The sequence below is a fragment of the Condylostylus longicornis genome, unplaced genomic scaffold, assembly GCF_029603195.1.
Source record: "Condylostylus longicornis isolate FDR11 unplaced genomic scaffold, ASM2960319v2 ptg000135l, whole genome shotgun sequence".
NCBI classification, from domain to species: Eukaryota; Metazoa; Arthropoda; class Insecta; order Diptera; family Dolichopodidae; genus Condylostylus; species Condylostylus longicornis.
The window spans coordinates 9,859,689-10,000,000 of NW_026578103.1; the positions used below are offsets into that span (position 1 = coordinate 9,859,689).

General features: G+C 24.1%; 1 protein-coding gene, 1 long non-coding RNA gene and 2 other non-coding genes across 5 annotated transcripts; all 4 read right to left on the reverse strand.

The window, feature by feature from the left end:
* Nucleotides 1-36,793: 36,793 nt before the first annotated feature.
* Trnay-aua (transfer RNA tyrosine (anticodon AUA)) lies at nucleotides 36,794-36,868 on the reverse strand. The gene has a single exon. It is a non-coding gene; the product is annotated as a tRNA-Tyr (tRNA).
* A 22,208-nt stretch (nucleotides 36,869-59,076) lies between these two features.
* Nucleotides 59,077-118,872, reverse strand: LOC129615252 (uncharacterized). The gene is made up of 3 exons (XR_008697441.1): nucleotides 117,818-118,872; nucleotides 116,999-117,205; nucleotides 59,077-60,160 (listed from the first exon to the last, which is right to left on the reverse strand). It is a non-coding gene; the product is annotated as an uncharacterized LOC129615252 (long non-coding RNA).
* A 15,602-nt stretch (nucleotides 118,873-134,474) lies between these two features.
* On the reverse strand, nucleotides 134,475-134,545 carry Trnag-gcc (transfer RNA glycine (anticodon GCC)). Its single transcript has one exon. It is a non-coding gene; the product is annotated as a tRNA-Gly (tRNA).
* A 733-nt stretch (nucleotides 134,546-135,278) lies between these two features.
* On the reverse strand, nucleotides 135,279-136,228 carry LOC129615413 (procyclic form-specific polypeptide B-alpha-like). 2 transcript variants are annotated; one of them, XM_055530614.1, is made up of 3 exons: nucleotides 136,211-136,228; nucleotides 136,055-136,116; nucleotides 135,279-135,963 (listed from the first exon to the last, which is right to left on the reverse strand). In XM_055530614.1, the coding sequence occupies exons 2-3, from the start codon at nucleotides 136,064-136,066 to the stop codon at nucleotides 135,613-135,615; spliced, it is 363 nt and encodes a 120-aa protein (XP_055386589.1). In that variant the 5' UTR covers nucleotides 136,067-136,116; nucleotides 136,211-136,228; the 3' UTR covers nucleotides 135,279-135,612. The 2 variants fall into 2 exon arrangements, with proteins under 2 accessions (XP_055386589.1, XP_055386588.1); XM_055530613.1 differs by having other exon boundaries at nucleotides 135,280-135,963; nucleotides 136,055-136,225.
* Nucleotides 136,229-140,312: the final 4,084 nt, after the last annotated feature.

Genomic DNA, 140,312 nt, shown 5'->3' on the forward strand with positions numbered 1-140,312 from the left:
TCTCTGCTGATTTTATATATTTTTTTAAATATAAAATTTAATTTTCGAAAACATCGGCTTGTAAATTTCATCTGAAAAATGCATTTAAAATAGTAATTATAATGTAGATTTAAAACCATACTAAATAAAGTGAGAGACACAAAGAATACACAAAAATTTCACAAAAAAATAAAAAAATATTCCAATCGGCATACTTCGCAACAAAAAACATTGAATTTTCCCGATTCAAAATTTCGGAAAAAAATTTCAGCTTGGTGGCCTGATAGATATATGTATGCATTAGTTAAAATATAATTTATTCTACGCAAAAAAAAAATCCATGATTCCATATGAATCAACTCTTTCTTAGAGTTTATACATAATTCAAAATCTAATTGTATGCATGTGTGGTATTTTGAATATAAATTGATCTATTTAGTTAACAATCTTATAAATAAAATTAAAACAATTTATAGAATATTATAGAGCTTTCTTTTTATGGGTTTCAAAACTGGTTCGTTTATGGTTTTTAATTTAAAATGTTTAAATTTTTTATTAAGAAAATAATAATAAAAAAAAGAAATAGATAAACAAGTTAATAAATTTTATATAATATAATTATATCTACTCAATTAAATTTATTTCTATTTATTTTATTCTTCTTTTTTTGTTTCTCTATAATAACAACGAATAAATCCTTGTTGAGTTATTTTTGATAAAAAAAATATTATTTCCCATTTTATTATTTAAAATCCGTTTTATGTTACAATATTCTTAATAATATATTTCTATCCATTAATAAATTAATTATAATAGAAAGACGCAGAATATTAATTAATTTTGAAATTAATCTGTATGGGTATATAATAAAAATAAAATATATTATGTGAATTTAAATTATAAAATTAATTAATTTGTTATAATTATTGTCATCAAATATAATAAACTGGTTTAATTACATATATATTATTTTCTGTTATATTAAAATTGAAAATTATAATATGTAAGTATGTATGTATAGGAAATGATTAAGAATATTAATTTTTTCATTTTTCGTTTAGTATAAATGTAGAGTACAGCCATTCCAAAAATTATTTGTACATAAAGTAAATTTTTAAGTATTGCTTTCAAATAATTAGCTGTTATTTTGTAAAAAAAAATAAAAAAACTAAATTTAATTTCAAATATATTGTTAATTCGAAAGAAAAACAGGAATTGTTACACAAAAAAAGCATTTAAATTAAAAGCATAATTGAATTCTTAAAAATTATTTTTGCATTTTTTTTGCATAATAATAAAAGTATACCGCCTGTTTTTTATGGAGATAACATCGTAATGACTCTTAAAATGTATATTTTAGAAATTTCCTTATGCGACTATGTACAAATAATTTTGGAGATGACTGTACATATAAGTATGTTGCACACTTACAATACGACAGTGTATAACACTATATACAGGATGCTCCCTAATGTGGTGCATTGACATGTAAAAGTGTGTACATCTTCTTTTCCTGAAAATCCCAATAGGTAGGACCGTTTATGATACTATACACAGAATGTTCCGTAAGTTGGTGCATTTACATGTAAAAGTGTGTACATCTTCTTTAGTAAGTGAAATCATTTTCCAACAGTAGGAATCTGCCGCAATCAATTTAGAAGGAAAAGGCAATAAGAGGCAATAGCGTATTTTGTTTTTTGGTTGATTTTATAAAAAGCAGTCTATAACTATGGTACTTTTAAACGTGTACTATAAAGGTTGTATAGCAGCATACAACGATCTTTATAGCACTTTTAGTTCAGATAGTAAAACTATTTAGAAAATTATTTTTTAACTACTTTTCAAAGACAGTTTCTTTTCGGTGACGTAGTATGACAGCTGTCTAAATTTTTCCAAGATTTGGAAATTTTAATTTGGGCCGTTTAATTTCAGTAACAAACATTTTTTGTTGTTACTATTAAATTAATGAAAATGAAAGACAATTGAATTAACAAAAACATTTTGAGAAGAAAATGAGTTTTTTTTATAACTTGTTTATATTACTTGTTTTTCCTTAGATGCTGGCATATATCACAGCACCACTACAATGGACACTCTGTATAGAATAAAATATTAACAAAATTAATGGTGTGAAAAATTTTTACTAAATATTTATATTGTATTTTTGTAAATTTAACAAAATTATTTAGGTGCGTTAGAAAAAGAGATATAATTGGGCTTTTATTAAAAAGGAGAAATTTTAGCCTAAAGAATTATTTTAGTGACAGAGAACAATAAATTCTTAATGAAGAATATTTTCAAATGCCTTGAAGATTTTTTTAGATTTTTGTAGAATTAATTTAACGTTAATTTATGCTTATTGATAATGTTTTGTCTATGTTTTATGATAATTGATTATTTTAATATTCAATGAATATCTTCTATAAAGAATTTCTTTTATTTATCAATGAAAATTCTTTAATTTAGTAGATTAATAGAAGTTAAAAAGAATGGTAATTTAATGAAATTATTTTAATTGAAAATTGGTTTTGATTAAACTTTTTGAATAATAATGAAATGTTTTCTGATAGTAGCGAATTTCGAATAGTGTTTTGGTATTATTTCCAGTTTTTAATATAATGTTCATTCCTTATTGTTAGTATATTCCAAAAGTCGTACTTATAACCTGATATGATTAAGTGTATAACCTTTATAATATGTTAAAACTGCAAAGTGTGATTTTATTAATGATAAAATTAAGGTTTTTTCACAGATGATACGGGGCGGGTTTACGAACAAATAGTATTTTGGTGACACAAAAACAATTTCTTAATATCGCGCCCGTATGTTCTCAACTATTTAGTATATTATGGAGGAGTATTATTATATTATGAATAAAAAGAAGAATCAGTTAGATTTGCTCAGTTTTCAACGTTCATCGTGGGTTCGAAGAAAATCAAAGAAAATCAAAATTTAATGTGACTTAAATAATAATGTGAAATAAATAATTATATTTAGTATTAAAAATAATTGAAAAATTTGCAAAGTAAAATTAAATATAGTCAATTGCAAGTAAATACCCGATGTGTGTGTGTGCAATTGAAAATTTAATTGCAATGCATAATTTTAAAACTCGTTTTTCATACCGAAATGTTACGAATTTAAATGAAATAACTTAAGAGAAGATTATGATACCCAATTTTTATACTCGTATTGGAAAAATTATATCTTTAATTTTGAGCTACTTATAATAAAAAACTACGTTAGCCAGCTTTAAATAACTTAAAGTGAGAAATTGTTATGTATAGAATTTTTGTATAGAACAAGGTAACTTTATAGCGAGGGATTACTGTATCATGAAAGGAGATTATGTCAAACACATTACCGTATTATGTACTTCGATTTTTTTTAATAATCTACTTACGTCCTGTAAAATAATAATTATTTTTCTTTTGTTTCATCAAAAAAAGAAACCTTGAAGCAACAAAGAATAAAAAAATAATTGTCTTTTTATTAAAATATTTCAGAATTTTCATTAATTTTTATTAAATGAAAAATATTTATAAAAAAAAAAAATATGAATGAAAAAATTAATAATAAAAATAAAATTCAGCAGGACATTTAAAATAAAATTTCTTTTTGTTTTTCTTCTATTTTTGGGTCCGAATTTCATATTTTTTTTTTTTTTTGATTTTCCACTAAAAATCTCAATAGGATTTTAATGTCAGATTAAATTAAAATTTATTAATATGAAATTATTTCTCATTATTTTATTTCTCTTAAATTATTTTTATTAATGTGCTTCAGAAACATGAAACGTGCCATGTATTTTAAATTAAGTCCTGTATATACAGAGTATTCCGCATAAGATCAAAAATAATTTTAGCAATGATAATATGACCAATCTCTAGCAAAAAATTATATGAGGGTGGATGGAGAGGTTGAAGGCTTTTCCATCGTATAACATAAATTTTCAAAAAATTTTGAGTTTTTCCGATTTTGATGAGCTTTGTCTCGAAAAATATGGCTCAGATCAATTTGATTGAAAAGCAAATGGTCTGGCACACCGAAAACAAATTGCAATCATGCACCTGTGAAACATGACCACGCGGGATTCCGAAGTTATAATCGTTTATGTATTTATTTACGTATTTATTTACATGCAGGAAATATATGGTATCTTTTTTTTCTAACAGGATGTAGTAAGAAAATGATTATAAATGCACCCCTTCCCTTCTCCCCGCATACACAATTTTTTGCTGGAAAATGATTAAAGAATTGCAAAACACCCTGTATATATAAAGTATTAATGTATTATTATCTGCAAATAAAAAAATTTGAACTTTAAATGAAATATTTGATATAATAATATTATGTATGAACATAAAAAAAAAAATAATAAAAGTAGAGATATATCGATAATTTGATGGGTTAAAATCATATAAATCAAAAATATTCTTTGTTATTGCATAGACGAGTTTTTTTTTTCAAATTTTATTGTTCCAAAAATAAATTGGGCGCCCATTCGTTTTTATATATTGAAAGTTAAAAAAAAATATTCTATGCAAAATAAAATATTTGTATTCATTGCAGTTAAAATAATCCGAAAATTACAGCTTTCAATAAAAAAACAGAGAAATTTATTTAAAAAAACCTACAATTAAAATGAATAGCAGCAATGCAAGCAATGGAATGATTCAATTGAAGTCTTCAATTTAATTTAAATTTTTGCCACTAAATTGAATATTATTGATACATATATGTACGTTACCCAAAATTTAAAATTAAAGACCTATTGCTTTACTAATATGCACTTACAATTAGGTTTCGTTAAAACTCATTTTTGATTGATTTTATTATTGGATTACTTTACAATTTCCAATAACAAAAAAAAACTTAAATATCTTAAAGCATGTCGAATTTTTATTTCTTTTTTCAGTTTTAAGCAGTATAATAGGTTCCTTTTATCATATTGCTCCGATTACACCAATATTATTTCAGAAACATACTTTTCTGGCACAAATGCCTTAGTCGAATTATTTAATGGATGAGGGAAATTGTGTGGACATAAAAATAAATCGAATATATGGTACAACAATCGCATTCATTGGCTTAAATACAAGTCTGACCTAAATCTGATAAAATTTTATAGTGTAACCGAAAATGATTAGATACACATAATTTTTAGAATTGGAATACAATTTTAAAAAATTGAGCTCTGAATGAACAAGCTCTTACACAAATGATTAACGGCGTAACGTGTTAAATATTTAAAACTTTTTAAAAAATTTTTAACAATTTTTAAAAATTTAATCTTGACTCTTTCACAATAATAATTACTATAAAGTTATAATCAAAAAAGAATTCTAAAATTTTAAAATTGAAAGACTATTAAATATTTTTGCTTTTAATTTTCAAAAAATCAATAATATAAAATTTTTAAAATATTTCTATAATGGTTTACAGGTTTAATGTTCTGTTCCGATTACAATTATAATTTTAACCGAAATTCTCTTATATTATTGTATTAATATTTAAAGATCAATAAATTTTTCATATATAGAATGTGCAATCAAAAAAAAACCTAAAAATTTGCTGAACACAAAATTTTTGTATAACAATTAGAAACATGAATATTGTTAAATTATTTTCTATTTTCGGTTTTACTTTTGTTTCGGAAAATTCCAATTGAAAAATTTGTGTATTGAAGCAAAATAATAAAAACAGTTTCAGTTTTGTATTATCCCACATTTGATTATAACGATTATTTTTTTTTTGTGTTTTATAAATGATGTCCTTATTTCCGGTTAATTTAATTTATTTATAAAGGTAAAAATAAGTATATTTTATAAATAATAAAAAAATTTTTTGCTATTAGATTTTGTTGTGGGTGTGTGTGTAAATTATGCCTTCATGTATGAAGAGAACAGATTAAATTTTTCTAAAAGTGCATATTTTACAATAAGTGAGTCCAATACAATGTATTATATTTAGAAAATTGATTGGAATTTAGATTTAAATGGAAATTCGAAATAAAAAATTAAAAAAAAAAAACTGTTGTATTAAAAAATCTTTAGAAATGATATAAGAGGTTCAATGTGTTTTTTATTCAAATATTTTGCATTAATTAGGTATAATTTTTTTGTAAATTCTGTTTAGTATTTAAGTTATTCACTTAATTCTTATGTTTTAGCACTGTTTCGAATTGTACTTTTAAATTTAATACTATACTTACAGTATGACAAAGTAACTCGAAAATTTTTTCATCTTACAATATTAATTTTTAAAAATTCGAATTATATATTTAAACCTTACTTATATGCTTCTTAAATATTGTGTCTAGTATTTAATTATTGTTGACATTAACACTGTTATTTATAAACCTTGTACTGAAAGTTGCCCAATATTCTCAATATACTTTGAATTTTACTGTTCATAATTGCTGTTCTGAATGTTGTTCTCTTGAATTTTCTCTTTTCTTTTGTGAGTGTTACAAAAACTTGTATATGGAAAAATATGTTGTTACTCAAAAAAATGTACGGATATCGCGACAGCTTGCTAATTACTTTCACTACAATGTGACACTCCAAAATTCTCTTTCTAATATTCTCAATGTAGTTTACATTTTCGTATCAGCAATAAGTGTGAAGAAAAATTTGTTCTCTATCACAATTAATAATGTTATGCTCTTAAATTAAAATCATGATATTATTATAAAGCTGCTTAGTTAAATTTGGCTACAGGTTCATACTTACAAAGTTAATAGTACGAAACTAAAATATAATTTATAATTATATTTAAATTTTTCATTTTATTTTTAAATTTCTTATAATTTCCACAGATATTTTCCAAAAAAGTAAAATTAACTCTGATAAATCAATGTGTAATGTCTTAATTCTTTTATTTTTTTAATTAAATTCCAATGTCATACGGTTTCAAATATTATAAATTATTATATTATTATATTAGGTGTAATGTCATTAAATTTTTAGAATCATAAATCAATAATATTTGAAAGAACTTGTTTAATTAATAAAATAAATTTTTTTTTGTTATGGCAATAAAGAACAACGAATCCCGTATCATAAATTTAATCAAATTAGCAAAAGGTATAAAGGTCATTTTATTATTAATAAAATATTTTAGTTAAGTGAGATACTTGGAAAATTTTTATTTTAAAATTAATACCAGTTTATAGATAGTTTTCTAAATATTTTAAAAATTAAAGAAATATTGGAAATATTTAAATTTTTGATCGATTTCTATAAAAAAAATATAAAAACTCGTAAATTTAAATTAAGAATTCGAAATAAAATCAAGAATTTGAACAAAAATATTTTAATTAATTTGATTTTTAAAAGTCATAAATTAGAAAATAATAGATCGAAAATATGTTGAGTTTTAAGTATTACAAAATTCGAAAACTTGAATTTATTAGAAAACTGGTATCGAGAGTTCATTGAACTGCTTAATTGTTTATTCGAGCACATAATATTACTTTCTAATTATAATATGAATATTGTATATAGGCCTTAAATTGGAAACATTTATCAATAGTACTCAAAAAAGAGTATTACTACACATGTGCCACCGTTTTGCATTCTCCTAATGATAAGAACTGACGCTCTTAGTGGTAAAAAATAACATTTTTCTGCCATGTTTAATTGTACTGCACTCATAGCATTGGTTGTTGCATAAAATTACTGGTCGTTTTCGTTACTCGGAGCCATAAACAGGGTGATTCAACGACAAGTTAGGAGCCATATACAATCGGGTATAGGGTCGAATATGAGTAAAATTTTTTTGCGAAACATAGATGGCTTTAAATAAAGAACAGGTTCTGTTCTTAACAGGTTAATTGGTTCCCATATTTTTTTGGAAACACAAGCATTCGAAATTTAGGAAAATTTCAATTTAACTCATCTTTTTTTTTTTTTCTTTTTTTGTGTCGCCAATTTCTCCAAAATTCCTTTACAGAATTTTGCCCACTTGCTTAAGCATTAATTTAGGCCAATAACCGTTACAATATCTCGTATGACACAGGAGATATAGCTCAAAAACCATTTCTATGTCCTGTTTTCAAAGGCCTTAATAAAAATGTGTAAACTCAAAAAATTATGACTATTTTTCATTTATGATAAAATTAAAATTATGACAATTTAAGCAAATCGTGACCATGTTTTTTATGAATTTTTTTAATTTTGTTTGACTGCGTCGACGATAAAATTTGTAATTTGTTAAAGTTTCAACAATAAATTTTATATCAAGTTGTAATTGAGTATAACAATGAAATAATGGGCAAAATTTTAAATTTTACTTAAATAAAGCGTTAGTAAACAAGTTGAAATGACAAAAGAATTTAACTCTGAAACCAAATTGGTGTGTGAGCAAAACTTGTGCACTTGCATACAACTAAATATTCATTATGCATAAGCAAATCATTGAAAATATTTTTTACGGTATATAAAAATTATTTTTTCATTAAAATCATTTATGTTTTAGTAATTTTAATGTTTTTGAATGGTCATGCTTCCTATTTTATAATAAAAACAAAGTAGAAATTCAAACATAAATAAAATGTTTAACTTAATCTTTTCATTTCAATAGAGACGGTAAAAATATTTTCTTTTTTTTTTAAATGCAATAAAAAATAAAAAATAATTGCCATTCGATAACATTTTATTTTCTTTTTTTTTGCAAACAGAACAATTTTTGGGGAAAATCAAATCGAAAAATTTATAGAATTCGAAAAGGTAAAATAGGAAAAAAAAAAAAAAAAAATGAAACATAAAGTGGATTGAATTGGAAAAAGGACACAAAATTTCCGTAAAAATATAAGAGAAAATTTTTGGGAAAAAAAGGCCAATTATTTCCTTGATCGGGTCCATTCAATTTCGGTGAAAGAAAAGGAATTGTTGCTCTTTTGTTTTTCTAAATTTTTGTTTTACTTTTTTCTGAAAAACTAAAATTGGTGTATACAAAAACACCCTCTAGGTATTGCAATACACGTTTTTCTACTTGTTTTGTTTCACATTTATTTTATTGATATGAAAATGTTTCAAGGGTCCTATTTATTTCCTGATACGTGAAAACTTTACGACATTATTGATATCAAAATTGGATTTTTATTTTATTCATACATAAAATAAGAAAAAAAAAAATAAAAATAAAAATTTTAGGGGAAAACCGGAAATTGAAGTAGGAAATTATTATACTTAAAGAAATAGTTTTCATTTAATAATTGTATTAAAAAGTAATTTAAAGTTTATTTGTATTGAAATTATTATTATAGCTCAGCAAATTAAGATAGTACATATAATAAAATTAAATTGAAAATAATGAAATTATTATTGAATATTGAATTCATCGAATTTATAATTTTTCATAAAGATAAACATAGAATATCTGATCCAAATTTAAATAAGTCAGCTTATGATCATTGGACAAAGGTTTAGCATTATACTTTTCTTATTGAACGGCAATGTGGCCCAATTTTATTAAAATATGCAATTATGTACAAACTGCAAGCATAAAACTTGATTTTGGGCTTGTATTTATTAAATTCAAAAATTACTGATACTTCAATGACATTAGATTACGTTAAATGTTCAACTACAAAACCTTTTTTTTAAACCTTATTTCTTTAATGTGTTTTACAAAATAATACTAGCAATTTTTGCTTAATTTTAAATTTGTGTTTATTTTAAGCACTTCTTTGACAAAATTTCTTTCACTTCTTTCTTGTCCGTGCATCTTTTTACGAAATTTCTCCACCTTTTGACGCTCAGGTGTAAAGACCATATATTTCACCCTTTCTCGTCCACCTCCGAAGTAATAATCTCCTTAATGTTCTAAATTTTCCATTTTCTCACAATTTATTGTGCTGAAATCACAAAAAAATTTTTAAATTTCGCAAATGCATAAAACGTTATAATGTTTATCTACACTATTGCTACTGTGGTAAAATAGTATAGACAAATATAACGACAGAATGAGGGCTCCAAAATTTTTTATATCGTTTTTCTCTTATTAATTTTAGGTGTATGAAATTTTAGCAACTTCTACATTATTAATTCATAAATTATTTCGTTAGAAGAAAACCTTTTTCCGTTTTCCGTTATCTTGCAAATTATCGTTTCCCGAAATTAGCACAATTTGACCTTTAGACCTCGCCGCTTTGGTTTTCAAGACTGCAATCTCTGTTGAATTTCTTTAAAAGATAACGCTAAATGCCATGCCATAGGAATATATAATTTTATAATCATTCTGAAAACGATTTTTTCTAATTTTTTCTCTTTCCCCTAAAAATATGCAATTTTTTTTTTTTTTTTATATTAAAATTTTGATACAACTATTGCCAACGAAATAAAATTGGCCTCAGGGCTTGTACGAATATTAATAGAAAACCGGCTACAGATTTCTTGTATTATTATTCAAACAAAACTCTTTACAAAGCTTCGGAAACTATTAGAATAGACAATTTCATAATACGTCTCATACGAAACCATATCGAGAGGAGTAGTCATATTCATGAAAACTCTTTAATTTCTCATGTCTGGTACGAAGATGATCAATACATCAAAAATTGCTTAACGACAGGATTTATCCCTCCGGAGGGATTCGTATTTTTAGATAAGTACAATTATATTGAAAACGCGGAATATGTACCAATAATATACCACTACATAAGAAATTCATCAAATAAAAAAATAGCATTAACGACAAATAATTAGGACTTAAATAACCAACATATTTTTAAGTATGATAAACATATCCCCAATACCCGTAAATTAAATAAAAAAAATCCTATTTTTGGAAAAATTACGTAGATTAAGTTTTTCTTTTTAACTAGATTTAGTATAGTATGTAAGTTAGGTTAGGATTTTATCTTAATACAAAAATTGTTTACTTAAATTGGTTTTTTTTCTGCCACAAATCTTTTTCCAATATTATAACATTAAGAATTATAATTTATATTAAAAACACAAATGTATAAAATTAGATTAAAAAGAATATAACAAGCGATTTAGCAATATATTAATATTAAATTAAAGTTTGAGTGTTACAACTGATGTAGCCATGAATACTTGATACTTTTATTATAAATATAATTCATTTGGTTTTATTTGGAATATTTTGTAGTATAAATTTAATTTTGGCATAATAAATAAAACATGAAAAAAAAAAAAAAACGAAATAAAATTGATGTAGAGAATTGCCTTTTCAAAAAAAAATGTTATATTCGTTTGGTCAAGGAAAAGTTCTACTTCATATTCTGCCTGACTGCATATACAATGTCTACATTTACATATATTGTACATATTACAATTACTACATAAACAAAATTTAAAAAAGTTTTTTTTTTTAATTATTTATCAAAATTTGAAATATCATTCGTATAGCTAAGTTCTGCCAAAAAAAATTGGAATAAAGAAAAATAATTTTTGAATAAAAACATTTTGTAATATTGAAAAATATTAGACTAGACTTAAGCAAAAAAAAATATTTTAATATTAATAAAAGTTTTTTTTCAATTCGAAGAATAATAATTTTATAAAATTTTTTTATTTTTGAATTTATTAATTTTTTTTTACTTCTTTTAAATTTTTGAAAAGAATTTTCTTTTAATATAAAAATTTCTTAGAAAATAAAATACAACTTTTCCTTAATAAAAGTTCAAAGTTCAAATATTTTGTAAAGTTTTGAAGCCGAATAAAAAGTTTTCAAGATTTCTCCTGGTATAAGTACTCAACAGACTATTACAATAATTATTACTGAGACAGTAATCAATAATTTATATTGTGTTAAAGAATATTTAAATAAATTTAAATGAAATTTACAATTAATTTCATTAATCTTTTCTTTTTTTATAAAATTAATTTACAATGGCGTTTTCTTTAAGTTTTTTCCTTTATGAAAAGTTTTCGATGTTTTAGTGGTGTTTAAGAAGGAATTAATTAAAATTTTTTTTTTGGATATTTTATTACTTTTAAAAAGAAAATATTTAAAAGAGTGTACAAAAATTCTGTTGTTGAAATGAAGAGTGTGGATTTGAAATATTTTAAAGAGCAATTAAAAAAAACCGAGTTTTGGAAAAGTTTTACAAAAATTTATTTGAAGTATACTCTCTCTTACCTATTTGATTTTTCATTTCAATCGCATACTAATTAAAATTTTTATATTGTTAAAGTTTAGTACATTGCAAGTGAAATGCCTGATAATTTAGACGGCTCAACAGCATCATTTAAAATATTAAAACTTTTCTAAATTTTAAACGGAAAGAGAGAAATAAATTTATGAGAAAGGAAGACAAGCAAACCCGAAAACTTAAATTTAAAATTTTTATAAGATATTTCAAACGGCTGCTCTTATCTTTCACTGAATTTGGTGTACCCACTATAGAATGTAAAATAAAAACTTATCAACTTTCTACGTTAAAAAAGATTCTAACAATTTCAGTTTCATATTAACTATAACTAATTAAACAGGAGGCTAATAGCAATGAATTCAAATACCTCTTTGACATAACTCTGATAAGAGTGAACATTTAATGCAAGTATAATTCAAAAATTTCATTTAAAATTTTATAGAATTTATAAATAATTTTAATACAAAATTTTATCTATATGAGTTGCTTGCAGAAAAGATATTAAGAAGGACCTCCTTGTTTAATTTATGTTATTTTAAATTAACTCTATCAAAATTAAAAAAAAAGAAGTAAATAATTCCTAATTAGAATTTTGTTTTCGCAAAATTTCATAATAACAATTTAGTCCTTTGAATGTTAATTTTTCTTTTTTTTTTTTAATTTTTTCTTGAAATTTTTATTTCCATTCATAATTCACAATTTAATTTTTGAACAAAATAAAAATATCCTCCCTATATTTCCCATTTTTTGTTTTGAATTTTTTTTTGTTTTTTTTTTGTTCACAAAAATTAAATTAATGAATTTTGAAGAAACCTTTTAGTAAATTGACAATTTCAAGTCATTAATGAAAGGATAAATTGCATAATTAGTTTTTAAGTTTAATTTTCATTTCTTCATCATATCCTTAATAAGGCAAATGATCTCATGAGAGCTCCTTAAATAATTCGGTAATAATAATAATTGTTGTTTTATTAAGCAGTAAAAAAGTAAGGAAACAAAATGAGAAATAAAAAAAAAATTCAAAAATGAAAGAGAAAATTAAGAATTTTGGAAAATATTTTTTTCATTTTTGAATTATGAAGAGAAAATAAAGAGAGAAGGAAAAGTAGAATGTTCTGATATTTTTTAATGGTACAGTATCATTGAGAACAAAATCTAAATATCTGACCAACAAAAAACAAAAAAAAATCTTTTTGAAAATGTAACATTGAGGTGAATTTTTTTTCCTTTGTATTCATACCGATTCTTTAAAATATTTCAAAAAGGATGCCATAAAAAAAAAAACCCTCTTTGTATTGTTTTAAAAAACACGAAAAAAAAATGAAACTAAAGTCTCTCTCTTTTCTTTATTCCACCACTGGTAATTTATAAACGAAATAAACCACCAAGTCAACCATGGTTTGGATCTAAACTTAACCAACTGACCATCAAAGGAATCGTTCAACCGTTTGGTTTATTTATTTATTTTTTTTTGTATACATATATATGTATGTGCCTATACAGATGGTATGATGTCTATAGAAACCTTTTATAAAATATACTTGTAATGTATATGAAAAGTATCCTTTTTTTTTTTTAATATTTTTGTTTCTCTCCCTATTGCATAAAAAACAACTATATTCTCATATGAAAGGATTTAAATTCCATTTACTATATTAAATCAAGAAAAACAGAGTATACGAATTAGAATAGAGACAACGTAAATAGGTGAATTTTCTCGATCGCTTTAAATTTCGTACGTTAGAGACAAATATGTCAGAGTGAATATTAAATAATTTACAAAATGAACAAAATTCATTTATAAAGAATCGAGGAAATAATTTTCTCAAAATAAACTGTATGAGAACAAAAAATAAGAGTTTAACTCAATAAAAAATTTGAAGGTAAAAATGTAGAAATTTGTTTCATATGAGAAAAATTCCCTTTTGTTACTCGTATAATACTGTTGAGTTCTGTATCTTATGTTTAAAAATACTTGCATTGCATTTCTCTTAGCATACTCGTACAAATGATTTTTCTGTTTAGCAAATTTTAAAATTTTGTTATACAAAAATTTTTATATATTTTGATAAAAATGAATAAAGAATCGAAATTTATTCATAGAACTCCAGCTTGCTATTATAATCAAGTAGTCAATAGCAAAAATTCTTTAAGTGAAATTTTATAGTTTTAGAGAATTTATATGTGTTCTGTTAAAATTTGAACTATATTCAATTATAATTTTAAACTCACATATGGCTAATCAAATTGTAGCAGTTCGTTTTTTTTAAATAATTTAAATTCGAATTTTCCAAAATACTATAAATATACTTATGTATTAGCTTTGAAATTATGGGTGACATAAAAAAGTTAAGAATTTTCTTACCAAACGTAAAGCGTAAATTACTTTAATAATGATATTTTCGCGACTTACAGGATTATTGCGTAAAATCAAATATTTTAATGAACACAATTTATTCAACGAACAACGTTTTACCTAAAATTTGGAAATATTTATTACAACCCCGTTCATTTAATAATTCCTTCACTACCAAGAAAATAAAAAATAGCAATAAAAAATGATGAAAAACTGAAAAGGAAAGCAAAAATAAAGTAAAAGGAAAAAACAAAAGAATAAAAATTTTATAAAGGACCTTCATAACTTTACGAAGTTTTGCACCACTTTACTAAAGCATTTTTTCCCAATTAAGAAAGACAGTTAAAATGTTTTAAGACCAAAAAAGAAGGAGAAGGAAAAAAAAAGAACAGCATAAAAACAAAAATTGTTTTATATGTTTTGTGTGTGCGTCTTATACATACTTTCATCCTAAATGGACTAATCATGTAATTTGTTGGAATATTTGAGAATAGAAAATTTGTTTGTAAGGCTATGAAAAATGTTCTATTTTTAAATTAAACCTTTAAGTTGATCTTATTTAAAATGTGGTTATTGTTTTTATCATACTAAGACTAAATAAAAACAAAAATTAGAATATTTAGTACATTAAAAATTTCTAAGTTCTGGCCTGTTTGTTCTTATAATAGCTATCAACTGAAGTATTTTAAGATTTTCGAAAATTAAGGTTCGAATAACGTAAATTTCATTGAAAGTTAAGTTAATTACGGCTTCAAATTTTTCCAAATGCAATTCTGTGTACCAATTTTTAATATCTAGAATTGTTAATTCTAAATGCATTCAGTATAACAGATTATATTTTCATTTTAACTCTAAGAAATACAATAAAAAAAATTGCATATATTACGGATAAATCTTATTAATATGTATATATAACTTAGAGCTATAATGAAGATTAATTTTGCTGCTTAATAATTTAGGCTTGTTTTTAATATTTAGAAATTAAGAAAAATTTTCATACGAAATTTTTAGTGGAAATTCGTTTTTGCACAAATTGCTATTCAATTTTTGGTGTATAATCAATACTTAAGTATTGGTTTAAAATAAATTAAATTTTTCAAAATTATTGTCAGTAGTTAGAAACAAAACGTAGGTTAGTTAGATTAAAAACCAAAGATTATATTAACAAAATCGTAGGAGAAATCGGCTAATACAACTAACTTTAGTGACGTCTGGTAATACTAACCTATGATTAAATGATTCAATTGTTGTTATTATTTTCCATGAAGATCTTATAGTAGCCTTTACCATCACATTATATTTTACATCTGTTGTTACATATGTTAGGTTTTCTTTTGAGAGATCACATCGTTTTTTTTTCTGTTCTGGTTTTTGTATATACTTTATAAGTTGATACGAGTACTCTTTAGTTTTTCATTTGGGAAACAAGATAAAGGAAAAATACAAATATTGTTTTTGTTTTTTCTTTTTGCTACAAAACACAGAACCTAGTTTCAAGCCGAAAAATATATATGGTATTTGTAAGATTTTAGAATTTTTCTGTTAGGATTAAAATCACCAGATATAGTCTATATTTATAGTTAATTTATGTTTCATCACATTAGAACTTTAATATTTTTATTTACAGTTAAAATTTATTGCCTAAATTTTGCTGTTTTGGCACTTTCTTTAAGTATAGGAATTTAAATATACATATATACATATATATAAAAAAACATTTATAAGGGCAGCAATTTAAGAAAATACCACATCGTTTCTGTTAAGAAAATTATTAAATAGCAGAAGTAATTAATTTATTTGGTAGAAATTTATTGAATACGAATGAAGATGGTATGCGAGGATATTTGATTATATGACAGAGGGTAGAATATTTGAAATTTTGTTTGACTATGGCCCATAGGGGAAGTTTCAATATAAATGTTTAAATTTGTAATTATTTTGACTTCCGTAGAATTGTTATTGATAGTTTTTATGCATCCGTTCAAATAATTTTAAAATATTCAAAATTTTTTGATATTGTCAAATTTGATTATAAATAGAATCGCAATGTACTTTTATAATTTAAAATTATGGCGGTAGAAACACATTATTTGCAATTCATTATAAGTAAGCGCGAAACATCTAATATAATACGGGGCCAATTTTTTTACTTCAATTAAAATAATTATGAGACTAGACAAGGGAATTGTATTCTATCTATTCTTACATATAAATAAATCATAAAATACTTGATAGTGAAACCACAAACAATTACAACTGCACCTTAGTGGAAATGAACGTCTAATAAATCACAGAACAAGAAACATTGAAAATTCTATGTATTTTGGTTAAATAAACGAATTTTAATATTAAAATTAATAAATAAATTTAAATTATTATTCTATTAAAGTAAAATTAAGTTCAATTTTTAAATTAGTTGGTTTTTTTGAAGTTACATGAAATTTTAACTGCATTGCAGCATTTTTTGTTATCCTAAAATGGTAGAATTTCCAAAAAAAGAAAAAACAACCGGAATAATACGAAAACAAAAAAGACATTTAGAACAACAACAAATTTATTTTTATACATACATCCGTACATATACTGTAATAATTTATTCTACTCAGCAATAATATGAGTTCTATTGAATATTTATAATATTGAAATCAGTGGAATTGAAAAAAAGTTTTGTATAAAATTAAAATCGATTAAAATTTTTGTTAAACTTAGCGAGTATTCATTTTTTCTGTTTTAGTTTCCTTTTTAGTTTTTGTTTTTTTTTATCATAAATGAAATGTATAACGTTGAAATTTATGAGCAAATATACCTTTAGGTATTATATACAGGGTGATTTAGAAATGTAAACAAGAACATAAATCATTGATTAGAGGGTCTAAAATGGGTAAAATTTCTGTTCTGGACTAGATGCCAAATGTTACAGGGATTTTAAGGAATTTTTATTAAATTTCTGCTTGTCCAAGTTTTTTTGTTTATAACTTCCCTTCCGAAAAAGATAGAGATTTCAAACTGTTTTGAAAAGACCCAGTGAAGGGCTTAAATAAACATTTTACATATTTAAATTTATGAAAATAAATTCAAAAAAAATTTACACTTATTGCAGAGTGAACAATCCATGAGTAAATATTCTGTAATAATTGTGTCTGCAATTTATTTGGGAAATACAAAACACACATAGTCAAAAATTTAGAATGTACATTTGCAATTGTGCACCATATTATATAAAAACTCTGGAATTAGTTCCTGTATATCTTGAATTTTTTAAGTCCCTATATATATGCAATTTTTCAATTTCTCTGAATAATTTTGTAGAACTCGATAACTTTTCTTGATTACTCTGTGTATTAGAAAATTTATGTATAGCGTAATAACTTCTTTTTATTTAAATGAAATCAGGAAAATCTGTGAAAATAACAGTGAAATTGTGTTATGAAAACAAATAGAAATTTGACGTTGGTATGCGTGTGTATGCTTTTTATTTCTTTAGTACTTTTTTTTTTGAAAACGTTTCAATTCAATCAAATCGTACAAAATGGTGTAAATTTTATGCATAAAAATTTTTAACTCAAATATTTTTCTCTCGATTTCATATTTAAAATTTATGATATTTTTGTTATACAAGTTAAAAACGGGTTTATTCAAATTGATTTTTTTGAATTTTTTATCGAGAAGCGAGATCAGGTTAAATTAAAGTGTTATTTTAAAAATTATTTTAAAATTTGTTTTTTTGTTTAGAATCTCTGTGTTTTTAGATTTATAATTAGAGAAAAAAACCAATTATTTTAAAAGCAGTATAATTTTAAGAAACAGAAGATTAAGAGAGAAATCGTAATTTTAGATCATTTTGAAAGAAATTGAAAAGGAATATTCTTAGAAGTTTGATTGTGGTAGTGAGTTTACAAAATTTTTACTTTGTATTAGAAAATATTTTTCACTATAAAATTATAAACTATATAGAAGATTCAAATAGAAGATTTTATGTAGCAATCTGTTGTAAACAAATACTTGATAATCATGTAGATTACTGTTAAGAAATGTGAAGAATGATTTCCCGACAATATCTTCATGCCTCTGTAGCTCAGTTGTTCGAATGTCTGCCTAGAAAATGGTAGATCACTGAATCGAGTTCAGTTCGAAGAGAAAAATTTCTTAATTTTTCTGCCGGATAACGCTATTCGTCTGTACTAAAGTTGTATGAAAGAATTTCTAAACTAAAATTATATAAACTAAAATTTTGTAAAGAAATTGATCTTAATGAGAAATTAATTTTGATAACATTTGCAAAGAAGGTAAATACTGTAATATAGTGCCTTCTTGTCTATACACAGAAAAAAACTAGTTTATTTTATCAGTCAACATATAGAAGAATTTTTTGTTTTTCCAATTTTGGTGTTAGGGTGGCTAGCAATTTAGCAGTTTGTCAAATAATTACGAAACTGCGGTCATTCTGTTATGAGCGATTTGTTAAAAATTATTGGTTTCGTGTTAAAATTATAGTTTTTGGATACAAGTTAAAATTTATTATAATAAAACAAAAAAATATATTCATAATAAAATAATTTTAATTAGAAAATTATTTTTATTAATTGTAACTTAAAACTTAATTAAATTGTCAACGAAATATTTACAATTTAATAAAGACTTGGTTAATAAACTCAAGTCTATAATTTGTGCTCACGTTCAAATATTTAGGCAACAGAAATTTTTAAAAATTATATTAAACAATAAACCTTATAATTAATTGGTCAACGATTCTATTTTAAATTATTAAGTCACAAAATATTTTCAGCCTACAAGAAGCATTATACAGAAAATTTGTAACAAAAAATAACCCAGGGTTTAGGAGGAAAAATTGAAGAAAAATTGATGAAAAAAATATTGCTTTAAGTATGATAGGAGGTCAAACAGTGTATTTTCCAGCGAATAATTTTTACACGATGTTGAAATTGATATAATGGTGATCTCCATTATCGTTTTAATAATAAAATTTTGTATCCTCATAAAAATATTCTACATTATATCAAACTATATCAACTAGTTATATAATATTGTTCCTACATATTAGATGATGATGATGATGAAGAGGATGATGAAAATAATAAAAAAGAAAAACCAGAAAAAAAAAAATTTATAGGTCTCAGAAATTGTTTTTCACTTGAAATGTATACCGTTATGGTTTTTTGGTTCCGGAGATAGGTAGACATGCATACATACCTACATACACAAAATTTTATTCCATTTTTTTTTAAATTAGTTTTAATATTAAATTTTTCACTCATACTCGTATAACGCGCTTATATACAAAATTCATATAACATCTAGTATAAAATTTTATAATTATATACAAAGAGAAAAATTTATGGAATATAAGCTCAGTGATGTGTCAAAAATGACGATAATGTAAATGTTTTGTAATTTTGTAGAGAATTATAAGATTGAATAATTTAGTATACATGTAATTACGAGGAGAGTATATGAATGTATTTGTGTTATACAATTTTTATTAAGAATTTATTAAGAATTTTCTTAATATATAATAATGAAAATCGAAGTTTTCATGAGAATTTTCAAAATAGCGTTATACAATATGATTGTATAACATTATTGTATAATATTATTGTACAATGAATAAATGTTATACAACAGTACTGTTATACACTGCCACAAATTGTTTGCAAATACAAAACATTTTCAAAATTTAATAAATTTTTTTTTTGTATTAAATTCTTTTATAGTAGACAATAATGTCACCCTCTCACGAAAACTCTCCCGTGCACGTAAACGCAGAAAAAATATTTTTATTCTCCTGTGTATGTATACATAAAATGTATTTATGCACATGCAGATATTAATACTTGTAATTACTATGCATATTAATAGGCTTATGAGATATAAATATTAACGGTAGATATGATGTAACTATCGTTATATTTTATAATACTGCCAACTGAATTTATTTTATTTAATTGTGGAAAAAAATTATGATAGCAATGATTAATGATAGTAACGACAATATTTATAAAGTTGATGCTATAATAGTAATGAAGTTTTGAATTATTGTTCGTAAATTTTTTAATAATTTTTTTTAATATTTTGAAAAAACTTTAGATAAAAAAAGTGTTATACGATACTTGTAAATAAGTGAAGCATATTAAAATTGTTAAAATATGATCTGTATCATCGTCATATTCTACGATTAGCGTTTTAGAACGATCTTCATTTTATTAAAAACTATTTGCAGTTTAATATGAAGTAGATGACCTGAAATTTAAACTGGGTGAACTGCATGCTGTACAAAATTAATTATCATTATTTGTCTATAGTAAATAAGTTTCTAAATATAATATGATTGTGATAAATTTTAAAATTTTTAATTTACAATACGTAATTTTGAAATTTGTTAACTATGAATTAATCACAATATGCAGGACATTATCCAAAGTGTAATATAAAAAAAATTGAAAAATAATGGAATAAAATTGTTGCCATAAAATTGGGACTATGTGCAAAATGCACAATATGTAATATCATAAAATAATTTTTTTTTCTCAAAATTGCATACTTTTAGGGATGGCAACAATATGATGAGGATACAATTATGCAAAAAAATATTTATCATATATGAAATTAGATGTTAAATACAGAGAAAATTTTGTTCTTGTTTTTTGCTGTAGGTGTTAGGATTTCTTTTTAATAGTGATGAAATTTTGCTTACTAAACTGAGAAAAATTTTAATTGCGTCAAATTGCACTCATTACTATGAATGCCGTGGTAGTCTGAATTGTAAATTCGATGCAATTGAAATAAAATTACCGTATTCATTTTGAATAAATTTTTAATTTAAATTGCTAAAAGTCATAGTAATCCAATGAATGAAACTCAATATTAGTAAAGAACATCAAAATCGACTATAGCATAGCAAAAAGAATAAAAAGGAAAGCTTATTATTATTGTGTTTTAAATAAACCTGCTACCATTTTCCTTGTTTTGCTCTGTTGCTTGAAACGTTTTGTGTTTTCGTTAATTTAGAAAATTACTTGTGCTCAAACATGTATGAAATTCAAAATAAAAATTCTCTTAATTTTTTTTAATTTCATTCCTTCTATAAAAATAAATGCACATGTTATTATAAAAATGTCAAAGAGATTCTTACACACAAACACATTTATAAAATATTTAAATTAACAATACAAAAGTGGTTCTGTTTTTTGTTTTTTTTGTTTTTTCAAGGGTCTTTTTGAAAATGTAAGTACGTGGAGAAAATCTTTCATTATTTAAAAATTTATTACGAATATGTATGATGAAATCACCCTGTTTATTATTATTGCATTTTATGTTCTCTGAAATGATGCAATTATAACAGCAACCGTAATAAAAATTTTATTATTTAAAAACCAAAAAAAAAGTAAAAAGAAAATTTTGATTACATCTAAAATGGTAGGTATAATTACGTTCCGAGTTAATTAGAAAAATAAAATGTCCAGTTACATTATTATTATTACATATTATAATGTAGGTAGGTACATAACATTATAATGTTATGTAAGCAAGAATGTAACATTTTCATTTTGTTACACGTGTGCATATATGAGAATGTTAAAAAATTTTTGACTTAAATAATGTGAACGTATGTAGCATAAATGTGTGAATGTATGTAGATTAAGTAAAGGGGAATTTGTAATTTATTTTGAAATTTAATAAGGGCTACGATCACAATTTCACATTATTTTGGGTGTTAATGGTGCAGAGATAATTTTCTATTTTAGTTTCTTATTATTATCCTGCATAAGTTTGTTTTTGTTTTTGGGATTGCAATGCGCATATAAAAGTTTTTAGTTTTAAACAATGCATACCTTTATTATTAAATTAAATTATGAATTTTTTAATTTTAAATATTAAAAAAAGTATTTTTAAAATGCAAGGCTCTTCTTGAATTGTATTTAATACCAACTTACTCAAGTTAGGTCTGGTGTGCAATTGCATCTGTAGTTTCTGCCAGGAAGACAAAAAAACTTCGATGCACCTTGTTTTAGAATATGGAGCTGCGGTCCATAAGAGATATGAAGTGAAGATGCTCTAATTTACGGAAATGGTCTCTCTGGGGCTAAACTAAAATGTCTGTAATGTCTGTAAATTAACCAGTAAAGTAGATGGTACACGCTGATTTTTAATTTTACAAATCTTAAATATTTTCGTGAATATAAGGATGTGTATACATATTCTATGGTATAGAATACTTACAATTTATATAATCATATCCTCATAATGTTCTGTTTGTTGATTCAATTTTGAATATCAAAATGAAGAAGAAAAAGATGTATACGCTTATAAAATGCAACAATATTTTGGGTTGAGTTCGAAATCTTTAGAATTATATGACAAAAGTAATTGGATTTTCATAAATACTACAACAGTTTTTCTGGCAAAATATAGGAGAAAATCTATGAATAATTAATGAATAATTTTTTCAATAAAGTCATTTTCCTCAGTTTTGAATTGTGTGTTATTGAGAGTTGATCGTTTAAATAAAAAAATGTTACTTACCACTTTTACATTTTATAAGCTAATTTAAGTAACTGAGATATTTTAAAAATTACATAAGCGAAAATAAATAAATTTTTCGGATTTTTCAATTTTTGTAAATATTCTAGGTTTTAATATCCACAATATTATGCTTTAAAATTGATTAATTAATATTCACGTAAAATTATTTATCAATTTTATAAAATTAAGGTGTAGTGCCATATTACACACTAACCATATTGAATACGCTCAATTTTCATTTACAACATTATTTTTGCCTTACAAAAGTAAATATTTATTCGAGAAATGTGTGAGTATGTGTTTGTTTATTTATTTAATTTGTAATTTTATGCTGGCTGTTTTTTTTTTTGTTGCTATCCATTATTTACTTTTTAAATTATTTATTTTGTAAATAACAAAGCGAAAAATAAATATTATAAAAAAACAACCATGTTTGAATTTTTTTAATTGCCCATATTATATGTGCCCATGTATGCAAAGTTGCTTACACACCCACATAATTACATGTTCCCATTATAAATATCATTACATACATGGTGTATTCGTGGGCGGCATATACTTACATATTATTTATAGAAAAGAAGAATCCTTTGAATTATTTTGTTATAAAACAGATTTTATAATTTATTCAATTGGGATTAAATTGTTTAATAAATGTCAAAAGCATTTATTTACCTTATTATTTAAAATTTGTAATATAAATGTGAAAAAGAAAGAAAAATATTTGCAAAATTGATAAGAGACAAAGTGGGTAATCATTTTTATATTTGTTTTTTTTTATTAATAATTAAATTCAATAATAATTATTATATTATTGAATATTTATTTAAAAAGGGAGTTTTTATATTTCGAATTCTTTTAAATGTTTGCATTATTGGGAAATTTCATATGAGAATTGGGCATTCAATTGGAAATTTATGTCGAAATTCATACTAAAATATTCTTCGAATGAAATTATTAAAAATTATTAAGGATTCCCAATGGTATTTCATGAAAAATTTTCAATATGCCTGTTTATGGCGCACTAAAATGCAAAAATTGTTAAAAGAGAAGATTTTTCATGTGAAAGCACCATGGAGCGAGCTGAGTTTTTTTTAAACAAAAGTTGTAATTTCTAAACTGGTAAACAGCGTTAACAAATCGATCTCACAAAAAATTTGGAAAATTTCATCAATAAAACTGAAAAATCTGGCAAAGTCGAAAAACAAATTGGCATAAAATCTAGTAAAAACCCAACTTTTGTATTTAATTTAAGCATATCAAAAACTAATCTAACAAAATTGCATTTAAAATGAAGCTTTACTTGTATGTTTTTAATAGTATCAACCTCACCTCACATATAATATCAAAATCAGTATTCGGTTAGTCAAGAAAATAGTCACTGTCTATCGGAATTCACAATAATACTAATTCAAAATAATTACTATCCAACTCCAGCGTCACCTAGGTGTTAATTTATTTAAAATAAATTCGCTGATTTTTGGAATAATGGATTATCTACCGTTTCAATACTTATAATTCACAAAGCAAGAAGTTTAAAGTAATTTGTGAAATTTTTCTTAAGTGAAAAATCTGGCAAAGTTAAAAATATCTGGCATATTAGGTAAGAAATCTGATCATCATGCAGACCTTTGAAAAATCTGAAAAATCAGATAAAACTGGCAATATGGGAATGCTGTTTGTGAACTAGGAACTACCAAGGTGTGTTTTTACCGACCGCATTGCATACAAGGAGGGAGTTTATGTGATGGCAACAAATTTTGCATATCGAGTTATTGGTGGGAACGCACTTCTTCGTAGTAGGGAAGCGTAAATAAATTTTTTTTAGAGAGCTGTCGATCCTGTGTGTGCACGCATTTATCTCAAGTTCGGCTGAACCGATTTTCGTGAAATTTTTTATGTGAGTTTGTTTTGGCTATGTGACGGATCATTATATGAAAGGAAATAATCAACCAATTTCCTTGAAATTTAATATTTCAAATTGGAGTACTAAAGCAATGAACACAATGATTTTTTGGAACGATCGGAGCTCGGAAACCAATTTGGGGGCCGATTTTACATTTCTTACCATATCTATGGAATGGATTGATGGAATTTCTTGAAATTTGATATTTCAGCTCGAGTTGTCACCGAAACTAATTGGCGAGTTTTTCGGTTTTGTGCTGACCATATCAGATTTTTTGTTTTTTAATAATCTTTTTCCGTTCTAATGCGCCAAGATAAAAATTTTGTTTTAATTTACCGAAATTTTTAACGTAAAATTCAAAATCGGAAATAATTTTAATTCATTTTCATTAAATAATACCATTTTTATACCACACTCAAAATGGCGAATTAATTAACAAACAACTCTTGTTTTCTCTTCGATTATATTTACAATAAATTAATTTTCAATTTTAATAAAATTATTTTTAATTGCTCAAAAGAGAAACTATTATTTATTAATCATGTATGTGAGATGAAATTTTCATTAAAAACTCCAGATAATAATGTTGATTTTAAAATTACATTCTCTTCAATCAAAATGTTTTAATTAATAACGATAATGATTTTTTATAAAGTGAATAATAATTTCGTTTTTAATAATTCTGTAATTATTTAACATCAAATTGTGCAAAAGTATATGTGGAGAGTGTCATATGAAAGCTATTTTATTATGCCTTTTATGTTAAATTATGGTTTATGGTGTTGAATTTCTGATTATCAAATGTAAAATTTTTCATTAAAATTAATTGTAGCGCAATTTAAAAAATATAAGAGCAGTACTAAAATTTTAAATAGCAAAAATATTAATAAAATTGTAAAATTTTCTTTTTGGCTTGTTTTTGATTTGAAGATTAAGTTAAAATACCATGTAAGTTCTTTTTTCGATTAAATTATACAGGTATTTTTCGGAACGGAAGTTATAACCAAAAAAGCTTAGGCATGTAGAAATTTCGTAGAATTTCGTTAAAATCCATGTATCTCGGAAACCGCTGAGATTTGACTACTAATTCCAAACAAAAATTTTGTACATTTTTAGTGCTCTAAATAATGATGTATAAAATTCTATACTTTACTCAATCACCCTGTGTATTACAATATTACAAGTGTTTGTTATATAGAATCGTAAAAACTGTGAATTATAATTTTATGTAACTTTAATGATTCATAATAAAAAAGTAGAATTTTTGGTATGAAAGGGTTCAAAGTCAATAATCTTAAGATTTTTTGTGTTTTTTTAATTCTGTTTAAGAAAAACTTTTCATTAATAACGTTAAAGTTAACTTTTAAAATAACAATAAAAAAAGTATAACAATGAACTAGAGTTGAATTTTTTATTTATTCATCATATTTTGTCCTTATCACCAAATAAAAAGAGCAAATACAAAAAAAATGTCAGACTAAGATTAGAACAGGATTAATTTATCAAAAATCTCTCAAAACCAAAATCATGAACGAAAAAGTGATAAAAAGAAAAAAGGATACTTAAAAAGGAAGAATTCAGAAACTTTACAATGAAAAAATACAATGTTTGAATACAATGTTGAATAACTGCTATAAGAACAAGAAATTAATATATTGTTTTCCAGACAACTATAAGATTTCTGAATTTTGAATTAAAAAAAAATTCTTTTGTAAACATCATTACCGGGACCATAAAATTTAATATTGCAGCATACAATATTCAATTTGCAGATAACCATTCTCGAAATCATATTTCGCTTTTTAAATTATTCTTGATTTTACTGGAACAGTATAGACATGGAGTGTGTGGTATAGCCTTTGTTCTTGCATATATTGAACAATAAGAAAGGTAATAGCGATATTTTTATTGCTTGATTTAGTTAATATTATCCGTAATATAGTTTAAACTTTAGTTATTTATTATTCATTATATACAGGGTAGGGTGTCTACTCTGGTGTCTCCCATGGGTAGGTAAAACTTTTGTATTGAAACAATGTACACAGCTCAATATGCTCCAAGCTACAAACAAATAAAATAACTTCAGCTGTTTTGTGCTCTTTTTTTTGAAGTATAGCCCATATAGTTCCCGTTCCCTTTTAGAAACTATTCAGAATAAAAGCTTCCTTATGGATATCCATATTAATTATAATCGGTTCAGATAACGAAATCACATGAATTTAAAATTTGAAAAATTTTAATATTTAAAAAATTATTAATTTCTTGAGGGACGTAACATTGCAGCTTGTTCTTATTTCAGCATAGCGGGTAATCCTGGAACTTGGATATGGTAATGAATGGTAATTTTCGTAAATATTATGGTTTAGGAATGTTATTGAAAAAGATAAAGTGCTGCAAAAGTTTTTTCATAACAATTGTTTTTCTTCGATAGCTTCGAAAATTAAACAATCGTTCAAAATGGTGTTTCTCTTCTTGCAAATGCAAATGTTCAACATATCAACCAAGTTTCGCTTACATTTTCAAATTTCGAAGACCCGGAGAATAGTATATATCTAATGGCACTTTTTATTGATATGCGATTAATAAATTGTTTTTGATAAAAAAAGATTTTTAGCAGATCAATTTGATTCTTGAAAACGGACCAAGAAATTTATAATAGAAATTTTCAAATGAAATTCTCAAGAGAATACAATGGCATACAAAGAAAAAAAAAAGGATATTAGAGAGGAAAGTCTTAGGATTTTTTTTTGTTTTTCTGAGTACTTTCTTTAATACTGACAATTTTTTTATCAAAAATAATTTTTCAAAAAAAAAAAAACAAACAGTGAAGATAATTTTTTTTCCTTCAGTCTTTTTATCTTTTATAATTTTAGCTTATATCATAGTTGACACGTAAAAAAAAATAAAATATTTTTATTAAATAGATAAAGTTGTTTAAAAATTTTAACAGTACAACAGTAAAAGTAAATCAACAGCAATATTGAGAGAGATTCTGTGTATAGCAACAATTGCGGCAATAATTCTTATTAGCTAAACAACAATTTTGTTAAAGAGAGAACATGAAATGGGAATAACATTTTGTTAAGCTTCTCTTGTCGTTTCTATACAAAAAAAAGAGTATAAAATATGTGAAAGCAATATAATTTAACAGAATGGAAAAAAAACAAAAAAAAATAAAATCAAAACAACAACTGAAAATTACTCAACTTTTTATTTTTTTTATTTTTATGTTTTTCTTTTTTGTTTTCAATATTTTCTTTTGTCCCACAATGCCCTTGACATCCTGGGAATATTATTTACATATTATTATACATACATTGTATTTTATTTTTAAGTGCATAGGTACGAACATGTTTTTCATGTGCACACAGACAATTGTTCATAAATATTCAAATACCTACTTGTTCATACATTCATATATGAATATTGTGTATGTGTGTAATACGATGTACTATCGCGACATATTCATAATGTTTGTATATATTTTAAAATATAAATATGTAAAATTTCTTGGCTCGGTTTATGAAATTTTTATATGCGAATTAAAAAATATGAAAAAAAAATTTTTTTTTACATTGTCATTATTTTTAAGGACATGGTCGTTGTAATTGCTATTTCTCTTTTTATGTTTCTATTTCTCTGATGTTCTATTATTTTTTTATTTTTTTTTTCTCTATTTTATTATTAAAAATATTATCATTATCCATATTATACTAGTATTATATGTTCATATAATATCCGTACTATGTACTGTAATTTAAGGATATAGGAATAATAAAAAAAAAAATGTGAAGAAAATTTCTATTTTAGTTGCTTTTATTTGCATTTTCTTAAATAACAAAAAAAATTTGTTTTTTTTTTCTATAATATCTTATAATAGCTCTAGTTATGATGATGACAGTGATGATGGTGTTAATATAATGGTTATAGTGATTGTAATCAAAATTATGATGTAGATGAAAAACTATAATAATAACACTAAATTGAATGGTTCTTGTAAAAATAAACAATGAAAAAAAAGCACAAAATAAAAAATAAATTTTGTCAAAATAATAACAAAAAAAGAAACCAATCCATTAGCGTTTTTAGTTTCCATTAGCCTCTTAGTTTCAGATATAACAAAACCATATCTTCACATTAATCATTAAAGGGTTATTCAAGATATTTTCGAGCACAATAATGAGGTTTGTGTGAATTAAGATATATACTAATTCTACATCATCTCCTTCTTTTAGTAGGCTTGTTTTAGTTTAGGAAAAAACTCATTTGAATTTCAGCTTTTTTTTTAATGGTAATTCAAATATTTCCAAAAACAGAATTATATGAAGATTTAATATGCAGGATTTTATTGATAAAGATTGAGGTATCCAAATTAATATTAATTTTCGAGCGAATGTTCAAACTAGTTTGTGAAGTAGTAAGTATGCCTAATTTAATTTTGATTATTAGCAATTTTCAAAAAATTAAAAAAAAAATTTTATTGGAATTTAAAAAATTTCGGTAATTATTATTGTATAATAGTTTATAATTAATATGAGATTCTTTTTTACTTTCCCGAAACTACATAAAAATAAATTTCTGTGCTTTTTAATTGCATTTATTTATGGCGGTATTAAAAAATTTTGTTTAAATTAAATTAGAATGTCAAATTTTGAAATATATATATTTGATATTTAATATAACAAAACTAATATTCAATTCACGAACGATTCTCATATATTAAAAATTTTACTTGTCTACTCTTTTCCGTGTATATTTAATAGAAAACAAAAACACAATGAGAAAAAACCCGAATGGTATTTTCAGAAAAGGAGAAAATAATCTCTCGATATTTATTAGTTGTATACATTTTATTGAGTGAATTGAATGAGTGCAAATTATATATATTATTTCATGACAAGTTAAAATTTTTGGAATTGCATCAGTTCTGTGCATAATATACGATTAAATAACTCGATTTAAAAACAAAATAAAACTAATCTTTTCATACTGAATAATTCTGCAATGGTACTTTAAGAAACTTTTCATAGATTTAAGTTAGTTTTCACATGTATGACTGAATTTCACTTCATAAAAATAATATAGCAACAATTTTTATAATAATAAGAGGAAAATAAAAAAAAAATATTTTTATTTTTTGTAATGGTATTCTCTTATCATCATACAATACACAAAAGAGACAAAAATTGAAAAGATTGAATACAATAATAAAGGATAAAAACTATATTATGTACAATATATGGAAAGAAGACGAAGAAGAAGAAAGAAAAAAGGATTCTAAAATCATAAATAAAACTGAATAAATGCATTAAGAGAATGACAATGCCAGGCATATTCCAGTTAAAAGATGAAATAAAATTGTTTCTTTCTAAAGAACTGCTTCTCTATAAGAGATAAAATTTCCGAGTGACTTCATGGAAAATGTGTATTTGTCATATACAATTATTTCTTTTTTGTATTTTAACAAAGAGAAAATAAATATTTATGTCGTAAATAAGTACACATTTTATGTATATAAATCACTTTTTTTTTTTTTAAATAAAAGGTTACATAACTTTGGAGAAGAAGAAGAAGAAGTATATAGATATTTAGATTGCCTATCAAAATTATAATATTATGTAAGTATGTTCAATTTTTATAAATGAGTTAAAAAAAAAAACAAAATTGTGTGGCAGACATTTTCGTATGAAATATTCGGGATGTGGCTACTCTAAACATTATGGGCGTGGGTTTTAGAAATACCAAAAAAAAAAGTAATTTCGTATTCACTTTTACCCTTTAGGAAAAATAATTTTTAATTATAATTCAATTTCATGTTTACAAAAAAAAAAATTATTAATATACAGGGTGATTCAGAAAGTTATACAACAAATTATACCATTGGTTAGAAGATCGAAAATGAGTAAAACTTTTCTTCCAGACTGGGTGCCAAATCTCAAGGGTTTCCGAGTTCCAAGAATTTTAACGAATTTTCACGAAATTTTTTACTTATTCAAAGTTTTTGGATTATAACATCCATCCTGAAAAAGATAGGAACTTCAAGCAAACAGACATACTGCTTGATTCTGTATTTTATGTACCTTCGGAATACTAAGCATTCGAACTTTAGGGAAAATCAAATTTTTCCCTTGTTTTATTTTTTCAGTTTTTTCTAACTGGATAATTTTGTAAGAAACTTTTTTTTATAGAATTTTTCCCAACTGTTCAAACTTTAATTTAAGTCCTCAAACATTGAAAAAATTTTCATGTTATAGAAGATATATGTAGTATAAAAAGCACAAATATTGAGAGCCATAAATTCAATTAAAATCAAACCAGATGTTAATAAAACTAAAATTAAGTTCAATTTAATATTCCTTTATCAAGAAATTTGGAAAATTACGAATTCCTTATCCAAAAATTTCACAAATTTCTCAAAACGAATACCAAATTCTCCTATGAAATTCACCTAATTCGGCAAAAATTTATGTTTTTCTTCTTTCAAATCTATTTCTATTCAATTGAATCAAAAAATTAAATTTTCCTATTAAAAAAATTTTTTTCTATTAAAATAAATGTCAAAATTTGTATGGCATGCCTTTAAAAATTCGCTCTAGCTGGATAATTTTAATAATTTCAGATGCCAAATGGTGTCTAGATTTTGAAAATATTTTTTTAAAATTTTTAAATTGCACCCAGTCTGGTACCATATAGGTACCATTTCTTATAAAAATTGGCAAATTGATTACTAGATTTTTTTTTGTAATACAAAATTCTAGTTTTTCTTTTCAAAAATTTCAAATTTTTTAAAATCAATTTTTGTATTTTAAATTAAAAAGTTTGTATAAAATTTCGCTTCAATTTGGTTATTATTTATTTTGTTACATTTCAATAAAAACATTAGAATTCAGATTTTTTATCAAAATAACGGCGCTTCAATATGTCAACTGTTTTTTCGAGTGACTCTTGTCATCAAAAATTAATGATAGTTGGATAATTACAACGTTTAAAATCCTTCCTTTTAAGGGTCTTTAAAATCTTGTTATGTTAAGGGTTTTCTTATGTTATCTGTAATATAAAAAATTTTTTAATGTTTGAGGGCCTAAATTAAAGCTCAAGCAGTTGGGCAAAACTCTATGGAAAAAAATTTCAAGGTTTTAAAATATTTCTTACGAAATTATATAGCTAGAATTATCGAAAACTAAAAAAATCAAGGGAAAAATTTTATTTTCTTTGAAGTTCGAATGCTTGGTATTCCGAAGGTACATAAAATACAGAATTAAGCAGCATTTCTATTTTAAGCCCTTTACTAAGCCTTTCTGAAACTGTTTCTTTGAAGTTCCTATATTTTTCAGCACCAAAGTTATAATCAAAAAAACCTGGATAAGTAAAAATTTTGTGAAAATTCGTTAAAATTCCTGGAACTCGGAAACCTTGAGATTTGGCACCCAGTCGGGAACAAAAATTTTACCCATTTTCGATCTTCTAACCAGTGGTATATGTTGTTGTATGCCTTTTAGAATCACCCTGTATAAATCCGAATAAGTGTTTATCAAGACAATTTTAAAGAATTATAGCCAAAGGAAATTATGGTGCACTTATATTGAATGAAAATTTTATTATTTATTTTTTGCTAATTTTTTACACTTTTCTAAAAAATTTTGGAAAAAAAAGTGCTTATTAGTTTTACTTTGTCTGTCAATTTTTTAAATGTTACAAATGCAGAAAAGTAGTGGCTGGCTTCTTCTTCCGCAGCATATCATATTAAAATTTTACAAAAACAAAATTGCCGTTAAAAATTCACCGTTATCTAAAATCCATTTTTTACAAATTTTTGGTATCGTTTTTCTTCTAGCTCCTAAGTTGTGAAAGTCTCAAATTTTAACAGTTTTTGGACACTAATAAATAATTAATTTCGTTGGAAGTAAATTCTTTTCCATCTCCACTTTCGATTCGAATTTTTGGCACTATAACATTGCCGAAACTGTAGGTTTCGATATTTCTAAATATGTAAAAAGCTAACTGTAAAATGTAGTGCGATTAAAAAATATAATTATTTTTCTTAACTCATGTAATTAACCCATAAATTCGAGAGTTATGTTAAGGCATCTTTAAATTTTTTTCTTGATTTGTTTCAAAAATCTCTCCTCCTATTCCAAAAAGTCTCTTGAAATATAAGCGTATATACATGAAAGTAATTTTAATAGTGTAGTGAGTATATGTAGATTGTTTTTAAAAGCAATATTTCCATTTGTTGAAGGGAAAAGTGCTGAGTTACAAAGCAATTGGATTGACCTAACCTTATTAATTTTAACTTATAGTTTCAATGGAAATTCGAGCCAAAATTTAATTGTTATTAATATATTACTTGCGGTAGACTTAATATAGAACTTGCTGATAAATTATACAAACCAAAAATTATTTTATTAACATGCAAATATCCTAAAACAAATACTACAACACTCAAATACTTATACAGCTAATAGAAATTGTATAGTAATTGAGTAGCAATTATTTAAATGTAGTAGCTTGTAAAATCTGCCAGGTTTTTAATAACTAAAAATTATAAATGTGAATTATTATATGCAATAGAATATTTTAATAACAGTTAAATTTATTTTGTATATATTATTCTCTTTCTATTTTTTCTGTTCAGTTTCAGGTCTCTTTTAAAAAAAACAAAGAAAATAATCACATTAACTACCTTTGTTATTATCGTAATAATTTCTATATGAAATCAAAACAATATTTTGCAATTACAAAAAAATAATCAAAACTCTTTAATTCCCACAGCATAAAATCGAAATTTTGCAGTTTATAGCAAAATCTCTCACAATAGGTCTTTTGGGATATTTACCTATTGCATATTTTGTATCATGCAATGTAAATTGTAATGTTATGTTAGCTTGTACGATTTTATACATGTAATGACACAGAAGGGATGAATAATTAAAAATAATTGATTTTTATGTAATACAAATGCTTATACTACATAAAATAAATATTTCATATTAGTTTAATTTTGATAAGTTAAAAACAGAATATTGTGTACATAAAATGCATTTCAAATACAATTCGAAACAAAAACAGAAAAAATAAATATTTTGACTTTGTAAAATTATTGAAGAACAAGCCGAAAATAATAGAGGACTTGCACCTCCGCTTTTTTTCTCAAAATTTACAAAAATACAATTTAAAAACTCATTATTGTGGATCTTGTGAAAAGAAGCACTAGAGATGAATGATTATTTTTTTCTCATTGTAAGTGTGTATGAAAGTTTGGTTCTCCGATTTAACAAATCTGCAAAATATAAATTTTTATGTTTTGGTTTGATCTTGTAATTTAATTAGTTTAATTATTATTTGAACTTGCTTTGTTGATAAAATTTTAGTATAAGGTTAACTTTCGAACTAGTTTTTTTAAATAATATTATTAAATTAAGTTTGAATTGAGACCACATCTATAAGAAAAATTTCCATTTTAAAGTCAATTTTAAGGCGAAAAAATATTAAATGGTTGGTTTGTAGGTGACCCATAGCTCACATATTTTAATACCTTTTAGAAAACTGTTATTGTTGAACATACTTTTTTTCAATAAATAATTCTGAAAGTTCATCATATTTTCATTCACAGGGATTTTTTGTCGAATTTGCAAAAAAAATCTGTGTTTAGCACTCATAATAATTCTAATTAGTATCAAACGGCAGGACGCATTTATATAATGAAATTTGACATAATCACCTACTGTTTTCGTAAAAGAAAGAGAAAGAAAGAAAGAGACAGGGGACTAAATAACTTAAAACATTTTACTCATTTAAAGCGACCTTGTTTACAAATTGAGTGTTAATAATGTAATTTGATGTCATAAATCGAAGATAGGAAATGAAACATTACAGATGTTACAGATGGGTTTGCAAGGATAAGTACATTAGTTTTTATGTTTTTATGTTTTTTTTGTTAATAACATTTTTGCAAATGTCTAAATTAATTTCTGTTGTTAGTTTTTATTAATTTTTTAATTTAAATTATTTTATTTATATATTTGGATAATTTTTGTGCTACTCTTGTGTGTTTTGTCGTAACTTAAAATGAAGCTCCCGCTATAACACTATTTAGTTAATTTCAATATAATGCAGATGCATACAAGATTTATTGTTACAGATAAAGAGAAAGATCTTATTTTGGATTCAAAATTATAATTCCGAATTAATTCTTAAAGCAAATAAATAATTAAGCAATGTGTCTTCCAAATATTTTCTTTGAATTCATAACAAGTTTATGTTCTAACACAACTTATATACTGCTCTATGTTCAAATTAATCTCCAAATATTTAAAAAAAATTTAACAAAAAAAAAATTCGATAATTCTATAAACTTTTTAATTTTTCAAACTCAAATACCTTTTAAATTTTTCTATAATTTTAAAAATTTCATATAATTTTTAATATGAGTGTGGAACGAAGAATTACGTATTACACAGAAAAATTTTTCTATTTAAATGACAGATGACATATAACTATTTAATTTATTCTGTTTTTTTTTCTGTATTTTATTTTCTTTTTAATTTATCATATAGATCAAAATTTTACAGCTGCCATTGCCATTACTTTTTTTCTCTTCTTCTTTTTTTTTGGTATGCTCTTTTGCTTTTAATGTATTTTTAAGCATTATGAAACTAAATATGTATATACGTATGTATGTACATATGTATATGATGTGTACTTGATTATGATGATCAACTATTGGCTAAGTTCCAAGTACAAAAAAAAAATAAATGGAAAAAAATTTTGAAAAATTATTTTTCTTTTGGTGTTCGTCCTACTCCCCCTTTAAATATGCAAAAAAAAAATAATAAAGAAAAGACAAAAGTACTCATTTTCATTACATTTTCTGCTAATGCAAAAAAACCAAAAACAAAAAAATATAAAAACAAAATGGAAAGTAAAATAACTAAAAGGCAAAACACAACAAAAAAAAAAGAGGAAAACCGAAATAAAGAAACAAAAGATTAACAAAGAAAAAAGAAAGTCCTTAAATTATCATCAGAAAATTTTCATTATCATAGACCTTTGTTTCCTTTTTTTGTTTTTTTGTAGCATTGTTTTGAAAGGATTTTCTAGGATTTAGTTTTAAAAGGATGAAGTCCGGAACTAGAGCAAACGGAAATGAGATAAACTGAATTGAATAATATTTTGTATGCTTTTTTTCTGCATGCATGTCCTTATATAATACAAATTATGTAAATATGTATGTTCATATGTGGAACATTATTTAGGTTGTAGACGAAAAATTCTGCAGTTTTCTTTTTAATTGAAATTTTTTCCATTTTTAAAGTTCATTACTTAACGACCGACCTTATTTCATCTAAAGAAATACAATGTATGCGATTTGCTTTCCGGTCGTCAAGCATCAAAGATTATTGTGAATTTTTAATATATAAAGTATGTGAAGCAAAATTTCATTGTGATTATAAAAATAATTTTAAATTTTAAATTTTTTTTTATTAATTTTGTTAGTTTAAAGTAAAACAAATAAAAACATTTTGATGTTTATTAGTTTTTTGATTCTTAATTCTGAAAATTCGGTTTTAATATTATTGAACAAATAAATTTTTTTACAAAAAAATTGCATACCTTTAGGATGACTATTAACATTAAATTAGCCGCGTTAAATTTGAGCTTTAAAGCATAATTTTCCAGAGTGTGAAATCATTTGATTCGACAATATTGAATCTAGTTATAAAATTGGAATGTTGCAAAGGAATTTGTTTCCGAGATTTTATAAATGAATTCGTAAAAGCCTCATTTATCTTAATGGAAATTTCTTCATGCAACTGCAGAACAGATGGATGACGTAATCAAAGGAACGAGTTAAAGGCAGAAAAATTATTCGTTAAAAAAATTTTTCCCCTCGAACTGGACTCGAACCAGTGACCTACCGCTTTATAGGCGGACGCTCTACCAACTGAGCTACAGAGGCATGAAGAAATTGCTGACGAAATGTTCTCTACATTGCTTATACTGTAATTCACATGATTACTAAGTATTTGTTTTGTTTACATTGATTGCTACATACAATTTACTATTGAAACACACAATAACAAGAACATATATATTTATAGGATTGTGCCTATTGCTTATCCTCATTAAGGACTTAAATGGCCACGATAAAAATTTATGCAAAGCTCATTTTAAATTTTTAGTTTTATTTTACTTTATTAGAAGTTTTTGAGCTACGATCAAATTATTGTTAAAGATTTACAAAACATTAGTATGCGTTACATTACTCTTGATGTTGTTGAATGGTAGTTAAGCCTGCGGCTTAAATCTACTCATAACGATAATATTTAACAAATTCAATTTTTGATTACTTTTCATAGTTGTATTGGAATTAAGTTAAATCGCTGTAACGATTACATTCAATTATAAGCCATCTACTATGCAAGAAGAAAATACGTACTTTCTTATGACCTCCATGTTTTCGATTCGATTTTAAAATAAAAAAAAAATTATTAAAAAAGTACTAGATTATCTTAAAAAAATTGAGTACCCCTGGAAATATTAGCGAAATAATATTTCGCTAGCAATGGCAAATATACAAATATTTCAATATTTCTTGATTACAGAAAATTAATATTTTCTTCTGATTTAATAATAATTTTGTAGCCTACATATATAAAACTGAATTCCTAATTTCGAATCACTAATTTTGAATATTAATTAACACTATTTTTAACATCAACTTTTAATTTTCTGTATTTAAATTTTACTTATTTAGTTTTCTTAGAAAAACTTAAGGATAAATGCCCCATTAACCTAAACTTGTCATAATGAATTCTTTTTAGACTAAAATTACATTCCAATACAAAATAATTTAAGGATACAAGAATCTCTACACTAAAGACATTGTAAATTTTTATGAAAAAAGTAAAAGAGAGAAAATAGCAACAACGTCGTTGTTCATAAAAAAATATGAAAAAATAATTTTCTTAAGAAATTAAAACAATAAATACAAAAAAAAATAAAACAAGAACGAGAAACCCACAATCCATTAGAGTAAAAGCAACTTAGAAATAAAAGATAAAACAAAAAAAAAATAAAAATCAAATAGTTTTCCTCTACAGTCTTTTCATTTTCAAACAACAAACAAAACAACAACAAAAAAATAAAATAAATAAAATAAAAGGATGTTAGAGAAAAGCAAGAAGGATTAGTCCTATTAATGTACTACAAGCAAACAAAAGCAAAATAAAATAAAAAATTAAATGTGAAAAATGAGCCGCTTAAAGTTCTATAAAACTTACGAATTCCCTAAAAGGACAACAATTTTGTACAAGTTCAAATAGATTTATTGTAGCACAGCAAAACCTCGTTATGAGTGTACACTTTTAGACTATTAATTAATGCCGAATGTACCCATTTGAGGTTGCTCTTATTGTGAAAATGGAATTTATAAATGTACAAACCTAGCAGAAATTTTAAGTTTTTCTAAGAATTGAATAAGAAATGCAGGTAATTGTTTAGTATATTGAACCAATATAATTTCAAAGGAACCAAATTTTTGAACCTTCTATCCCGTAATTCAGCTTTGATTGTTTCTACTTCTAACGTCTTTTTCTGGCGAAAGTTAAGGTAGAAATTGAAATTTTTAAATTTATTTTATAAATTGTCCCACAATTAAATTTTAATTTTTAAAGTTAGTCTTTATTAAATTTTAATTTATTATGAGTCCTTCTTAATTATTGTGTTCGCATAAGTAGGGTTGTTACTGTAGTTCGGAGAATTTATATGTATTTGTGTATTATTATGTAAGGATATGTTTGAGTTAACATACTTTACTACATTATATATTGCCATTGTAATCTAATTTTTAGAACATTACCAAAGAACAAGAAAAACAAAAAAAAAAAAAATGGAGAACTGATTTTGATTTTTTTTTTGTTTTCGTTTACAACCAAGATAAATGAGAGTAAAAATTATTTAAGATTTTCATTTTATTCTTTTATTTAATTTACAAACTTCTCATATCCTTTTATCTGTAAAACTTTTAGTACAAATTTTTTAACTAATTGCAAGGATTGCAAGGGGTAAAATGATTTATTTCATTTTTTTCCTTTTATTTTTTCTTTGCTTTTAGGTCATTTTTTGCGGTATTAAAAATTAGATTTTCCATTTAACAATTTGTAAAACAAATACAACTGAATTTTAAACTCATTTGAAGATCTTGGCTAAAGTTGAATATCTTGAAATATCATAGATTAAGGTCGTTTATATGTAGAAGTGTTATGTATTTATAACGACGTATACGATATTTTTTAAATACATGAGTCTCTTTTACAGGTGACAAACCTAATCAATAGCGAGTCTATGAATTTTGATTTTATTGAAGAATTTTGGACATCATAAGAAAATTGTTTCAATTGAGGAGTTCATAATATTGAAAACAAAAATCGGAATGTCGAATCTTCTGGATCCAATATAAAGATAGATCCTATTCTGAGCTTAAAATTAAGTGGATGATCTTCAAATTCTGAGTTTTATTGTTTTCGAATAATGCATTCATCCATAATACAATTGGAACTACGTTAGGATGTTAATTAAGGAAAAAATATTATTGCGGAACATTCAAGAACAATTCTCGCCATGGACTGGGGGTAAGCAAACGGGCTTTATTAATAATTAAGTATCCTTGAAATTTCTCGTCCAACTTAATTATGTTCAATATAATAATAAGCGAGTGATTACGCTATAATATAATTATATATAATAATTTACGCGGGTAATGTAGCGTAAAATTTAATTTATAATTCGACAAACATATGACACTTTTCCATACAGCCTTAGAGATTTTTAAATCTAAATAAACGTTTTAAATCTAATCAAACGTTATTCAAATATGCCTTATCGTTTGTAACACCAAGAAATGGCTTTTAGTTTTTTTTGGTTATAAGTGTATGTTTTTAATTACTGTCGAGTTGTGAGTCAATTTAACAATGTCCGTTCATTTGTTCATTCGTCCCAGTGATAATTCGAAATAATTGAGATAAGTTAACTAAATTTTCACTTTAATTTATTCATAATATAAATGCTGGAACCCTATTTAAATTGGATGTGATCGAGGTAGTGGTTCAGATAGCTGTGCTGCAACTTTAGAAGTTGTACTACAAAAGTTGAAATCATTGAAGCTATGACTACCAAATTTTACACAAGCAAATATTTTATTAGAATTTTTATATTTGATAAAATTAGTTAAAATTCATTGGCATGTGGTGGTAGCTGCCTTGCAACTTCCAAAGTCACTTGGTCCGATAATATTCGTAAACTATTGAAATATAACATTGCTGAAATTTTGCATAAATGAAAGTGGTAATATGGTCATTATTTTCAATAAAAGTCTTTTATAACTGCCATATATGTACATAATGCTATTCATGTAAAAACCCAAGAGTAAGTTTAAAACAGTGCTGCAATCAACATACAAAACTTAACATTAATTCAATAAAACATTAATTCGTACAAGTATCACAGAGTTGACACGGTCAACTCTACCTACTCTCGTTTTTTATTCCATTTGATATTTTACATTTTAAATTTATTTTTAGTTATTTGCAAGCTCATTATGATGTTTCAGATTTTAAAATGACATTATTCAAATAACATACATTAGAATATGTCTGTTGTGTATATACATAGTACAAGTGTGATAAGTCCTTAACAGAGTACACTAAAGAATTTTCTGAATAAAATAAAATTTTAAATTATTATATAGCTATATACATACTTATATATATTTTTTTTTAAATTATAAAATTTTTTTTTTAAAAAATATTTGAAAAATTTCCTTCGGCACCTTTAATATAAAAATATTATTCAACAACATACCTACCACATAATAATATGCACAATATCCTTTACAATAATATGCAGAAACACATACATATTGTAAAGGGAAAAAGTCAAGTAGATTTTAAATTTTCATTTCTCATTTTTACTCATTTTGGGACCAAAAATATAAAAAAAAAATCAATTTAATTTTAAAGTTCAAGATAAACGAACTTTAAAGGAGCCAAAATCCTCCAGATTTTTCAATAATAGTAAGAAAGAAGAGAAAGAGAGAAAGAGAGAAAAAAGAGAAAATGAAAATCGCATGTTTTTTTTGCTTACGTAATGTTATTTTTTTCGTGTTTTGCTGCAAGGAATGTAAAAAATCAAAATTGCATACAGTGAATTTTAAGGAGTGAGAGTTGCAATCTTAAAATATTTTCATCGTTATATTTTAGTTCGTAAAAGTTCAACGTGTTTTCTTTTCTCTATATTTTAACTCTTAAATACCTACATATATATGAGCACTTTTCAAATATGGTTGATATTATGTATGAGCACGTGTATGGGACGAGATATGATATAGTTTATTATAATATGTTATAAAAGTAGAAATTTTATTAAAAACTTTACAAATAAGAAAATTTGAGAAATTTTTTTCTGAATTATTTAAATAATTTTCCGCTCCTTAAAGTTCAGACATCATAATATTTTGCTTGCATTACTACAGTGATGAAATGAAAAACTGAAAATTTAATTTTGTTTTTTTGTTGATTTTCATGAATCTGTAAAAATAACACATATTCGAGCATACATAACTCGTAATGAAAATAAATTATTTATTTTTCAGTTCTGTTTATGATTTCTTATGTAAAATAATGAAATGGTGCAAATATGGCCCTCATATGAAAATGTTATTTATGCAAAATGTATGACGGTTGTTTGCAATTTTTTTGATAGAAAATGTAGTTGAAAAGTATTTAGTTATAAATGGTTCTTATAGATTTTTATATTTATATAGAAAAGTTGTTAATATTTTGGATTTTTTGTTCCTTTGAGCTTCATTAAAAGTTTTAATAAAATTTTTCATTTTAAGTAATTGAAATTTGTGAATGATGGAAAATTTGTAATTTTACAAATGAATAATAAATTTTTATCTTTTTCCGTATGGATTGCAGATTAGTTAACGTTCTGAAAGTGCGTTTTTTCGGGGCGTTTCCAGGATCATAATTCTTGTTGAGTTATATAAAGTAAAATTAAAGTAATCTATGAGAAACTATAATATCTCTATTATTAAGACATTAAATGACCTTAAAATCTTGTTGTATAAAACTATTTCTTTCTTAGAGGACATCTTGGACAAATTTAAAATCAATAGCTTGTAAAAATTATTAAATTTATTGCTCTAAAACAAAATGTATAAAATTGTAAATTTTTTACAAATTATGTTTTTACAACATTGTTAACCAATTTTCATAAAAGAAGAAAGTAACAGTAAATATCGAATGTTTGTAAACAAAATATTTTTAATTAAACTGATAATCTTTCGTAATTTGATCACATAGCTCCTAAATTTATGCAAACAATTTTAATTATATAAAAAGGTAATTGATATATTTTTCGAAATTTTATATATTTTAATTCATAGCTGCGTGACTAATTGAAATAGTTAAACCAAAAGTTGTCATAAAGAATAAATTATGACAAATTAGAATTTGATTTTAAATTAAAATTAATGTGATTGTATTCGGATCAAGGCAACTTTTAAATGCGAATACAATAATTAATAAAAGTATTGTAATATACAGTATCCCTATTTAAAATTGGCAATAATTATTAAAATCTTAGGATTTGAAAATTCGTGTTATTTAAAGACAAAATCAAGGATTTATTAAATGAACTCCACAATATTCATGAGATTGTAATTTGCTGTATGTTCCTATTGCTCAGCTTTTTTATATTTTCAAAGATTTAATTCGGCGCTTTCTCTAAAATATATTAAAAGTTTCATTCATTTTGCCAATCCATTTCAAATTTTGGAATATAATATTCAATTGATTCGAATTAAAATTTTAATTAACAATTATTATTCAACTAATCCTTTTCTTATTTAAACTATTTTAAATATTTAAAACCAAATTTTACCCATAATTCATATATCATAAATAAATTACATTGCATGGTCTTAGTTATAAATTTTCTAATACACCAGCAGTGTTTAATTTATTTTTCTATTCGCAAATATTTTAATAATTTTTCGCAAAGTATTGTTGGAATACTTATTTCTTTCACCTTTGGGACTCTTTAATAAATTATACAAGTTGTTATCAATTACAAAAATTTTTTTTGTTCAAATTAAATGCATAAAATCCGCCTTTCGCTTCAAATGAAATTTCGCAGTAATTTTTCAACAAAATATTTTGTATTTTGCGCCCGAAAATCTGCAGTAATAATAAAATAAATAATTAAAATTATTATTTTATTTCAAATTTAGAAAAACATATTTGCTCTAAAAACAATAACAAAAACTAAAATATTGCGAATTGCATATTGAATGCTAAAAATATGTTGCCGTATAAAATAGAAATAACATTATTTTTTTTTGTATATATGTGTGTGTAGAATTAAAATATTTATGCGATATGCAAAAAACAATATCCTTGATAATATTATTATTTTTTTTATTTATTATAATATTTTATAAAATGAAAATATTTTTTGTTGAATATAGTTTTAATTTACAAATACGTTTCCTAATATTACCACAATTTAATTTAATGAAGTAAGTAATATATGCATTGAACAAAAACAAAACAAAAGAAAAAATAAACAAATGAACGAGAAAATCCTTTTCCAAGGATATTATATAAGAACCAAAGCTTTATGTGGTTATACACAGTTATTTTGTATTCAATTGAATTGAGAGCTAAAAAAAATCTGCATTTGTATATAGATATTAGTATCTGAAAACTATATTACAAAATTTGATTATACATTTTTGAAAGGATTAAAAGGATAATTGTATGTATAACAATGATACTATGATATAAGCAAAAAAATTTAAACTATTCACGGAATGTAGTCAAAATTTAGGAATATAAAATAGATTTTTATTTAATGTCCATTTTTGGTATTTGCCAAATGTAGTTCAACTATATTTAAGAGTTTTAATCAGCGATTTAGTGAGGTAATTAATTTGAATCTTGTTATAATTATGTGCCATGGTATACTTTGTTAGTAAATCTGTTTGTAAGAAATATAATAATGAGGAAGTATTAAAGAGTATTTTTGAGAGTTAACAGACAGAATTAAATAATATCTCTTAGATAAATTTAAACAAATTGTTGAATTAAGAGAATGTTTTTAAGGAATTCTCTTTATTATGTGTTCTTCATAAGTTTTGTATTAATTTCTTTATTATTATAATATATTAAGAATGTTCATAAATTGTTAATAACTAGTTAGTGGTTTTGGTTTTTTAAAATAATAAAATTATTTTTAAAATTATTTTGAATATTTTCAGAAGAAACTGTGAAGTTGTTGTGAGTATTTAAAACATGTGTTAAAGATTTCAATTACAATAGAATTTAATGTTCTTCAAAAACTCGTCTCAAATGTAGTTGATTTGCATATTCACAAGTGAAAAATGTCAAGACAGCAAATGTAGGTGAATAAGTAGAGTATCTTTTTATTTGTGCAGACGGTGAGAAAGATATAGATAAATATTATATAGATAAACATTGTTCTCATCGGAATATACTTAGATTTTTAGTCTCTCGTGCCATATTATTGAGAAGGTACTTTAATTTCTCTTCCCACTATACCCGTACGAACGTATGTTCGAAGGGTATACTAAATTTGCCTTACCGTATGTAACGCTAAGAAATAACGGCCTTACATATAAACTCAAGTGTATGTTTTTGATCAGCGTCAAGTTCTGAGTTGATTTAGCTTTGTCTGTCCGTCCCTCCGTCCGTCCCAACGATAAATCAAAAACTAATTGAGGTAAATTCACAAAATTTTCACAAATGATTAATTGTAGTAAGTGCCAGAACCCTATTTAAATTGGACATGATCGTGGTACCGATCTATGAACCATAAAAGCTGTGGTATTGAAATTTCACACAAACGAATATATTAGTAGGGCGAATGTGTCTGATAAAAGTCGTTGAAATTGCTTGGCTCTTTCTAGTATCTGCCATACAACTTCTATAGTAGTTCGGCACACATTAATATCATTATTTTCTTACCAAAGGTCATGGAAAATCTTCACTACATTCCAAAAATCAAATAACAACGTTTTTTTTGTTCTAATATTTAAAATAGATAAATTTTCTCGAGTCGCCCTTAAAACCTATTAAAAAAGAATTTACCTTCAATGTTTTTATTGTAAATTTTTTTTCGTAGCGACAAAATGTCTATTTAATTGATTAATTAAATGAATCGATCATTGACAGTAAATTTACACATAAAAGACAAAGAAAAAAAAAAACAAGAAAGAAAATCAAATATTTTCCCCGTCTTTATTTCAATTTGAATTTCATTGAGATTTTTGTTTTTTTTTGCTTTTATTTTTTTTGTTATACGAATCCTTAGAAGTTCCAGCAATCAAATATTTAGATTACAAAGAAACCCCATTGTTATACAATATATAAGTAGTATATATAAAGAGATTAATACCTAAATTAATGAGAATTTCGGTGAGAACATTTAAATTGTATTTGTATATATGTATAAGTACATTCATGTAAATGTGTTTGTATATAAATTGTGTTAGATAGATATTTTAAGTTAATTAGTACGGAAAATTGATTGAAATGCGGTTTAATTACTTGAATTATCACATAAGTTGATAAAAAATTTTTTATTTACACGCCCTTCTCATTCATTATAGCATTGCATATAATATGGAGGAAATTTAATAAAATCCAATGATGTAAATAAAATCGATTGATATTTAAATAATTTTTAATTTTTTTTTTTTTCATTTTCTTTAGATTTCTTTTGAATTTGAATTTAAGTAATTGGTTTTTATGGTTAAGAGACCAGAGTAGATATAGTTGATATAGTTGACCGTGTCAACTCTGTGACACACGTACACATAAATGATGTTAAATGTCGGAGATAATATTGACATACAGTTTTATACAACCTCCTGATTTTTATCTACAGATAGTGCTATTTTATAATTTTATGGTAATTGTAAGCATAAAAGAGTTTGACCAAAAATTATGGTCACATCACACAAATTCATGTGACCAAAATTTTAGCTTTCAACAGCTTCTAAGCTATTATCAAACAACTTATTAAACTATATGGAACCTACCACAAGCAGTCGAGGAATTTCAACGATTTTTATCAAACAGAATTATAGATGGTATTGAAATTTGGCACAAACAATGTATAGTTTCTAAGATACAGCCAAATAAATTTTAAATTTGTTAGGCAGCTACCCGATTCAGTACCTCGATCATATCCAATTGAAATAGGGTTCTGGTATTTACTATTATAAATCACTTGGGGAAAATTTTAATTTAGCTATAAAATTTTGAATTTAGTTTAATTAAATTTTGAGTTATCGTTACAGACGGACGGACAGGCGGACAGAATTCAATTCTGATCAAAAATGGTAAGGCAAATTTAGTATACCCGTAGAACATGATGTTCGTTCAATAAGTTTATGAAAACAAAAATTAAAACGATTTTTAATTTTCTTGGATTCATTTTAGCAATTTTCAAAATTTTCCATTTTAAATACAAAATTAAAAATTTCAATTAATAAATTTTATTTTAAAGTTTGAATTCCGAAAAATAGAAAAATTTATCTTGCGCAAATAATGCGAGTATCCGATAGAAAGTACATATTTAAGATCATATGCGAGAGTATCTTAGAACTACCGACGTCATAAGTAAGTAAAATGTGAGTCAATGTTTGCATAAAGTTTAGATTTTTATAACGTTGACAGCTAATGGTATTGAAAATATAATTAATATATTATTACGATTGCTTTTAAAGCAGTGTCCAGTACCTTTCAAAATATAAACTATTTTGTAATAGGTAATGTTACCTTGTATTATGGTTATAAGCTGTTTTAAAATCTTGAACATTTTACAGAAATTTTGTGTTTATTTCTAAAAAACTTACCATTACCATAAAAGATCTGTTGTGCGTGCATATATTCTTATATATTTATATAACATTTGGTATATTTTATTTTCATAGCATAGGATATTAAAAAATCATAAAAAATTCTGTTCATTTGGGATCACTCAAGCAACTCACTTTATTAAATTAAAAGAGTATAGGTAGGTTGTTTTATTTGTATATAATGCATATTATATAGGAATTGTATGGGACCTCATATATGTATATGTATGAATATTGAAATAATATGTATTTTGGCCCTCCTTTTATATTACTGGCAAATATCTTTCCAAGCATGCCAATATTTTTACTTAATTATTAAATTTTTCCATGTGGAATACAAGAAAAAAATTTTCTTATCTCAAAAATTCTCCATTTCTTTTATTTTTTTTTTATTTAAGGATTTAAAAAATATCTACCGATACGCGTACATATATTTTGCTGATATTCTTAGTATTTAGGTACACATACAATTTTCTTGAAATTTGTTACATCAATTATTATGCTTGTTAATCTCCATCTAATAATCTGGAATTAAAACTTTGTTACCCTTAGTCTTTTTCGTTTTTAGGCAAAATTAGAAAAAATAAAGTATAAGTCAGCTTAGGAATAATAAGGAACCTGAGAGCAAAACCCCACAAATTAAAAGTACTGACGCAGACATTATGCAAATGATGCATAGTATGTTGATCAGAATTGACGAAATTTCTAAAAGATTATTAAAAGTAGAAAGTGGATACACTAAGATGTATACGGGGACACCAAAGAAATTAAGAAAAGATGTACGTAAATGAGGTATATATATAGTAACTTGGAATGCTAATTGTGTTCTTAATAAGAAATGAATTGAAGGTTTTTCAGAAAACGAGAAATATAGATATTTGTTTGCTGTCGGGCCTTAAAATAAAAGCCTATGATTGCTATAAGGCGGTACATCCCAGCAATCAGCTAAGAGGAGGTAGTGCAATACTAATAAATTAGAAAGTATAGACCATAATGGAGAATTCAAGATATAAACAGCTGAAATTCAGTTTATTTCGATAAAAATTAAATTTACTAAACAGGACTTTAGTGTTGGTGCCGTATACCAAATTGCAGCATTAAGGAAAATAATTTTAAAGATCTCCTGTACAAATATGGACATAGATATTTAATAGGAGATAACTCTAATGCCAAACATACAGATTAGGGTCCTAGAATCATCTCTTTCTTTCTAAGAAAGAGAAATTTTCAACCAAAATTTTTTTTTTCTTTTATCTATAATTATTGTGATGCATGCATAAGCGAAACAAGTACAAATTTTCATCATTTTCAAAATTTTGTAAGCTGTTCACCTCTGGTATATTAAATTGATGTTTATAGGTGCTAATGTTGTATTGTAAGTTTTACAGAACTCTGTTAAGACCTTGTTGTTTGTTTTTCTTTTATTTAAGTGTGATTAGTTTCTGATTCTCTTCCAATAATTTGATTTGGCTCTTGTTATTGGAGATTATAATAATTTTAAAAATACTGTTTTAAATTTGGTATACATTGGATTTTTTTATATGAACTCCTCAATTTGTTTAAACTTGCTTATTAGTTATTAGCAAAAATATATTCAAAATAGTGCCATTTCAATTTCAATAAAACTTTAAAATAAAAACGAAATCCTTTTTATTATAATATTCAATAAAAATTTCATTTCAACACTGACAATACACGTACATATTGTAAGGAATAATTGTTATCGCAAATGAAATGAAATGGAAAATAGAAAAAAGATTCATTTTTTTTTTCATTATTAATTTTTCTTTTATTTCGTTTTCCTGTTATATATGCTTATGTATGTATGTATATTGTGTTGTCCTTTGAAAAATTTCATAGCTAAAAATGAATATTTTTTTTTGGAAATTTACCAAAATCTGTAAAAATATGAAAATGACGCGATTTTTCATTTCTCTATTATTGTTTATAGTTTTATTTGTATTTGTAACCTTTAGGGTAATTTGATAGTTATAAAAGGAAGTCTATATTATGAATCTAATATTCCAACCCAAATACTTTCTATTAATGACAATTTTCTTTATTCAAATTAAACGGATGAGATTTTTCCTTATACAATTGAGTATGGGCCGAGTATTAGTTTTATTGTTTAAGACGCATACATATTCTGTGAATTTAGAAAAATACTAACAATACAGGCTTACAATTTCAATATTTTGATTTTATAAGAATTGAAACGCAATTGACGCTGATTTCATAATATTATGAAGAGCCATTTATATCGATAGAGTATATAAAGCGGAGTGTATATTGCAGTCTGCTTTTAAAAAAACCTTCTAACCGATTAGTATTTGTGAATTGTGATATAATTTTCTTAGTAGTTATAGCCAATTGAATAAATAAAATATAGCCGAAGGTTTTCCTTTACCTACCTGTTTTTATATACATAAATATTTCATCCAGAGACCTTTACCATTAATAAATTCGTAATTTGTGAATGCATTTAATTTGATTTAAGCTATCAATTTCAATTTATGTGTTTTTTTCTATTTGAATTGAGAATAAAAATAAATTCTAAATGAATGAAAATTTACCGAAAAAAAAACACAAAAAATATAAAGAGAAAGAAAAAAAAAAATCAATCCTTTCGTATAACAATGAAATTACAAAAATAACGGAGCGAAAACAATAAAACTATGGTAGAAAAACATAATGTCCTTGAATATTATAGGATAATTGCCAAATTAGAAAAAAAAAAATAAAAAAAAATACAAACGATTTTAAAATATTTATTCTATGGCATGTCGTAAAGATAAGAAAATTTCAAAAAGGAAAAAAAAGAAAAATATTTTCAAAATTTTTTTTTCAGCATCTTTTTTGGTTTTTCATTACATGTTTTGCGATCATTAAGGATTTGGCACGAATTTTAATACACAGTATAACTTTGAAAATTTATACTTGTGTTCTAGGTTAAGTACCTTGAATATTTTTACTTTGAATAATTTTATAAGAAAATTTTTACTTTGAAGCTTCCATTTCTTAGAAAATTATACTATATTTAACGGAATCTAATTTGGTTTAATGGAAAAAAACATTTCACTATCTAATTACGAAAAAAGCTCATGATCTATTAATGCCAACTTTAATAACTATATCAAATATGCAAAATTATTTTCTGGCTGAATTTCTTCAACAAATTTTAAAAATAAAATTTTTTAAGATAAAAAGGTACGCGTTCATTTTATGATGTTCAAGAACCCTCTAAATACTTTATTAATATTTTGTGATTGCTTAATCTCAATTTAGATTCGGCAAACATTTTGAATTTTCGTAGTATAATATTTTAGTTAGGTTATGTATTAATATTTCAACTCTACGTAAGTTTTTCGCAAGCCTACGTAAACCTTCGGTATCAATAAAAAGTTAAAGAATTTTTTTAATCATTCCCATCTAATATCTATTTTATTCCAAATTGGTATTGTTGTTAAGTTAAAGATCAAAAGTTATTAGAGAAATTTATAATTGCATAGGTTTGCTGTTTTTTGTACATAAGAATTTTGTTACACTAGAACTGATTTAAATGTCTACAACCAATTGATTTTTTTTTATTGAAAAGCCGATAATAAATTGTTTTAATCTATTGTTATATTGTGTAAGTAAATCTATTGCAATATCAGGAAAATTATCAATATTATTAGAGCTGTTATTAAGTTCAGAAGAATCTTGAAGAGAATAAAAAACTTTTCAATAATTTTATTCATTAAATTTTCATATTCATTGTAACTGTATTTTTTATGTATGACATTTAATAATTTCTTAAATACTTTTCAAAGGAAATGATTTTGTACATAGCCATTTTGTTGAAAATTTTGAAAATTTTAATAATGTAATAGATTCAAATTGTATATAACAAATTTTTATTTAATAAATTTAATCGCTTTAATAATTTGGAATTTTAAAATTCACAATATTTAAATTATTTCAAAAACTTTTAAAAAATTTTTTCTATATAACAAAATTAATAAAAACTGTTATACAGCGTTCAAAAATGAAAATTATATTTTAATCTATAATTAAATAATTGAAGAAAAAAGCTTTAAATTTATTAAAATATCAGAGAAGCTTTCTTTGAAACCAAATAGCAGCAACAAAAATATTTCTACTTATTTCTCTCTCATTATGTTTAAAAAAAAACAAAAATGTCACGGTAAGTGTGGCATGTTAATTATTGTCGTAAAACTAAGAAAAAATAAAGTCATACTTTTGAAAATGTCATAAAGTATTTGGTTCTCTATTCTCATTAATTTCAAAATTATTATAAGCAGACACAATATTAACCTTTATTCAAAACATTTAATTGCGCTTTCTTATATGAGAATGGATTGCATGTGTTGAAGAAATTAAATCATAAAATTGAAAATATTTGAAATTTTGCAAGTCTTGAATAATATATTTAGTTTTGTCACCGTATATATATATATAATATATATATGTATATAACTATATAAGTACGAGACAATTGTGGCTTTATATGAATTTTGCAGTTTATATTTAATTAAGTCACTTGCATTATCATATTTCATTGCAGAATTTATTGCTGTCATGTCAATGTCAAATGACATCTATATATTTTTATAATAATATGAGAAAGTCAAAAACGTGACATAATTTTTATAACGCATATTTTTTTTTCCATATCATAGTTATAAATGGGACATGAAGTTAAAAGTGGAAAATGAGCTTTTTTGTTTTTTGTTTTCTGCCGTAAATGTTGTGAATTCCATTCCAGCTAATTCATTTAATATTATTTTGTTGTTGTTATTGTTATATTCGTAAACGTATATAAATTAAATTTTAATTTCTCGTTTTTCTCGTTATACTTTTGATGAAAAATTTTTCTCACATGTTTTTATGTTTTATACAATATTCTGTATGATATGTAAGAATGTGTATATAGGTATATGTAAAAAATTCAGTTCAGTTATTCTCTATTTTTTTTTTCCTTTTTAAAGAAAAATTAAATTTATTGCTGCACATTCTGTTTTGTACTATTCGTACAGCAATAGTTTTTAATCCTTTTTTTTAATGTTTTCAAAATTTTTTTTTTGTATTCATACTAAAAAAGAAAAAAATGATGATGGAAACGAAGCAAAAAAAAAAGAAAGAGAGAAAAAAAAAGATCAGAAAAATATTTTTTTTTTTTTAACACTTAAAATTTCATTTTATTTATGCCGCACGCCTAGTCACTCATGTATAACTATGTGTATAATTGAATAGGTTGTATGTAAATGACATTAAAATTTCTTGTACTCGTGTATTATATATATATGAATTTATGCATATATATATTATATTATATACTCATTTTTCTATATGTATTGTTATAAAACTGAATATTTCGGGAAAATGGTTTGGGTAAGATTTTCGTAATAAAAAGAAAATATTTTCAAAAAATATGCATATTTTTAGGAGTAGAAAGAGAAAAAAATGTTAAATAAAAAATCTTGTTGTATTTCTTGTTCGGCTTTAAATATTTTTTTTTTCACATAATTTATATGAATTTTTTTTTTTTTGGATAATTTAAGTAAAAATTTTCTATATAGATAGAAAAGAATAGAAATTTTTCGTTATAATACCTTCTATCTATTTATATTCATTATAAATGTGTATGTGTTTTGTGACATGGTACGAATAAAAAAAAATTAAGTTGGAATAACAAGTTCATTTTTACAGACTGTTATCCTAGAAAATGGTGAAAATTTTCAAATATGAAAGAATGAAGTTATAAGGTTTAAAGTTATAGATAATAATTATATTATTAATTATTTAGGCAAATAAATTTTAATATTTAAAATTAAATTTTTCTTTTTACAATTAAAATTAACTAAATTACAAAAATTCGATAAGTTTTTCATTTAGCCGAATTTTATAACACTTTTTCTTCTATTTCCAAATCAAATTGATTTGAAATTGAGCTTGCCTTGTAATTAAGTTAAAATTTTTGTTGTTTACATTTCATGGGGAAAATATTCATAATGCAATCTATTTGAAGAATTCTTTCATTAAGTTTGAATCTTCCATATTATCAAGAAATTTGAGAATTTATTCTTTAAAAGTATTGTTACTAAATCAAACGTAATATTCATTATTTCTCATGGGCATTTCATTTGAAAATGAACAAATTTTATTTAATTAAGCTAACAAGAGTAATAGCTTTAGCAATAACAAGAATATTTTACTCTTATTTTTAATTCCTGAAATAGTACATCTCCAAGTCATAATTTGTTGAAAGTGAATAAAATTTAAAATGAAAAATTTAATGAAAAAACCATTTACCGATTTTGTATAATAAATCATAAATTACCATAATTTTGAAGTTTTTAATACTTTATGTAAGAAAGAACATTAAATATTACTCAAATAAATTATAAGAAATACATAAAATTTGTAAGGCTTACAATTCGTTTTAAAATTTTTCCCATTCAATTTGATTTGAAAATGCTAAAGGGTGATAATTGTATGATATTTTTTTTAAACAAAAATCGTGGACATTCTGTACATAAAACCGTACAAATGATTAATATTATTATATAAGTAACCAAAATATAATGATGTCTATATGAGAATATTGGTTAGACTATACGTTTTACTGAAATACTGATTTATACAATTTAATGTAGAACATTAAATAAATTTAAACTTATTTTAAGTGTCAAATGAATATATTGCCACCCCTTAAAAAAAAAAAAGAATTTTCATGTAAGATAAGTTGAACTCAATAAAAAGTACACGAAAAAAAAAACGAGCTTCCACACTCTTTTATAGTCTTTTTTTCACAAGAACTTCATTTTTGTTTTGCTTCTTTATTCTTATTATTTTGCTTTTTAATGTTATACCCTAGTAAAGTACAGTATGTATTTTAAAAATGTCATTTTCGATTTTCTTTTAAAAGAGAAATTATTTCACTGTTTCATTATAGTACCTACTTATATGAATATATCAGAGTTCCTAAACATTTTTTTTTTGTTAATTTCAGTACTATTTTCAGAATATCTACTTTGAAGAGTTTGAAGAGCCTGTTTATAAATTAATTTTATTAGCTAAGTAGAATCTTGTCAGTGATTTGAAATTTTTTTTAAATTTTGTTCAATTAGAATTTATTCACAATTTAAAGTCATTTTATGTGTTTAGAAAATCATAGAAATTTTTAGAATTTCCTTATTTATAAATTATTTTATTTTCAAATTTTGTTATTCGTTTTTAGAGCCTGGTGAGAAGGATTATTTCGTTCAGTCGATATTTTGAGAAAAAATGCACAAATTCAATTGAAAAAATGAGTAATCTTATTGGAAGAATTAAGTATCCATTAGAAAATACTAAAAATTCTGATTTGAAAGTGAATAAAAAGTGAACAAAACGTGAGATACACGATTAGGCTGTAAATTTTTACTGTATAAAAAATAATTTATATAAATTTGAAATTTAAAGTATTTTAAAATAGTTTTTGAATTTTATTTTTTAAAAAGAACAGAAAGTATTAAGAAGCATCAGACAAAAAATCTTTAAAATTATTTCTATTTAGTTGAATGTAAAAATTGTTCAACAAAAATCACTTAGCAGTTTAAAAGAGGGAACCACGAGGTTAGTACGTTTATGTAATTATAATTTTTTAATAATGTTTAATTATTATTAATTATTATAATTTTTCTGTTTTTTGTATAACAATAATTGAGAAAGCGTTTTTATCAGGCAAAAATATTAAGCATAGAACTTTTAATACAGAAAACAAACAATGCTCCCAATAAATTTTTTGGCTGTGATTTGAATTGCTGCTTTTTAAAAGATCACGGCTAGTATATCATTATTAGTGTCTATGAATTTCTACTTTTTTCCCCTTTTTTTACTATCAAATTATTAAATTACATACATATAAAAAAATATTAATAATTTTTTCATTAACAATAATATAAAAAAAAAAGGAAACCAAAGTTTAAAAACCACATATAAAACAGAAAGAGAAAAAAAGACTGTTCGTATAATTTTGAAAGGCTTACCATCGCACAGTTTTCATTTTTAAATGGATTTTCATATAATAAATGTTATTGATGTGGTTTACCTAAATTTTTTGGTCTCTTATAAGGCAATAAAAGTTAATATAGGAATAAAAAGAATGAGTAAGATTTTTGAAATATAAGAAAAAGAAAAACAATAAATAAGACAAATTTTAGATGTGATGCTGAGCGAGTTGCTGACTCAGTAGTCAATAATTTTTGAAAGAGAAATGAGAAAATATCCTTATGATAAAACAATAAAAATAACTTACATAACTACCATATAGATTAAATTCTAAATGAATAATTTAATAGGGTATAATATATTCGCCATTGTTTTAGTAAAAGGATTCTGTTATATAAAAAATAATAATATAGAAATATAATAAATTTTAAAGTTTTAACCGACAAGAACATTTTAAATTTTCTTTAAGTATACAATAAATTTTTTTTTGTAATTTTTTTATTATTATTAGCGCATTTCTACCAAATGCGAGTAAACTAAATGCAGCATTAGTTTATCAGTATTTCTTTAAGTCTTTTAAGGTCAAAGGCAGTTATTTTATATAAAATAATATTACTATGATTAGGAAATTGTTATAATTAATCTTCAATAAAGTTTTTACCATAATAACGTACTACTACTCGTATTTAAATTACTTACCCATTTAAAGTTTTAAAAATGAGATTTATCACACCTTGGGTAGTTCCAATTTTTACGAGCCGATTTTAAATTTTTTATCATTATTTGAAAATTCTCGAATTTCTTTAAATTTAATATTCGAGTTCTGTTTGTAAACAACTAGAATTAGCTGATAAATTTTTCATTAAATTCAAATAAAATAAAGTGAATCTCTTATTTAGAAATTTCATTCTTTAAGTTTTTTAAACTAAAACCTGCTGGTGTACTTCAAATTAGAAAGAAGTGTCTAGAGTAGCATTTTCGTAATCGTGTCAAAACGTTTTCACAAAACTACTTATATATATTGTGGTCAGTTATGTGCTGGCTAAATCAAGTTTTTGACCAGCATCTTTTTGGAAAAGTAAAAAATAATGGAAAATATATTTTTATTCAAAATATACAAAAATATTGTAATTACAAATCATAATGAAATTTTAAATTTTTTGTGTTCATCCTAAAAATATGTAATAATCAAGTTAAAAATGTTCGCGATCTAAATATAAAATAAAAGGATTGCCAATGAATTTATTTGCTGTTTATAGTGTACTCTTTTTTCTTAGTCTCATAGCAGGAGCTGATTTTAATAAGTTTTTTTATTAAAAAAGAAATTTATTGTAAAATTCTTGTAAAATAAAGAAAGTTTTCTTTATACTTTTTTTATGAATATTAGGTTGGAAGGGTATAATTAATTTACCATAAAATTCATAACTTGAACAAAGAAACATCAATTCATTTTAAAATAAAAATTTTAAATAAAAATTTTGCTATCAAGCGTAATGATTACAATATTACTGACACTCTTTAGCAATATTGCTGACAAAACGTCTTTATTTAGAATTATAAAAGTTTTGAATGTACCTCAAATTTTAGGGCTTATTGTAAACATTTAATCTTATTAGAGGAAAGTTTCTTTGAAGCTCCTCCAATTTCATTTTAAAATTTCGATTGATTGAAATCGATACTATATTATCCAAGTCGTTTCTCTTCGCTTGTGTTAGAATAATATTTAAAACATTAAAAAAAAAAATAATTGTTTCTTATCTCGAATAATCAGTATTTAAAATATTGTGTAAATGCAATACCTCTTAATTACAAGACGTAAAACTTTTAAACTTAAAATGATTAGCGATCGTAAAATTGTACCTATTATTATTTAAATTGAGTATTTAATAAGCTTGATAATATTGTTTCACTTTGAATGCACGTGTCAAATAGAACTACTTCTCTGTCCTTATAAATAGAAAAGGAATTAAGAGTTAAGCATCAGAAAAAGTTTTTCAACTGAAACTAAAAGTTGCTCTTAAATTAAAAATCAATCAAAATGTATAAACATTACGTGGTAAGTATATGAAATTTATGAAAAATTTGTTTACTGGCTCAAATATTAAATAAAATTTGTTTTGTGCAGTCACTAATAACGGTTTTACTAAGCTTCTTTGGATTTACATTCGCTTTTCCAGGAACTACATCTTATTATGATGATTATGAAGATGAAGATGATTATGGCCCAGGAGGTTATTATTTAAATTCAGACTAGCTGTAAGACCAATGGTGAATAACACAACATTTTGATTGTAATATTGCAACTTGAAAGTAAAGAAATTATGTAATAAATATTTGAAAATTGCAATTTATTTTTTGGAAGTTTTATTTTTTGCACTTTGGTTTGGTATAGAACTTTCAATTTATCTAATCACTGGCGCTGTTGTCAAAACAATTTTAATTAAACATGTCCGACTATTTAAAATCATTTTTGAGTTCTCTTAATTTACTTAAAAAATATTCCACCAATTGGTTTAATTAAGTTTAAGCTTTACGAAACAAAATTTTTAAGAGCATCTTGTAAAATATTTTTCTAATATACTAGCGCTAATATTATCGGTATCGATAACTTTGTAATATATCTTATATGTAGACATATTTAAGGTATAGTTGTGAAATCAATTAAAATTTTCTAATAAGTCACTCTTGCGCGAAAACTATGGGTATATTAAGAAGCGTATGTGGCAGAGTATGTGATTTGATTATATTTCAACTTCAGACGTTTGTATTTTTAAATAAACATAATAAAGTAAACATAGAAAATGAACATTTTTTGCTATATATTTTTTTGTGAGAATGCGTCTAAAAACAAATTTATTGGAATTATGTAAATTTTATAAATATTAATAATCAGAGTCTCTTGAAATCTGATTGATACATTTCCAATACGCAAAAATTATCGAATAAGAGAAATATTTACTTTTGATAAATCTAAATATAGGAAAGATGAACAATTTAATTGGTTTAAGTTTAGATTAAATGTTGGATTAAATTTTAACTTAAAATGTTATTATAAAGTTGTTATTTCATCATACTGTTATAATTATTACAATAGATTTAAATACACCAAGTCTTTAAATAATTCAGATGTTTCAAATAATTTCTAAAAAGTTTTTCGCTCTCTCATCGAGTCTAGGCCTGAGCAGTCCAAAAAATTATTTTCAAGATTGGTTTTAAATTTTTAAAATATTGTATACGTAAATATTCAATATACCAAATTTGATGCCACCACATAACCTCTCTAATATTGTATGCGGTCGGTAAAAAAAATTAAATAATATAAAAGATTGCTTGAAGTAAATTTATGAAGCAATTTGCTGAGAAAACGTCTCTATTCAGAATTATAAAAGTTTTGAATGTACCTCAAATCTCAGGGGAAAGTTTCTCTGAAGCTCCTCCAATCTCATTTTAAAATTTCGATTGATTGAAATCGACACTATATTGTTCAATTTGTTTCTCTTCGCTTGTGTTGATGTGAACAAAGAATAATATTTAAAATATTCAAAAAAAAATAATTTTTTCTCCGAGTTATTATGCAAAAGGTAGTTTTTTTAAAAGTTTAATGTAATCAATTTTTAATTCTTAAAATACGTACAATAAATAAATTATTGAACTTGGGAGCCTAATAGACACATGTACATCTAGTATATGACATTAGTAATAAATACATAATATTAGCAATTACATTAAATGTGACTTTTGAAACAAAAGTAGAAGAAGTTAATATTTGCTAAGGAAAATCATTACTTGTACAAGTATCAATTTAAAAGAATTTGTCAAAATATATTTTTCTTACCTCGTCAAAAATATTCTTAGATAGAGATAAGATATTTAACTGTCAATACTTATACCTGGGTCCACCAATTCCAAATCCACTACAATCTTCTTATTTTTTCAAAGAAACCATTAATATGAAATTTAAAATCGGGAGCTTTCTAATGTAAATTAAGTTTTTGTTATTTACTGTCATTTTGTTAACTTTACAGCAAAAGTTGAACTGTTCGCGTCTATAAAAAGGTGAGTAAACACTTTTGCATAGAGCTCCAATTTGTACGGATTGCAACGAAAAATCAATTTTTTAAAAATAATAATGTGTATATGTGTGTATTTATATATTTTTTTGTAGTAATCGATAAGAAAACCGGCTCTGAATATATCAATTTCATGTTCCTTTCTTTTGCATATTAAAGTTATATTTAAAAAATAAGAAATAATGTTTATTTTTTAATTTTCTCGTATGCTCTTTGAAAATTTGCTATATTATATTATAAGGATATTATATAAGGATACATGCAGGTCTTTTTAATTTCACAATATTGAAAAATCCCTTTTTTTTAAAGCTAAAAGAGAAAAACAACGAAAATAAATAACGGTTTATGAAAAAATGACAAATTCGTTTAAATACAACTGGAGTTCTTAGCTTTATAGTTGGTGTGATATACCCGGCTGTAAGTATGTAATGTTACTAAAAATGGATGTAGATAGAGAAGGTTAAATAAATTTATAAAAATATTATAGCATTCTCGTTGTTATGTACGCCATTTTTATAAATGTAATCATAAATAATTTATATTATAAAAATTAAATTAAATAAGCATGTATACAAACCAGAAGATGCAGATGTTGAATGCCGCATTGTTGCCATTGCGATTGCATTAATTTCTGATTCTGGTGACCACATCGTTGAACAAAATTTTGTGCTGAACTTATGAAATAAAACTTTTTCCCTTAAAGGTTGAATATTGATTTTGTTTTTTATTATCCTTTTTATATTTTCAAAAAAAAAAAAATTTATTTTTTATTTATAATCAAATTTTCATTTTAATTTTCTTCATCTTTACCACAGTTTTTTATAATTTAAATTTTTCCTACATTTTATTTTTTTTTTTTTTTAATATTTTTCAAACACGAATAAAAAATTATTGTAGTTTTATTTTTTGTTTATTTTGAATTTCAATAAATTTTATTTGATTATAAAAATTATTTGAATACATTTTGCAATTATTTTTTATTTTTTTTTTAATTTACATTCAGTTATACATACATACATTCATACATTTTGTTGTTTCCGTTTTGTTTTTGTTTAAAATATTATTCAAACAAGTTTATGTGTGTATGTTTGAATGTTGTGTGAAAAAATAAAATTTTTGATATTATTTACTTTTTATTTTTTGTATTTTTTTTTCTTGTAAATTAAAAATGAGTTCAAGTACGGGTATATACGAAATTTTAATGAAGAATCTTTCTTTAAGTGTATAACATGTTCAACTGTAAATAATTTTTTTTTTTTGACAATGAATTCTCACACTTAAAAGCTTTTATTTATTTCATTACTTAAATATATGAGAATTTCAGATATCATTACATATATATATATATAGATACATATTATTACATACCATACTGTTATATTTAGGTAAGTGTACGATGGGTATGTCTGCTTGGAAAATATTTTTTGTATGCTATTAAATTGGAATTATAATAGATAATAGTATGTGTGTGTGTAAGTGTGTAAATATATTTGTTAAGTATAAATTGAAAATCTTATTAATATGGAATGCCAGTTAAATTATTCAGATTAAATTAAGATTGAATTTTTATTTTTTATTGTTCATTTTTACATTTACTTGTTTTTATTTTTTCGAATTTAAATTTTAACATTATCACAAGAGTATAGTGACTACCTTAATATTATTATTATTATTATTGAATGAATGAAAAAAATTGTACGAGTTTTATATTAAATACATTTTAAGTAATTTTCGTTCTTTATTAAGGGCTTAAGTTATTCGTGCTTTATTTACAATTTTCGATTTCTAACTATGTCCTGTTACTACTAGGCCTTAGTTAATTTTATGTTTTTATTTCATAATGTATAGGTAATTCATAAGAATAATATTATGATCCATATAGGAAGTAGAAGATTTTTGTTATAGTACAAACATAGGTAAGTATTTTAATTGTAATTAATTAAAATTATTTTAAATAAAGTATAAGGTGATTAACTTTTGTTTTTTTAAATTTTATGTTTCGTTATTAGAATTTATAATATTTTCGTACAAGTAGCTAGGTATGGAAATTATTTAATTTTTTTTTATTCTGTAATATTTCATTGTATAGTATATTCCATTAAAGGGTCTTATATAATTAATTCAAGAGCAATGTTAAATAATTTTGAAAAGGTTTTTGATAAATAATTTTGCGAAATATTTTGCAAAAATACAATGCTACATTTTATTGTTATAATATCTTATATTGTGTATTTAATTAATAAAATATTGCATATATTTAGGGGCCACAAATTACATTATTCAATATCAGTATATAATTTACCGAAACTTTAGCTTGAGTAGGTAGTTACAATATTGCAGAAATTTTTTTTTATTATAAATGTTTGTAAGAGGAGATTTTGTTGAAAAGTCATCATCAAAACATTCAAATCATTTTTTATTTCGGAAAAAGGCAAAAAAAACTGTAGGAGAAAAATGGGAAGTGGGAAAATTATTTTGTGCTTTATTAAATGAGGGTACAAACCAAGAATTTACAAGAACATCCAGCATTTCGACTTGTTTTTGCATTCTACATTATTATTTTTTAAAAGAGCTCGTATTTTAATGAAATTAATTCACGTATAAATAAGAATGAAAGTTACAATTGCAAATAAATTCTCAAAGAACAAAAGTAATGAAAGCAACATGACAAAAACAACAACAAAACAAAAACAAAAGTAAAATAAAATTGAAAATGAGCAAAATAAAAAGTCTGTAAATGAAAAACAAAAAAAAAATATTATTATTTGAGAAATAATAAAAAATACCGGTAGAATTTACTGTGCTATATGCTGTGTGCTGTGCTGTGCGATATTTTCTCATGAGAGTAAAAAGCAATGAAGAGAAACTTAGCGTGAGGAGATTAACGAAGGGACAGAGAACAAGGAAATTGTTTTGTTCTTTATAGAAAGCAAAAAAAAAATGGAGAGTAAAATAAAAGAATAAAAAAAAAAATAAAAAAGTAAACGAAACGAAACACAGAAGACAGAATGGTTTGTGTCTGTCATTTGGAAAAAAAAAAGTATATAGGTGTGTTTAATATTTTATAAACATTATATTCATATACAGGCACAATATTAACAAACATGTAAGTATTTTGTTACTAACAAAAATAAAAATATTTGCCAGTTAAAATTACATGTGTGTTTATTATAAAAGAAAAAACAGAAAAAATAAAAACACTTAACATTGTCATGGTAAATAATGTTGTTGTTTCTCTTTGTTTTGGTATCCTTTCCTCTTTTCTTTTTATAATATTATATCTTTGTTTTATTTTGATACACTTTAAGGATTAAGTTAGACTAAATGGAAAAATTACGTGACAAATTTTTATTCTAAAAATTTTAACCTTTCCCTAAGTGATAATTTTTATTTATTTTGCTTACTAAATTCTTTTTTTTTTCTTTTATTTATTATTGCATATAATTTTTGTTTTATTTTCAATCTTTTTTGACGTACCTATAAATGAAAATTTCTACAGGGAGGCTCGAAACAAAAAGTAATTATTTTACATTTTCTATTTGAATTTCTGTTATCTTAGTTTTATCAATTTTTTTTTGTCATTTTTGTTTTGTTTTTATATTATAAAAATTTCAAAATTTAAAATTATTTTATTGTAATGTTGGATTCCTGAAGGAATTAATGAATTGTTTAGGGAAGATATGATGTAAGCGATATAAATGTAATAATTTTGAATGTATTCTTTCTCCCATAGCTGTCATATCAAAAATTGTTTTCAATTATTATTCAAATTACAATTTCACATATTTAAATTCAAATAATTATAAGGCTATAATTAAAATTAAATATGTAAAAAGTGTGAACGTGTATAAAAATATAAATAAAATAACGTGAATAAAGTTAGAATGATTAAATCATGTTGGAACGGGTGGGATTGGTTTATAGGTTAAATAACGTTATTGACTTTTTAGCAATTGGTATGAGTCAGTAAAATTTTTACAATATATTAGGAATGCCTCGAACTGCAACAACAACTCGTCGGTTCAGTACCATTTTTTTTTCCATGTGATATATTTTATGAAGCGAGAAAATCATATCTACAGTTTAGCAACATTTAATTTCAGAATTGCGCGATACGATTTTTTTTTGTTTTATATTAGTGGCTTTTATATAGCTTTCATAGGCTTAGAACACAAGATTTTGTTGAATTTCGAAATAGGGTCCGAGAGTTATAATTGTGTAAAATAAATTCCAATCAGACTGTGTCATCGTTTTTGCTTCTTAAATGTTCATTTTGTATGACTTGATCAAAGATTTTTATGGATATAGATCAGAAGAGCACAAATTAAAAATATTAAAAAATTTGTTTTCTCATTTTCCATTATTGGATTTCAATTGGAATTAAAAATGGAGGTTGATCAATAAAACATCTGCGTATTTATAGAACTGTGCATATGATAACAAAAAACGGATTGCATATCATCCGTTTTAAGGATCATCCTCGGAAATCTATGAAAGAGTTCGTGAGTTACAACTCACGAAAGTGACGTATATATCAAAATCGCACCTAGGCGACAAAATGGAAAATGTGGTCACTTCGATTATTATCAGAAAGAAAACTTATATAAAGCAATATTAATAGATGAAGAAGTTATTAAAAACTATTCGTTATACCACCAAGAAAACAAAGCATTTTTAAATCTCAATATTTCCGTAATGCTAAATATTATGTTCCAGAAACTTCTTCTTAAAATTTAAGCTTTTTTATAGTACTACATACCACTTTCAATTATGTAACTTTAGAAATCACTCTGTATCGATGATTAATCAGTACAATATATATTAATGATATTTTGCCCTAAATTATTAAATATAGAAATGATTCATATTAAATAAATAAATAATTTTAATATTAAGAATGACTACTAAGAATTTCTACTTCCTTCACTATTTATACTCATTTGTACATTGTGTATTATTCATATAGAAATGGAGAAAGTGGGGATTATTACATTATTTTACTTTTGGAATAACGAATACAAAGTTATTTAAGTTTTATGTAAAAAGAGATGGAATTCTCTGCGTTTTGTACAGAAATTTCGAGCTATTAATAATATATATTATTCTTAACAATTATTTTTAGTTCAATACTTCTTACTTAAATTATTTGTTTGACTTATAACGCAATAATATTTTGCAACCTTTCTATAAATAAGTATTTGTAAAAATTTTACGTGATAATGGCAAAAACACTTCAAAAGTTTTTATCATTAAATCTTTAGTAGGAATATTATCAAAGAAACTGAACGTGAATCCAATTGGATCGCCAATTAAATGTTCCTCAAAAATTCTACATTTTGTTCCCAAAAGTATTACAATTTATTTTACAACTCTATGACAATTCTTAAACTAGAATGTATTTGCGTTATGAGAAAAAAATTTCATTGAAATTAAATTTCTTTATTAAATCCTTATTAAATTTAAATTTTAAAATATCAAACTAATTGTATAGAATATCTTTGTTTTAAGGTCCTGTATAGCTTTATCGACATAACTATAAAAAATATTTTGAGTGTTAATTTATTAATAAAGGTATAGGTTCTAATAGAATTTGATTCATTTTATAATTTTTTTCTCATCATCGTACTAATCGTATTAAATTTAATAAAATATAAGTGTGTATAAGATAAAGTAAATACCAAAAAAAAGAACAACAAAAACAATAAACAGTTTAATTTAATAGATTTAATTAATATTTCCAAGGTTCATATGAAGGATAATACTTATGCAGGAACAAAGAGCTAATATAATAATTAAAACAGGACCTCTTTGTTTTTTTTGTTTTGTTTTGTTTTTGTTTTCTTAAGTTTTTTCCTGTTTTTCAAAATATTTAAAAAAAAAGTGCTTATTGGTTTCAATCTGTCGTGGACATGTTAACAAAACTTGGACATCGTTGAACATAGAAAGCTGAAATTTCATTTGTACTAAAAACTTATTTGAACTTGGAAAAAGATTGTTATCTATTTTATTCACTTTAAAAGTTATAGCCCCTTAAAATCCCAAAAAACTGGAACTTTTTAACTATTTATTGTAGCATTTCTCAAATTTTGCAAGAAAAGTAGTGGATATTGCTTCTTCTACTGCAGTATACGAGTACCATATTTTAACTTTAAAAAAAACAAAATGGCCGTTAAAATTTATAGCTATCTAAAGTCTGATTTTTCAAAATTCTTAATATCGCTTTTCTTTTAGACCTCAAGCTATATTGGAGTCTGAAATTTTTTTCCACCACCATCCCCTCTCAAGTTATCACCTCACGAAATTTCTAAAATTTGAATTTTTGACACCTTAAATTTTAGAAACTGTAAGCTTTTTCATATTTCTATAAATTCTATGAATATTTCTATGAAAGATAACGGTAAATGTTGTACCATTAAAAAATATAGTTATTTAATTAACCCATAAATTCGAGCATTATTGTTAACACCTTTTTCAATTTTTTTCTTTCTATATTTCAAACACTTCATAAATTGTATATGAATGAGGAATTTTAATAATATAGAACACAGTTAGTCAGATTCGTTTTAAAAGCAGTATTTTTACTTGTTGAAGGGAAAAGTGCTACATTACAAACCATCAGTTTGATACAACTTTTTTTTTATTTTCTTTTCATTTTGACAAATTTTTTTTTTGTTTTTTCCTCGTTTCTCTTTTTCATCATTAACTACAAAAATTGTTATAGTTAAATAGCTATATAGATATAAATATTATAAAAAATAAGTATTTTTATTATAATATTATTACATACCTATATAGTCATACAAAAGTATAGTCATACAAATGATATACACTGAAAAAAAATTTTGAATTACAATACCAAACGCCTAAAAAATGGTTCAGAAGATCTTATCAAAAATTTGAAGGGTTACATTACTAATCATTTGATTTGACCCAACTTTATTTCATTTTATTTTTCAATCTGCATATTTTTTTTAATTCTGTTTTTACTTGCTTTTCAAAACTTACATTTTAAGAAGCTAGCCTTTTGATAAAATATTTCCATAAGTCTCAATTTCTCCAATGCTAAACACAAATACATTTTACTTTAAGCAATAATTAATTTGTAAAAATTTGGAAAAAAAATTTAAAAGTTTCTTATGGAAATCTTTGATTAAATGAATTTTTCTAGAAATGTTGCAAGAAATTTTACAAATCTCTTTGATCTGTAAATTACAAAAAATCTACTTGAAAATTTTTAACAGTGTACATTCTGTTGCGTGAATTAATTATGCTAGTATGCATGTATATAAAATGTCACTTAATTTTAATATTATATAGTTACTTTATAACTCATTAATGAATAAGTAATCCTTATTTCATAATCTGATCATTTATACATAAATGTAGTATTATATATACGTTTGTGTACATACATACGAATATATGTATGTGTAGATATGTATATTATATTCTACGGTTGTGTGTATGAACATTAATGTATTTAATACCCAATTTTAATGTTCATTTCCTTAAATAAAGTGAAAGAAAATCCTTTGTTATTAAATAAAAAAAAAGAACTGAAAAAAAAACAAAATATTTAGTTTATTTAGTGTTTGCAATAACAAAAAAATCCTTTCATTTTTAGGGCTTGATTCAAAAGATTCTTTAGCACGTAAATTTTATAAAATTAAACAAACTCATGAAATTACAGAAAAAGTTCAAATTACTTGAATGGTTTTTGTTATTTTAAATGTCCGTTGGTTTTATCGAATTCGTTCGTATTTTAATATAAAAAAGGTTTTCAATTTCTTTCTTTCAAATATGATTAAAAATTCAATATAATTGATCATATTTTAGCTGAATTAGCAATTCATTAATGTTCATTTGAACAAAGATCGTTGGAAATTTTATAAATTTCGAGAATTTTTCCTTCCTCTTTAAATTTTATGCACTTGTATTTGAAAATTTGTAGTATTTATACATGATGAAGTGTTGTAAGCTCAGAATTCATAGTTTGAGTCGAATCTTTTGTTAATTTAACTGGAAAAAACCAACATAGACATACTACAAATTAAAATTGAAAATTTCCAATATAGATTTAGTTAGTTTTTACATACCATTAAAATTAAAGATAAAGATATTTTTTTTCGGTTTTCGTTTTCATTAGCCATTTCGACTATATTTCATAGTCTAAAAAAATTTTATTATTGCAATTTTAGAGAAACAAAAGAAAATAGCTATTATGTATTAATATAAAATTGTATTTCGCCTGCAACTATGCAAATAATTTCCTTTAACCCGAAAAGCCAATTAAGACTACCAACACATTCAAGTCAACATAATGTAGACTGTAGACATGTCGTTTATGTGTTGTAGCATATTTTATATAAAAATGTGCTGTATTTGAACACTCAATTAAAAATTTTTTCTATGAAATTAAAATTTTATTTTTCATTTCTTCATGTATAGTCTTATTATCTTTCTCTTTCCGTCCAATATAATTTAGTGTAATTTTAATTGTCATTAAATTTTTCATTAAGCCCTGACATTTTTGAAACAAAATTATGAAAAATTTTAGTTTTGGTATTTTGATTTTTTGCAAAGATTTTAACTTTTTAGCTTATAATAATGTCCTTTTTGACTTAAATCTGAATAAATATATTCATATAAATATGGATACAGCCTATATGGGTGTGTGTGTTTACAGATTATGCAGTAAAATCTGTAATACAGTATTCATAGATATATTTTTATGAAAATTTAATAATTAAGAAATATAAACACATAGGCAAATACAATGTTTAATATAGAATATGTGAATTGTTCATAATTACACATACATACATATTTAGTGATATTATATGCCTAAGAATCTCGTACAATACATAGGAGAGAAATAGTATTTTTTTTTTTTAAAAATGTGTGAAGCGTAAAAGTGAAATAGTATTTTTAAAATTTACTCAATTTTTCGAGTTTATGGAAAATTGCATGAAATTTATTAAAAACAAATCGGCCGGAATGGCTCGTTGTGATACCACCAGATCCACAGGATCCCCCACCCTCAAATGAGGCAATGAGGCCACCGTTTTCTCCTCCTCTTCGTTGTAGAGATCGTTCGCATGAAAAATTTAAGAAAATGTTGTAGTTATTTTTGCAATAGCTTATAAGATAAGCAAGGAAGAGCTACGTTATTTCCAAGTTTATCACACTGCATTAGGCCCAACTAAAATACGTATAAAAGATTGAGAAATGTAAAATTTATGCTTGTATTTAATAACCTTTTCAAATTTCTATACATTTTAATGTTATACGTACAATAATATACAAAGAATGTATATCTATACATAAATTTCTCTAAAAAACAAAACTAGAGGAATAAGCTTTTTAAGGTTCCATAAATAGTGCTTTTATTCGGTATTTTTTCCTAATTAGTAAAACTTTCATTTTAAATATTATTGCAATATACAAAATTTTCTTCTTCACATTTTCTTCTTCATATATATGCATATACGAGTATAATATTATCATATTCATACTTACACTTATATACTTTTATGTATGCGAATATAGCTATAAAACTGTGAATATGCAATTTTAAATAAGGATAATATTTATTCTGAATAAATTTGTAATATTCATGCAATTTAAATATAATTAATTAACTGGAATTCATTAAATTAAATATGAATATTTTCCATATACTGAGGAATGAGACAGAAACCCACAAAACCGAAAAAATAGGAAGAAAAAAAAAGACAAATATAAAGACGGAAAATGAACAGAGAGAAAACGATACGTTGAGGCAACACGACAAGACGGAGAGAAAAACAAAGCATTTTATTACCGACCGTATTGTATACAATAAGGTAGGTTTTGTAATGGCACCAAATTTCGAATGTCGAGTTTTCGGTGGGAATGCACTCCTCCACAGTAGGGATGCGTAAATGAATTGTTTTAGAGAGACGTCGAATATCCTAAGTTTGGCTGAACTAATTTCGATGAAATTTTATATGTAAATTTATTTTGACTGTGGCACGGGCTGATCAACTTTTGGGATATATTAGGCCTCGGGAACTACACTTTTTAGCGGGCCTGTTTTAAATTTTTTATCATTATAAAGAAAATATTCAACCGATTTACTTGAAATTTCATATATGAGCTTCGCTTGACCGTCAGCGAAACTTCCTCACTTTTAGAAGAAATCAGGCGTCAGCAACTGGACGTTTACTTCGGGGCAAATATACATTTTTGCGTATATAAGAAGAAATAAACAACCGATTTCGTTGAAATTTAATATTTAAATTCTTCGTATTAAAACAATGATCATAAAATTTTTTGGAAAGATCGGGGCTCGAAAACTGATCTGCGGGCCGATTTTACATTTTTTAGCATATCTACTGAACGAATTGATGGAATTTCTTGAAATTTGATATTTGAGTTCTGGTTGATAAAGCGAAACTCTACTTAGAGCCAAATTTACATTTTGCTAGTTGAGTTAACTAAAAGCTTATTAACGTCTTAAAAATTGGAAAGAAGTATTTAACAGGCCATTTTTTAATATGCTGTGACACTTAAGTGAAAAGTAGACAATACACTTTGCGGTCGGTTATGTGCAGATCACATCAGATTTTGTTTTTTTTATTTCATCCACTTATTTTTATTGCTTTTATTATTATAACATTTTTTAATGTATGTAAATGAATGTACTATACATTTGTATGCAAATGTATTTAATGTATTTATTAAAATTTTTCGTTATTTGATTGTTTATTTTGTTCTTGGTTTTTCGTGTATCAATGTCAATGTGAAAGAAAACTAAAATAATGAAAAAATTAAATAAAATTCCAATGAAGTGATGAAATCTTTTGGGGAATGTCTTATTTTATTCATCTATACAAGTAACAATTTCTATAAACGTATGTGTATGAAACGTATGAAAACATGTAAATAATGAAAATAAATAAAAATAATTAAAATTTTTCATAAATTGTTGGTACAGCACAATTAGTTTAAATATAATTATAATTTCATTGAAAGTACAATTTATATGTTTTTTACTATCTAGGAGTATTTAAAATTGAAATATTATATTTTACTGCAATTAGAATTAAGAGTTACTTCATACTTAAAATTAACACAAAGAATATAATAATTATTAATACCTCGGATTGTATGTTTTATATTAGATGTTTAATATTTTGTACGTTTAATCAATAGTAAAATATAGATTTCAAAAATTGTTATACAAATTGTAAAAACTGTTATACACTTTAATGAATCAACTTATTGGACTGGGAGAATTAAAAAAAATTAATGTTCTTAATTATTAAAATTTGAAAAATGAAAATTTCCTCTCTTGATCATTTTAAAATCTCGCCCTTGATTTATGAACAACTACCTAAAATAGCCATTTATCAAATTCAGTTCAATTTTCTGAAGCCCATTTGAGGTTTTTTAAAAAAAAATTGATATTATATTGAATATAGATTAGAGAGTTTAGTAACGAACTGATCCGCCATCTCGTTAAGAAATGACTTGCAGTCTCGGACTGTTCTAGAACTAGATATTTCTGATTCCACGGTACCAAAAGCGGTACCAAAAATATTTTGAAAAAATTAATTTTAGATAACGGTTAATTTAAACGTCTCTTTTTTTTATTGACCGACAAAGTCAAGCTAATAAGTATACTTTTTTCCAAAATTTTTTTGTAAAAATGCTAAATATTTTGATAATGTTTCACTTAAAAATCTTATAAATTAAGAAGAAAGAATATTTATAATCTAATTCGAGTTTGTAACTTTTTAAATTTATTTTAAATTTAAAATTTTTATAAAATTCAATCTACTGTATTTAGATTAAAATATTTTTTTTTGTAAGAAATCTTTTCCGGAAATCCAGAATTATAAATTTTGAAGGAACTCAGATTACATGTATGCAATTCTAAATAAATCAAATGGAATGTAATAGAAATTTTATTATTCTAAATTATTCTTTTAAATCTAACAATCTTATTCAATTATTTTCAATTTAGTTAAAAAATTTTTTTTTTCAAGTTCTTTCGTGCTTAAAAACAACAAACACTAATTCGTATAAATTTTGAAATTTAATTATTTTCTATTTTGAAAATATTCTTTTCGTTTTTTTTTTGAGAAATTTTTATTTTGTAATTTTGTAAAGCTTAATTAATAAATTTTAATAAAAAAAAATTAGCTCAAATTTTTCTATTAAAAGTGGAAGTATTTCATTCTCTTTGATCTTAATGAACTGTAAATAAAAGTACTTACTTAATAAATTTCCAGTTTCATCTATATTTGCTTCTCTTCTTATACCCGTACGAACGTATGTTCAAAGGGTATACTATATTTGCCTTACCGTTTGTAACGCTAAGAAAAAAATCGTCTTAGATATAGACTCAAGTGTATGCTTTTGAGCATCATCAAATTCTGAGTCGATTTAGGTTTGTCTGTCCGTTCGTTCGTCCGTCGGTCCGTTCCAACGATGACTCAAAAACTATTTGAGCTAAGTTCACCAAATTTTCATAAATTTATTACAGTAAACGCCAGGACCCTATTTAAATTTGATATGATCGGGGTACTGGTTCGGGTAGCTGCCATACAACTTCAAAATTTTTTTAACTATATCTCAGAAAATATAAAAGCTGTAATATTTCACACAGTCGAATATATTAGTTGGGCCAATGTGTTTGATAAAAGTCATTGAAATTTTTTGCCTCTTTTTGGTAGCTGCAATTCAACTTCAATAGTAGTTTGGCCATATCTTAGAAAATATTGAAAACACAGTACTAAAATTTTGCATAAATTAATATGGTAACTTAAAGTTATACTCTGTACCATAGTCAACTATGACATATTTATTCGCTCATAGGATAGCAAATTCATACAAGTATCACAGAGTTGACAAGGTCAACTCTATTTTTTCTCATTTTGTCCTTTTCATGAGTATAAGTTATTAAATTTGTTTGGGAAATTAATTTTGAGACAAAAAAATTTTTTTATTTTATTTTTTGTAGCCAAATTTTTGTTTAAACTTCTCTTCTTAATATTATTTGCAATGTTATTACAATGTTAATTATTTTATATGCGCGAATAATATTGCCAAACTAGGTAGAAAATTTTGTTAGCTAATATATACAATAATCATATATGAGATTATATTATTTAAAAATATTATGTTATGCAAGTAATGTAGATAAAATGAGTCTCATATTATATACAGTATTCTCGTACTTTAAATTTGTGTATGAAAATGTAATGATAAATAATATAAACATTATATAAAATATATAAAATAATCATGAAATTTTATGTAGGAGTGCTTTCTACAATATCCTAGCTAGATGATAACTGTTACAATTTTGTTTTTTTTTCTGTTTTTCAGGTTTTTGTAAATCTCTAGGTACATTTTAAGAAAATCTAGACATACGAAAAAATAAAAATCATTCTAGTGTGACATTATATTATACAAACAATGTGAGAATAAGAACAGAAGGCAATATATTGTGCAGGAAAGAAATACAACAAAACAAATACTCTTTGGTACTCTTTTTTTTGTTGGTTGTTGTTTCTGTTCTTATTGTTATTATTATTACAGAGTATATACTTCTTTTCATATACATACATAACATAATATAAAGAATAATATAATACTATATCTATATCTCTGTTATTTTACATGAAGATGTATGAGAGGCAGAAAGAGAGAAATACAATATAATTTAGAATGAATAGTGAATAAATTAAATTTAAGAGATTTAAGTTCTATTTTATTTTTGTTTTTAATTTTCTCTTTTCTAAGTTTTTCATAGTTCTTGGGATATTGCGAAAAGAAAATGTGTATATGGATTAAAACTTAAAATTTTCTTAGACTTTTATTTCTATATATGTGAATATTAATTATGAAGATAGGAGAAAAAATATATTCATTTAATATCGTATTAAGAATTTTATTAAAATTAATTTTTATAAATTTATGTGAAAGGCTTTTTCAGTAAAAAAATTTGTTTGCAAATTGTGTTTCCGTATTTAATAGATTAAATTGTAATTTAAATAATATTGTCCCATTTTAATTTAAAGTGAGGTCTTAAAAATTGAGCTTAATTAGCCCATTCAACTAGATGTAATCAAAATTACGAATGTTGGGCGGCTATCTATTGAAAAACTAATTAATAAAATAATTGTTCGCAATACATGACTGGTAATAGAAAATTTTTAATAAATCTTTCGAAGTCAAATTATTTTCCCGAGAAACTCGACTTTAAATTTATTCCTAAACCAAAAATAATTCTTATTATATTGCTAGACTTATAATTTTCATTATCACATATAGCTTGAACTCTCACTTTTTCTTCTGTATTTAGTTTTCATCAACGACTGGTAAATATTATTATTTGTCCCTTCCTTAAAAGAAAAAACCAAAACAAAACGAATATTTTTTTTTTTTATTTATGTAGATTTTTTATTTTATTTTCTACTTAATATGTGATCTCAATTTAATTTTGTTTTCCCAGAATATGAATTTTTTATGTATACTTACACATATACAAGAATATATTATTATTATTATTATTATTTTTATGTGTATGGGTATGAAATTACGATAGCTAGGTACATTACATATCTGTTATATGTACACATAACGTTAGATTGTATGATTGATGGAAATTAAAGAGAGCGTGCAAAATAAATTTTGTATACTTTTTCATTTTTCCTTTTTTTAAATTTTTAAAAATCTATATGCATATTATTATATAAGGCGAAATGTGTTCTTCTATGTGTTATGTTAAGGCATGCAACAACATCTATTCAAATTTTTTTTTTGGGAATATTTTTAATTAAATTTGCATAAAATGTTTTTTATATAATATTTTGTATGTAGAAGTATATGTATGTATTTATGAACGTGCATAAAAATTAAAATTTAATTTTCTTTTTCGTTTTTTTTTTCAATTTTATGTAATTATGCGAAAAATTTGCAATTTATGAAATTTGTAATTATTTATAATAAAAAAAAAAAATTAAATAATTTTATTCAATAAAAATTTTTAATTTATGAGTAGAAGTTTTTTCTTTCCTAATTTTTTCTTCCTTGAAAATTTTTTGATAATGAAATTTTTTTCTGAGTGTGGTAATTAAATTGTCAATCTCATTTATTATCTATAATTTATTAAATTTTAATGAATAAGACTTTAATTGATTTCGCGTAAAAGTATGCAATTATTATTAATTTTTTTTATGTTTTTTGTATTTTAATTAATAAAAATAAAAATTTTAAATGAAATCGCGATATCTATTTAATTATTACACATAAAAGCAGTTCTAGTTTTATGATTTCACGTATCAAATTAAAATTTTTACTCATATTTTATATTTGAATTATAAAATAAAAAAAAGTTATTTTTAAACATTTTAAATAAGTATGCAAATAAAATGGTAATTTTATATGTTGAGTAGATTTCGTAAAAGTCGAAAATTCTAAATGAACATAAGCTTTACAACTACTATTTTTAATATATTATAGAGCCGAAAAACGTAATATTAATAAAGGTTTTAAAAATACTGTGTTTAAAATTAGTCTAGCTATGTTCTACATTTATTAAAACTACTTTCGCTCATACACCAATATATTTCAAAGATTGCATAATTTTAGGATGAGCAATATGATCCATTTTTGAAACGAAAAAAAAGGTTTAAAGAGCTGTTAACATAATGTTCGAGTTTAAGGGTGAGTTAAGAAAAATAGTTATAGTTTTTAATGGCATAACATTTACCGTTAGCTTTCTGTATTTGTAAAAATTTGAAAAAGTTAGGCGAATACAAGATGTCAAAAATCGAATTTTACAAATTTCGGGAGGCGATAACTTGGGAGGAGATGGAGCTACAAAAAAATTTTCTTCAAATGGAATCAACTATTTATAAGTGTCTAAAAGCTATTAAAATTCCAGTATCCTAAAACCTTTGATCTCTAAGAAAAACCATATCAAAAATTTGAAAAAAAAAAACAGATTTTAGATAAGTAAAATATATTAAAGGTAATTTTGTCTTTTTAAAGTTCAAATATGGTATGCGGCGGCAGAAGAAATCAGTTATTATTTTGCTGCGTTTTCAAAATTTGAAAATGATTATCGTTTTGCTGCTATAAACAGTTGAAAAATGGCATTTTTAAGCGTTTTGGGGGGTATAACTTCCACAGGGGAGAAAATAAAAATTTTCTTCTACGGAAACAAGTTCCTAGTAAAGATCTATGCACATATAAAATTTCAGCGTTCTATCTTGAAGGGTGTAGAAGTTTTGTAAACAGACAGACGGACGGACAGAAGGAGTAAAGCTAATAAGCACTTTTTTTCAAAAAAATTTTGGAAAAGATTGGATTTATATTTTGAATGTGGGCGTGTGGTCAATGATAATTGCATTGATTTAATGCCACATTTAAGCTTAAAATTATAGTCCAGAGGTTTTCTCTTTGGGTCTCGTCTAGTCCAGAGGTGATCTCTTTGCGTTTCTTGTGTGGCATCGCTTCTTAAGGTAAAGTTCTTTAAATTATATTACGTTATTATTCTAGTTTTTTGTTTTTTACCTTCCTGATGTTTAAGTACATGTCCTTATATGCACATTATTAAAGAAATAAATATTTTTTTTATAACCTTAAATGCAAATTTCAATAGGAATAACTTTGCAAAAGTTGCATTAATAGATATTGAAACTTTTTCGGTCTCCTTTGTTATGGCTATTATAAACATGGCCTCTAACTGCTCTAGTGTGACAAAAGACATGCTCTAGTCTTTTTCTGTCTAATATTCATTAATGTTATTGATTGTAAATATCAATTGCTAAAATTAATCAATTTGCTAATATTAAAAAATAAATTTTGATTACTGACAATAAAAGTACTTTGTGAAGCAAGTTGCGTTTAGTAAAAATTCCTAGAAGCTGAGAACAGTATCTATGCTAGATTATTATATTCAATTTAAATTGAATGAAGTTTGCCTTTGAAATAAGAGCTTGTATTGTATATCTACAACAGGAATAGTAATCGTATGTCCCAGCAGTAATTAATATAATAATATTCGCAGTATAGCCATTTTGAATTATTTTCCATTGCAATAATTTCTTGTCAATAAGAATTAAATTTTTTATAACAATATAAATAAATACATAAGGTGTATTTTTATTTATATTACACTTAAAACGATAAAAAAAGTAAAAACAAAAATACAATGTTTAATAATATAAAAATAGATCAAAAGACAAGTTACCTAATGAACTGAGGTGAGGTGAACTTTTCTCATTAGTGTCAAGAAATTTTTCAGTGCTTTGATAGTTAATTAAAAACATTAAATTGTTTATATTGCAGAATATATCAAGTTATACATAATACGGTTCTTATTAAAGTTTTATAAATATTTACTGCTGTCATATACAATAAATGTTATTCTTATAATATTGTCCATTTAATATTATTTTCAATATATGCTCGATATATATCAATGTATATAAATGGTATTATTTGTTCAGTTGTTGATATTCTCTTATGTCGTCCAATTCAATACACCCAGAAAATTAATTCGTTTTACATCGAAGACTATATCCCATAAGCAATTAAATATATAAATGAATATTGTATGTATATGTATGCATGGTGTTTATACCTTTTCGAACCTAAATTCGAAGGGTATTATAAATTTGCTTTACATTTTGTAACGCTAAGAAGAAATGGTCTAAGATATAGCCATAAGTATATATTTTTGATCAGCGTTTAATTCTGAATCGATTCAACTACGTATGTCGGGCCGTCCATTTGTCTCAACGTTAACTCAAAAACTAATTGATTTAAGCTTACTAAATTTTCACAAATCTAATTATTTAAATATAGAATGTGATTGAGGCAGTGGTTCATGTATAACTACCCCATAATTCAAAAAAATTATTTAGCCATGCTTCCGAAATTATTGTAAGTAATTCGGCCCAAAATTTTGCACAAACAAATATATGACTGGGACTACTATGTGTGATAAAAGTTGTTGAAATTTCATAACTCCTTGTCAAGAATAACTCAATGACCATACAATCTCAATAGTTTATTTGGTCATATCTTAGAAATTTCTTAAGATACATTATTAAAATTTTGTTTAAACAAATATGATAAGATGTGCACTAATTTCGGTAAAAGCTGTTGAGAAATCATGTGGGCTTATGGTATATGTTATTATTTTCTTTGCGAACATTTGTTTGAAAGGAACTATAAATTAGCCACTCTGTTTGTAACATTGTGACATATGCATTTCTTGTACAACATTCATTCATATCATTCATTCCCATATTTTCATTTCTTGTACAACAAAAGCAACGTAATTGAAGTTGTAGTTTGCGCCACAGTTCCATAGCCAACGTAGTGTAGAGTTGACATGATAAACTCTTTTTTTTCCCGTTTTTGTATTAAGGTAAGTAACCTTGCCAATTATTTTTTTTTCTGTTGTTTATTGAAACGTAGTTTAGTTTTAAGCGGTTTTTAATTTAATTGCGTTTTATTATTTTCAATGACACTTTTGGTTTCTTTGCTTTATATGTAATCCATATTAAACACGCATGCATAGCTAGATAATAAATTTTATATAAAAAACTATTTGAACGAATTCTTTCCGAGTACATTGTTGTTTTATTTCGCTTCAAAGTGAAAATATCCTTATGTAAATTTTAATTTATTTTTTTGCCCCTTCTTATTTCGGTTATTATGGATGCTGCTTGATTTACTTTAAATATTTTAAGTATCAGTTGTAAAGATCGTTCAATTAAAAAGTTTGCAGAAAAAAGCATAAAGCAGTAGAAAAAGACAAAAATTTAAATAAGTTTTAGTTATTTGGTTTCTTTATTTTGAATTTGTATAAAAAATTTTTTCGTAACTGCATTTAAAAATCTTATATTCGCAGTTCTTTAAAAAGTTTTTAAAGAATTATTAAGAAAAAGAGCAACAAGGACATTGGGATGTGAATGATAAGTTGTGTAATTAAAATTGTCAGAGCCAACATTTGCAATTTATTGAACTTGTGGACATTTTTACATACCTTATGATTAATCTTATTACGAAAGGTACAGCAATTAACGTGTAGGTAGGATTTGGGAACGATATCATTTACTAACTTATACCTTAAATATTAATATTTTCAATAAAATAGTATGTAAAATAATATACGTACAAGAGAAATTGTATCCATCATAATGCTTTTGAAATATTATTTCATAAATTTGGTGAACGTTCAAATAATATATTACAGTTACATACTAGAATTCGTTTTAGGAGAAAAATATTTTACAGCCGTCAAAGTCTTCTAAATCACAGTTACATTAGATTTATCTTTACAAATTTTATGTTCTTATTTTCTTCTTTTTTTTACAATATATATTATGTAAATAAAATATATGAGCCATAGTTAAAAATTAAGGATATTAAAGTTTTTCTACTGCACAGCAGCAAAAGAAAAAAAAAATAAGTAAAAAAAATGAAAGAATAAAGGAGAAAGAGAGAGAGAGAAAAGGAAAAAAATTCAATAATTCACTCATTATTTATTCTGTTCTCTCTCCTTTGCGAAATTTTTTCTTGCTTTTCATTCATACATATTTCATAAATATTCTACCTACTACGTATGTGCATATACATATACCCTTTTTGTTTTCCTTATGGCAACACTAAAATTATCTAACTACATGTTATATAAATTTGTGATTATTCTTACAAGTCACTAAATTACACGCCCTCATTCATAATACAACCACATAATGATTTAAAAGAAAAAAAAAAAACAAAACAAAATCATAACTAATTTCTGAGTGATTTCAGTTAACTATTACACGACCATTAACAATTCATATTATAAATAAAATAAATTAACATGAAAAAAAGTTAAGTAGTAAAAAGAAAACAGTAAAAAAAAAATTTTTTAGCACATAATTTTCATAACCTATAGCGTAAGAATAATTTTCCTAGGGTATTATTAATTTGCTTTTATGTTGGCAGGTCTGAAAAACTGGATGAACTTGTATTGAAAATAAATTATCATACCTATATCTTCCATATACAGAAATAGAAACGGACTGAGGTACATATATCCGACTAAATTAATAATATATATGTGTGCTATTTCAATAAGTGAGTATCTAATCCTTTATTTAACGGTTTTTATACCCGCTAGAACGTATGTTCGAAAGGTATAGTAAATTTGCCTTACCGTTTGTGACGCTGTGAGAAATAATGGTCTGAGATATAGACTCTAGTGTATGTTTTCGATCAGCGTCAAATTCTGAGTTGATTTAGCTTTGTCTGTCCGTCCCAACGATAGCTCAAAAACTGATTGAGTTAAGTTCATCAAATTTTCACAAATAATTTATTAAAGTAAATGCCAGAGCTCTATTTAAATTGGATATGATCGGGGTACTTTTTCGGGTAGCTGCCATACAACTTCAAAATTTATTTGACTGTATCTGAGAAACTATAAAAGCTGTAATATTTCACACAATCGAATAAATTAGTAAGGCCAATGTGGTTGATTAAAGTCGCTAAACTTGCTCGGCTCTTTCTGGTAGCTGCCATGCAATTTCAATAGTAGTTTGGCCATATCTCACAAAACATTGAAAACACAGTACTGAAATTTTGCATAAATTAATATGATAACTTAAAGTCATAGTCAGTCCCACAGTCAGCTATTACATATTTACTCACACATAGCCTAACGAATTCGTACGGGTCAGAATAGAGTTGACACAATCTACTCTATTTTTTCTCATTTTAAAATAAATTTGTATCAAATTGAAAGAAATGTGGTTATAATCCAAAACAATTAGAGCTTAAACTGGTACAGCAATATTCTAATAGTTTTGAATGATATATTTAAAACTTTAAGGTTAACTATTATAACACTTTTAAATCAAATTTTAACTGTTCTATTAAAAGTAGATAAATAGCAGACATTGAATTTAACTAAGTAATATTCAAACCTAGCCATTTTTTTAATTAATATTTTCGAACTACAAATTTTTTTTGTAACTACAGACCCTTTAAGTATAGTTGTTATATAATTCCTCAAAATTAACATTAGAGTATCTTATAGTTGACAAGGTCATAGTCTATTTCTTCCCTATTCATTTTTTTGTTAGCTATAAATTATAATACACCACAAACACATTCTTATATTATATTATAATGTAAAGATTTATACACGATATAATATATTATTTAGGTGTATTTAGATATTCATTTTCTTTCGTATCATCTTAAATGACATGAGTCTATCCACTCATACATAATATAGAATAAATAAAATTAATTTCGCTTCGAGGAAAATTCTGAATATCACACCCAATCTTTAACATTATTATGTATGACAAAAAAACTCATATTATATTAACATGTAGGCACATTTTTAAGAAAAATGTGGAAAGGTATTCCATGTGTAATAAGTACATATTATTTGAATTTTATGGAAATTATTTTGCAATCAACAAAAAAAAAAAAATGATATATTTGCGTTTATACACAAACCCATACGTACATATAACAATTACGTATGAAGAGAATTTACACTGCGAAAACAAAACAGAGTCAAATTACTATAAATATATACACTGAAAAAAACAAATCTTCATTTACTTCAAAACGCCCGAAAAATTATTTGTATTAAGGCAATCGGGTGACTTAGAATATTTTATAAGTAGATTAAGAATGATTTTAAATAGTCGGACATGTTTAATTAAAATTGTTTTGACAACAGCGCCAGTGATTAGATATTGAAAGTTCTATACCAAACTTAAGTGCAAAAAATAAAACTTCCAAAAAATAAATTGCAATTTTCAAATATTTATTACATAATTTCTTTACTTTCAAGTTGCAATATTACAATCAAAATGTCGTGTTATTCACCATTGGTCTTACAGCTAGTCTGAATTTAAATAATAACCTCCTGGGCCATAATCATCTTCATCTTCATAATCATCATAATAAGATGTAGTTCCTGGAAAAGCGAATGTAAATCCAAAGAAGCTTAGTAAAACCGTTATTAGTGACTGCACAAAACAAATTTTATTTAATATTTGAGCCAGTAAAGAAATTTTTCATAAATTTCATATACTTACCACGTAATGTTTATACATTTTGATTGATTTTTAATTTAAGAGCAACTTTTAGTTTCAGTTGAAAAATTTTTTCTGATGCTTAGCTCTTAATTCGTTTTCTATTTATAAGGACAGAGAAGTAGTTCTATTTGACACGTGCATTCAAAGTGAAACAATATTATCAAGCTTATTAAATACTCAATTTAAATAATAATAGGTAATAATTTTACGATCGCTAATCATTTTAAGTTTAAAAGTTTTACGTCTTGTAATTAAGAGGTATTGCATTTACACAATATTTTAAACACTGATTATTCGAGATATAGAAAAATAATGAGAATAATTGCAGATTTGGTATAATTGATAATTTTTTCTAACACAACAAATTAATTATTATTCCGAAACCTTATTTTATTTTTATGGACAAAGAGTTTCTAAATAGTATTTTCTCTTAAGAATTGTACCTTTATCATGAGTTGAATCAAAACAATGGTTTGTAAAATAACACTTTTACCTTGCACAAGTGAAAATACTGTTTTTAAAAACAACCAATCACTTTATTTAAATAACTTTCATTCATATATGTACTAAAACATGTAAATCAAATCATTCAGGATGAGCAAGAACAAAAGTGATGTGTAATTTGACGGTTAACAATTTCGTTTGTAAAAACTTAAGCTTATTGGCATTACTAAGCTTAAAGCTAACAAATCTAGAAAAATGTAAATTTGACTCTTAGTAAAGTTTCTCTTTGTGCTACCCGAATTCCTTTAAATTCTCGCGGATGGTCTTGCGAAGCTTATATATGAAATTTCAAGTAAATCTGCTATATGAATATATTCTTCATAATGATCAAAAATGTAAAACATGCCCGTTAAAAAGTGCAGTTCCTGAGGCCTGATATATATATCCCAAAAGTTGATCAATCCGTACCATATTCGAAATAAACTTACGTATAAAATTTCATTAAAATCGGTTCAGGTTGCTAAAAATAGTCTACTTACACTTCCCTACTATGGAGAAGTGCATTCCCACCGAAAACTCAATATGCAAAATTTGTTGTCATCATATAACCTACCTATTGTATACACAATACGGTCGGTAAAAACAAATTTATGTCAATTTTTGATAAAGTAAATTCAAAAATTTTATTAATTTGCAATTGTATTAATAATAACAAAGATTAAATTCAGAATTGAAAGAAATTCACTTTTATAAAACTATAGCTATTTAAATTATGTTTGGAGAAATTAATCCTTAAGTTAAGCTTATTTCTGCTTTCTGAAAGTAATTTTTTTTAATACTGTTGTTAAACTAAATTTTTGTATTTTTGATTGTATACACCTTTCACAATATTTGGGGTAATTCTGAGAAAAATGGGATAATTTTCTTAAAAAGATCAAAAAAGGGAATTTTCAGCTTCTTGTTAGAATTTTCGAGTCACAAATATGACAACACTCATAGTTTTGATAAGGAAATGTTAAAAAAATGTTAAACAAATAAATCAAACCCTAAGCGCATTTCTCGTTCTAGTATCATTGTTAATAACACTTTCGCTAAAATTTAATTTTTAAAGCTTAATAATCCAAGCAAATTTTAAATGAATAGCTCTTTTCTGTTCACACAGATAGATAAATAGAAAGATTGTCGGTAAATGCAAATAGATTTTATTTCGACAAAAAAAATATTAAATTGTGCAGTCTGGAATTGAAATTTTAAAAATAGAACTAAGAATATTAAAATATTGTTAAAAATTTTAAATAGTTCGGATTTGGTCGGCTAAAAAACAAAATTTTATGCACAATCAAAAAGCATTAATAAACTGAAATGAAGTTGATTTTAATTTTAGAGATGAAAATCATACCATCTGAACTTCAAAATCAAATTTGTTTTTAATTTTAAACAATATTATGAACTCATTGAATAGAAAAAAATCGTACATCTTGTTCTCAATTCTTTAATCGCGTTTGAACATTCGCATAAAGAAAATTTGTCATTAAAAAAAAAGGAAAAAAAAAGAAAAATAAAAGAAGTGGAAAGAAAACAGAAAAATGAGTGAATAATTGACTTTTATTTACTTAAAGATAGGCATATGTACACCATTATATAAAATATTACATACATAACATATTTAAGGATATCAAGGATATGAAGTAGGTGATAGATTGTAGGAAAAAGTAAACAAAAGTCAACAAATTACAGAATTTTTGTTTTCATTTTAGTTCTTCCTTTTTTCTATGTCATATTCTATGTCTCTTTCATACATACATTGAATATTAACATCCTGAGTAATTATCAAGGATATGAATAAAAAATAAAAAAAAAAAAATTAAAAAGTTGAAAATGTTTGTTTTTCTTTTCTGGTTTTCTTTTTTTGGTTATTTTTGCTTTATTTTGCTTTTTATTTTTAATTTTTTGTATTCTTGGTTTCTTTGTTTTTACAATTTTCCTTTTGTTTTTTAATTTGTTTTCGTTTTTTTTTTGTATTAATTCAAATATATTGAGTCAAGGACAAGCCTTTGGTTGATTAAAAATATTCATTTATTGTGTTTTTGTATTTGTTTTTGTTTTTTGTCGAAGAAAGAATGACATGTTAAAGTGTGTGTATGAATGTAATTCTTGTGATGTATACATATATAAGTAAATATTTCTTTAAGGTATTTGAAAGGTATTTAATAGGTATACCAGGCAATGGTTCTAATGAATTCCTTTGAATTTTAATAGCTTTGAAAATTATATGTTAAAATATTAAAGGTTAAAAAGCCCAAAAGCAATTAATTTTTCATATGAAAAAAAACAGCATGAACCAAAAAAAAAATTATTATACAGTTTCTTTTTTATACGATTTTAATAGTAATACACCATGATATTGTGTCCTCTGAAAAACGCACCATGATTTTGATTTAGTTTTTTAGTATTAGTTTGACAATATTATTATTCAAATAGACTTGATTGTAAATTGTTGCAAGTTAAAGCATAAAGTCTATTAAATTTAACGTTATTACTTTCATTCATATACTAAAATATTTCATTAAAAATTGCATACTTTTAAAATTAAGGAATAGGTAAAAAAAAATATTTAAGAATTTATTCGAGCATTATGTTAATCCCACTTTATATTAATTTTCGCTTTATTTCAAAGATTGCATAAATCGTTCATCCTAAATATATGCAATCCTAGAAATACTTTCGTATATAAGTGAAAATATTTTTAATAGTGTGGTAGATATACATAGACTGTATTTAAAAGCAGTATTTTCACTTGTTGTTGGCAAAAGTGCTACAATACAAAACATTGGTTTAACCCAACTTTACTTCATAAATCGTAGAAGTTCAAATAAATAACATTTGGCATAAATTAAAGTATTGGATCTCACTTTGAATGAATTCGAGAAATATGTATGGTCTGTGAGTTTTATTGGATTAAGAAACTACAAGAAACTACATGAAATATAATTGTATTTGCAACAATCGCCTAACTCGATATAAGTTTGAATTACGAACAATTACTATTTTTCACAAATCACTTATCTGAAATTAGTATTTGAATAAACTTATAATATTACTTTTGCAATGAAAGCTTACCTCGACATAAGCGATTATAAATATTCATACATTAAAAAAATTTGTCGCTAATTTTTATTTGCAATAAGAATTATGGGGTGTGTCAAAAAACATAAATAAAATGTTGTCTGCTCTTAACTCGATTTAGGTGATTTAGGTGAATGTGCAGATAGTTACCATTTTGAGTTTGGCGATGTGTGTTTGACAATAATTCCGGTTACAACAGTCATACCAAAATTTGTGAGCACATAAAACGAAAAAGGGAGAAGTTGCTGGTACGCATATCTCATTTCTGTCTTAACTCGAATTAAGGGATTTGTGTTTGTGGTCACTGATTTTATAAATTTGATGAAAAATTTTTGTTAGTTTGTTTTTACATTAATTCTTTTATAAAAAAACAATAGAATACGTGGGAAAGAAATAAAATTTAAATTTATTGTTCAATACTTTTTTATGCGGTCACATTAATGGTTTTGTATTATGGTAGGTTAAAAGGGTATTCAAAGTAAATACCCTTTCATACCTATCTCATAAAATCTACCCATCATATAAATATGATTTATATAAGATCATATAAAATTTTTAAGCCTTTAAAGAATTCCTTACAATGTTTGAAAAACATTTACAAAAAATATTCTTTAATTTTTAAGAAATAATAATAATTATAACAATATAAAGAATAATTTACAAGAAATCATGGAAGATAGTTTTATTCACCTTGAAAAATATAATCAAAATAATATTATATAATTATAATAATTAATACTAATTATGACAAAACAGATAAGTTTTTCTCAGTTTTTACTGAATAAGGATGAGAATAAGAATAAGAACATTTATGTAAGCGTATGTAAATTGAGGGCAAAATCGTTTCCGAATGACAAATTTTTTTTTTCTAAACTCAATTTTTTTTCTACATGAATATTTTTTTTACAGTTTTTATTTCTCTTACAATCGAGCATTCGAGCCTATGTAAATGGGTAAGAATAATTTTTTACTAAAATAATAAGAAAATATAATTTCACGTATATTCTTTATTTTTGCATTTTCTCAGAAAAAATTAGTTTAACAATACTTATTCGTTTCGCTGTGCCCGTCTGTTGGTCTATGTACTTGTTTACAAAACTTGTACATGCTTTAAAATAGAAACCTGAAATTTCGTATAAAAAAAGATCATCAATAGAAACAGTAATAAACAGTTTAAATTTGTTAGAAAAAATCTTTTATCACGAGTAACCCCTCTCAAGTTATATCCTCTGGAAGTTTGTTAAACTTACCGAACCGAAACTAAAAGCTATTCCAAATTATTAAAAAATGAAAAGCTAACGAAAAATGCCATGCCATCAAAAATATAATTGTTAACCGTCAAATTACACATCACTTTTGTTCTTGCTCATCCTGAATGATTTGATTTACATGTTTTAGTACATATATGAATGAAAGTTATTTAAATAAAGTGATTGGTTGTTTTTAAAAACAGTATTTTCACTTGTGCAAGGTAAAAGTGTTATTTTACAAACCATTGTTTTGATCCAACTCATGATAAACATACAATTCTTGAGGGAAGATACTATTTAGAAACTCTTTGTCCATGAAAATAAAATAAGGTTTCGGAATAATGATTAATTTGTTGTGTTAGAAAAAATTATCAATTACACCAAATCTGCGATTTCTTTATTATTTTTCTATATCTCGAATAATCAGTGTTTAAAATATTGTGTAAATGCAATACCTCTTATTTACAAGACGTAAAACTTTTAAACTTAAAATGATTAGCTATCGTAAAATTGTACCTATTATTATTTAAATTGAGTATTTAATAAGCTTGATAATATTGTTTCACTTTGAATGCACGTGTCAAATAGAACTACTTCTCTTATAAATAGAAAAGGAATTAAGAGTTAAGCATCAGAAAAAATTTTTCAACTGAAACTAAAAGTTGCTCTTAACTTAAAAATCAATCAAAATGTATAAACATTACGTGGTAAGTATATGAAATTTATGAAAAATTTGTTTACTGGCTCAAATATTAAATAAAATTTGTTTTGTGCAGTCACTAATAACGGTTTTACTAAGCTTCTTTGGATTTACATTCGCTTTTCCAGGAACTACATCTTATTATGATGATTATGAAGATGAAGATGATTATGGCCCAGGAGGTTATTATTTAAATTCAGACTAGCTGTAAGACTGATGGTGAATAACACGACATTTTGATTGTAATATTGCAATTTGAAAGTAAAGAAATTATGTAATAAATATTTGAAAATTGCAATTTATTTTTTGGAAGTTTTATTTTTTGCACTTAAGTTTGATATAGAACTTTCAATATCGAATCACTGGCGCTATTGTGAAAACAATTTTAATTAAACATGTCCGACTATTTAAAATCATTTTTCAGTTCTCTTAATTTACTTACAAAATATTCCACCAATTGGTTTAATTAAGTTTAAGCTTTGCGAAACAAAATTTTTAAGAGCATCTTGTAAAATATTTTTCTAATATACTAGTGCTAATATTATCAGTATCGATAACTTTGTAATATATCTTATATGTAGACATATTTAAGGTATAGTTGTGAAATCAATTAAAATTTTCTAATAAGTTACACTTGCGCGAAAACTATGGGTATATTAAGAAACGTATGTAGCAGAGAATGTAATTTGATTATATTTCAACTTCAGACGTTTGTAGTTTTAAATAAACATAATAAAGTAAACATAGAAAATGAACATTTTTTGCTATATATTTCTTTGTGAGAATGCGTCTAAAAACAATTTAATTGGATGAACAATTTAATTGGTTTAAGTTTAGATTAAATGTTGGATTAAATTTTAACTTAAAATGTTATTATAAAGTTGTTATTTCATCATACTGTTATAATTATTACAATAGATTTAAATACACCAAGTCTTTAAGTAATTCAGATGTTTCAAATAATTTTTAAAAAGTTTTTCGCTCTCTCATTGACTCTAGGCACGAGCAGTCCAAAAAATTATTTTCAAGTTTGGTTTTAAATTTTTAAAATATTGTATACGTAAATATTCAATATACCAAATTTGATGCCACCACATAACCTCTCTAATTTGATTGAGATTACTTGAAGTAAATTTAAAAGCAGTTGTTAAAGTAAAAATTGCTACTTTACAAACCACTGATTTGACTAAACCTTACTCAACTTTTATATTCGTTTTCTATTTTACTGTAAATAATAATTCAAGATATAATTTTCTAAATGTTTTGTTAAAAAAAAAATAAAGGAATTGCTTGTAAATTAAAATAAAAAATTTAACCCCTCAATATTGTTTACCCAAAATATAAAATCAACGATAAATGGACTGTTTTTTTCTTGTTCCAGCTGTGTTTTGATAGAAATATCTTGTGTACAATTTTCCATTTAAATTTTTCTAAAATTTCAGAAACTACATTCTTTTTCCATCAGAATATGCTGTAGCATACTAAAATCTTATGATTAATTTTTTCGCAGTGGACATTTGTAAATTAATTTAAAATAATTCTATAAAGCTATAATGTAATTCGAATAAGATACGAATTTTTTGAATTGAGTTAAAATTTAAGTTTTTGAGTTTTCAAATCAACTATTTGAAAAAGTTTAAGAAATTCTCAAAAAGTTTAATTTGAAACCATTGCGTTTAATACTCGTATTGTACACGAATAAATCAAATAAAATATTTGAATAAGGCATTTTAATTCATATTATATAACATTTATCTTCGGGAAATACGGTGCTCAAAAGTACTATGGTTAAAAAACACGATATTAGATCAATGCTATTTTAAATTGTTGTTCTAGTTTACTCTATAGAATCTTACAAAATATAGTTAATATTACTCAAGCACTCAGATTTTGTGGATATATTGTTTTCAGTTAATTAAAATTTCCAGTTGTTTTCCATATTATAAATTTTCAATAGTAGCTCTTTAAATTGGTCAGAGGAATTAGAATAAGCAAAACAATTAATTTTTTTACAAATTTAAATTTAAACTTTGAACTTAGTTAACTTTCAAAACATCTTTTGCCGATTTAATGATATTTTTCATAAAACCACAGAAATGTGTTGATGTTATTTGGTTTTTATTATTATAACAAGGGGTTTTTCTTTTATTATAAACAATCCCCATATTATGATTTTTAGGGTTATGCAAATAATATAACATTGTGCAAAATGGATTTATTTTTTTTTTGGAAAAACAACATCATCAACATTTTTATTTTTCATATATGAATACAAAAAAACATTGAGTAGATTTTTTACATTATTACATATGTGTACAAATTTACATTATTATATGCATATGTACATACTTATATATTATTACATATTTTATTATTGTTCTTCAAAAATATAATTTTGAAAATTACACTGTTATTTATTCGGAAAAATATTGTGAAATGTGTTTATTTGTATATGAATGCTACATGAATTTTTCTAGGTCAACAATGCATAACTCAAAAGGATATCCATTAACATATAGCTGTTGTTTATATAGTAATAATGTATAACGGTATTCGTATGTATATAAAAAATGTGTGTATACAAATATGTTCATATGATGTTCAAGGGGTTCAAGAATTTTTTTTTGTTATTTTGGTTTTTTGGAACAGAATCAAAATTAATTTTTCATTTTTTTACTGTTTGTTATAATGCCAATAAGAAATTATTTGCTGTGCATTTTATGGTTTTTTCTTAAGTTAAATTAAAAAAAAAAAGGGATAGAAATTTTTCTCAAAAATGTTGCTGTTTCCTTTAATTTTTTAGAGTTTTTCCTTTTATTTTTAATTCTTTTAATTTTTATTTTGTAGATGTTTTAATTTTTAATTAAGATTTTATATATTTTCAAAACCATAACAACCACCAATTTGAATATGAATACTTTTTGTGAATCATGTAAAACAAAACTTCTATTTTGCCATCATTTGTTAATTTTTAAAAATTTTAAAAATTTAATTTCAAAAGCTAAAACTTATTTTATTTACAGAAAAGTGTTAATTACAAATTGAATGAATTCAGTGCAGTATTATCATTTATACTCATATTCAGGGTTGCCAATGTCGAGAAAATTTTGTAGCCATTGTTAAAATCTTACCAAATCAAGAAAAAAGGAACCAAAAATGAAGTTGTAAGTTTGTTGTTGGTCTCAATATATTGTTAGCATATTTATAAAACCATGAACATACACGAATTCATACGTACACGAACGTACAATCCTCTCAACGATAACTCAATAACTAATTAGCTAAATTCAACAAAAATTTTCACAAATTATTTACTATATATAAATGTGTATTTAAATGCCAGAAATTATTTTATGTAAATGAAACCAAGGTAAAATTTCGTGTAGCTGTCATACAACTTCAAAAGTTATTTGATTTTATCTTAGAAATAATGGCAGCTATGTACTATTGAAATATCGCGCATAAAAGTCGCTGAAATTGTGTGACTTGTTATTGTAGCTGCTATAAAATTGTAAAAGTTATTAAGTGATATTTTATTAAACATCTAACCAATGTCCTTGTGGTTATAGCACCGGTCCTCTAACCGAAATGCCTTGGGGTTAAACCCTGGTCAGGTCTCTATAATAATTATACATCATATTGTAAAGTTTAATACATAATATTAAAAAATAAAATATTAATATAAAATTATAATTGTATCTATATAATATTCAATATTGTAGACCAACAAGAAATAAACAATAAATATCGATAAGCTTTAATATAGTATGAAGAAAAGCTATAAGAATTTACGTACAATAATAACTCTTTTGTCTTCTTTGGACTAAACTTAACAATTTTCGTTTTATTTTTAAACAATGTTAATTAACAAATATCCAATTACCAATTAAAAATGACCAGTTTTTTTTTAAGTTAAATTGAATAATTAAATTAAAAAAGCAAACTTTCGAAGCTTTAAAATATTCATGGGGAAGATTTCAATTTTATGAAATAGCAAACCAAAAAAAAAACACACATTTTTAATTAAATTTTATAATGAAAATTAAGTTATTACACACATACCCCTATATACCTCTAGACCTTAATAGAAATTTGTACTGTTAAACTAACAATGTTACAAAATTAAACAACAAAATAAGAAAAAAGGTAAAACAGCAATGAAATTTCTGGGAAAACTGTGAAATTTTATTATTCTTTGTTTTGTTTTATCAATCTTTTTGTGCCTTATAATATTGAATAGGTTGAGAATACATAGACCGAGTTTATATATGTACAATAAAAGAAAATTTAATTCATTTATTTTGTAAATGTCCCGATTGGTCCATTTGATGCGAAGTTAAATATTTTAACTAATATTTTTGAAACTGCTTAGTCATATATGATTTTTGTAACAATAAATTGAGAGCACACAATTAAATGTAATTTAAATATAACTGGAAAAAAATAGAGTTGATCGTGTCAACCCGTATGAATTTGTTATCCGCACAAATATGGAACCGACTATGATTTTTAGTTGCTGCAGTACCATATTAATTTATGCAAAATATCAGTACTGAGATTTCAATATTTTCTAAGATATGGCCAAACTACTATTGAAGTTGTTTGGCAGCTACCACCAGGAATCAAAAACGATTTTTATTACACATAGCAGTCTTAATAATACATTTGTTTTTACGAAATTTCTGTATTATAACTCCAATAATTCCTGAGGTAATGCCAAATAACTTTTGGAGTTGTGTGGCAGCTATCAAAAAGAGTCAAGTAATTTCAACGATTTTTATCAAAGACATTGGCCCTACTAGTATATTCGCTTGTGTGAAATTTCAATACAACAGCTTTTACAGTTTCTACATTTACAGTATCGAGGTACCCGAACCAGTACTTCGATCACAACCAGAAGTTTAGTTTAAAATATTTTATTCTCAAACAAGCTATGCAAATTTCATGCAAGCTTTACGAAATTTTTAAATTCCAAATTATTAATTCTTTTTTCTTCTTTCAATTTAATGTCGAGAAAATAGAAATTAATTTAATTATGTAAAAGGAATTCAATCCTATCTTAACCCTATTTTTTATATAACACTATGAAATTTCACATTTATAGCCAGAAAAGGTAAAAAAAAATTAAATTGAAAGAAAGAAAGAAAAAACAAGTGTATTTTTCGTCTTTTTTTTTAAACTTTGATAAAGGGTTTGTCACGTTCAATATCAAAGAGTTTTTGTTTCATTTTGTTTTTGTTCTATTGTTCAATTTTCTTTTTTTCTTTATTTTACAGTTTAGCACTTCAACAAAAATATTTGGTTGCTTTTAAGTGATAGTACCTAGTTTTATTGCTATGTATGTAAAATTTAAAATTAATGTGTACTTCATCTTTAAGGTCCTAGGATTGAGATAAATTTCTTAAAATGATTTAATGACGAATTGTTAGGGCAAGCATCAATTATCATGCAAATTAATATTGTAGGACAGAGCTAAAGCAATCATCATTTAGACGCACAATCATCATAAGGAATTAGTGAAGAGTTCGGAAACCTTCGGAAGTTCGATTCAGAAACCTACCATCCAAGCGTTATACATGGAAAACTCACTTTTACGAAAGATACCTAATTGATAACAATTGTCAACGTTCAGTTCTGAACCTTTTATACGACACCACAAATCAAAAGCGTCCAGAGTGTCCATCTCAATACATAGGTCACCGTCTCAACCAAGTAACTAACGACCTACTCCTCTGAAAACTATGTTCATTTGCACAGAAAGCAGGCTGATAATAGCTTTATAATAATGATACCAACCAAAATCCTCTCAAAAAATTTAGGAATAGGGGACATTTAAGTGATAGCATATAAATAATAATTTAACAGTGAGGCACCTACTTATGAACAGGCATGACAAAAGAGTCTTTTCAAATTACGAGAAGCATATAAAACATAGTGGACGTCCAAAAACTAGAAGCACATCTGCACAAAACAATAGGCGGTGTCCCATCAGGACCCGACAAATAATCGCCGCACAAAGACAGAAGATGCCGAACAATCCCATCAACCCCTTTAACCCTAAGTATAGTTTACTTAAATCAAAACAAATACCGTCATTCATCAACAATGGAAAAATATTTTCATCAAACGAGAAGATTGGTCCAAGAGTTTGAAAGATGAAAGATTTTTTTTTTTATAATTTTCATACAGAACGATTTCGTCACTATTTTATTTTTATTTGGGCATAAGTTTTCCCAAATTAAAGGGCAACAAACTGATATTTTTAAAAGGCATGATAATAATTTCTTGATGAATAAAACTAAATTTTTTTTAATTGGCATTGCCTGAATGATAAAGGCTGCCAGAATATTATTCAAATTTAAAATCAATAGCGATTTCGAAGCGAATCAATTATTTATTTAATAATTCTCTTTTTTATTCGTCTTTAGTTTTAAATAGTTTTAAAACAGTGAATATTTTTTCTTACTAAAAAGTGCAATAAATTTCTATATTGACTTATAATTTTTAAATATCTTAACTGTAATTAATCAAATTACAGTTGATGAACTTTTATAACTAAAAGTTCATCAACTGTAATTTAATTTAAGATCTTTTGGAGATGTGCCCATGTATGTTTTAGAGTACAGTTTTTCATAATTCTTCATTATCGTGAAAATTCTTTTTGTTAGAACTTATTATGACGTCCGTATAAAGAAGTAAGAGAGCCGTAATTCAATTGATATTCATAAAAAAGCAAAATTCTATTCATAAAGTCACTTCTAATTCATAAAAATCATTTCTATATTGTACTTAGATATGTGTAAAATATTATTTTTTAATATTTTATCCATATATTGTGCGATATTATTTTATTTGTATCAAATTCACTAAAATCTACATTTTCCATTGAAAATACACTAATAAATTCAGGCACGTTTTAATAAGAATCATAAAATTTATTGTAATTATCCATATGAAGTGAAAAGAACGGAATCAAAAAAAAAATAAAAATGTCATTTTATTCGATAAATTAAATATTCATGATGAGAATTTTTCCAATAATTCGTATTAAAAGTCTGTTATATACTTACATATTATACACATATATATACATATATATGTTTAACAACGATATTTATATAATATATTCAAAGAATATTATAATGCGAGTATTTAGCGAAAAGCTTATTAAAAATCACATTAAATTTACTGTTTGCATGCCGACATTTACAACAAAGCTATACGAGTATAAATTGTGATTGTAGAGCGTAACAGTAATGATTCCAAAATACGTACATCTATAATATTATTATAATATGAAAGGTATGCAATATGCATACACGATTATAGGAGAAGCATAAAAGTAAAAAGAGAACATTGTGAATGATGAATCCGTGTAAATAATTAAAAACGATGAAGAAAATTGTAAAGCCATAAAAAAGTGATAGGAGCAATGAAATATAAAAATGTTAAAATGCTATAAACAAAATTTATTTGTTAATTTTTTTTTTTTTATCTTTTTACTCTTTTTTTCTCTCTCTGAACACAATTTTACTATTATCATGTTAACGGTATAAAAAAAAAAGTATTGCTTTCCTTGTTCTTTTTTATTACTTTTTGTGTTTTGTTTCTTTTTTTTTTCTGTTTCTGCTATAATATTTTACTTTATTGCTAAGTATTTAACTTAAAAATAAGAATCCGAAAAAGACTGCGAAAAAAATAAGCGAACGTAAAAAAAAAGAAACACATCCAATAAAAAAAGGTTTAAAGGGATTAAACGAGTAAAATTTTACTTTATTATTATTGGGGGGTATAAGTTGACGGAGGGGTATTTGGTCATAACTAGATTAAAGTAGAAAACGTAAAGAGAAAAGTCAAAAAAAAAAAAACAAAACAAATATTAAACCAAGATATAGAAATAAAAGAGAAAAGTTAAGAAAATGTTAAAATTATAAGTAAGCGAATTGGCTTTATGGTATGAGTGTATATTCACTTTTATATAATACATACATATGTACATATAATAATTCGACTCAACTGGCACATACTTATAATTCTCTTTATTATGAATTGGTATATATGTATGTATGTATAAAGTGTAAAATATAAAAAATAAAAATAATTTAAGTCTTTACTAAAGAGTAAAGTAGCAAAATAGAAAAATTTTCTTCTTCATCATAAGTCCTTATCAACCTAATAAAAAGTTTAATAATCACGGTATAAACAAACATAGTATATATTATATAATATTATATAATATGTTTTCATTTATATATAAATTATATAGATAAAGCATACGCATACAATTTATTTTATATTACTCGTATACAGGGTTATTCTTCTATAAATTAATTATAAATAATTGACAGAAAGTTAAAGATTTTCCTTGAATTTAAATTTACGATGACTAAAAATATTTAAGTATTTAAAGGAGAAATTCATAAAGTAAATACTCGAAAACTTTTATAAGGAAATGTGAAATTCTAAGGGGAAAAATATAAATTTATAGTAAATCGAATATAAATTTTAAAAATAATTATCACAAAATTTTTATTGAATAATTTGTAGCATAAAGACCAATTAATTTTGGTATATCAAAGAAAATTTTGGCACTTTAATCTTCACTAATTTCCAATCCCAATAAATTGAGTTTCCAGGAAATTTTGTAAAAATTTCTTGAAAAATGGATTTTGTCTCAAAAGTTCTAAGAAATTTTCATTTAAAATTTTTCACTAACATAGTAAATAGAGTTTTTTGTCATTAGATTGTTTCATTTTAAAAGTACATTAAAATGTAGCATGGACCCGGAGAAATTTTTCATAGTATGAAATTGGAACTATAGTAGCAGTAATAGAAATTCTTCCAAATTTAATAATTTATAGATACTCGTAATATTTGCAACTAAAGTTCATATTTCTTTTATTCTTGATTACTTATATGATCTTCAAATTTTGCGAAAATCTAATATCAATATAATATAATTTCATTGTGAATTCTTGAATACCAGTCGCAGCCTGTCAGATTTACAGAAATTATTACAACTTTTCCGCAGATTTCTAAAACAAAATGAAACTTTGATAAGCAATAATATTATTTAATATTTTTGTACTTGTAATAATTTAAGGACACTGTCATAAATGTAAGGTTCCTTTATTTTATATAATACCTAATATTATATAGGAAACTTATCAATGTACATGAGTTATTTTGTATATTTGTATATTATATAGATTTTATTTTATAAGTAAGCACTTATGCTATATTAGTGCTAGAATGCAAGTTATAGGACAAACTCTGTGCTAAAGGGTAGAAATAAACTACAGTTAAGTTAAAGGGTAGAAATACAATATTATTTGTAGACAAAAATAAAAAAAAATATTCTTAAAGGAAATAAGAAATTCAATATAATATTAAAGGCTATGATAACGATAATGGTGATGATAGTGATGATAATTATGATGATGATTTTAACAACAAGGAAATTAAATTGAAAATAATTTTTTTTTTTTGATTTTTTGTTTGTGTATTGTTTTGTCCTTCCATTTTCAGCCATACTTCATTCTATTCGGAAGTTGTAATTTACTAACATAACTCTATTTAAAATGTTTATATAATATTACATGTATGTACGTATATAAAGAGATAGATAGCAGAGAAAATTAAATAACCACGGCCAACCAATATTACACTACAATGTAAATTTTAAAAGAATGAACTCTTCAAGGACTTTTTAGTAATTTTATTCTTTCTTTTTTTCTTATCATCAATTTTCTTTTGGTAATATTCAGTTTGCCCTTTAAAAAGTGAGAATTTTGTTTTTTTTTTTGGTGGATTCATTTGCATTTCATAAAGATTCTTCTATATTTGATAGCGGTATATAAGGAAGAGAAAAAACAAAAATGAGTGAAAGAATGAAGTAATGAGGAAAAAATTACTTTTTTTTTTTATTTCGTTGTCGACTCTTATTTTGTTAAAAATTTTTGCATGTTTCTTTCTTTACACCTAAATTAGAAAAACAAATTTAATGGAAAAGAAGTGAGAATTTTCGTTTTCTTTGTTTTCTCAAAAAAAAAAGTGGAACTTCTTTTTATGGGTTCAGATTAATTAAAGTTTTTAATTTGGCAAATGGGTAGTACTCTACTGCATAGAGAGAAAATATAATCAAAAAGTAAAACCCTAAAAAAAATGGAGAATAAGAATAAACAAAAAAACATTTTGTAAGAAAAAAAAGAAACGGAAAATACCCTTGGTAATATTGTTTTAGTCCTTTGGTGCTAAATTGATAGACAAAGAAATAAAATGAAAATGATTTAATTGAATCGTTTATGTAGGAGTGTCATTTACACTTGTAGAATTTAATTGAAATGTAAAATTGCAAACAACAAAGTTGTTTAGCATCATTTCTTTTTTATAGCTCATACTTTTTGTTTATTTATTGAATATCTCTTGTAATTCGATTAATTTTCAATACAAGGATAAGAGAAAAGAATTTTATTGTTTTTAGTTTAAATATTTTTTTAAAGTCCTGACGATTGATTGTAAGAACCAAATTTTTATTTAATAAGAAAATAAAAGTAATCATAATGAAATTGTAATGAAAAGTTGCCGTATGTAAATGACATTTTCAAGGAAATTTACAAATTAAAAAAATATACTTGGCAATAAAAACATTTCATTTTTTTAATTGATTTTCTTTTTAAATTCTATATAGGGTTGCCACTGTTAAAAAATATTTGTAAACCACTATGTGACAGAAAAAATAAACCCGTTTCGGAGAAGTTCAAAATACAAATTCTCTTCAGTCATTTTTAAGCTTTTATTACCATTAATGAAGGTACAGCATATTAGTATTCCTTACATAAAAATAAAGAAAGGATAATAATAAAGGAAGGAACATTCATTTATAAATTAAAATAGAGCAAATGGAATTTATTTTATCGCATTTCATTTTAACTAATTACACTAATTAAGTTGATTTGCCTTTTGGACAAATGGTGTATTTTAAAAGTTTTTACAACTGAATTTCTTCTTAAGTCGACTTAGGAAAGTGAAATTTCACGGTTTTGCAAAAGGCATAATATCTTATGTCGACTTTTGCAGGATTGAAAAATATGGACTTAAGATGATTTTACCGGGTCCATTAATCGGAAATGGAGGAGACTAGAGACACCGGAGATCTGGGATTCATAAGTTCAAAAACGTCTGACAATGCAAAATATCTTGAGTTGACTTGCCTTGCTGGTAGCGAATTATTGTTTTTTGTATGTACTACAATATTATACATTTGTATTTTTTATTAAAATTAAAAATCAGTCTTTGGTGTCCAAAGGCAACTCATTGCTTTTTGTTAAATAAAAAGGTCTTTTGCCAACACAGTGTTATTAATCGTGTCAAATTCTAATCTATTTCCTAGTTTTTTTTTTAAAGCCAAATCTATGAAAATTTTCTTTCAGCAGCAGCTGAGCTATGTTCCATACTCAAGTTTGAAACTTTCTCATTCTTTTGATTAGATTTATGAGGTAAAACCTAATTCTGTACTTAACGACTTAAAGGTATTTTTAATTATAAAAATTAATAATAACACTTATGATTATTATAAAATGAATTTCAAAGTGTGCCGATAAAATATTTTAATAAAGTGAGTAAACATTCTTATCGTTTATTCTTTTGACTAATACAATAATTATCTAGAATAAAGATTTTTAAATTCCACTTTAAAAATATTCAAAGAATTTTTATAAATCTAATCTTTTAGAGATCAAAAACTGATTTTATGGTAATCAATTCATAATATTCAAAGGAAATTAAAGAAAAAAAAAAGAAAAAAAAATTGCATTCATTCAGGCGTTGAAAATTTCAAAAATCAATAATAAAATACCAAAAAATTTATTATTTTCTTCTTTCTAATTTTCTTTTGTAAATAAAAAGCAAAAAAAATTCGAAAAACAATTTTCTTTTCGATTATCGTTTTCTGTTTTCTTATTCAAAAAAATTTCTGTAGAATTATTATAAAAAACAAAAAAAAAGAAGGAATAACAAAACATTTAATTCAAAAACAATAACAAGATTTTTCTTTATTTGAAAATAATTTCCCTTTCTTTTCATTATTTTTTCCCCGTTTTTCTTTTTTTTCATTAATATTTTATTTATCCCTTATTTTATTGTCCTTGTTTTTTGTGCTTTTAAAAATTTTAATGTTATTTAAGTGTGAATGGAAGGATAATATTGTCGCTAGCAGCTATACTAATTAGTTAAAAAGAAAAATTATTCTTAAAAATACACGAAATGAAAAAAAGAAAAGCAATACGAAAGAAAACTCAGAATATTATTTGCAATTCTCAAAGGATCACAATAGAAAAAAGAATGAAGAATAATTTATTAAAAATACAACAAATAAAATTTTTTTTTTGGCAAATTTTTCTAGTAATTTCATTAGAAATCGATTTTTTTTTCTTAGAATTTCAATTATTAAGTATTCAATTTTGAAGCCTGTGAAATTTTTCAAAAACATATTTTTTTTTAATTTTTTATTACCTTTAAGGATGTTAACTCAAATTACTTAACATTATTTCTCAATTATAACATCATTATCTAACATTTATTTAAAGCACTCATTCTTCCTTCCGTACAATTTTAGAAATTTTGTTAATTAATAAAGTTGGGTCAAACCAATGGTTTGTATTGTAGCACTTTTCCCTTCAACAAGTGAAAATTCTGCTTTTAAATACAGTCTATGTATAGCTATCACACTATTAAAATTATTTTCATTCATATACAAAACTATTTCTAGGATTGCATATATTTAGGATGAACCATTTATGCAGTCTTTGAAATAAAGCAAAAATTAATATAAAAAGGGGTTAACATAATGCTCGATTTTAAGGGTTAATTGTGTGAGTTAAGAAAAATAATTACATTTTTTAATTTCATGGAATTTACCGTTAGCTTTTTGCGTTTATAAAAATTTGGAAAGGCTTGCGGTTTCGGAAATATAAGGTGTCAAAAATTCAAATTTTACGAATTTCAAGAGGTGATAACTTGAGAGGGGGTGGAGATGAAAAAAATTTTCTTCTAACAAAATGAACTATTTATTAATATCTAAAAGCTCCTAAAATTTCAAGATTCTACAGTCTGGGGTCTAGAAGAAAAACGAAATCAAAAATTTGGAAAAAAAGGACTTTAAATAACGGTAAATTTGAGCGGCCATTTTGTTTTTCTTAAGTTGAACTATAGTATACCGCACAAAGGGAAGCAAGCCACTGCCTTTCTGCGTTTGCAAAATTTCAAAAATGCTTATGGTTTCATTGCAACAAATATTTAAAAAAGGCCTTTTTTAGGGTTTTGGGGGGGTATAACTTCTAGAGGGGGGGGAGATAGGTAAAAATTTTGTTCTACGGAAATAAGTTTCTAGTGAAGATCTATGTACGTATTAAATTTCAGCTTTCTATCTTCAAAGGTGTAGAAGTTTTGTAAACAGACACACGGACAGACGGACGGACGGACGGACGGACGGACGGACGGACGGACAGAGTGAAACTAATAAGCACTTTTTTCAAAAATTTTTTTGGAAAAGTGCTAAAAACTAAATGATGACTTTAAGTGCTTAAGAGTATAGTACTTACAAATTATTCCATAAAAGTTCTAAGTTTCATCTTAATACTATATCGGGTTTGTTGTTAATGTTAACTATTTTTTGAGTAATTAAATCAATCAAGTTTTTAAAATAATAATGAGGGATATAAATTTATGGTAAATTAAAATATGGCATTCAATATAATTTCCTGAACAAATTCAAATTTCAGTACAAATATACCTTTTATTAGAAAAATTATTGAAAAGGATTGCAAAGCATTGTCCTACATAACATTGGAACAATATTCATGATCAAATGGGAGAGTCTTAGTTTAGAAATTTCATAATGCTGCTTCGAAAATATGAAACTGCTTCTTTTGATAAATCAATGACATTATCTTAACATTTGTTTTGAGGTCAATATTTGAATAGTTAGTTTGTGCTGAAGTAATGGGTTTTCCCTTTTTGTGCATATTCTGCCAGAATGACGTCCATATAATATATTTTGTGTAGCTTTTCTGTTCTGACTGTAAAGTGGTGCAAATGATTTGGGTATTTACTTTCGGGATAAATTAAGTACGGAATATGAGAGGGGTACAATAAGCCACTGTTGGCTGCAGTAACCGGAGAGGAGGAATTCTTTTGCCTATATCTCACTTCAACAATCTAGAATCTACAAATCTTGAACATAATAAAAAATAAAATTAATGAACAATTAAGTTTTGCTTAAAAATATGCAATTTTTAAAAAATTTAATTATGTTAGGAAAAATGTATTCATTTTCTGACAAAATTTTTGCTTCATTTCTTCATGTTGTTCAAGAATGTTTTCTCTCATATTCTCAAATACTGTAACAAAATATTTTTTTAATAAATATCTTATTAAAGTATTTGAGAAAAGAAAAATAAGGAAAATAAGCCAAAAATTTTATGTCTCAAAGAATTCAATAAAATTTAGAACAGTTCTGAATTTTCTTTTAATAAAAGCTTAAATATTGTGAATCACAATTAATGAATGTCATTTCGTTTTTTTTTTTAAACAAAAGAAAGAAAAAATCAAATTTATTTTGTATTGTAATTTTGTATTTTTGTTTTTAGAAATAATAAATGAAAAGGTTATCCGTTATTAAAATATTACACAAAAAAAAATAAAACATATTCATAACCTTGATTCCCCCTACATTACCTTCCTGTTTTGTAATATGGTAATGGTGTTCTTTCAATTTATTTCAATTTTTTCTTATTTTCTTTAAGAAAACTTAATAAATTGGATAAAATGATTTCTTTTCAGAGAGACAAAAACTATAAAAATATAAAGGACGAAAATAATATATTTTATTAAAAATATTCATAATTTTTTATATCATACTTCATTAAATAAAATGTTTCATAAAAAAAAAATCAAACTGAATAAATAAAATAAGAATGAAAAAAAATGCTTACCACAGGTATTTGAAAAATCAATCAATCAAATGGAAAAATACAAAAGTATAACAGAAATAACAATATTGTTTAAAGGCATATAATAAAAGAGTGTGAGGAACCCAACAAGACAATAATAAATTCTTGGAAATTTAATAAAAAAATATGTAAGTAGATATGTAAGTATAAATAAATAAATAATACGTGTACAATATTTTCAATTTTGGTTTACGTTGATTTGATTAGTGTCTCTTTTTCGTTCCAGCCTTCTTCCTTGTACACACACCAATAAAAAAAATTTTTGACATCCGAAAAATATAAAATAAATTTTCGAACATGATCATAAATTTTTATTTTTTGTGTTTTGTTTTCATGTTTTCTGTTTTTTTTCTGTTTCTGTTTTGTATAACAAATACCAGATGTGTTATATTCTGATATTATTACTTTACAAACTGCAATAATTCCAATTGAATATTTTATTAAGTTATATTTAGTAGATCTGTGGTTCTTAAGCTTTTTATAGTAGTTGTGATTTACTAAAATATTTCATCTTTTTTCGGAATCTCTAATCGAATCTCTAGTTCGAATTTCTAATCTAAAAAATTGTTTTACAAACACTATGTAGTGAATTTTATGTACACTTTTTTTATACGTTTTGTATAACGAAAAGTGAGTAAAAAAGTGAATTACTTCTTGTTTTATGAGACATTCAACCAATACAAAAAATCACTTTACGAAATTATACAATATGGTGAGTAATGGTGAGAAATTAAATTACAATATTAAATAATGTAGTACACGTCAAAATGTACTCTATGCATTATTCGGAGAGAAAAAAAGCGAGATATTTATTTGAGAGCACTTTATGTATTTTGTGTGAACATTAAATTTTACTCTTTTAAAATAATCCATCTCAAGATTTTCATGAAAATCAATAATTAGTAAGTAAATTAAGCAAAACTAAACTATACTTTGCAGTTAAAGCAAGCATATTTGAGGTAGTATTTGCTGAAACATCACTTTATTTGATATTTAAGTAAGCATTAATAGAAAGGTTTAATGTTCGATTAAATCGTCTATAATAATTTTATGTTTTTATATATTTTTAGTTTTTTTTTATTCTACTTATCAATTTTATTGCTCTTATTATTGTTATTTCAATAAAATTTCTTTTAATATTTTTCTCTTCTTCTAGTTACACTGAAAATAACTCATTGTATTTTTCTCAAGAATTTTTTTTTTGTAGGATAAGTATAACAAAAGGAACTCTTTGTTTCTTCTTTATGTTTTACGTCAGAGTAGCTTTTATATTCATGTAGCGAGTATAAGAAAGATAAAATTTGACATTAGATAAAAATAAAAATCCTAAAATGAAAGTATGTGCATATAAGCAAGAAAAACAAACAATATTTTTGATATAACGTTGAAATATTTTTTTTTTTTCAACATGAGCGAACAAAATCACCTGCCAATAAAACTCTAAAAAATAAAAAAAAAACAAAAAACCAAAATACCACAAATGAATACAATGGAAAGATAAAAAATATATTTGAGTTTAGGTAGAACATGATTACATAAAACTATAATAAAAGACAAACAAACAAGCAAATAAAAAATAAAAAAAGGAAAAAAGTACAAAACTGAGAACACGTAAAACACGAAAAATGAAAAATAAAATGAAGGGAACAAACACACAAACAAAGTTATAAAAAAATATGTTCCGATGTCCTTGAATCCTTCAATATTTTTATTACATAATAATAATATATGTATATGAAACTAAAGTACACGTCAGTAATTTTGTCTTTTCTCTAAATTATGGCATTAAAAATGTTCCAATGCGTGTATAAATGAAATAAAAATATTGAAGTTGGCGTCACCCACTCTACTCGTTATTATCTAACTTTGCACATTAATCTAACTTTAAACGTGTCTTAATATCATATTATTCAAGTGCCATGTGTACTGGTCGTTGACACGCTCAGAAACACGAAATTTATCTATAAAACTATTATAGCTAGATTCAAATTGTTATACCGAATCTGCCCCTTATTTGCAAATGCTATAGTCGTACTTTCATAAAACTTTTTTAATATACATATGTATATGGTGGTTCTCAGCCTGTTAAGCAAAAGTTCTCCAAAACCATGCATTTTAATTAAATAAAAAAATTAAAAATTTAGACCAACTTTTAATAGATTTTATCTATAGAATAAATTATCAAAAAATTTGAACTTCGAACAATACTGAATACATTTCAAAAGCGACTTACAAGTCTAGCATTTTTAATGTATAAATATACAAACATACACTTTATGTACATATCATGTCTATATATGAATACCGTTATAGTTGCAAAATATCTTTTCATAAAAATTAAATTTGAAAAATATACCTAGAAGGGAATTTATAACAGCAAAAAATAAAAAATAGAAAAAAAAAAGAGAGGAAGAAAATCATTAAAAACTTACATTTGATGAAAAGGGAAAATGAAATTTGTAAAAGAGAAAAGTATAAAGAATGAGCGAGCAACACTAAAAGAAATGAAAACGTTGTAAAATTTTACACGTTAAAAACGAATACATGTGTGAGCTCATCACATCCAATCAAACGGAAGGATATAACAATAAAAATAACGGTAACTTTTATATTTTATTTTCTTTTTTTTTTTTTTTTGTTACATTTTCCAAGTTTTGTTATAATAAAACAGAAAGAAAAAAAGAGAATAAAATTTGGTTATTTGTTGCCTTTTTCTATTTCATGTTTTTTTGAGATTTGATTTTTTCTGTGTTCGGTTGAGCTCAGGTCTATTAGAAGGGAACTATTTTGGTTATGAAAATGATGATTTTGAATTAAAATAAAAAAATTCTTCACATTTCTAATAATAAGTTGTGGTTTTTTCGTAAAGATATTTAAAACCAAAGAGTTTAATATAAGTTATATAATAAATGCCTGAAACCTGAAAGAGACATTTGAAGGCACTGCAGTATAAATGATAAGTAAGAAAATATACAAGAAGGCTAGATTTGAAAATATTTTATCTACCAGAATTTTTGTACCTTAATGCAAAATCAATGGTATTCTATTACAATATAGTCTGTTCTGTTAGCAAAATTAGGATTACTTTGTTAATGAGAATAATTTATATTTTTTGTATAAAAATTAGAGAATAGAATTAAGAGCTGAATGAACTGACTAAAACAAACTTAATTGAAACTCACAAGTCACGTAAGCCTTTGTAATAAATTTATTCTATTAATTTATTTTTCCTTCTTCTTATTATTGGAAATATTTAATTCATCATATTTTTAAACCGGAAAGGGATTCAATTTATTAGAACGAAATGTTAATAGAATTTTTAAATTTTGTTACAAATTATGTAGAATACTAAATATTCTATTATTCATTGGAAACTGTTGATCAGAACATTTCGTTTTACACAAATTCAACATTTATAATTTCAGTGTCAGTTTTTTTTTTTTTTGAAATGAAGCATCTGTCTAAGAATTCATACATAAATTTGTTTAAAATTTATTTAACCTATATTATGATAGTAATAATTTTGATTTATTATCTGTTTTTGACAAGGCTTACATATAACTATGTATAGAAAAATCTTTAAGGATTTGCACAAAATTCCAATAAAAAAATTAAAGATTTTGTTTGGGACTCAAAAGAAGAAAAGAAATATATTAGGCATGACGAAGTCTAATAAAACCAGATAATCATGTGATGTCCGCCAAAAGTAAGAATTTACATCATAAGAAATAAATTACATTTAGGCATTCGTAGAAAGTGATTTTTACAGACAAGATCAACAGGCTCGAAAAAAAGCATATATAAAATGGAAATTTTTGACGTCTCCGAGTGAAGCTTAAATACGATTTTTTTGTCGTAAATATGAAAAGGAATTAATAAGCTTTATTTTCTAAATGCGTTTTCTCTGGAACTTTGAGTTTTATCATAGGGCTTATTTCTAAAAAAGTCACTACGAACTACGAAATCCCGTAAGAAAAATTATTAATAATATGACTTAAGAGTTTTTAAAATCTGCTAGCAGTCGTTTTTGGCAAATCGAAAAATAAATAAAGAACGTTTTATCTTTGTTTATAGCGCTTCACGGAATTAGTTTTCATAACTATCGGTATTATACCATCTCTTTTAAAGAATTATAAATTAATTGTGAAATGCTTCGAGAGTTAAATCTATCCAACCATCTCGGAGATATTGGCAAAAATTACACTTCACATTGTTAATTTAAAATTGCAGGCAATCCACGATTTTTTTAAAATTGACCCATTTTCGGGGAAAATAGGAAAGAACGTGTAATATTTCTTTTATTCACCAAGCGGAATTATTTACACAGAATTAATTAAGAGGAATGGAAACCTCTGAAATAATAATCGATTAAATGTCTAAAAAACATTTAAAATCAGTTCAGTTGCCTCTTCATATTAGTTAATTAATTTTTAGGTTACACATGAGGTAGTTTAAAAAATTGAAGACAAGATTTAGGGGCTGGCGAAATTTTTTAATTGAGGCAAATAATAAATGACAATAAATTTTATTTTTGTTATAACCGTATTGTTTAGTTATTAGAACATTAACCATTTTATCGAAATTAACTATTCAAAAATCCTGTACTTAAATTCTGAACGCAATTTTATTATTATTCTAGAAGGCATAACTAAAAGCGATTCTTAAATTTCATGTTTAGACTGATTTTTCATTTTATTCTTTTTTTTTTGACACAACAAAAATTTCATATCATTCTTCCATAATAAATACAATGTACAATTTAATTTCTCTGTTTTATTTTTGTGTTCTCTTAAAAATGTTAAGAAGTCAGCTTAAATTTAAAAACCGAAGGAAAAAACGGAAATTTTTAAGAAGATTGTAAATCAAAAGGATAAAGTTATCCTCTTCAGTTGTCTTCTTGCGTTTTACGAATCGTCATTCAAAATATAAAACGTAAAAAACGTATAATTTTGTACACAAGAAATTTACGCATATTTTTTAATTTGAATGAATGCAAATTTCGCACCTACACAATAACACAGTAATATTTCAAAAATTTATGTTTCAAAATTTATTTTCGTTTTATTAAATTGATAAAAGAATATTATAAAAATTTAAAATGAGGCTGCATTCTTTCGATTAAACTATATGAATAATTTGTTTTATGAAATTTTTATAATGTTAATGTAAATTCACTCTCCGATTATCTTCAAAATAAGGTAGAGCAGTGGATCTTAACCTTTTTTTGCTCGTGGCCTCTCAAAACCATCGATTTTCTTACGTGCCCCCCCCCCCCCCCCCCCCCCCACCTTAAACAAAATACATGCAAAAAACATTTTGCTTAAAAAGAGCATGACAATTTTTTTTATGAATTTAATGGAGAGATCCTGCTAAAAGTCAAAAAATCTAGTAGAAAATACTTTGACAAATAGAACGTTTGGAATGATTTTTCAAATTTTTGCTTTCTTTTAATAAATAAAATAAAGGTTTTTCTATTTAGTAAAATTAAAAAAATTGCTAGTAGTTTAATAAATTTATTTACTTAAGTAACCCAAAAACAATGCATACTAATTACTAATTTTTATAAAACTACTCAGTCAAAAGCTATAAAACATCATTTTAGAAGGAATTTTTCCATTTTTGAACAAGTTCACACAAATGATTTTAACTTTACTATTTAAGAAATAATTTTGGACCTGCTCTCATAGAACGTTCTGGTAGGATTTCTATAAAAATGAATAAACAACTAACGTGAGAAGAAGGGCGCAAACGTGATTAATCTTGCGCTCTAACATTGTAGCTATTAATTTGTTTCATTTTTGAATGTTAATGCAAAATAAACTATTCCCATTGACAAATACTAATTGTCGTGCAAATTTTCTTTTTTTTTTTATATTTACATTTTAATTTATATGTTTTTCAGCCTTTGTTTTCAAAATATTTAAGGTACTATGTTAAAGAAAATCACTGTGCCCTCTACAAAATGCCCTATAAAACGGAGAATCATATGGCCCCCGTTGAGAAACACCAAAGTAGAGGACAGTAATTATCCCATATTATTATTATTCATTATATTGATTTGTGACGGTATTATTTTATAGGTGCGATATATATATTGTGAATATATTAATCATATATATGTATATAGACAATTATACATTCACACATAGCATACAGTTTAAAAAGAATAAGAAAAAGAGAAAAATTTTCTTGAATTTCATGAAATTGTTTAACAAAATGTTTTTGGTTTCTATTGTATTTTTAAACGCTTCAAATGTTTTCTTTCTATTTTTTATCTATATATATTTTTTTTTATATTTTTTTTGGTATACAATAGATTCTCTAGCTTTTTTTTATTCGGCTTGAATAATTATTCTTTTTTGTTTTATTAGTACAAGGTTAAGAAGCAATTTGGCGTTTTTTCATTATTTAAGGTAAAATACGATTTTTATTTATTTTAATCTTAAGGAATGAGATAATTTTTTAGTTTAATTATTTTAATAGATTGGTGATCTGTTTATTAAATAGTAAAGGGTTTGAAGCAGTTTGTATCCTAACTTCTTTCCTATTAATGAGCACGTTTTCGTTTATTTGATCTACTTTTATTCGATTTCCGTTGGAAAATAAATTAATATGGTTATATAACAACTATTATTTTCGTGCAAATGCATATCCGAAAGCTATTATAAATTCGCCACTTTGTTTGATATAGATATGCATATTCCTACTCAGTGTCGAATTTATTTCATTTTATGTAAAACAAAATCAGCGCAATAGTCTGTTTCATAGTTGCTTATATGACATAAGTATTTGCTTACCCATATAGGATAACAAAGTCGTACCAGTATCACAGAGTGTTGACATGACCAAATTAAAATCTTCAATTTTGAACTGATTTCATTCAATGTGAACTTCACAAGATAATCAGTGACCTTTTTTAATTTGTATTTGTTTTGAAACAAAATATTAAAATATTATTTAAATTTTTTGTCAAATCTTGTACAGCAAATTGATAAAATAAAAATATTTTATTAAAATTTACAAATTATCACAATTTACAATTGACTTTTTTTCCACCAGTATTAAATTAAACCCAAAATAAAAAACTATGAAAATTATTTTGTTGTCATACAGTCACCTACAACATTTAGAATAATAATATAGAATTTCTTTTTAAATATTGTTATGCAAGGTTATAATAATAATATGATATGCACATAAACACAATTGCTTTTATGCTATTAGCATGCCATTTATAACATTTTTCCTGTCATTGTTGTAAATATTTTTCATACACAGAAAAATATACGTATGAGCTCATAATATGTCCTTTATGTAAAACTTTAATATTATTTAGTTTTAAGCAAATGCTTTGGTTTAGATACAGATACATATACATAGATAAGGAAAATTTTTTAAAATTATTTTGATAATAACACACAACAACAATTCCAACCAACTTATTTTCTATTTAATACGCTGTTAACCTTTAGGATTTTCTATGTACAAATAAAATGTTAAAAAAAAAATTAGATTTTTCTTTTCCTCACTTTTTTGGTGGGTTTGACTTTTTACATATTATATAAAAATTATTATAAAAATACAAAAAAATTTTAAGTTTGAGGTGAAGAGGAATTAAAGAAAAGAATGAAAATAAGAATGAAAATATAATTTTTTTTGGTTTGTTTGAATATCCTTTTTGATAATTCCGCTATATATGTAAGCCTGAACACACGTTATTAATATACATATATATGAATATATATATATATAAGAAAAATCATATTTAAAGTACTTACAACAAAAATACGATAAGAAAATTCTATACAATTGTATGAAAATATTTGTGTATGTAGGTAGTTAAAAGGAAGAAAAATATTAAAGTGAAAAACGTGCAAAGGGGAAATGTGAAAAATATGAAAAAAAGTGTTATTATGAAATATTCATATAATAATAATAATAACAGAAAATTGGAAAATTATACGACAGAAGGAAAAGAAAAAGAAAAACAGAAACAAGAAACTTAAGTACCACTAAAGAAACAAAATACGAAATATGAAAATTCGTTGGAAAAAATTCTTAAGAATGAAAAGCCGACAAATTTAAAAAAAAAATATTTTTTCGTTTTCTTCTTCTTATATACTTATTTCTTCTTCCTTCCTTCTGCCGCTATACTCGCCTTATACTTAAGCTTTTCCTTTTTTCTTTTTTTGTTATTCTTATTGTTATCCTTACACAATCATATTATATTTTGTCTTTTTCACACATATCCGAAAAAAATAAAATCGTATATAAAAATACGTGTGAAAGAGAATAAGGTGACACAAAGTTTAGTTTCATTAACGAAAAAAAAAAAAACAAAAGAAAAATATCGACCAACAAAGTATAAAAATATGAAGAACGTGAAGTTGAAGAAATCCAAAATAAATAGTAAGTAATGAATAATCTATGGCTAATTGGATAACTGAGACTGGAGACCGTAATATTGTGTAATGACTGAAACTGTTACCTTATATGAAAAATTAACATTTTCGTTCAAGTTGTTTTTAATTTCGTAAATAATTAAAGAAATAAAGGGAAACTTCGTCATATTATGCGAAACATTTAATAAAATGTCAGATCATTTTAATAATAATTTAAAGGAGCTTTGTATTCACTTAATTTAGATTTCTGATCACATTATTGATTCTATAATATTTATGAAAAGAAATTGCATTTTCTCGATTTTATTATAAATAATAATACAGACAGATAATAAGAAATTATCATTATAATAAGGATTATTATCTTTATTCAGATAAAGATCGTCTAATTTTAAAATTTTTCCATTTTATCTTAAATCGTAAAAAATGTGAGATAGAAGGTTTCTCTTACACGAGCTTCTGATCATTCCTTATATGAATTTCTACGTATTTATGAATGAATATTATAGAAATAATGTGTTTAATTTGTATTCCAAAAATTTGTATTAAAAATATTTTTGATGTTTTTAAAAATGAGTGCTGAATACATTGATACAATGAATTTGTAATAAGAGAACAATGTTAAATAAATTGATATTTTTTTAACACTCTATATTATAAAACACTCTAGAAATAAAAAAATATTGTATGAAAAAAAAACAAATCCATAGAGCAAATAAAAATATACATACAAGACAAAATGATAATATTTTATATAAAAAAAAATTGAGAACGAATTGAGAATGAGAGGAATAATGTTTCATTTATAAAAAAACAAATTGCTCACAATTACTCTCATTGAAAATATGGTTTTGTTTTTTGGAAATTTTTGAATGTAAAACAAATTTTTATTTTTCTCACATTTAAGCACAAAATTACTCACACGTTCAAATATTTGAGAAAAGTTTTATTTTTAGAAAATATATTTTATTCTACCAATACTAAAATTATTAATTACACTCTTTCCTTCAGAAGTAAACTTTATATTGAACACGTCTGTGAAGAACGGCTATTCCGTTGAATATATTAACAAATTCATGAGGAGGAAAAAATGAAAAATTTAAGGGGAAAATATCAGCATGTTTTATAAACAAAACAGTTTATTGGAACGTAATGTGCATTTTAAACTAATGATCATCTCCCTACGAATTTGATAAATAAACATATAAAGAAATATATTATTAAGATATTGGAAACCAACAGCAAATACGAACCGAGGAACTTCTTAAATTCCGCTGAGAAGAAATAAAAGAATCATTAAAGATGCGAATTATACAAAATTGAATGCAATAATTGCGACATAGACCAAACGAAGAGACCTGTCATAACAAGGCATAAGGAACGTTTAAATGAGGTAAAATGTTGAATTTTTCATTTCCTTCATTTTAATTTCAAGAAATTTTTTATGGGAAAACAACTTAATTTTAAATCCTTAAGATTACTAAGTGTGATTTTCATATTCAAGAATAAATATAATTTAATTATCAGAAAAGATTTCATTTTTGAAAAACATTTCGGAGAACGAGCAAAAAAAAAGAATTAGAATCGAAAAACATCTTGGTAATGGCTAATGAGAAGCATGTCTTTGAAAAGAAGATATAAATTTTTTATTTTCCAAAAAGGAAAAGTCATCTTCGTACGAAGACATTTTTAAAAACCACTATTCCATTGTATAAAATTTTCTAATGCATGTTCAAATTCAATACCAGAAAAAGTTTATGTACTGTGAAAGTGAGTCACTCCTATCTAAAATAAAAACTTAAAAAGTGCAAAGAATTTTCAATAGTTTGACAAGAAGTCTTTCTGGTTTCAATATAAAATGGCCAAATATTTTGTATGATTTCCTTCGAAAAATTTTTATCACGTTATACCTTTTTATACACACATATATATTTATATATATGAATATAATTTTTATTATTTCTTTACGCCAAGAGCTCCATAATAATGTATATACATATTGTGTACATACGACTAAAATTAATTCAGAGAAAATATTTTTATAAAAATATTCCATGTATAATATTTTAAGAATTTAATTCTTTAATGCGTGACATGGATAATCATATTCACATACTAACATATTTCATATTTTATAATAATATTATATCTTAAAATCTATATACATTATATGTATATATATTATAGACATATTGAAATTCTGAAAATATGACAACAATTATAGTAGAAAATAAGGAAAACAAAATAAGGATTATAATCATATAACGTTAATATGATAGATGATAATATGATAATAATTTCTTTATACTTATAGAGAAAAATGTTGTTTGGTACCATTTTGAGGGTATAACATATTAAGAAAAGGATGTGTATTATGTTAAGCTAAGAAAACAGAAACCGAATTCCATTGAATATAATAAAATATATTTCATATAAATATGATAGAGCTTAAAACAGACACAAGTTATTTAACATACTTAAATACATAATATCTTTTATATTAATACATATATATATATATGGTATCTATGTCTTTATGTATACACAACACACCAATATACCTACATTTATTTGATTAAGTACTTAATTTACTTTTCCCGGAAGTCACATTTCCGTATACGAATATAAGGATTGTATATTATGACAGACATATGTTACAAATGTATCTCATGGAATATGTATAAGTATATAGAGATATTGGTGCTATTATGTCGTTTGACTATTATCTTATTATATATTAAAACAAAAATGAAAATTTTCATATGCCGGGATTAAAATAATAATTCAGTTTCCTTTTCCTTTTATATTAAATATTAAGGACTTTGTTTAAGTAACTTCATATTTTTACATAATATGAAATGGACTTAAGAAGAATCTTTCATTTGTTTGAAAATATATTTATGAATAAAAATTGTCAATTATTTAATGAAATATGTTCATATTTTTTATAAGGATCTGTAAATAAAATTTATTTTATTAATATACTCGTAAAAGGTGAATTTATTTTTGCGTCAAAAAAAGGAATGGCAGTTTATGCAAGTATTTTTATAAATTTTAACACCTGATTTATAACTGTACGTGGGTTATAAATTCAAGAATTTCTATTAAATATAACGCAGCTTATTTAAATATTTATGTCTTGCAGGGGAAATTTACTAATTTCAGTCAGTAAATGACTTATAATCTATATAATATAAATTAAATGAGTTCAATAAGAATTTTAAAGAAGCATTTAATTCCTCTTCTTGGTAGGTAAAACGCTTTTCACATTTTGTGATTTTTGATTTGTTTCTTCTTAATTAAATTTCTTTTTAAATTTATGATAATAATTTTGTTATAATATTAAATGGCAAATTCTCGTTAAAATTAAATTTATAAATTTCGCCTAAAGCTATTTTTCAATAATACTATACTGCAACTTTTAAAATAAGTTCTGTTTTTTCTGAAAATATTAAATAACATATATTGCATACATTCAGGAGAACGTAGAAATTTTTCAATATTTTTTAAATATTCAAAATGAATCTCTTTTTTGAAATTATATGAAACTTAAAAGAATTTATTTAATAAAAGAATATTTTTTCCAAAAGAAAATTTTGTTAGCGCTGCTTGCTTTCAGTGCAATAAATCCAATTAATACTTTTTGCATTAAAGTTTTTCCAAATAAATTAATCTAAATTAAACTAGGGTATCTAAACAGCAATTTTTGACCGATATTATTATTTTGAAATGATTATGAATTTTATTATTTTATGCAAAGTATCTAGTTATTATCAAAGTGCGCTACTTTATACCATCGTATAGGGCCTCATGTGTAGACAAAATTCTTGTATGGAGACAATATTCACAGGTTAACAGATTCGGAGTTACAGGGCCTTAAAGACAATTTCGACTGCTCTTTTTACTTTTTGAAATTTTGAGAGTAACTCCGTGCCTGTGTAAGACAGGCGCATTATTAAATATGATTTAAAAACCACAGCGTAAGGTCTCTTTTGTGAATATCTAAATTAGTTATAATCCGTTCAGATTTGGGAATCACATGACTTTAAAGTTTGAAAAATTAAAAATTTTAATTTTTCATTTTTACAAAAAGTTAATTATCTAGGTAAAGTAACATGGAAGCTTTCTCCAGTTTTAGCATAGCTGGTAACCTCGTCTACTGACCTTGAATTTGGTATTTGAGTCACCTTGCTACCTGCTTTGGTTTAAAATTTATTGAGAAAAATAGAGTGATGCAAATCTTATTTTATATCAATTTTTTTCCTTTAATGACTTAGAAAATAATGTACAACATATTACGGAACCAATTAAAAAATTTTATAAAATTCTTTACTTGACAGACCCAAGATTTATTAATATTTTTCTAGTTAAATTACTTAAAATTTCTAATTATGGCACGAGTTCTCTGACTAAAAATTATTATTGAAACGGCCAATCATTGCCGTGATCTTTTTTTTTTAATTTCTATTTTGTCAAATTTTGTACATATTGTTTTTAACTTTAAATCTATGTTCTTTTCCTTCGTTTTTAACTATATTCATAATATTATTGGGACGTACATATGCATGTAAAAATCTTCAAATCCATTAACACAAATAAACAAATACTATCAAATTTTTTTGAACATATTTTAAGAAAATTAAAATTCTATAACTAATATTTTGTTCCAGTCGCAGCTATGGTTTAAAAATATAAACATTATTAGATTTAGTATTGTTTTTCAAAATGAGATGATTGAAAACCAGTTATGTTTAATTTGTAGATTACAATTTGGAACATCGATATTGGAAAATTTATCATAAGCCATAAAAATATCTTGCATTCAGCAATTTTTTAAATAAAAAATTATTATAGAATTTTCCAAATAAATATAAAATTGCTATAACAATAAATTTTTTAATATTTCATAGGTGAAAAAAAGCCTAGAATAAATGAAATTTTTTTCTTTTGTTTTGTATAATAAATAGCTTTAGGCTTTTTCGAAAACGATTTTCATTCTTTATAGATATAAATTTTCTGTTCTACAGATTATCTTATTTTTCTTTGAATTAAAATTAAAAACATTGAAAGATTTACATAAGAGAGAAGGAAAACACAAAAAAAAACCAAAAATGTCTCATATCCTTCAGCTTTTTTTTTTTTATAAATGAACGCATAATGCACACATTCTGTTCATACAAACGAACGTACAGAAAAATTTTTAACGCTTTTAAAAAGCCGTCGTTTTGTATTAACTTTGTTATGTTTTCATTTCTTTTTTTTTTTTTTTTTGAAAATGATTCTCATTTTATGGAAATGAGAAAAAGCTAAGCGATGAGATAACAAAAAAAAAAAAATAAATAAAAGAAAATCGTCTTAGTGTAAAGCTTTATGTACCAAAAAATTAAATATATTTTCTTCCTTCATTCCTTATTATCCTTTTATGCTATTATTATCCTTATTTGTTTTATTTTTGTATTATTTTTTTTCTATATTTTTCTATATTATATGCTGTATATACAGGGTGCTTCATTTAAAATTAATTAAAATCAAAAATAGCTATAATTTCTTGAGTTTACACATTTTTTTTTTATTTCATTCTTTAGAACAAGATTTTTCTTTAGAACATTCTTTAGAACAATTTTCAGTCCTTTAGATTCTAAGACCTTTAGAATCTTGAACTATAAATGATTGTTTTCCTCTATCTCCTATACAATATAAGATTTTTTAATATTTTGTGACTCAAATTAAAGATTGAGAAAAAATTCTTTAAGAAAAGTTTAGAGGTCTAAAAAAAGAAGAAAAATTTAGATAATTTCCAAAGCTCGAATGCTTGGTTCGAATTCTCGATAAAATACAAAATCAAAGATAAGTTTCTTATAACCCTTGCACTAGTCTTTTTAAACTAGTTTATTTGAAGCTCTTTTTCGCAAGGGAAGTTATAAGCAAAAAAAAAAAATTGGCGAGTAGAAATTTCGTGAAAATTCTTTAAAATTTCGTACCGTTCTGTATTGAATTTAAATCCTGTACCGTTCAGATTTGACACCTAGTTCTACACAAATATTATACTCAATTTTGATACCCTAAATGATATATGTTATGACACTGATTACTGAATCACCCTGTATAATATGTATATTTTTGTAAATATATGACTTTTTATTGTTTGTTTGCTTGTTTGTTTATATTGTTGTTTTTATTGTTGAAATGTGATTTGATTTTAATATTTTTTTTTGTTTGTTGTTTATACAATTATAGTTTTTCTTTTGTTAATATATTTTTTTGATTATTATTTTTATTTGGTTACTTTTTTTTCTTGTTTTTTATCTTGATTCTTGTTTGCTGTTTTTGTTTTTCTTCTTATACTTTTACTTTCATTTATTATTATTATTGTAAATAAAAATCGCTATTTGATTTGAATTTAACTGGCATATTGTTTAGTTTTATTTTATTATTATTTTTATTATTTTTGATTAAGTTTTCATCACAATGGTATTTATTGAAGATATACAGTAGAATCTATGTAAGAGGAAACGATTTTTTTGTGTATTTTTTTTTAATAATACAAGAACAAATTGAAAATTTAATAAAATTTTAATTGCACGAGAATTTTTAAACAAAAAAATTTTCTTTTACTTATAAAGAAGTATAGTAGTTGTTAAAAATCTTTAACTTATATATGAGGGCGAAATGAATATTAATTGAAAGAATAAAATTCATAAAATTATCAGTAAATTACTAAATGTACAAAAATCTAAAGTAATCATTGCTCTTTAAGAAGGAAAAGGGCCAGGAAATTTTTTTTCAATAATAAGATATTTTCTTTTTTTCCGAGTTCTTCTTATTCAATTTCGATAGTATAAAAATATTTTTATTACAATACGCAAATAATAATGTTAAGTTCAATTCAATATTTGTGTGGGTGTGTGTCTATATGTATATAACAATTACCTTATTTTTATTATTGGTATGTAATAATATGTACTTACACAAAAAATTTTAATATTAAAATAATAAAATCATAATAATAAATAATTTAATTTACCTTTTTCTTAATCATTTTCGAGTTTCGAAGGAATATTGCCATTATATTTTTATGGTAATCATGCTTCTTATATATACATATAAATATACTCTAATTTTATGTGAGTTAAATTATAAAAATTGGAAAAAATTTGGAGGTAATTTTGAGAAAAAAAAATTAACAATATTTGATATTATTATTATTGTTATTATTACATTAGAACAATAACTGGAAGGAAAAAAATAAATGAAATTAAATATGGAAATTATTTAGAAATTTTTTTAATAAATTTGAGAAATATGAAAATTTTTCAATAAAATAATTCGTGTTACTATAATAAATATTTTATATTATAAATTAATTTTATTCAAATATTTTAAAAATTCCTGAATTTATTTGCTTCTATTAATATTAAAAACTTGTTTTGCACTTTTCTTCTTAGTTTTATCCGTTTTTCCAATTCTGTTCTTCTAATGCACATTTTATTTTTTAAATTTTAAGACACGGAATAGTTAAAATTATAAAAACAAAAAAATAAAATATGAGTAGAAGAAAAAATACAAAATCCTTTTGTTTTTTGGAATATTTTCTTAGACGTACGGCAATGGGCATAAGTGACAAAATAATGGCAAGAGTGTTCTTTTAAAGTAGTTCGCAGAAAAGAAGAAAATGAATTGTGTATGAAAAAAAAAATTAATTTTTTTTCTTTAATTTTATTTTTTGTCTTATTTGATTGTTTTTATTATCATTTTTGTTTTGTTTGTTGCCACTTTAATGAAAAAAAAATTTTTTTTTATTGTCTCTCTAAGGATAACACAACTTTATTTTTTTTAATTTTACATTTTTTCCATTTTTTTTTTGTCTACTATTATTCTTTTCTTTTGGGTTATTTTTTTTATATTGGGTTTCTACCAACAGATATGACTCAAGTGCATTTTGGTTTTTCGTTTTTTTTTATACTTTGATATTTTCTTACTTTTTTTTTTAATTTTTGTGTAGAGTAAACAACGGCGAATACCAACGACAATGGTTATTAGCACAAAAAACAAAATAATAAAAAAGTAAACGAAAAAAAACAAAAGAATCCAGTGGTTTTCTACTATATTCTTAAAGATATCACAAAAAATATAAAAAAAAGGATAATAAATTGAAGATATGAAATAAAAATTAAACAAAACAAAAAATTAAAAGAAAACGGTTTGAAGTGAAATTCTAACAAAGAAAGATTATTACTGTACGGAATAAATAACTAAAAATAAGAAAAAAGAAAAAATGTATAAAACATTCAAATTTCAGTTAAAATAAATATTGAAAAAAGGAGCAAGGATAAACATTAAAAAGAATGAAAATAAAAAAAATAAAACTCAATAAACTGAAAATGAAGAGAGAAACAAAGGAATTTCAAAACGAGGTTAAAAGGTTACGGTTTGTAGCACAAAAAAGGATTGAGACAACAAATAAGTTCGGGTTATCCCGAAAATAAAGAAAAATAAAAAATAAATAAAAATGGACGTGGAAGGAAAATTAAATTGAACTAGGATATTTTGCACATCTTTGTGATTTTATTGATAGAAAACGGAAAGAAATTAAAAATTAATTAGAAAAAAATTAATAAGAAATATTTAAAGATGGACAAAAAATAAAAAAGATGAGAATGTCAAAAATAAAAACACTTATTTGCTTTTAAAATTTTATTTTAACGCGTTTTTAATCCGTTTTTTTTTTGTTTTGCTTTTAAATTAGCATTCAAATAACAACAACAATTTATTTTTCCTTATAACTTTAATCGTCCCGATATATTTTTGAATTAAATGCCACAAAAAGGCAAAATAAATAAATAAAAAAATATGTTTTTTCTTTTTTTTTTAATTTATTAAATTTTCGCTATTATTAATAAAAAGTTCGTAACAAACGATGAAAAACGACTGAGCTAAAACATAGGATTCGCACAGTTTTTATATATACAAGAGAATGAGAAAATATGAGAGCGAGAGAAAGAGAGAGAGTAAAAAAGGAAAAAATAAAAGTTTTCTGTTTTGAAACCTGTCAAAAATTTTTTTTTTATTTATTTTTCTTATTTTTATTGTGGAAAAAGCTTTTTTTTACTTTATAAATTGAGAGTACTATAATGCACAATATCTTCATTATGATTTTAGATTTCTGTTTTTTTTTTTTTCATAAATTTATTTGGGTAGATGGTACATGGCACATGTGTATATTGCTTGTATATAATTAAATTCTATATAAAATATATTATTATGCTTGTTTCTATATCTCTGTGATTATTAAATAGTAAGAATAATGAAAATGTCAAAATTAAATACGCATAGGTAAAATGTTTATAACCGTTTTCAATACCGTTACGATGATTTGTGTTTGTGTGTGTTTGCTTAGTAGTGTTTATATACTATTTTTTTGCATATTTTGGGATTTATTACATATACATTTTGTTGTTATATTTTTTTTTCACGTGTTAACCTATATAATACGGAAAACAAGAAGTTCATTTCATTACAAATATATAATGAGCGGAGACAGAGCTTTTTTAAAATTTTTTGTTTTGGGGAAAAGTTTGTATATAATATACAGTTTTTGAAATAATAAGAAAAAAGGATGTTGCCATTTATGTTCAAATATAATTTTTTTGGCATTAAAATTTTAATGGAAAATTTTGTTAGAAAATGATTGATGAAGAAAAACCTGAAATAATTCAGAATAAAATTTTAAATTCTTTGTTGCTAAAAAAAATGTTTTTTTTTTTAATGTAAAGCAATTATTCATGAAAAGCGCTACAAAATTTTTTCAACTGCTTTAGGTAGTCCTTGTTTTAATAGATTGATTTATTTTAGAGCAACTAAGCAAAAGAAATTAGAAACTACATAGATACGAAAAGACAGGAGAATTGGTGTACCTCTGGTAGCTTTCTTAGATGCCATTGGCCGCGCGCTGCTCCTCCGATATACAAGATAGGTAACAGATTTGTAGAAACTAAAATTTGCAGATTGCGTCTAGGTCACACGCTGTTCACAAAAAAATATCTATTTGATAATACTAGTGCGTCGACTTGTTCCTTTTGTGGCAATATTTTGAATATTAAACATATTTTTTTGGAATGCTCTGTTACTAGGGATTATTTGAAGTCCTGCTCCAAAGATTTTCATGAAATTTTCCTTCCTATAACTGAGAATATCAATGTTATTAGGAGTATTTGTGACCTATTTAATATGTGGAATTTAATTTAATTCATACTTCCTGATACGAAGTATGTAAAGGTCATAATGCGCAAAAAAGTAAAATTAAAAATATTGAAATTGTAAACTAACATAGTATTAAGATAACAATATAAATATTGACATAAATTAATTTTGTTAACCCATAATGGCAGCCTAGGGTATTGATTGTATTATTATAATTTATTATATAATGTTATACAAATAAATAAGTAAAGAATTTATTTTTTATAATTTTCTTTATTATTAATCATTCTTAACAATAATTTTTATTTGTTTAAAAAAAAAAATTAATGAACGCTATTATATTTAATAGTTTGTACCTAATTCAATATAGCTGAATAAAACGTAAAAATAGTGTAATCCTGAAAGTATGCATTTTTTTTTCTAAAAATAATTTTTCAACAATTTTTCTGGAAATTACAAATTTGAAAATGCAGATACCAAGATTACTTTCATTATTATTATAAAAAAAAAAAAATCCGAAATTTTATCATTATAAAAAAGATTTAAAGCTAATACATATTTTGATATTAATTATTGGAAAAAAAAAACAAGTGATTTCTAGGTTCTTAAAGCTATAAAATCGAATCATTTGTTAAATAAGTTTAAGTAAAACGTTATATTCAATTCTCTATTTATTCTATTTTAAAGCACTAGCTCATTTATTAACTACATTATTTATAAAATAATTTCAAAAACGAATACGATGCAAATATGTAGTAGAATATAATATATAGTAAAATTAAAAATATATAAATTGGTTTGGCACCAAAATGAACTACTAAAATATTTGGAAATATCATGCTTAATTCTATCTTTCTATTTTTTTACTTCAATTGGAAGCATTTAGGACCTTCCACGTGTCAAGTTTTAGTTTCATCAGTGTTATTAATTACGAGTAGCTATACTAAGCAGGTTTAGCTAAACTGACTTTTTAAATTACTGACTTGATCAGGGTTCCATCATCCCAAAAAAGAAAAAATTTAAAAAAGACATTTTACATTTACTAATTACTCGTGTGAGATCTTATGATTTGTTGATTCTTTTCAATTTTTTTTCTTTGGAATTTACCGATTCGGAAAATTATCAAATAATTTTGTAAATTTCATTTTTCAAAAATGTTATTAAGAGCAGATGACTAAAGACAGATTATAAGGACAGATTTTCTAAAGCAAACAAAAAACGAAAAAAAATATCAATTAGAATTCTGAAAACTCGGTTTTTAACATAGCACAATACTGACCAAGGCAAGTAATTTCAATTAATAATTAAAAAATAAGCGAAAAGCGAATTTTTCTAATATTGACTCCCATCATTTTGGTTAGTCAACCAAAATCATTCAAAGCCCTACGATATTATTCATATCTTACAAAGAATAACAAAATTTTTAAATTCAGAAGTATGAAAATTAGAGAAAAAATTTTCAAAATTTTTTAATTTTGAATTTAATTTTTTCATATTTTGCACCTAAATTACTTAATACTAAAATTTTTAACGTCCCTATCTATATTAAGAATATTTGCTTTCTTACTTAACACTTACGATATTTGTTTTTCGATTTTTTCTTTTTTTTCGTTGTGTTAGATGCTATTGTTGTTGTTGTTGTTATTATGCAGTTATGTAGTTTACGCTTTTGCTATATAAAATTTTTTTTCTCTCTTTTGTTTTTTTATTATTGTGCTTTATTTTTATTTTTTGTGTAATAATTTTTTATGATTTGTTAGACCGGAACTTTCAACCAGTTTTGTTTTTCATTTGTTTTTTGTTTTTTTTTGTTTAATATAGTTCTATATCCTTTTTTTTTAGTATATTTTTTTATTATTTTGTTTATATTATATAGTTGCTTATAATATGTACACTTGTAAAAAAAATATAATGGAATACTTATGAATTATATGAGTATAAAAGAATTATTGCATACTTTATACATTTATAATACTTGAAGTGTAAGTAAAAATTGTGCAAAGACACAAAGCAGAAATAAACAAGAATTAAAAAAAAAACAATTGAGTAGGGTGGCCAATAAAATGGTTTTGTTGCCAGCTACTTGTTGTTTTTTTTAACGATTCAATTTTATTCGTGAGCCATATTAGAGGAAAAGCCATTAAGTATTTCATAAAATTTACGTAATTGAAAATTTGTCGTATAAATAATTAATTTTTTATAATTCCTTCATTTCATTTTATAATGTCTAAATTTTAAGGGTCTCAACTTATTAAAGTCTATAAATATAGAATTCATTTTTTAAGCTTGCATTCTATTTGAATGTCATCGAATGCAAAAGAAACAAAATTCAATATTTTCTTTTTAATAATAATGGCAAAAGATTTCATTTGCATTCAAGTTGGTATAAACTAGGTTAAAATGTCAAGTTCGATATTTTTATTTTTCGTTTTTTTTTTAATGAAATATACAAAATAATAACGAAGAAATGAGAGGAAAGAAACGAAAAAGAAATTATCTTTTAAGGATATTTTATATTTTATTTTTAATTTTTTTTCCTTTTGTAAAAACTTACATACATGAATATTTTAATTGTTGTATACAATAAATGTGTATAAGATATTGTGTATTCAAATGTACTATATGAGTATGTGAATTCAGATGCAAAATATTAACATATATACTTATATATTAATAAAATACACAAAATATAAAAATGTCTTTTCTTTAGAACATTTGCAGTAAAATTCGAAAATTCGAAAGGGCTTATTAATTTCATTCTGCCCGTTACTAGTTTAATCTTTTCACAAAGTGTACACAATCCTTATAATAGAAAGATGAAATTTTAAAAACAAACAGAACTCGACAATTAGAAACTTATTTCTCAAGATGAAGGTTTTTTACCCATCTTACTTCCTCCATAATTTGCGTTCATTTCAAGAGGCTCAATAGCAGTCTGAAATTTCGGTAATTAATTCCATTTGAAGAAAATTCTACCAAGATTTCAAATTGCTTTATCAAATTTTTATGTACGAAAAAAAGCTAATGACTCCTAATCTGAAATTTTAATTAAATATTTTAAATGACGCCCACTAACTATGTAAATTCTATTAAATTGTTAATCGGCTTCTTTTAATTTTTTTTTTCTTATCCTAAAAGTATGCAATTTTAAATTATATCAACATTCTTTAAAAAAACCTTTTTCACTTGAAAATGTGCTACTTTTCTAATCATTTGTTCAATTCAAATTTGTATTTATATTTTAATATTGTTAAAATAAGTTTTTATTTTTGCTTTTTGTTGGGTTCAAAACAGAAACTTATTATACTTATAACAAAGCAGAAATTTATTTTATATTTTTATGCATAACTGTATAATGCTCTTATATACTCTTGTGTATACATATTTGATATTTTTATGTTTTAACGTATATTTTGTGTATATTATTTTGTTTATGTATTGCAAATAGAATTAAAATAAACGTAACAACAAAATATGCATAATATTATATAAAGAGAGTAAGGGTCATCTGGTATTTTCATCTTATAATAATGTTATACAAATGGCGTATAACACTGATAAACATTATGGCTCTTAAACTCTTTCCCATATAATATAATAATAAAATATATATGTATATACTTTAAATATAAAATGTCCATACACTATCCGTCCGGTACAGATGTAGTAGTAAAATATAAATTTAATAATCTATAAAACCATATGCCTGTTACTTTATCTGTTATATTATATTTCTAAACAAAAACAATATGATACAAGAGCGTTATATATATATATATATATACGTGTGTAAAACTAACTACATATGGATACATATAAAAATGAATATACGCGAAACATCCTTGAATGTGTTTATTTTTTTTTTTTTTAAAAAAGATATTATGAAAAGCACCAGACAATTTGTCTGTCAAAAAATCTGACGTAAAAAAAAATAAATTAAATGAAAAACAAAGAGTAATTGGGACAAGAAAATTTTAAGAAAGATTTTCTCTCTTTATCCTAGTTAGATAATGACACACACACACACGTACTTACACGTACTCACACACATTTGTTTTAATTTTTTATATTTCCTCTTTTTAAATTAGAACAACCAAGTATATGGGTGGGTTTATTATTATAAAAAAATTTACTGATACTGCGTTTACAAAATTTTTTGCATATTTCATTATATTGCTTCAGATGTTGAGACTGATGTATTCGAATTAAAATTTGAATTGAATAATAAATAAAATAGTAAGTTCGGATTGGTCGGTTGACGTGATCTGTGCAGCCGGTTGTCCGATTCCCTACCGCCGTATATTGGGCACATCTTTCTTGTCGTTCTGTATGTGGACAGGGCTTTCTACCTGCCGTTGGCGCACTATATATAATGCCTAAATATATTCATTTATCCCGTGTTTCGCACGACACAAAGAAGTGTGACACTGTCGCAAGCGAACATCTCCGCCAGCTTACGCTGGCATTACGCCACCAGCTTCGAGAATATTCTAGGCGAATCACAGTGGGAGAATTTCGGATAGTCTATTCATTTGTTTTTGCAAATTTCACACGTATTTCTTATAGTATTCATACCAATTGGTTTCGTTTTAGTTTATAAATGAATTGCATAAAAAAAAATTCAAAATATCGATAATAAAAAGATTTAGCCGTTCGCTTTTATACTATACTGTTATTCTTTTTATTTTTGCATATAAAACGGTGTTCGAAAATGCTTAGTATTCGTTAGAAACATTTATGTAATTAAAGACATATTCTTTTTGAGAGGGCAGCACCATTAAAACTTACGGTTTTTTAATGAATAGTTTTAACTTATACGGAGAGCGTATTTAGCAGTAAATATTTACTGCTGCGCCGTGAAGCATACGGAGTCATGGAGGAATTGTGAAACATAAATTATAGTATCAAAGGTTTTTACATTTATTTATATATGTATATTGAAAACAAAAGAATATAATGATAATGTTGCGTTATACTCGTACTTTAGTTATTATAAGTTCAGAGGGTTAACAGACATTCATGTCATTTATGTTTTATTATAAAATTTATAAAAGAAAACAACATCTTTGAACATTTAGTGAAAATATTAAAAACGCAACTGCAGTTGTTAGTATGAATCATACATTTTGTATAGTATAACTATGTTAAGCACTCAATAACACGACAAATCTAAAATATTAAAATTTTTTATTTTTTCTACTAGGAGAAAAAATCTCGAAAGACGAAGAAGGACGGCTCTATCTGCCTTTTTCCTCCGACAGTGGTGGAGCGTGACTCCTACCCTAAAAAATCACCTTTGGCATTTTTATTTTTTAAGATTATATTGTTGTGCTCAGACTTCCAAAGTACTTCCTCCTACAATATTATTTATTATTATAAGAAATTTATTAAAAAAATTTTACTATCGCATAACTAAGCTTTTATTGTTATTCTCGTACGCTTCATTACAAATAATAAAAAAAATTTACTTCCATTTTTCTAATTTATTTTTAAAATACAATGAAGTTTAAATGTGCTTTACATTTAACTTATCTTGATTATTTTATATTTTTATTATGTAGTAATAACGTTATAATGGCAAAGAAAGAATTTTTCACAATATTATGTAAATGATATGCAAACTATTCGATAAATAATTTCATTCTGATTTGGTTGAAGGTGTACAGCAAAGTAAATAAGAGCTTATCGTTTTATTATCAGTAATGCTCTGTAATTTAACTAGCATTTAATTTGAAAGAAAAAATCAACACTTGTTATAAAAAAATTAAGTAATTTCATGATAAAATGAGCATTTTTTAACTAATCAACAAAATTGGAGTAGGATTTTCAATAAAGTTATGAAGGAATAGAAACTCAATCTCAAATTTGGTAGTACAAGCAGTTAAATTGTGGCTGCAATGCTTTTGTTCTATAGTTTCAAATTTCTAAAAGCATCTTATATTTGTTCAATAATTTTAAGAACACACTGTTGTTATGTGTTGCTATAATCACATTTGTGAGTTCTATTAAAAATATTTGCATAGTTATATGTTATAATCTCAATAATTATGAGACCATAATTTGAATATTCAGTTATAATAACACTATAATTATAATATGTTGATATATTGTATAACATTATTATAGCATTTTCTATTTATAATAATATTAAAAATTTAAGAAATACCTAAGATTTTTAAAATTTCCTTAAAAATATAATCACAATAGAAGTAGATAATCACATGTAAACTCAACAACAGTGTTATATACATTTAGGGTAAAATTTTTGAACACTGTGTTCTTTGTATATATACAATATTTTGAGTATATTATTATTTATATTTAAACATCATACGTCAGATTATTATATACATGAATGTATACAATTATATAAAAATATCAGTGTGTCATATTGTATTATTTAGTAGATAGTATTGTAGGTTTTATATAATATATTTTTAACATTTTCATATAAATAATATTAAGTGTAGGTATACGACAGTGATGAACAATCTTATTTAATATGACCGGCTCTCAAAATAAAATCCTGAAAAAAATTCTACCATTCCAAAAAATTACTGAAAATATTAAACATGACCTTCCACCAGATATAAACTAATGGGAATTTAATTAAATCCACCAAGGATAATTTACAACTTTATTGCTATTATGCATGCAGTAAATTGATGTGTTCCACGGTTTTTGTAAATTTAATATTGTTCAATTAATTAGAATTTACCCAGTGCAGAAATTCTATACAGAATATCTTTCTGAATTTTTAATTGATGAGATCTCATTTTCATATAAATAGTATTAGAGAATTTATGAAATTTTTTAATTTCATAAATTAATTAATTTTCAACCATCGTGTAAATTACTGTGTTTTCATACATAATTTTACAGCCCTGAATGTATTCACAAATACATAAGACTAATATAATAAAGGATGCTGCTATAAAAGGATATTATTATACATGTTTACATACACACATTATATACATATTTTATTTTCGTTGTACAAGGATATTTAATAATATCAGAGATATTATCAGAAATTAGATGTCAACTCATATACAAAAGTTTTAAGAAGTTCGGCTCTCATTTTCGTTTTTACTGGATTCTTATGAAGTAATATTGAAAATAGAAGCTATTGAAATTTCTTAATTAGATTTGATTTTTATTTAGATAGATCAGGGCTAGGCTGTTTGGGTTATTGTTAGAGTTTACATCTTTTTGTTTAAATTGTCTTTGCTAAAATACATACAAAAATTATAATATAAATTTGTATTGTATGCTTAAAAATTTGTTTGTTATTTAATAATATAAAGAAATTTATAATATTTGTTTTTCTTCTTTTCTTAAATTTTCTCATATCTTTTTGTTTTTATTGCTCTAATAGTTGCAAATACAGACAATCATATAGGGTGTACGAGATTCAATGGTATTCCCGAAGCAGAGTTATAAAATGACTTCAGACGAACAAAAAACATTTGATGATATTTTGCTTTTTGGGTCCGGTTTCTCTAGTTATGGGTTCTCAAAGTTGGAAAATGTGGGAAACAGTCTAATTACCGACTGCATTGTATACAATAAGAGAGCTTATGTGATGGTAACAAATTTTGGATGTCGAATTTCCGGTGCGAACGCACTTTTCCATAGTATTGAAGCGTAAATAAACTATTTTGGTAGAGAGGTGTTATTCTGTCGGTCTGCCAGACTCAGATCAAAAAAATTAGAAAATTAACTAAAACAAGGTACTTTTTAAACAAAAAACAAAATGTTTTTACAAAAACATTTTCACTCTACTTTCGGGAATACTATTGAGTCTCGAACACCCTGTATATTGATACATATATTAAGTATATGTTATTTTCTTAATATCTCTGTTGATTTTTTATTTTTTTTTCCGTATTTAAATATTATATTTTGTATTCTTTATTATACATACACACATATATATATGTTTTTCCTTTATTTTTGTTTTTATGACTGGTTTATTAGAAAAAATTTTTGAGGTTAAACTTGAATTAAAATTATTTATAAGAAAAATTTCAGTAAATATTTATTACATACACATATATTATAATATACTCATATAAATTATTGTACATTAAATAAGATATAATATATAAGGCACTTAAGGAAACTGAATTTGTTGTTGTTTTATAAATATTTTAAGTATAAATTTTTAATTAATATTTATATACATAATATAATTAATATAAATTAATGTAAATGTAAATAAATTAAAACTTACCATTTTTATGAAATAATTCCTTATATTCTGTTAAATTATGTTCATCTAACCATTTATCAACATTGAAATTACGAAATTCTTTTGAATATTGTGAATTCAAATAATCATCCCATAGTAGAAAAACTAATTTAATTAATGATATTGTAAATAATAAACTAAAAAATATCACTATTACTAATTTACTAATACCAGTTAACATTATTACAAATTTTTTTTGTTTTGTTTTTGTTTTTGTATTATAAATTTAAAATTTATTTCTTTATAATTTTGTTGTTATAATTTTATAATAGATATAAGAATAATTTTTAATTTGATTGCTTAGTAAATTTGTTTTACTTATATAATTTAAATATATTATATAATTATTACAAAAAGAGGTTTATTTTACTGTTATACACTATTGAATATTATTATAGAGTGTAAAGTAATTTTATTATTTAAAATAATTAAAATTTAATTAAAGCTTTGATTTACTATACATACATAATTAATAATTATATTTTCAAAAATTCAAATTTCTCTTTAATTTTATTATTATTATTTCTTTAGCACACTTTTGTTAATTTTATGTTATTATAAGTAAGTGAAAATATTAAGTATTCCATATATTTCAATTGCATGTGTCAAAAATTGTTAGTATAAATTCTTTGTGTTTATGATTAAAATTTAATTTTCATTTCGTACACACGTAAATACATACATACTACAAATGTTTTACAAATAATTTTTTTTTATTTTTTTTTTTAATTCTTTTGATTGTCACTCAAAATGATACAATTTTCAATTTATATTTAATATTCATTTAAAAACCAAATCATTTACAACCACAATTTCTAAATTCATTTTTCATTCAAAATACTTATGTACTTATTAAATTGAAAATGAAGAAATTTTGTTATAGTAAAAACCAAAATAATAACACGGTACATGGAAAAACTGTCACAATTTCTTTCTCAAATATCTTGTTACGAAGTCAGTAATATAATAATAGTTATTTTATTATCATACTTGTATCATTATCACACGAAAAGAAACAGAAAGAATAAGAAAGAAAATAAAAACCGTTTCATATGTACGTACACGATACACACATAATAATATAAAAATGTACGAAAGAGAAAAGAAAAATTAAATAATAATAACAAAAAGCAGCAACAAAACAAAAAGAAAAAGAAAAATTTAAAGGGAAAATCAAATGAAATCACTACAAAAATACCGAATACTAGAAACTACATATCAACTATACTTAAACATGTCACTAAACTCGTATTTTTATTACTTTTTTTTTTGCTTTTTTTAACATTTTTTCTAATTTTTTACTTTTTATATTGTACGGCACTTTTCCTTAACACATATGTATGTGTTATACAGAGTACTTTTTTGTATGTATATGTGTGTGTAAATTTATTTCATAAAATGTAATACACTAAATATACACTTAGTAATCAAAAATAACCTTTAAAAGAGTAGTTTATAAAGGGAAGAATTAACATTTTAGTTTTCGTCCTTTCGTCTTTATATTATCAAATTTTTTGTGTTTTTGCATTTATTTCTTTTCCTTTTTCGTTTTTGTTCGTATTTCTGTGTCTTATTCTCTCTTTATTATTAATGTATGTGGGCGGAAAAGGGAAAAGTTTAGATGTTGTTTTTCTTTATATATATATATATATATATATACATATATGTACATATAAATATATGTATACAATGTAAGCATGCATCAAACTTATTCAAATTGAAGTGAAATGAAATTTTTTATTTTTAATCGGAAAAAAATATTTATCATTTATTCAAAAATGAATTTCACGTGATATTTTATGAGTTTTACTACTCGTATATTATAAAAATACTACAAAAAAAATATTAATTTTAAGATTATTTTATTATTATTTATTGAGTTTTATTTAAAAATTTATTTTTACAATATTTATATAATTTGTTAATAATAATGCGTGTGTATTTACACGTCTTTTTTAATGTGATTAAATATTATTTAGTGAAAAATTTATAAAATTTTTAGTAGTTTTTTTTTAGTAATCTAGTGTTGTTTTTTATAATGAACTAGTAATTTAGTTGTTTTTGTTTATTTTTCATTTATTTTGCTATTTCATCTTGCATATTTTCATATTATTTTTAATGTAATATTATCTTTTTCTATTAGTTTGATTATTTAGTTGTCTATATATATGTATATTTCCTTCAAATAAAATATGTATTAATTTCGTATACATATATGTATCTAAACGGAATGGGAAAAAATGGAGAATTTTGATAGCCCTTTAGGTAGTTTTTGTTCTAAATGCCACATTTAATATAATACAATATTAATACTGAATTATGGTATTTTAATATTAATTATTTAATATTAATTATTATCGTGCATGTACTTTTAATATAATTATACACATTAATCAATTCAAATAGAAATTATATTATAATATCCGTGTTTGTATAGTATTTTTTTTAATTGCATAATTAATCTCATATAAAATAATTAAAGTATTACAAAAAAAAATATTTTATTCTTAAATAGAATTTTGGAATATTTTATTCGAACTAGTTAAATTGCATTTGTAAATATTATGTATAAAAATTGTATAGTTTTAATTTTAAATAAATTCAATAGTTTATAATATATTAAAATGTGTGTTTATTCAATAAGTATATATTATAATAGTACAATTCCATTAGGGATGTTTTTGTTATATTTAAAAAATATTTAAAAATTATAATTAAATATTGTTGCAGTTATACAATCAATATTTGATTTATTCAAATCCATATCGTTTCTTATTTTAATTAAAATATAGGATTATTAGAATTATTGGAGTATTTTTGTATTTAAATAGTAGATGTATGAATATTTAGTTTAATTAATAAATGCACAATATTTTTATTTTAATTTGATTGCTTTTCATTTTGTTTGTTTTTTCAATTTGATTGCCATTCTTAAAGTAATATTTATTCTTTTATTTTTACATTAATTTTGTAATGGTATTTTATTATTTACAAAATTTTCATTTATGGTGATAATATATTTTTAAAATTAACAAATTTATAGAGTATTTATTATAAAAATTTATATTCTATAGAATATGTACTCGGAATAGTATTAGTTCTAATTTTAAAATGAATTTTTAATTTCTATATCAGAAATTTACTTTTATCAATTAATCACATCACAATATCTTCTTACTTATCATTTACAAACGAAAAATTAAATCATCATAATTTTAAGCACCCTATTTTATAATGTCTTGTTGATATTGTGTTGCTAAAAACAAAAACCGTTTTCTTAAAATTTTATGATTGCAATAATATTGTGACTAATTAAATAAAATTTATGGTTATTTTTTGTTATAGTAAACCAAATATGGGAATACTTGTTCTGTTTATTTTATATTGTGGGTGTTAGAAATTTTTCAGCACAATACAATATGATTTTTGTGAAAAAAATATTAATAGAATTATTATTATAGAAATATTATTACTGCAAAACACAATTTTTAAGAGAAAATAAATTTCTGAATTTATTTATGACAAACAAAACTTTCAAAAGAAAAACAAATGCCTATAATAAATTATTTTTGAGATTTACGAGTTTCTCTAATTCACTTACACAATTTGTAAATTACACTTTATGTTTCTTCATTTAAGAATTTTTTTTTTCATTTTTCACTTTTTTCTTTACATCCTCAATTTCTCTCACTCTCTATATTTGCTTTAGTTGTCTTTTTTTTGCTTTGTTTTCTTGTTATTATTATTGCTTACTGTCATATTGCTTTTAAGAAATATTAACTGTTCAAACAAATTTTATCTATTATTAAACACTTTTAAACAAAATCTATTAATATAAACTCAAAACTATGGAAAACTAGAAAATAGAATTTTAACGCGTATTTCCCTAAATATTTAATTTTTTTTTTTCCAAAATAATTAAATACAGATAATTTTTTAAGAATTTTTCTTTAAATATTTTTGCTGTAATAATAATGGGTGCGTTTACACTTAAGCAATTACTATTATTAAAATGGAGCAGGAAAATAACAAAATAAATAAGAGAAAAAGAGAGAATGTATCGGGAGATAAAAAAAAATAAAATAAAATAGAATATTTTTCTTAGAAAAGCTTCACTCTTTTGACAGTTCTAAAGCTATCTTTTATTAATTTAATTGTTTTTTATTTGTTTTTATATATATACATACATACATACTTTTTGTACTTTATATTCTCCTCTCTCCGTAATTGTAGATAATACCGTAATACACAAAGTATTGCTCTGTTGTGATTGTTATAACTACAATGATATGAAATTGTTTTAAACATTTGTAGGTAAATTAGATAGGGTACTTTTGTTAGTACGATGATTTTGTGTATGTGTATAATTTTACCATACATGAGTACAAGTACGTAAATGTTATACACCTACACTAAAAGTATTTTATATCATTTGACATAATAACATTAAATTGGATTGGACAATTAGAGAGAGTGAGAGAATTTTGAAAAGCCGATTATACTATCTACCTTTGCAATATGACCATTAAAAGAGGTTTTCAAATTTTTTTTCAATTTCAAAATGTTAAAATTTAATATTTACCTTATTGTTAATGAGCTGAGAATTTTAATGAGATTAGATTTTAATAAGTACAAAAGTTAAAAGTTTATTTAAATAAAATAAATAAAATTAAATGAAATTCTTTACTTATAGTAATTATACTTATTCTATATTGAATATACAAGTTCAGAATAGAAAACTAACACATACATGATTTTCGCTATATCATACATTAATATATCATATTAAATAACATAATAAACTATGCATACATATATAGGTATATGGGTTCGAATTTCATGCTGCTTTTCTTGGCACAGCCATATGATATCTGTTGCAAAAATGAAAATGAAGAAATAAACTGAAATAAGAAACCTGTGCACTTCTGTTTTCCTTTTTCATGTGAATTATTAACGTACCTATACATAAATTCAACGTTTCTGTTTGTATATCAAAATAAAATTTGTGTACCTATTCTTCATCAATATGTGTTTGCAATTAGAGAACGTAGTATAAATGTAGTTGTACATTTGAGTAGTTTAATTTTTTTTATGAATGAAAAATATATATGTAGTTCTTTTGTTATCATGAGAAATTTTGTATACATATAGCATTTTTCAAAAGAAAATAATTCTTTTCTGAATTTTAAAAACATTATACACAATTTGTAAACAATAATAATTTGAGAGCAACCAAAGAAAATAAGCAGAGAAATAGCTATAGTGAAAAAGCTCAAAGATATTCTATTAGAGCTCATATGGTTGCTAATATTATGTGTCGATATGAATTTCGAAACATCTTTTAATCTTCCTCTTGTAAGTTTTACAAGACTTTTCCATGCTTTTTCGTATTTAACAAATTCGATAATTTCAATTTTTGAAATGTCTATGCAAAAGCTGATATCTTGGTCTCATATTCTTTTTTCATTGAGATGAGTAGGTACACCAAGCTTGCTATTTAGTGATAACAAATTTTGAAATATGTACAATACTTTCATATTTTCATATTTTATCATTAGTTTATATTTTTCATTATTTATTTTCATTAAAAAGTACAATATACATAATGTAATATATTTAATAAAATTATACATCTATGTATATTTTATTTGTGTATGAGATTGTACAATATAAAAACAAAAATTTTATATTCTCCACAAATTTCCACAAAAAGGTTGTTATACTTGGTTTCGTTAAGCATAGACATGAACCAATTAATTATAGCTATGAAGAAATATAACAAATACGTGTAATACGTGTAATATTTTGTATACATTTTTATACTCGCACAAAAATATAAGTCTTACTTAATATAACAAATTAAGATTCTTTAGAGTAGTACACGTAGGCAATAATAAATTACTAATACAATTATAATATAATTTATGTTTTAATTTTTAAAAATGATGTTTAACAATTTGAAATTATAGAAAAAACAAAAATTCATTTTGGTGGCTATTTAATAAAAAAAAAAAGAAGATTTGAAATTTCCAAAAAAAGTTGAAGTTGCATCGGCCGGGAATCGAACCCGGGCCGCCCGCGTGGCAGGCGAGCATTCTACCACTGAACCACCGATGCTTCGATTTATTGTAAACCATTTTCACATTTTCTTTATTGATTAATTTGATTCAGTAGAAAAATACCAACAGCTACTATACAAATTTAGAGTAGATATTATTTTATGATAAGTCACATAGGTACAAGAAAAATATTTTATAAAAAGGCATACTATACTTTATACATATGAATTTGTTATTATTTATATAACATAAATAAAATTCAAATAGATATAATAAAATATTTTGGGTGTAATTTGTATATAAAATAATAGTATTATTATCAGATTATATACATAGTTAAAGTAAAAATCGGTTAAGTAAAAATTTTACCCTTAATAAACATGTAGTTTATTATACACACATACATATTATATAATATATTTAATACATATCGTGTACAAAGAGACTCTGTACAAAGAGAGCAAAATTTATATGTAATTGAATTTATCGTTTTTCAGTACCAATCTAATAAGAATCATTATATTGGTGTAGTGTAAGGCGCATTATATTGGTGAAGTAGATTTTTCACAAAAAAGGAAAAATTTTTATTTCATGTAGGTATTTGTAACCTCTTGGATGAGCTTGTAACTTTAAATTGTTATAGGCCCCGAGGATGCTGTTTAATTTTACACAATAAACTACACAACCACAATATAACTAAATAAAACTAAAGATATCCAATTAAAAGCAATATTATAAATTAAAAAATATAATTAATTTATGTAGCGTTATGTATTAAAATATAAATTTTATATTAATTACATAATTTCTTTTCTTATTTTCGAATAACTTTATTTATATGTATATACCTATGTATATATTATGTACTTCTATAGATAACAGTTTTCAATGGTATGTTCTTATAAGTGATCGCTTTATTACATATAAACATATGTATCTAAAGTAATTTTTAAACTATACCAAAATAATAATTTAAATACTATACTCAACTAAAATAATTTTCATTACTAAACTAAAAAGTTTGTTTATATTCTAAAAAAAAAAAATTTTTTCTCTTATAAAAATATAATTGTATAGCTGTAGCTGTTATACTTTTTATCCATCCTACTATAATTTGCAATATTGTCAGAAATATCTGTAATAAGTTGGATATGAATATGAGTAAGCATAAACAGGATATAAAGGATATGTGGGATATGTTGCATATACTGTTGAATAAGTATAACCAAATGGATATGCAAATGCTGGTGATGCTACTGGAATTGGTTCCGGTTTTGGTAATGGTTTAGGTTCTGGTTGTGGTGATGCTACCGGAATTGGTTCCGGTTTTGGTAATGGTTTAGGTTCTGGTTGTGGTGATGCTACCGGAATTGGTTCCAGTTTTGGTAATGGTTTTGGTTCTGGTTGTGGTGATGGACTTGAAACTGGTGTTGAATCAACTAAAACAACCGAAGTAATAGCGAATAAAATTAAAATCTACAATGTATAGAGAAAAGAAAAATTTTTCTAATTTAATACTCCATTTTTTGTAATATAAGAAAATAAATTTTTAAATTAATTTTATTACTTTTTGAAACATTGCGTATTAAAAACTAAGCAATGAAATATAATTCGTTAAAAAATTATTTCCTAAAATATTTTTAAATAATTTAGTTTTTTTTTTTGTTTTATAAAATTATTAAAAAATAAAATCGTTTATTATCTTAAAACAAATTTGAATTACTTATTAAAATGATTTTTATTCGATGACTGATAAAATAATTATGAATTGTTAAACCTTTTATACTCTTGTTATTAGTATACCTATATAAATCAATGTTTATATATTTTTTATATATTTTATGCAATTGTTCTATACAGAAATCCAATAATATTCTATATGTATGAATAGAATTAAAATAATAATTAATAATATTCTATAAAAAATCATATTTTGATTATTATTTTATTAAAATATCTAATAATTGTTACAATATTAAATGTAGTTAATAGAAATGTAAATATATACGTATATAAAATAATAATTTTTTATTAAAAATGTATTGTTATTGTCTAAGTTCAAGATACAAAGTGTCCAATCAATTTGAAGACGTAATAAATGAGAAAATAATTTTAAAAATCATATTTCGTCTATGAAATTTTAATGGAGATTTAAAAAATATTTTTTTTTTAGAATAGGCAAATATGGATTTGTCATTTAATTCAAAAAACACAAAAACTTTAATTAAAAATCAAAAAAATCATCTTTTTCTCTTGTATCTTTTTATAACAATCTATATAAGGTAAGAACACTCATTGAGACAAGAAGAAGTATTAGCACTGTGTACAAGTAAGACAGCGTAAGTTAAAATATGTTAAATTTCAACAGATAAAAAAAAACAAAATCTATTTGCAGAATTTTGACTACTCACAACGTTTCGATCTAGAAACGAGAATGCAACTTTATCCTTATATTTAAATGAATGTATATAAAACTTTTTAAGGAGACACACGATATGATATATAGAATGGAATTAATTAGTGCATCAAATCCATCAAATGAATTGTTCAAATAAATGTCATTATAATTAACAAAAAAAATTATAATTCTTTCTAGTAAAACGTAAAGTTCCACTAGATTACTAAAATTTTAGTTAAAGAAAAGGGTTTGTTTTAGAAAGTTATAATTGATTTGATTGAATGAGAAGTTGACTATGTTCACCAAATTAATGCAATCAAACCTTAGAATAAACATTTTTTTTAGTGTAGAAAGAGGTTGTATTTCGGTTCAAATTGCGAATAATTTAATTCAAAAAAAATCTGTAATTAAAGTAAATCCTAGTGAATAAATCCGTGTACACTGTTTATAAATATGGTGCAACAAAATAGTATATGTTGAAATTAAGAATAATAAATGTATACAAATATAACCAAACGTAGATAATGAGGAAAAAATTACCGACAAACTTTAAAATATTATAATGTCGTCAATTCATAATATTTTTTTTTTTATAATTTCAAAAAGGTTATCAAAATTCATATATTATTTTAATTTTATTACTATACCTATGTGTTTTAAATATGTACATGTTATTAAGGTTAATTAATTGAAATCGTGTTTTGAAATCTGATTATGTACAACATTACTATTGAAAATGTTATATTTTATTCGATAGGAAGAATAAGAGAGAAAAATAAGTTTTAATAGAATACCTTTAATTGAAAAATACATTACATAATATGTATAGGTAAAAATGTGTATGTATATATATATAATAATATTTTGTATATAGAACAAAAGATACAATAAGTTATTAATAATAACTCTGTTTTCAGTTCAATATAATTACAAATATTCTTATTGTTACTGACATGTTAACATAATATTATATCGTATGTATATTGCACAATATATTATATGTATATACATGTCAGTAACATATACAAATATGTTATATTATAATATTATACAACAGTATCCATTTATGAATTGTTTTACACGCAAGCATAAATTTATTAAAAGCAAATTTTTGTGAATGAATTTTAAAATTTTATTGGAAAATACAAAAAAAAAGAAATCAATGTAAATAATATTATTAATGAATTAAGTTAATATTTATTCAAAATATTATTCTTGATATTATTTAATATAATATTATGGTATATAATAAAATATTTAATTAAAATGAAAGTCATTAGACGAGTACATAAGTACATAAGATATTTAATTTATTTTAGTTCTATAATGCAAATTATAGGGCGAAAAGTAATTTAGCGAAAAATCGGATTTAATACTAACAGTTATTGTTCCAGTTCGAAAACAGAGTCAGTGAGTTGACATTTATTGAATCTGAAATTATATTACTAAAAATTACAAAGTAAAAGAAGAAATTGTGAAAGTAGATAAATTTTGTACGAACATGGAAAGTTTCAAAAAGATGCGGATAACTAAAAATATTTTTTAGTTATTCGCAATTACAACGTGTCTGCGATTAAAATAAATTTTGTATTGTTTTTCAAATAGCATAATTATTATGAATAAAAATACCATTTAATACGAATTTGTATTTAAGAATATAAATTCAAATACTATGGGGTCAACATTTTAAAAAAATGCGCGCGTTGAAACGAAAAACTATTTGATTTAATTTAACGTTTCATATTAAAATATTTATATAAACAAAAAAAAAAACTATAAAAAAATTATATATAAAAATTTATATATTATTTATATTATTTTATAAATTATATTTTTAAAACTATACAAAAATTTATACATGGTGTTTTGCATAAGGTAGAAAATAATTTCAGGGATGATTCCTTAATCAAATTCCAGAAAAAAAATTGTTTGGGGATTAGAGATGCGGATATACCCGTTTTCGAGCTCACGGCCTGTTGAAAATAAATGTGAATGTAAAAATAACGCAAATTTTCGAGAAATTTCGAATTTTAAAAAACAGTTAAAAAAAAAACAAAAATTTTGACTTTATCTCGAAGACTGTGGCTCAAATCAAATTGATTGTAAGACCAAAAATAAAGAGCAATCAATCTCCCGTAAAACAAACTACCTATGGGACTTCTTTGTTCCATGATTCCTAGTTATAAGTATTTATTTTCATGCTGTAGTTTGAGTTTTTTTTCAACAGTCTGTAGTTCTAAAAGAAGTGTATGTGAAACCCCTCATGCATACAGTTTTTGTTGGAAATTGATCAATGATTTATCCTTGAAATCATTCGCCACCTTATGGGAAGCTCTTTGTGTGTTGCTATATGTATAATTTTGTACATTGTAAAAATAATAAAAATTAAATTAATTTTTTTCATCATTCCAGCCATTTTATATTTACTTAAAGTTATTAAAAAGTTTATTTCTTATATTATAAGAACAAACACAATTTTAAAATGTTCAGAAACATCTGCAGAATTTTTTAAAATATTCTTCAACAAAACTAAAGGTACAGAATACCTTTAAAGGTGTTTTAAATTCAATTTCAAATTTTTTACTTATTCTCATATAAATTTTTTTTAACATACCGAGTATTATGCAATAAAACAAATAAATTTTTAAGTATATTATTCGAGTACTCGTATTAGATTTTTTTTCCAATACACATACATATAAAACACTTGAAATGAACATCAGGATGAAGATGTCGACATGAAAATCATTTTAACCTACTATTACGGAAAAAAATTAATATTTTACAATATTATATGTTACTATTTAAGTGTATATGTTTGTATACGTTGTATGTCCTTATAAGATTATAAAAACATCCTTTTTAAATTTAATAATATTATGAATAATATGATGTAAAATAATTTTTATATTTACGTTTTCTTGATAATCTTCAATATACTATAAATATATCTTGCAGTAAGTTTGTAAAGCTCTTTAGATTAATATTTTTCTTATTTCTTTTTTTTTGCACATCGCCACATGAATAAATAAGAAATCTTGGGAATTAATAAAAATTTGTATCTATTTGCGAAAAAAAATAGAAATGTAGAATTTTTATAATGGGATTCAATCAAACAAATTGAATATAGACAGTGAAACTTTAATAATTCGGATTTTTCCTAAGAGTAAAGAAGATATAGGAAAAAGAAAAAAAAATATGATATGATCAAATATTTCAGAACGTTTACAGTACGAATAAGAGATTATGATTAAAATATAAATAAATTCAAAGATATTATTTTATAATAATATAAAACATATACGATTAGAAGGGAAAGTCAAGTTGAAAGCTTCGACTAAGCAACACAAAAATAATATTCTCTCTTCCACATGTTTTTTTGCTATTAAGTTTTTACAATTTAGAGAATTCAATAAAAATGTTAGTA